Raw genomic sequence first — 144179 nt, forward strand, 5'->3', positions numbered from 1 at the left:
GGAGGTGATGGCAAAAAGACCAGTGAAGAGACATGACTTAGACCAAGACGTTGTGTTACTCATCGATAATCTGTGCAAGGCCACTGTGTGCAGGGCAGTATTGGTCTCTCATAACAAAAGAAAGATTATCTCCATATAGAGAGAAAGACAGGAAACATCAGTTAAGGAAAAAAAAAAAGACAATAGGACAACTAAATGTTGCATAATAACAGCAATATAGTACATATATACTTATAATATACTATATATTCCTACTTTAGGGAAGAGTTCTTCACCCTTGCAGTGTAAATGTACAGAAACCAGTAGCAAAGATGTGTTTTAAGAAATCATATACAGTACATTTATGACTGATTTGGTAAACTGTGAAAAAGCATCTCATAGGAAATCCATTGACATATTTTATTGGTTCAAATAGTTACATATTTCTCTGTGTACATCAAATATTCCTTCTGTGTCTGGAGGAAAATACGATATGTGGATATAAAATTAAGTGGTAATTCTGACTCTCATCATCCAATTAATTTCTTCTAGAATTTTCTTCCTTAGATAAATTATGGATTATATCAGCTCACTATAGCATTTACTATGTTGTTATTCTATCGATGTACCATTATTATTTCAATATAGGGTAACAGTAAATCAAAATCAAGGTTTCCCTTTCCAATCTGCTGATATATAGCAGAATTTGGCACAACAACTCACTTCCTTGGTTTTCTGAAAAGTCTATCATGTAATTACTACAAACATTCCCTGTTCTCTCTGAATGTAACTGAATTCATAACGGTGTACTTTTATAATATATGCTTTGCTTCTACAGATTCAGGTTTCCTTGTTCTGCTGATTCCTTTTAATTAAAGCATGCCCATGAAAGCTGGAATGTCGGAGGATGATGTTTGTTGGAGCTGCTGCTGGGTGCTCATGAGTTTGCTGCAGATCTCGAAAGAAAATGGTGGTTTTGAGACAAGCCTAAATGTCTTCGAACAGCTTGCTCTGTACTTATAATTTATGCTTCTTTTTTAAACATGTTAAATTTTAGTTTATACGTAGGCTCAGCCCAGTACTTTTGTACCAAGTGTGTAAAGCTGCTGAGGCGAATGATGCACTCACTACAAGCTATAATTTAGGGCAGGTGGGAACTGCTTGAAATACATGTATCTTCAGAAGTTATTCCTAAAACGCTATTATTACCTAAACTCTCTCTAGTTTCAGAACTAAATATCCTTCCATCCCCCCTGCCCTTTTTCTCTGCTTCAAGAAGAGACTGGTGGAGAGGTGCCTGATTCGGACTTGGGGTTTTAAAAAGTTTTAGCCGCCATTCATCTGCAAGCAACCATCTTCTGTGATTTGCAGCCACGCTTGGGCTTCAGGATCCACAGCGGAGAATACAGGAGAGTCAGCAGCAAAGACCCAGCTGCCGAATTTCCGCTTTTTCTCAACTGCTGGAATTTATATACTCCCTGCTCATCCCTGTATATTTAACAGTGTTAGCCCCATATGCAGAGAGAATATTTGTCTTTGGCTGTCTGTCTGTGTGCCACGGAGAAGCAGTGGGGGAGGAGGTTATTTTTGTATTTTCATGGCTGTGGAGCTGTTTTCATGGCCAGTGCCTCCCAGAGCCTGCATGAGCCGAGGGATGCAGCTGTACTGCTGAGCGCTGCTCTAGGTCTGCCCAAAGCAGGGCTTACCAAGACACAAAGAAAGCCTCAGAAAACCTGTGCAGGACTACCAGCACACATAATGAAGCTGGTACACATATACAAAAGGCCAACCTACCTGTTACAAACTTCTGAAAGTGAGCAGCACGAATTAATGTAGCACTCATATGTGTCAGTGATGCCCATTCAATGCATCCTGGTGCTGGGCTCAAAGGATCAAGGCGGTCATGCCAGTGTGTTTTACGGTGTCCAGATAAATTACTTAAAGTGCTGTTGCAAAAGTTAAACCCATGTGATCTTTCTTCTGATAAATCTTAAATTTATTCTTTGCATTGTGGCTCATATGGAAGACTTTTGCACAGCTATTCAAATCCTTGAGTGCTTCTACAAAACTAGCACTAATTAAAATTCTTCACTTGCATATAATAAAGTGGGATATTTTGGGTGTTATTTAGCATAGTGAATGTGTATATATGGAAAATGGCTATAAAATGCTGAAATTTAAATTTAATAAACTGCTAGATGGGAAGTTGTAAATGAGAACTCTTACTTAGAAAGTTTGCCACTTGAAAGAGGGCAACTCGCACTCCTACTGGATAGGATATTCCAGTTTTTAGGACCATAACGCATTGCCTGAAGCAATTACCTCAGATGGCGTCCTGCCAACTGCACTGCTTTCCAGGTTTTCAGTTTCTTCTGTGTATGCTCCAGTCAGATGTTTTGAGGTCACCATTAAAGATGTGACCAAATCTCAGGACTTCTTCCATCTTCATGGCCTGTGATGTTAGTGATCCTACTGTGACTCTGAACTCTCTGTCTCTTGTTTTCTTTTCCAAATCATTGCCAATTCTTTAACCTTTCTTTCAGCAGTGGGAGATCCCCCATCCAAGCTTTCTCTTTCAACAGAAATCTCACCAGGCTCTATTTCTACCTCTTATTATTCTATTTGTGTGTTTTCTTAGGTGATTTCTTGTGATTGCATCAACTCAGCTATCACCTCTACAATGCAAATACTCCTCTTTTCATTATACACACCTGGTTCCCCCTGGGGCTAACATGCTGAAGTCAAGATGACCTTCCTGAATTCTTGCTATGATTTTATCAGCCTGGCTTTGTATCCTTTCCTGGCATACTTCTTTCCTGCAATTCTGAATACAAATTAGAGCCATACAAGTTATGACCATCCGTTGGACACTCATTTATAACCTTATCTTGTATTTTATCACGCAGTTCTTTGTTCTGAGCTAGTTATGCCCATGCATCTCTTCCTCTCAGAAGTGCTCTCATTCACTTCTTTCAGACTTTATTCTAGAAAACTATGCCCAAAATAGATTTTAAAAGCTTCTCAACCCTCCTTCTAAGCTATTTCAAATCCCACTACTTTCATGAAGCATTCGGGAAACTGAGAATTGGTATTGGCCTGGGACATTTTCATCAGGGAAATATTTTTATTATTATTGTTTTTTGTAGCCTTATAAATATATTGTATGCTGCATTTTGTATTACAGAAATCTAGTCTATACTATATAAATACTCAGCTTTATTTTTGCTCCCTTCTTGTTTGTTACTTCAGTTTCTCTTATAAACATTATAAGCTCGTTTGCTTTAAGACCCGCCTTTTTTGGGTGTGTAGAGTATGCAGTACGATATCCCATGACACAACACATAACACTAATTATTATTATTATTTTTAGCTCTACTAACTTAGCATTGCTGAGATTTCCAAAAACACCTGTTCTCCCTGAACACCTGTAGTAACACATGCATAGCAGTAAGAATCAGCACTAAATACCATAATGGTAAAAAGTGAATTAAGTTGAAAAAGTTTAGATAGATTGAGGCATTATTCCCGTGTCATGCCAGCCCATTTCATTGCATCAAAATAATGTAAAAAAAAAAACAACAGTGTGTAAACCAAACTTGTGCAGTATCACATGGCTCAGTCTGGTCAATCTGGTCAGGATTTCACCCTGATTTTTAGGATATTGAGACAGACATATCCCCTGCTGCTAGTCAGAACAGCATGTATCAGGAGAGGAGGAGGGGATGGAGAAGTACTTACGGACTGTGTATGTACAATGCCAGACATAACAGGATCATGATTAATCACTCAGTCACTCGGCTGCTATGACAGTAAACAGGAAAAACGGTTCAATTAAAGAAGGCTGAGGATTATTCTGAATTTAGTTTCTTAAAGGTGTGACAATCCCAGGTCATGTCAGATTCAGCATGTTCTACTTTGGTATAATACCAGCAGCTCAGGCCCACTGAATTGCATAATTTATAAATCACTTCAAGGGAGTTCAGTGTGAAAGGTGATATGAAAGTGCAAGTTGTTAACCACCACTGCAGCTGGCTGAGCGTTTTGTTTATTCGCTAACCATATTCTGCGTCAGGAGCCTGTACCACAACTAATTAACCATAATGCTTTATAATTGTATAAACAGAATATATAATAGATCTGTATGATATATAATTAATTCTGCCCTTAAGGAAAGCTTTTGTAACTCAAACCACGTGCTCTTTGAGAACTGCCTCTTTATGCTCTCACTTACAAGGCATATGCCCCTGCTGGCAGAGCTTGAGGAACCTTCTAGAAAACAGCGTTCGTTAAGCCTGGCCAGGTGTTTTTGTGCAGGACTGAATACTCGTAGCCACATCTCTGATGCAGAGGTGGCTGCAGCTGCCCCTGTGCCTTCCTTTAGGCAGCCAGCAAGGAGGAGAGGGGCTCCTGCACAGTTTATTCATTAAAAACAAAACAAAACAAAACAAAACAAAACAAAAAATCCCAACAGCATCAGATTGACCTGCTGTTTTTGTAATCATTTGTAATAAAAAAAAAAAAAAAGTAATTTTTTGTAATCTTGAATTTTGTTGCCCTTACTTTTTTGTATTTGTGTATGTGTGTGCGGTGAGTCCAGGCTTAACTCCCTTATAGCTACTGGACCCACGACACCAGAACAAAACCTGAAACAAACACAAATGTATTTTTTTCTGCATTATGATCCATAAATAAGCACAGCCTGGTGTGGTTAGAGGATTACCACCCTCCTGGCTGGTGTTTGATTTGCTTATCCATCCTTCCTAACAAAAATTAAAAAGGCACACCAGACTTCAGGACACAAGACTTCAGGAGACCCATGGGATCAGACATCTGATTTCATCTTAGGTGAGGGCCTGCTTCCTCCAGGTGAGAGAACAGGCAGCATCCATCTCTGAGACCCGTTCGAGCAGAGGAGTGAAGTGCCACGTCGCCTTTATGGGGACCTGAGCTTTGCGTGTGCCAAGCCAGGCTGGTGACAGGCACCATCAGATCCTGTCTCCAGATGAAGCTAGTTACTGCCAGGTGCTAATCAGAGCCAGCAGCCATAGCAGCAACCCAGGATGGGAAACTCTCATCCACCTTGCACCCTGCTGATGTTCTCATTGGAGATCCTTTTCCAAAGACCACTCTGCCTTGTGGCATTGGCTCACACTTAGAACATTTAAATGTTAATGATAAAATAAGCTAATACCAACATAAATTGTTTGTAGGAAGGAAAGAAAGAAAAGATAAAAAGAAGGAAAAGATAAAAAGAAAGGAAGGAAGGAAGAAAGAACAGAGCAAGCCATGAGCAGAAGCCTTCTGGATCTCGCAACTGCTCAGCTGAATGGGAGGCATAGCTTCACTTCACACTCCTCTGGAATGATAATCACACCCTTTCTGAAGCCTGACACACCATGGGGAGGATTATCTTTGCACGGCTGTCCAGATCCTTCCCACTGATAACGTTTCTGTACCTGAGAAGTATTTGGCAGAACTGTCGCCATATACACAAACAGAGGAGCTGACTCGCTTAACCTCAGAAACTTGTGTTTAGGAGTAGTCTGTGTCAGCTTGTGTGCCCTCCAAACCAACTCTACAGGTCACTTGTGTAATCTTGAAAGCAAAATATACAATTTCCCTCGGGAGCTTTGAGGTTGGTTTATTAATTGGCTTCCAAACCTTTTGAGGTAACTTTTTTTGAGGTAACAAGATTTTTTTGTCTTCTTTCACTGCTTTCCCACCCACACCCACTTCTGAATTCAGAGCTGCCTTCTGTCCCTTTGGGAGCTAAGAAGGCAAAAATAAAATAAAATCAAATAAAATCATTTTCTTTTTCCTTCTCCTTTCCAAAATTAAGAGACACAGCCTCTATCTTCTTTCATGATAAACTGCACTTCTTACTCCCTTTCTCTACACTTCATACAATGAGTTATCTTACTTATTGTTCTTTTTCCAAATATGTTTTTTAGTTTGTTTAACATTCCCTCTCATACAACAGAGACAAGCCATTTGCTGCAAGAGCCAAAGCTGTAACTCAGTAGTGTAGGGAAGGTCTTCCCCTTGAGATGTTTCATCCTGGGCATACAATAACAGAACAATTACATCAAACAGTTTGGTTTCTGCGTGATGACATTGCTTTAAGCTGTTTATCTGAGTGCAGTAGTTATATCCCCACCAGTGCCACGGTGGTTCCATTATATCTCAAGCATCAGGGAAATGATGCATGTCTACCTGACTGGCCAGTCCGTCCGCACATGACTATCCTGGAAAAAAATTCTTAAAGTAGTGTGGGGGTTTTTGCCCATGAAAGCAATTAAGAACCTGAAGAAAACATACAGAACACATTATTGGAACTGCCCTGATATCTCAAAGAAAAAGCTCTTTTCCTGGGCAAATAATACATATAAATGGATTTGCCAAATAACACTTTTCTTTCCAAGGGCCCATAAATCTCAGATTACTCTTGAGAGTAATAAATACTGAAATAATGTTGTTCTTGATTACAGGCAAGACTATAACAGCCCTGACTGGTAGTGATTTTATAATTATGTTTGATTACAGACATGTTGCTATTGTACTGATGCAAAGGGGTTATTTGTTTCCTTCTATCAGTCTACTGGATTCCACTGGAGACCAAGAGCACGCCGTGCCAGCGTGCACAGCTTACTCAGCTGCCTTCCTCAGAGCTCTGCCACTAAAGCACAGCTTTTAATAAGGACTTCTGATAACTGGGCCAGCAAAACTTTTTATTGAATTGTGATTAAAACTCTGCGTAACTACATCAGTGGAGGCCACTTTCTAAAAAGATCCTGAATTTTAGCAACTCCTGAGGGCTCTGTCTTGCAAATAAAGTTTTACTTCACAGTGCAAAGGCTAAAGTGACTCATCTTTTTACTATATTACCATTACAGCAAGAAGCAACATGACAGTGAGAAATAAAGAAAAACTATATCCATAACATTGTCCCTGCTTTCTATTACTAGAGAACTAAAAAAAGGAAAAGATCTATTAAGTCAATTAGCCCTCCCTCTGTCAATGAACAACAACAACAAAAAAATCACGCCTTACAATTTATTCTCCAGTGCTTTGTTTATTTGGTATTAAATGACTCATGGAATAAGGTTTCCACCTCTCCCCCTGGGAGATTATCCCAGCTGCTGAAACTTTGTAGCAGTTCCCTTTCTTTTGTCTCACTTTTAATGATGCCCAAGTTTTTCATTCTGTTTTTGTTTGGGATATAAAAGCTACAAAGGAAACTCACCTTCTCAAACCTGCTTTTAAATGCAATTAAGGCTGTGACATGGACCCACAACCCAAGGAAATATGCAGTTAAAATAGAAATGCATCGTATGTTTCACTTAAATATGATGCCACCTCAACAGTACACTTTAAAGCAAACTGCACGCTTCCTTGCTTTTGCAGGTTTATTCCTCAGTGTTATGTAAATGCACTTTTATTGTATGTAAATTACCACTAGGCTAGCTGTTAAAGCCTGTTTTATAGCTGTCACACCAACAAACAACATTTACAGGTAAATATTTGTTCCACCGGCAAATATATTACTTGCCTGGAAATAATTATTATTACCAGCATTTTGTCTCAGTGCCATGCCTCTGTTCTGGCCCCATAACCTGTTGTGGGCACAGAACCTCTCAAAAGGGAACTTACATATTAAGAGCATGTAGCCTGTGGAGAAGCAAAAGCTAAATTTCTTTAAGCAGCTTGGCTCTGTAATACATTTTATTCTTACCCTTCTTACCAGACTGCAGTACCTACTTGACAGGAGACTATTCTCCTGCTTTGACGATGTAGAGACAGCATCTTTATTCCCTAGCCATGGTTGTGGAGTGTGCTGTGTCACCCAATGGCATCCCCATTGGCTGGTAAGGGAAAGGTGATGACAAGTGATGCCAGAGAAAGTTCTGTCCTGTTTGTTGTGCCTGGAAAGAAAGATGGTGGTGAACACGGCTTCACTGGTGAACAGAAGCAAAGTAGGGTAAATAGAGAGGCAGAAGAAACCCAGACATCTCTCTGAAATGGAGATAGGAGTTCCCAAACCCTCAGATTTGCTTTTTTAAATTGGTATTGTCAAAATATACCCTTATTTAGAAACTGCAGACCCGACAGCTAGGGCATGGATGTGATAACATTTCATGGTTAATGCAGTTCAAATAAAAATAAATAAATGAATAAATAACAAATAACAACAACAACAACAAACAGATATACATGTAGATCAAATCAAGAAATCTTAATGGAAAGATGCCAGGGACTGTACTATCCGACAATTTTAACTGATTTGATGGACCAGGACAGCTTTTTAAGGGGAGCTACTCATTTAAAAAGTAAAATGCCATAAAAATCGAAGTACTATACAGCACATTTGTGCCTTCCTAATGTCCTTAGAAAAGTAACTGCACACACAAAAAGGTGCCTTTCCTTTCATTTGTTATATTTGGCATGATTAGTAATAAATGTAACTGATATAAATATACTCGGTTTGCTACTGCTATTTGCCTGCTCTTTCCCTCTTTTCCATTCCCTATTGCAGCACAGAGTACCTAACTGGCTTTCTCACAGCTGGCTGTACAGTGTAGCACGAGGGTGCTTTATAAATACTAATAATTATTTTCATTACATTATTGCAAAATAAAGTGTTGTATTATTTAGATATTATCATTGATATATGACAGATAAGACATAGGCAGGAAAAATTAAGGTAAAAAAATACCAGCAGAGTCCATTACTTTTTGACATCTCAGGTTATTAGAATATTTAGCATTTTACACTGTTTCATTAATTTAAGGCACCATAAGGCTTCACCTCGGTGTTCACCAGGCCTCAAGAGTCGTCATACTGCCTGGAAACGGAGTAAAGGGAAAACAAACCCTCACAACCCCTCAGCTATGCTGGTGAAGGGAATTGGGCTTAGTCCCAGCTGTGCAAATTGGATTTTTTTCCCAAATGATGATCCAGGAAAAGTGATGGTGCTCAAATCAAGTGACTGAACATGGAACAGTAACACAGGGCAAGGTGGCAGGCTAGAGGCAACTCACTTTCTTGCAGGGCATGGTCTGAGATATTTGACTTGTGAGCTACAGAAGAGTTTTGAATGGAATTACCTGTACCAATAGACAGAAAGAAAAACTTCAGAATGAATAAGGAGCCTGGAAAGAAGAAGGACTGGTGATTTTAGCCGCAAGTTGGATGTTTGCCTTTGTGTTAAACCGAATGCCCAAGGAATACATAATTCAGAAGTCCCAAGAGGTTGGCCTATTTTCCTGAAGACGAGAAGAGGATGTAGCAGCAGGTCTGATTCCCGATGAGATAAGATTTTGTTATAACAAAAGTAATGGTTAATGAGCATGTTCTGGTTTAAATGAGTTATCCACTATTACAAATAAAGCTTCTGGCAGACAGGAAAAAAAAATAGACAATTATCCAAAATGCTTTTTGATATTCTTAAGGGGAAATCTTGTGGTTCTTATTCAGTAGTTTCCTGGCTTCTTCATCATGCACTCCTCACTCACAGGAACAATCTTGTGTGTTCAGTGAAGTAGAGCAACAAGTAGCATTTGGCTAAAAAGAAAGCACTGTAATACCTGTAATTCCACTTGACCACATGTTTGGCCCTAAATTGGACCATGAGCAATGCAGCACGAGGTTGTGCTGATGCTCAGGAAGGCACAGCTCCATGGCTGCAGTGTGAGGGACGGAAGGTAAGTCCTCAGCAGGGGGTTTCCTTCTGTTGTGGGAAGATAACCTGAGCGTGTGGAGACTTGAAAGAGGTGGTAGTGCTTTGTGGGGTACTGAACTGAAAACAGAAGTTTTGTCTGCATCTACCTGTTCCATTTTTGCTCCTGGTCCTTCTACTACTCCTGTTTATTCTCTGTGCTTGAACTTCCTGGCCCTCCTACCTCATTCCCAAATACTTCACTTATTTTCTTTTTTTTTTTTTTTTTTTTCTTCTTTCTATTTTTTCCCCCTCTTTGTCTTGTCCCATGTCTCATTCGTCTGTTTTACCCAGACTTGCCAAAGGCAACTTCTTCTCTGTAGAGCATCAGCAAATACAGCAGTGGGGGTAATGACTTTGTAATGGCAGCCCTGGAGAATTCAAGGGTGCAACTGCAAGGTAAGTCCCAAGAAGCTTACAGACAGAAGTGCTCAGCCGGTCAGAGGACATCAGATCTGGGCCAGTGAACATTCTGGAGCTGTGAGGAGATGGAGCATGCTTGACTAAGGCAATCTCCAAAGTTCAGCTGACAAAAAAAAACTTTTGATAAAAAAAAAAAAAACCACCTACATTTTGTTTTGCAAATGCCTGACTTTCTCTAACTAGAACTTTTTCAAGGCAAAATGGGCCAAAATACAAGTGAACCCCACTTGTAGGACAATTTGCAAGTACTTTAGCAGAGCTGTGCAGCACCAGGAGCTGTATTTTACACCAGAGCCCTGACTACAGATGGCACCCTCATTCCTGGCTGTGGAGCCCCCAAGTGCAGCTTCTTCAGGACCAAATTTCATCACTTGAGAGCTGCACCTTGGCTTGTTCTAGTCCTCTGCTGCAGCTGGTGTTATCTGATTGCCTCCTCCAGAACAGCACTTGGATGTACATACTTCATCTTGTTGTTTTTCTCATCCCAAATGTAATTTTCCCAACTGTAAACTCATTAGAAATAAGTCAACTGTAGGGAGTGGATCAGAAGATATGTAAAGAGAAACACACCCTTTTTCATTGCTGTTTTGTGTTAGATGCTGCAAAAACCTCAGAGGGGATCACAAAGGACTTGATTCTAAGTGGAATGGGCAAAGGGCAGCAAAGAAAATGTAGATGGAGGGAGATAAAAGAGACATGAAAACAATGAAACAAGCTGGTTCATACACTGGGAGCAGAGCATTGATGTCCTCACACCCAGGTAAGAACCCAGAAGAAAAAGACATGTACAGACTTTTTTAAAAAGTGTTTATTTATTAATTTATTTATCTAGCCGTTTTATATATACATATTATTTTATTTTTTAGTAGTTTTTCCTCTCTAAAAACTTCAGGTAGGGACAAACTAACAAAGATTAGGATTGTGTGTGCCTCATGACTGCCTAAACCTTCTCGGTTTCCATGGCTCGTGGCACTCAAGTAAGCCTGTTTCTGCCCTAGAGAGATGAACCCGTTAATTGATAATGGCGGGATAGATGTGTGTAGCTTTGCTCCATGCTTGTCTGCAGCTGCCCTGCTCCTTCAGTTTACTCCCTTGCTTCCATGATCTTGCTGTAATGTATAATTTCCACTGCTTTCAAGATGCCTCTCTCAACTGTGCTAAGAATGCCCATGCCTCCCAAAAGGCTTTAATTTCAGACATTCCCGTTACCTCCAGTGTAAACTCCCTAAAGCACATGTGATCTGACACGATTTTCAAGGCAGTTTATTAAAATGTAAATTAGAAGCAAGAAACACTTTTTATGTGGCTTTTGAAAACTTGTCTCAAGGTATTTAAGGCAGATGTGTGTTTTTGAAAGATATGTAGACTCTGATATGAGCCTAGTTTTAACTTCACTTTCCCCGTTACATCTTTCTCTGAACATTACAGAGCAATGGTATTCCCTGGGGGAAGTACTCCAAAACCTAGAGCAAACACTTAATGGAAAATACCAGCAATTGGCATATCACTTTAAAATAAGGATAACGCTTTCTTCATCTTGTCTGAACTAGATGTGACATATGATTCCCGGGAGTATGGTGTGGTGGTGTTATACACTGTATGCTAACTCTAGCTGAGACAGCGACAAGGAGGAAGATAACTTTTGGGAAGCAAAGTCTACCCCGTACAGCTGTTGATGGGCTTGGTAAATTTGATAGGAAATGCCCCCGGTGGACCACTGCTCTGAAGGCTATGCAGGCTATGTGTTCACTGGGCTGGGACAGGAAGGCATAGTCCTGGGTTTGTTTGGAAAGGGAGAATTACTACTGATACTTCACACTGCTGTGTCTGACTATTGCTGGGGAGGTTTGGGGGGAGGGAGGGGTATTTTATTTTGTGGGATTTTCTTTGTCATATGTTTAGCTTCTCTTTATGCATCTGTTGTTCCTATTCAAATATCTCATTTCTTTTGATGGAGAAGGACACGATGGAATTATTTGCAGGGGTTTTAGAATAGTGCCTAAACACTATCTAAATTCAAGGGTTGTGCTAGTTCTTCTTTACTTTAGTCTGGTGTAACTCTGAGCACTGGCAATAACTGCAATGTACCAGTTATTGTCCTGGTCAAACAAAGATGCACTTTTTCTCAGCTGATCCTAAACGATTTTTGCTCTGTAAGACATTACTGTATCAGCAATGTTATCTGACAAAGTTACAGATAGAGAAAAATGTGCTTACTGTTTAAAATCCTAGTGTGCGCAGACTGCTTCTACAGGTGAATGCTTCCCAGCCATTTTGATTCCAGTGCAGTGAAGTAGAAAAAACAAACTAGATAGACTTCATAAGCTGTGATTAAGCACAGTGCAAAATCCTAGGGGAAAAAACGTCTCCACACTGCAGTTATACAAGCAAAGTTGGCTTGTACTAGCAAAAGACTGGACTAATGGAAAAATATATGGTTGATGACTTTTCTTAAAATTAATTTATACAAGTGGCTCTGTTGCCTGAGCACACGTTCATGTGGATGTGAGGTGTATTATTTCTACCCTTTCTGTAACATAACCGTGGTGACTGCATCACATGATGCTAGTGCAAACAAAGTCTCATTAGCAGCCCATGAATAGATGCATTTTCCTAGAATACAGTTTCGCATTAGGACTATCGACTGGTGCCTGGGCTACCAGAGGATAAGGATAGGTACAGACAGCTTTGGAAGTAGAGAATAAGGATGGTAGTCTTTAGTGTAAAGACAAGGATGAGTGTGTATTATATAATTGAAAACAGTACGTGGGACATCGTTAATTCTGTGACACTATTACTTAATTACCAATTGACTCTAAAGCTGTATCAAATAGACTATAACTTTTTAATCGTCACCCATTCTAATTATACCTCTATTATATGCCCTTTTTGTTCTCTTAAAGCCCTCATTTTAGATCTGAGAAGCCAATGCACTAGGCTGGCTTCCTCCAAGAAGCAAGATTCACTGCGTTTCCCTTTCATTAACATCCTATTCACATCGAATTCAACATAAACACTGCTCTCTTGATGGACTCTGCTCATCTTCCTGATCTCATAGTCATTTATTTTTTCCTAGCTATTAAGCTACTCGTCTTAATCTTTATTTTCTTTCTGTCCCGTTGTCCTGTGTTACCAATTCATCTAGTGGGGGAACAAAAGCTCTTTCCTTAATGCTGCTGTGGAACTTATTTTCCCCTTCACTCCCTGAAAACTGTTTTTTGGTGTATGTTAGGAAAAAAAATAAGATTTCATGTAAACGTAACACGAAATGAGACTACGTTTAATTAGAACCTGAAGAATGCTTTCCAGCGAGAGCTGGCTGTGAGGGCTCAGCACACCCACACAGGCTCGACGTGAACAAACTTTGTTGCAGGTAACTTCAGATTTGTTCCTGCAAGTGTGGGGAGCGGCGGAGCACCCCGTAGCTCGGCTCCACTTCCACATGTCGAATCGGGTCGGTTCCCCCTGGGCCCTGCCGAGCTGCCCACCGGGGACTGCCCCCACACGCCGCGGGGGCCGCCATCTTTGCCGCCGCCCCCCCCCCGGGACTGCGATGAAAGCCGCCCCCTCCCCGCCCCCTCCCACCGCCCACTGCCAGCCTCCCCTCAGCGCCGCCACATCCCACTTCCCTCCGCCCGCCTTCCCCCCCGCAGGCCCCGCCCCGCGCCTCGCCATTGGCTGAGAGGGAAGAGCGACGGCTCCTCCGGGCAATGGAGCCGGCGCTGTGGCGGCGGCGCCGACCAATGGGCGCGCGTGATGCCCGCCCCTGCCCGTGGCGGCCGTGCGGCGGGGCGGCGCGGTGCCATTGGGCGGCGGGGCGGCGCGGGGAGCGGATGGTGGTGGCCGCTGCTCCCGGGCGCCGGCGGGGGCAGGAGCTGGCCGCGGACGCGTCCCCACCCCCTCCCGCCCGGAGCCGTACGATGTGAGCGGCCGCGGGGCTCGGCAGCGCCCCCGGTGCCCACGACGCTGGGGCGGGCAGCGATGGCCGGAGCCCGGCGCGGGAGCAGCCGCCGTCGCCGATAGGAAGCGCCGGGGGCAGCCTGCGCGGAGCCTCCCTCGGGCCGCGGAGCGCCCGTCCCGTCCCGTGCAGCCCCGTCCCGTCCCCCCCCTCCACCCCTATTCCCCCGCACCCCGCGGCCGGTGCATGCGGGGCTCTGGGGACCCCCCTCGGTCCCCCCCCGCCGCCGCCCCGCCATGTCCTCGTCGTCCAGCTCCTCGCAGACGCCCCCGTCCCACCACCAGCCCCCGGCGCAGAGGATGAGGCGCGGCGCCGCCGGCTCCCCCACCGCCGCCAGCGGCACGGCCGGGGGCGGCCCCGGTAACGGCGGCGGCGGCGGCGGGGGGTGCGCGGCGGGGCCCGGCCGGCTGCTGCAGCCCATCCGAGCCACCGTGCCCTACCAGCTGCTGCGGGGCGGGCAGCGCAGCCCGACCCGCTCCCCCTCCGCCTCGGCGGGCAGCGGCACCGGCCCGGGGGGTCGCGGCGGAGGCGGCGGTGGCAGCGGCAGCCCCCCCCCGGCGCCCAGCGCCACGCCGCCGCTGGAGCCGGGCAGGGCGAAGGGGCGGCAGCGGCGCTCGCCCGACAGCGGCAGCAGCAGGAGGAGCAGCTCCCCGGAGAGGCGCAGCCCCAGCTCCCCGGTGTACCGAGGTAACGCGGGGGGGAGGCAGGGAAAGAGCCTCGTCCCGCACCCCCATACGTCCCCCCGCGACCGTGGGAGGGGGGTGCGAGATCCCAAATGTCGCCACACAGCCCTGGAGAGACACCCGTGGGGGGTGGGACAGCCCCTGTCCCCGCTGTGCCCCCCTCCCCCGAGCCGGGCTGTGGGTGTAGGGGCACGGGCAGACCCCAGGTGTGGTGCCCAGGGGCTCAGATAGGTGCCAAAGCAAACCCCGTGCACTCTGTGCTGCTGTGGGGTTTGCTTTCTTAAGGGCTTGCTTCCCTACCCCCCCCCTTCTTTTTTTTTTTTTTTTTTTTTTTTTTTTAAAGTCTTAAGGTTAAAATTATGTAATGTTTTCGAACACAGCCTCCAAAACAAAACCAAAGAAAAAAAAATATCCCATCTTGAAGTGCTTAAAAGCAAATAACGCCGCCTGCCTCCGTGCAGTGTTTAATGCCGAGCCCTTAGATGGAAAACCAAACAAACAAGCCCCGTGGCCAGAACGCGCCTGTGGAGTTTAAAACGTAAAATTGATCACTGGTGGGTCCGACTTAACCTGTGTCAGGTTGTCTGCTAAATTATTGAGCGTGTTAGAGTGGCAGTGGCCATCTTACCTCCCCCCTTCCCCCACTGCTTGGGCAGCTGAATGAACCGGGCTCGGTGCACTTCTTATGTTGCCTAGCTGTAGCTATCAGGTATCACGCATCACCTCTTCCTGCGAGCGCTTTATGTGCTCCAGCACCCCTCACGCCTTCTGTCCTCTCCCCAGGTCTGTCTCCTTCGTTTCTGTGGCAGGTCGTGGTCCGTGTGGGTTGCCAGCCTGTTTTGTAGCGGTGGAATCTGTTACCTTCTCCCCAGCCCTCCCCCTTCCAGTCTTCGACGTGTAGTAAATCCTTACACACCGTAGTAGTTGTAACTTCAGTAAATCTGCGTAGCCAGAATGGTCCTAGGACACGGGCAGCGTCTCTCCAGTGAGCAAAATGTCACTGCCACCTATGCGCGGAGTTAATTTACGCTGCACGGCATTTGTGCATGTGCAGATGACCAAATCTGTTATAATTGGAACAGGGATACCTCATAAGTTCTATCTCAAAATGATCACATGCAGAAGTTTTTGCATGCTCTAAAATGGAGCTGGTCTTCAGTGGGTTTGGTTCATTCAAGCTCTACTTAAAATTGTAAAGGTATATTTCCCCCACTCTGTGAAATATTAGATGTAGATTTCCCTTTTTTCTTCTTTCTTCAACTTTTGGAAAATGCTAATGGAAAACCAGGCAAAATGTGTGTGTGTGTGTGTGTGTATATATATGCATATATATATATATATATATATAAAAATAAATCAGTGCCTGTGGGTAGCGCTACCACTGAAGCTGATGATGAGTACTGTAAATGATTTCATTATGGGAACCTGGCGCAAAACATTGTAGTGGTGCAGTATATGAGGGTCTACGCTTAAAGGTGTATTGAGAGGTAGGAATGTGGGCAGTTACCTTCAAGCAAGGGAAAATACTGCAAAGCTGTGAAGCGTTTCATTAGTACATGTAAATTTTTTTTGTTGTTTGAGGGGAAATTTTAATTTTAGAAAGTGGTTTTAGTCTTCTTCATCTGTGGGCTATTTTAGCCTTAATAAATCAGATTGTAAATTAGTACTGAATGTCTTTTCAGTCATTAAACTTGTTTGAGCTTGCCTCTTGGTGAACCACGTTAGCAGCATATACAGCCTGGTTTAGTTTAGTGAGTGCAATATATAAAATCATAAATAGTCCATCAAGAAATCCACCCTGTAATCTGTATGCACTGAGAGGAATTTGGTTCTCCCCCCCCCCCCCCAGGTCAAGCCAGCTGCTGCTGCAGAAGCTGACATCCTCCAGCAAATCCTGAATGAATGAATGAATGAAAACAACGTGATCGCCCTAATAATGACCACAATCGCACACGTCAACAGCTTTATTTTACAGAAATACAGGCACCATTTTCTAGCAGGTTAGGGCGATAAGGTACCCTATTTCTTCAGCCTTGCAAATAAAAAAAGGTTACAGACAACCTCCTTTGCCCCCCCCCATCTAGAGTAGTTTTACACAATTTGGAGTATGGTCGCATGCCACGGGGCAGGATTTTGTCTTTGTTTCCCAGCTTGTTCCCATCATTTTAACACAAGACGTGGAGGTGCTGGAAATGATGTTTGTAGTGTATACGGTGGTAGTAGTATATAGAAAATTGGTCGGGGAGCTGAAGGACTGCTGCAGTAATAATGGAGGACTTGGAAAAAAAAATCTGTTTTCAAACACAGACCGTCTTGCTGCAGCTTGTTAAACAATGTGCTACTCCAGCTATTTATAGTTGCTATCAGCACGCAAGTCTCGGGGAAGCTACTTGATTAAGTTTTTTTGGTCAGTTTTTAAAAATGGTTCTCACTGCTGCAAAATGTAAGCTTATGCTCTAGGTATAATCCTGTTGTTTTTCTCACCAGTGCAAGAGCTCTGTTTGTCTTTGGCTCTGCAGTCTGACTTAGATTGTTTCACAAATGTGCTTGTGCTGGAGGCTGCTTATGATTCTGATGGATAGATGTTTTTCTCGTCTCGAGACACCTGCCCCTTTCCCACCTCCTTTCAGCCTTTTCCACTGCAGATTCTTCAAATTGGATGTCCCACCAAGCTATTTTGTTGTGGATATTTTAGTGATTTGCCAGAGGTCCTTTTTCTAAATGAGATTCCGTGAAAACACTTCAGCTTTGAGCCTCTACAGGTCAGCACAGCTACCATTGCAGACATTGACATCACTACTACATGAATGAAAGCAGCAGGCTGTTTCCTCTCCTATCCGCATCTTTTCTGCTCTAGTTCTAGGATGCTGTAGATGTTTTTGTTCTGCAGCAAAATACCGTGTTTAGAACTGAAACCTGAATTTGGTATTTCATTTAAGAAAACTTGAGGATTTTGTAGTTCTTAAGAAACCATTGATGTCAGTATTTGGTTAATATTGATACTAGATGAGAAATCATGAATTTCAAGATGCCAATTTCAGGATGCTAAAGAAGTAGGAAAAGGGGGATGGGGGGAGCGGATGGGGGATGACTTCTGCTACCATAGGATAAACCTGCAATGTGCAAATCTACTCCTTTCTTTTTTTTTTTTTTTTTAAACGTGTTATTCCTTACTCACAGATACGTTTTTATAGCTTGTATTCATATTTTAGGGAGCTGGCAACTTAAAAAGTGGTTGGATGTAACAGCATACAGTTCTCTTAGAAGGGATAATAAATGTACCTCTGATAGCATAAATGTCATGCCAACAGAACATGAAGCAGCATGGTTTATGACAAAGGACTATTCAATAATAACAATACAGAAAACCAACCACTTTGAAATGATCAAATGAAAGGTATTACTTGTAAACACTTGTGTTTTGCAAGTTGTTTTCTTCCTTGCGTTACCTGGATAAAATCAGTAGGTTCTGTTATGTAAAGCAGCTTGTATAAATATAAGAGTGGGTTTCCTGTTTAGTTTTTCTTTCACATGGTATGTGATGTTTTGTGCACAAGGAACGTGCAAATGTCGTCTTTATGATTCATGCTCAATGTTGCTTTCATCAAATGCTTTGATTTGTGTAGTGTTAACCATGGTGGTACTTCAGTATTATGCTTCAGTATTTTCTTCACTACTTTGCTAACTTTCAATTCCATGGTTTATATAAACTCTTTTCCATAGAAGATTTAGGAGGCAAAGGTTAGTTTTAAAAATGTGGAAAATACTGTAATCAACTTGCCTGTTTAGAGTTCCCAATATCTATTACTTATCAAAATAACTCCTGTTGCCCACACTAGTAAAAAAAAAAAAAAAAAAAAAAAAAAGAGGAATTAAAGAAGATGCAAAACAACTGCATAACCAAGGCCTGAGCAATATGTATATCTGTTATGCTAGAAGAATAAAGCCCTGTGGAGTGAGGAATAGGGGAGTACAAACAGTATTGCTGATCTGTAGACTTGTAAGGGATATCAGTATTTAAAAAATAAAAAAATAAAAAAAAAAAAACAGACTTCAAAAGGCAGAACTATTTTAACATCCTGGATTAAAGCCATCTAATATTTTGGCATCATAAGCATTTATACCAGAGATCAAGAAGATCTTTCCTTTATTTCTAACAAATGTAGGTAAGGAAGTAATTTTTGTGACGCTTCCTATTTCCTGATGCCTGAATAATAACAGTATTCCCATAATTGTATGGCCAAAACAGTTTTGCTCCAGCTTTGTCCCTCTCTCTTCCCAAAAATAGCTTTAGCTGGAGTGTAATATGGTGATATAAAAGACACTGGCTAAATTTGAACCAGTTGTTTTAAAGTCAGAGGCCTTTTAGTTAGATTTCTAACATCATCACATCGGATAAGAAGTTTATTAGATCTCCTTAAAAGTGCTTTATAAGACAAATGAACTATGCTCCTTTCAGGTGTTAACACAACTGCAGGAAAGAAAAATGGAAAGGTATTTTCTGCACTCCCTCCCCTTGTGTATGCAAAAATGAAGTATATTTATATATCTCTTTTAAATCACTACATGACCTTCAATTCTTATTCTTTGGGGGTATGTGAATACCAGTATGCTACATAGGGTGAAACTGAAGATACTTGCCAACATCCTTGCACGTGTTAAACAGTACCTAATGCTGACATCTGGTTTCTGAAATTCACTATTCCCGTTTTTTGCCCCGTTCTCAGGGTAGCGGTGGGGTGAACAGAGGCCGTATCTTTAAATTCAGGTAGTGTAGATCAAGAGAACTTGTGGTAGAACCTTCTGAAAAGTCAGTGTTTGCCAAAGCCAGGTTGACACATCATGAGTTGTTGAGCTTTGCTATATTGCTAAATTTGACAGTGGAAAGTTATTTTTAAAATGGGGTTTATTCTCCTACTCTAGATATGATCATGAAAGAAAAAAAAGATACAATTGACGCAGTAATTCTGAAATTTTGTTTCAAAGAAATAGCTGTAATGATGTGAGACCTATTGGAAATATATGCCCCTTAATATTTCAGTCTCTGAATACTTGAGAAACTTTTTATGGTTCTTCATCTGAAGAAGGTAATGGCTTTTCTTCACGGTGGAAAATGAAAGTTCCTGTTTAAACCAGTTGGCACTGTCTTCTGTAGAGAAAAGTGTTGCCAACACTTGACACAATAGTAAGTGCTCCATGGATTTAGCATATGTTCAACAAAATTGTTAATATAGTAGGGTTTGACACACTGAGTAGTACTTTTTTTCATCAATAAAAATTTTAAAAAAGGCCTTGTAGTAAAGAGATGTAACGGAAAAAAATTCCTCTAGACTTAAGATGGTTAACTGTGTTAATGATGATTGTCTTGCTTTAATGTTAATATTTAAATACATTAAGTTCTTTTTCTTTCAGCGCTGCCTCCTGTGTAAACCTGTAGTGCCTAAACAATGGCCTAAGGTGTTTTTAGGCAAGTAAACTAATACTTGTATCTCATCATTAGAAGGGATATATCCCCAGCAACTTGTCAGCTGAAGATTATCCCCTTTTCCTTTGTGTCACCATTTTCAAGGTGTGGACGATTGCAAAATGAAGAGAATGAGACTGCAGTGAAGGAACATGAGTGTTTTTACTTAATATACGTTTCAAGCATCCATTCCTCCAAAAAATTCTTCTTCAGTTATGCTTTAATTTTTTCCTCCCTGATTTGACTCTGAAGTTCGCAACCAGTGATTTGTGTTTTGACTATTTTTGAATCAAATTAAATCCTGAAGCTTGAAAATGATTGACAGGTACTGAAAGGGATCACAGTGTGATACTTCTGCAGTACAGGCATCACATGAAGTGTCATGATAGTGTGTAATATTAATCCTTTTGAATAGCGAGTTAGTTTCTCCAGCTCTGTAGGTGGGATGCCATCCATGGAAGTACTCTCACCCATGGTTGAAATGGAAATACGTGCTCCCTCGGGAACCCTTTCCTTCTCTCCCAGCTGTGTGAATGTGGCCTTGGGATTACAGCTGTTCCTTTGTGTTCCTGGTGACAAGTGGTGACTCTGCTCATACTGCTGCCCTGGGTAAGACAGAAGAGGGCATCTAGCTACTGGAAGCCCGTCTCAGGGAAGGAAACCCTGTGTGGCCATGCTGGGCAGTGCCCTCAGCATGCGTGGTCTTTAGCCTTGCAGTACTGTCTCGGTCCAGTTCTGTGCATTTGTCTCCTTCACCTTCACATCTGCTTTGGTATCAGTACTGCTTCTTATTAGCCATTAGTCTTACCAAAATACTAACTAGCACGCTGCTAAAAACAGATTAGCTTTCTCTGGTCGGAAAAAAAGTAGAAGGTGTGGGTGTCTTCTCTCAAGTGATAGCTGTTTTCTGCACAGATGACTTGTAAATAGGGATTAACTGAACCTGCTTGTCTTGGGTCAATGTAGGACAGTTGTGATGGAAAGTTTTCATTTTTTGTGGTAGTAGATCTCTTAAGTAGCTTTCTGTATGAGATATTGCTACTTTGGAGACAATAGACGGTTCCCAGTAGGTCATAAAATGTTACGACTTTGAGTTTTGAAACTTTAATGCCAGATTTTTATCTAAACGCTGTATTGGTTAGATCTTATTTAGTGTTGCATGTGCCCTAAGAATAAACAATGACACAGTTGTTTATAAGGGTTTAACTTTCACTGCTATTATTGTTAAGTTGAGGAGTTGCTATTCGAAATGGATTTCATTCTCTGAATCAAGCACAAATGAGTGATTAACACCACAGGTTTTTATGTGCAATTTGTTTTGCACAACCTGAAACTAGTTTTACCCAAACTACGCACTTTATTTCTCTTCTAGGAAGAATGTCTTGTATTTTGCTCAGAAAAGTGGTAACTAAGAACAGTATGACAGCAATTCTGTCACAGATTTCTAATTATCTAAAACCTACTGTAAACTATCCTCTTCTCCCTCTTTCTTGCATTATGATTCCACTTTAGACTGTACTTCAACTGTTCTGTTTCTTGAACTGTGCAAGTAACACGTCTGAACGTTAGCTTCATCTTCTTTCCACGTTTCTCACACCAGGCATTAAACAAGGAGATTATAACTGTAGACACACTTCTGAATTTTGAGAATTAATGCTCATACCTGTCTGGCTTTACTGATCATTGCAAGTTCGCTGGTGTTCATACCATGAACTTGAAACTCATTACTCCAATTAGAGAAATGTATAAATTTCTCTTTTTTGTAAGTACAAATTTATCTTCTGGAAATATTTTCAGTCATAGTAACCACTTGGTTCTGAAATAATTAAATTATTTCTGCCTTACTGTGTGAACAGGGTACCAAGGCATTTTCAGGGTCATAACAAGCAGAGGAGCTGGGCAGCTTCACACAGCTGCCCAGCTCCTCTGCAGGTGAACACGAAGTCTTCCTGATAACGTGGTTATAGCACTTGGTGGTATTCCAAGTGGTAAGAAAGTCCAGTGTGGGCTTTGTCATGTGGTGTTTGGGATGCCTGGAGTACACCATGCTCCTGCTTAGTCAGCTGAGGACAGATAGCTCACGTGCAGTTGCAAGTGGAGGGCTTGTATGGCAAAACAGGTATCATTATATGCTTTTTAATCTCTGGTGTTTTGGTGTACAGCACCTGTTCTGGTATAATACCTTGTGAAGTTTGCCTGGATGCATACACACACTTTTTTTAAAGGCTTTGTAATTAGAGAAGCCTAAACACTTTAAAGTAGGTGTTTAGGCTGTGGTACCAAAAATTCAAAACTCTGATTTCTGTTGATATCTGTCAGCATTTGGAAGACAAACTGATTTGGAAATAACACGTTGTTAGTAGAAAACAAATTCCGGCTGTTAAATACTTGGGCACTAGCTGTTAATGCTAGTCTGCAGAAATCACCCATAAATCCAATCCCCTGCTTTCTCCAAGTCTGACATGTAAGTCAGCCATCAGCTGTTTGGGAGTAGCTTATGTCAGTGTACATATGAATGCCTAAGTCTGTGAACGCGCCACTTCTAGGGGTAGTAGTAAAGGTGCTTTCATTAGATGAAATGTTGTACTTCATAACCCACGCCAGATCAGAAATGTTGCTGCATAAACCTTTAAAATTTTGCTCTGAGTTGCCACAACTCAGGCTACCCAGACATACAGCATAGAGGAGCCCGTGAGCAGCTCTGCAGGATCTGTGGGTATTTAACGTAGTGTCACGCCTTCCACGCATGATGGCGGAGCTCATTAGGCCAGTAGGACTGGAAGGCACTAATGAGCATAGCAGGTACCTGTGCGATCTGTGCTCTGGAAAGGTTTGGTCTTCTCATACGGAGTCAGCTGAAGCCGAGTGCTGCTGATCAGTCTTTCTGGAGGGCTGGAAAGTACATTGTAAAACCCAAGTGGCCGTGCAGCGTTGGCTCAATGCTGTTAGGTGTGCACCTCTATATCCAGCATGTCATACGTTACTCAAAGTCTGTCTGTTAAGCAGGCTATCTTAACTTTGTTTTTCAAAGCAATGGAGAGTTTGACTTGTTCACTAAAAATTAAACCCCTTTTTATGCTGAGTGTCCCGGAACAGACTTCGAACAGTGTGACTAAAAATATCAAGTAACTGCTGAAGAATGCAGAATGAAAGTTAGGTTTACACAGAAGTTGGGCAGCTGCCAGGTGAAGGGAGAAGTTGTTCTTACTGAAGTAAATTTCAGTTCAAGGACTTCAAAAATGTCTATTCTTAACTGGTAGCTCTCCTTGCTTAATTGTGGCAGTTGGTTGTAAAATAGCCTTACACATCCTTTCTGTAACACTCTGATTCCTCTAGTATTTCACCCTCAGTGGCTCTTTGTTTAAAAAAAAAGTCAACATGCATGTTTGAAAATATCTGTATTTGAGAAATGTCAGTACAAAGAAGCTTCAGTAATCTTCATAGGTGAAGTGACAGGAGATATATACCCATCTTAGGAGGTTGTCCATCCAGAACATCCAGGTAATTTTGGGGCATTACTGTAGAAACAGAACAATTCATATTTCCAAACCAAGTTGTGTACGCAGTCCATGTAGTGTTTAAAGTAACTCATTGTAAAATTATTGTATACATCAGGCTAATTCCTTCTTCAGAAGCAATTATGGTAATTAAGGTTATTTTATGGAGACTCATGGTTTTATTTAGTGGTATGTTACCTTTAATATCGAGTTGGAGGATGTGGAACGATCTTCTGATTGCAAGAATTGAAGCGGAAACCTAGTTTGACCAAATGAAAGACAGAAATTACTGAGTCTGACAACTCAAAATGTGGCTGAACAGAAGAAATGAATGTACCGACATTACATGTGTAGTAGATGATTTGAGATGTTAGTTTTCTACAGCTAGGCCTGCTTAAGTTGTCCAAATTTATCTGCATGTCCAGCAAAATAAAAAATCTTACAAAGAGGTAAATGACACATAAGGCTAGATTAAAGTTTCATATTTCAGAAGAAAATAGTATGATAAATTTGGTTAAACAAGGTTGCTCTGACGAATGTGGAGAGAATCTGATTTAATGAAAAATAGACTATTGGAATCTTTCGAACATCAGTAAAACCTGATGATCTGATTACATGCACGTTTATCTCAAAAAGGCTGCTAGGAATTAGAGGAGAGTCTGATGGAAACAGCATGAACTAAAAAGAGCAAGTCACATTATCAATCAAAAAAGTCTTAGCTGAGAATTGTTAAAACCCAAGCAGGTTTTGTCTTTGCGTGTTTCTGGTTTTGGTCTTAAAGTGTGCAAGTAAAAGTATGGGGAAAAATAGTTGGGGCCAGTCTGTAGCAAGAAAAAAAAATATTAAGGATGGTCCAGGATTAATTTATTGGAACTTACTTTTTCAAAATTGACTCCAAAGTATAGTAGCAAAAATCTGAGGAAATACCATGAGTATTTATTCAATGTTTTCTCCTCACTAATGTGGAGTAATGGCAATCAGTTTTCACTGAGGGCGGTGATTTTTCATCCAAGAAGACACAAGGTGGAAGCCTGAGGGGGAGGATTGTCTGGAATTAGGAATTGCCACAGCTGGGATAGATGCAGATTACAGATTTTAATCAAGTCAATTAAGTGCTTTCTTTTACAGGATTCCAGAAAAGCCTACTCAGAAATTCATTGCTTGCAATTTTCTAAAGCAGTCTTCTGGATAGGTGTTACTGTTTGAGTATAGATAGGAGAAGAGCAGATATAGTCATAGTCTTAAAATTTGGAAATTGCTAAGACCAGTTCTGAAAAGTAGAGATCTATCGGTCTAACTTCTGCTTCGTGTAAAAGCTCAGAGCAAATTCTAAGGGATAGTGGAAAGTGGTGAGTGAGGAACATTGAATGCAGGATGAGAATTCCAAATAGTGTCATGCTCACCTGGTAGTTTTTGTAGGAGAAATAATTTCCTGCGCAGGAAGTAGATCTTATCTGCATAGGCAAATCTCAAAATTAAGGTGATGAAACTTGATGAATTTGGGGATGTTTAATTAGTATGTAGGAAGATTATGCAGCAAGAATTGAAGGAGCTTGGGAATTTGAAATAACAGAAAATGTGAAATTTGAAAGTATAAAATGGATGCTCATGGATATAAGGTTGCTCTTGAACAGGGTATCTTTTCCTTTATGTGGGGGCTTGTTGTTTGGAAATGCTGAAGGGTGGGCTTGAGTGATGTTGGGACTTCTGACTGTCAGCATGAAATGACCCCAGAAAACGCTGGGTATCAGGTTTTGTGGGAATGGGCATCCTGCTGTGTGGGGGCCTGCTGAGACATTGTCTGAGGTACTGCAGAGTTTTGGTCCTCCACGTTCTAAATAAGCAATTCAAATCTAGTTTAACATTTCTATTTTTTAGTATTTTCAGAAGAAAATACTATTTTTGCTTAGTATAATTAGTTCCAGCTAGGGGGATGCTTTCTATCCCTGCTGGCTGATGATCAGAATGGTGGCATCGTACATACGGCCTGACATGGGCTGATTGCAGTTTTTTCTGAATTTTGAGTGTGAAAATGGTGAATCGTGCCTTCTAACTTAAAAAAAAAAAATTTTTTTTTGTTAATTCAGGATTGTCTGGCTGCATTTTGAAGGAAAGTGGAATTAAATTAAAGGTGTACAAAAGCCTTGCTTTTCTAAAACATTGTATTAAATTATCATTATACAAACAAAAAAATCCTTTCAGTCACCCAGTTTATTTGACAGAGGTAGTATTATCTTTAGTAACTGAATTAATTGTAAGTGTTTACAATTTCGTTCAGGATTTTAATTTGCAGTATACTGGAAGTAGAAAAAAACAACTTTACTGCTCTTCTTGGCTCCTAGTTTATTTCTCAAGATTGGATGAATTTATTTGGCTGATCTAAATTAATGAACTAAAATGAAAATAATCTCTTTACTTGCAGAAGTGTACAGCAGTTAATGGGTTGGTTTTACATTTCCTAAGTGTTTAGCTACAGAGCTCCAGTCAGTTTCTTTAAAAGTAGGAATATATTTGAAATAGCATAATTTAATAAAATCATGTAAGTTTAGCTTTTTGCGTAGTATTTACATTGTAAGTGATAACCTTACAAAGAAAGATATGTTCTGAAAGTCTGAAATACATAAAAATCTGAAAGGTTTTAAATTAGCGTTTTATCTACCTTCTAGCGTGTCCTGGTAAGGTGCAAGCACGTAGGTGTTACATCTGTTGAACAAAGCAGGCGTTTGTGATCTTAAATGCTTAGTCATTTTATACAGGTCCTATACATGCCAGCTGTAATCTTTGTTAGAAGAATAACTTAGCTTTAGAGGGTAGAAACTTTCTTCCTTATAGTTTGTTTGCTTTTCTTACTCAGATTAGAGTTTCCTTTCTATGCTTGATCTCTAAAGATAATGTTGATTTTAAATGTGAGTTTTGCTCTGAACAAAATCTGACTTCTAAATGATGCACGTAAACCACATTTCACTTGACCTGTCGCTAGGTGGAATGGGGACATGAGGCAGAGACCATGTTTCAACATGTGTAGACAACCAAGTTTTTAAATCAGCTGTAGGTCTGAAGAAACTTGTGTGCCTGTGGGTTCATTCCTATCTGCCTTTTCCTCTAGGTATCTGTTCACTCGCTCTGAGCATGGTGCCTTCCTGTGCAGGTGTATGCAAGGAGTTGTATGTCCTTGCAGAGTCATGCATAAAGCCTTTGTGGAAGGAAATGCCTTGATCTGCCTGTTGGATTCAGTGACTGGTCAGAATCCATCGTCCTTCCAGGCTCCTCATCTGTAGCTATAAAAGATAACTCAGTATAATTGATTCTGAAGATCCTTACAGTGGGTGTTGGTCTACAGTTTTACGCGTACAGCCTCCTTTATCAATTGGGCACTCTAGCTTGTAGATTATTTTGGATGACAAGTCTGGGGTTGGAGACCTGTGGACTGCTTTCTGGTTGTCCAGTTTGGTTGTTGGGGCCTTGGTTAGATCATGATGTTGTTCTATGCCTTCTTTTTTTGGTCAATTCAATGTGAATTGTATCCGTCTATTTTGAGCAGTTACTTCAGACCGTCATCCCCCTTCATTTTTAGTCATCTTCTGTGTCAGTTTCTGAAAATAGAAACTTCAGAATAGTTTCCGAAGTTGATAAAACTCAATCAAAAACAATGTGGTGCGCATAATACAGACAGACATTTTACGGAGCTGCAATTACAGTATTTTAACTGATGTATCAGAAAATAACTTGAAATGACTGCCTCTTACATCCTCATAGAAGAAAAATTTTTGTGCATTTTCAACGTTTGAACATACTGTTTTGCTTTGTTTTAAGCTATTGATGAGATTAAGCTGTCTTGTTGCAGGAGGAAGACTGCAGTAGCTTAAAATTCATATTTTTACGCACTTAGTTGCATATTAGGGTGGTTTTTTGAATTGCTGTTTGAAATCCTATTTTTGGTTATTATTAGGAACAGCACGTGGCAAACAGTATGCCCATTGTTCTGGACTGTTAATAGGTAGGTCAGCAAGTTTGCAGGTTGGGTGAGAAACCAGTCTGTCAGTCACCGGCAACTGGGAAATGTCTTTTGAGTTAGTAGGTCTGTCCTGCGAAGTAATGTCTAGGGACCCGAAATCTCTCACTAATCGTTTTCTTGAGAGATTTTTAGCTCTAGTTACAAGAGAAAAGCCTTCTTGAAAACGAAGATTGAATTTTTATTTATCTTTTTTTTTTCTGAGCAGCCTCTAAATCCTCATAATTCAGTCTTTTCCTTTATGGTATCTTAGAGACAAGTTCTGAAAATGAGTATGCATTGGTTTCTTCACCTACCTACATAATCAGAGTGGGAAATACCCATCAAATATAAATTCAAGAATCAGTATAGTATCAATATATGCTAAAAAAAAAACAACAACCTTGAACAGGCTCTTCCAAGACTGTTCCTCCTCTTCTATCTGAAAGTCTGTTAGTAGTACTCAAGGAATTGTGGTCTGAAATAAGTAAGAGCAGATGTATCCTGTTTCTTGCTTCTAGAAGGTCTAACAGAAGAGGGGAATTTCGTCTAGAAATGTTTAGGGTAGCCATGAACAGCTGCTGCTGTAGTAACTGGGCCCCAAGCATTGGGCCATCATTCTCAGTGGTTGCTGTGGGTCACCATTCCTTAATATTCAGCTTTCTATCTTTACATTACAATTTCTGTTCCTGTGCTGTGTTCCCACATAGTTCGTTATTCAAAAAAGATTTGCATGGGCACTTCTGAGTCATTGGTATTGCAGATTGCTGTAAATTTATTGCAGTCTCTAGTAGAAATGTCCCAGACAAACGTGATTGTTCTTTGTACTGATTTCTAGTCCTCTGCATCTCCTAGCCAGACTAATTGAGCTCCGCCTTTGGGACTTTTGAGAGGAGTCTTAAGCAGATGGATGTCCATCAAGTCACACCAAGCAAGTCCTGTCGAGAGTCTTGCAGGCCTCATGTTTTGAGTATATTTGGACAAAATTCTTCAGAAGTGTTGACTTCCTGGGTAAAATCTGAAATTCTTGTCAATGGGACCCAGGCTTGGGACTCAGTTCAGTAGTAGCTCTGAAGGTGAACCAGAAGGTTCTGCAGAGTACCAAGTAATTGAACCAAAGAGAAGCAACACCTCATGAAACAGTCTCACCTGTGTTGTGGAAATCTGTACCTATATTTCATGGTGTGGTGACTTGGCTGTCTTAAGTAAAGTCATCTGTTACAGATGAGCTTTCAAGAGGAGGTTGAGGTGTTAGTGTGAAAGTCTTACCTAGCCTTTGGGTAGAAGAGTGTTGCAGTTAGCTGATGTTGGTAAAGAGATGGCAATATTAATACTGCTGGCTTCAGGGAAGAATGAGCTTTATTTTTATTTCATGTTTTTGCTCTCAACTTGAGAGGAATCTGTCATCTGAGAAGTTCTTAGGATAATTTTAGTCTTTTGGAGCTGGATATATCTATGCAAAGATGTGAGTGGAAGAGCCTTGGCCAAATTTGAGCTGCATCTGCTAGCTGTTGAAGGAGATGAGGGTGGAAAAGATGCTGATAAATGAACTCCGGTGGATTTTGCTGAAGCAGTTTTTTTTATCACAGTACCAATGCTAACTGTCAGTCTTGTTCCTCTTCTGCAGGTAACTTGCCTCATTGCGTGCATGGCAGCACACATTATTTAAGCTGAAATGGACTGTGATCATGGCTGTGAGATTATGTGCAGGTTAGCTGCCTCTCTGCTGGGTGGGGAGGCAATCTCTTCGTTTCAGAGCTGTAGCAGATGGCTTTATTTGAGCCCTGTGTCCTTTTCAAAAGAACTGTCATGTGCTAGTCGTACTGAATTACATTTTGCTGGCAGAGAAATGGAAACCTTTTTTTCAGTCAGTCTAGGTGGTATAGCTAGAATTCTTTTGGCTGTCGATGCAGCATGCAGAACCATGACTTCATGTGGTTTATTTTAGCTGATTCCTGCTGGGAGGTAGGATCACTCAGAATTTTACCAGCTGTAGTATTCAAGTGGACCCTTGTGTCACTTTATGTAAAATCATTTATAACTAGAAAGGTCTAGCAATAGTCCTTATATACATACCATTAAAACTCAGGGTGTATTTTAAATAATGCATGAAGTATTTTGTTTTCCTATGAGCATGTCTTGCTTCTGTAACTTACAGCAACTTTTCTAAGTAATTTTATGTTTCTTAAGTTCTGTGTTCCTAAGGTTACTTGTTCTGGAGGTAGAGCTGAGCTCCTTGTGAGATGGAGCATCTCATCACTGAAAAAGAAAAAGCATTGTTCTGACTTCTTACCACTGCAGCAGAATCAGTTCATGTTCTTTGAGTGTTGTCAGAGGTGGCACAGTCCAAAACTTGAATGATTTTAGAAATTTTTTTTATATTGCTCATGCTTTTCTCAGTGCTAAAGCCTGCTGGCTAACTTCAGGAATTGTTGAAGTGCTTGAGATTTTGGAAGGTACTTGCTGTGCTTTTTTTTTTTTCCTGTACAGGAGAACCAGAGCATGAGGTTTCCATCAGGTGAAAGTGATTGGGACTGAAGAAAAATATTCATGATAATAACATTAAATCCAGTTGGTAATGAAAGCCTGGGGAGAAGTGAAAGCTCTGTAGTAGCTCCAGAGTAGCAAGAACTCAGACTTAAAATGAACCTTGTTGCTTGTGGCTCCACAACAGTTTAAAACTGATCTGAACCATTAGTGTTGTGGTCCAGTTCAAGCCTGCTCTCCACTACATCCAGTCACCTTTAAATTATTCCTGTACAAGACAATTTGTCAAATACTAATTTGTAGAAGTTCCTTCAAACTTCATGCTTGCAGATCCCCTTGTCCTTTTTGTTTTTATGGTCTAAGGACCATAAAACATATCATAAAACGGTAAGAGATCAAATATTTATTGACTAGAACACAACCTGCTGGAGCCCTGGCTCTCCTGTGGTTGTTTCTGCCCCGTATGTGCTGCCACCTCTGCCTCTACTGCATATTTATGTCTTTTTTGGCGTAGATTTTAGTTTTCTTTATATTTAACTCAGTGCATCACTGCACTATGAGTTCACACATCTGCTCATGCTGTCTCAAGGTAGATGGGAGGAGCAGACAGCAGTAGCTTTGATTTATTGATTTATGCAGTTGAGAAATTGTCCTTGGTTTATTTTGTGTGATTCGAAGAAATACTAAGAGTAATGGGGACTTACAAGACTGTGACTTGAACTCTCCTTCTAGCTTTAGGGTTTGATAGTGTCCTGCAGTTCACATCCAAGATCACTATATTTATAACTTTCCACAGTAGTTTTCGGTGGTGGTTTCTGTCCCCCTTGCAGTGGAATTCTGGGGGTTATTAATGTTGGGATTGCTGTTGCCTTTCTTCTCCTGTAGAACAAGAAACAGACCTTAGTTCACTCTAGTTGCATGTTTTTTGTTTGTGTGTTTTGGGCTTGCTTTCTTGTGGTGGTGGTTTTTCATAATATTTTTAAAAGCAAACATAGACCTTGCTTATTTCTTACTTCACCATCATTAGACTTTATCCTGCCAGTTTCTCTTTGCATGGTCTCTAGCTTGCTTTGGAATCACTATTTATTTTTTTAAGAACATACCTCACTGCTTACACATTTAGCAACTTCCTTGTAGTTTTGTGCTGTGTAATATATTGCTAGTGAACAGAGCATTCAGAGGAATTTTCTATACTCAGACTATCAGGAGTAGTGTAGTGCCATAGCTTAACAGTGAAGATTGGAAGAATGCTTTATAGGTATGCACCCTTGATGTGTTTCAGCACAAAGGTAAATGCTGGCTTCATGTTTAAAATGTGTCACCTTTATTTTGGATTTCAGCCTCCTTCACTTGTAGAAGTTCAAAAGTTTTTTTTCTTAAAATGCAAAATTTTCAAGATTGGAATTCTGGGAGGGTAGATCTGTTTGAAACTGTAGGGATCTGATTTGTAAGTAACAAAGCAATCAAAAAAATTACATTACACAAAGGCAAAATACATATGTACACACCATTGCACTTATTGCACTAATTTATGGCATTATTTAGAACTCATCACCTAGAATGTGTTGTTAACAAGTTGTTTCAGCAGTGTAAATTCATATATCATACAATAAGCATGCTGTATTAGTGCAGACTGTACCCTAATCATCATGTTAATGCTATGTAAAACTCCAGAGGTGTCTGCCTTTTGAGATTTAGTGGTTCTATATGATATACCAAGAGAAGATGTGTTTGGAGGCACTGGCTGTGGTGGGCCACGAAAGCATGCTAGTAGGTCAGTTCTCAAGTTCTGAGCAGTGAACAGGATTTTGGTGGGTTAGATCAGGGCATAGCACGTGACTATTTTGAAAGTAATTTCACTTGCAAACTTATTTTAGTGGGGTGAGCAAGATAGACAGTAGCTATAATATAGGGCTTAGACTGGCTTATGTAAAGCCTTGAAAATGAATATATGAAGTAATTTTGCCTAAAGGACAAAGCTAGACGATCCAGAGAGCATGCCATAAACTGATGTGGGAAAGAGCGATCTCATGAATCACCCGCCTTTCTGCTTTCCAAATGCATGTAGAAGTGTTCCATGATCTAGGTGTATGGGGAGAGAAATGCAGGGAGGAGCCAAAGATTGCAGGTACTGTGATGAGTGAAGGCAAACACAGCAGCTGCCTTGACCTGAGCTGTGTCAGGGAGAAGTACACAGTCACACACTTCAGCTTGCTGAGGCCTGTATTGGGATATTGTAAACAATATGGAATGAGAGACATGAGAGCAAGAAATCTGATGCGTGTTCTCTTAAGAATCATTTTTGCCAGGATTTGTTTTAGTATTTGTAAAGCTGAGCAAGCTGACTTCAAAATAAATAAATAAAAACCTGAACGGATACAATGTTATGCTTTCTTATTCTAAATATCTGGCTTTCCTAAGTAGCATCATCAACATGTTTAAGTTTGCTTTATGTTCTTTGTTGATGAAAATGTATCAAGTAAGTAGCCTTGTTCTTTGCAGATATGGACACATCAAGTGTTGTTGGATTTTGTAGCTAAGTTTTAGCTTTTGTATTTTTCTGTTGTCTGATGTTATCTGCTTTGATGTAATGACATTCTTTTCAGCTTAGCATTTAGACAAAGATTTCTGATATGTTCTAGCCATTGTCTGTCATAGCTAGCTTTTAACATTTCACGACAAATGTAGCCTGACTTTTTTTTTTGTTGATTTTGCTCTGGTTTTCCACAGTGGACAGGCCAAAATCCCAGCAAATCAGAACTTCTGGTACCATAAGGCGAACTTCTTCTTTGGACACAATTACAGGACCTTACCTCACAGGACAGTGGCCACGTGATCCCCACGTACACTACCCATCATGTATGAAAGATAAATCTACTCAGGTAAAAGCCATAAGACAACATAACAGATGTTTCATATAATTAATGTCTTTCTGGTAATACTTTTATCACCTGATTTGGAACCTAAGCTCCACTCAATTCCAAAGAAATGTGGTTTCACTTTATAATAAACATGAAGCCCTAAAAATAGGGTACAGTAGTCTTAATCGGTTAGCATCAGTTCAGTAACGTTACGCAACTGATAGTTAATATTTTTATGCTTTTATAAAGCGTTTGTTAAAAATTTTCTCTGTGGGCAGGTCTATTGATGCTGAATAAACAGGTTTAAATCTTAGACTTGTATCTGGTCATTTTGAAGCTGCTATATGCAAAATTGTGCTGACTGTTACTTAAAACATAATAGTAGTGGCTGTCAAACTAAAGATTTTATTAAATTGTAATAAATCCATGGGTCTTAAAAAGTTGGGGGGGGGGTGAGGAGTGAGGTCACTGTTGAGAAGAATTGATCAACGTGTCACTAGAGGGAACTGAAGAAGAGAAAGCATACGGTGCAGTCTTGAGATGTACCTTCTGCTTAGTAGCAAGAAAGATGAATAAAAATGCTCTGTGGAAGATTTACTTCTTGAAGCCAGACATCAGAATGAGAGCCTTACACCAGCTGCAAAGGGAAGGCTGCTGAGATTGTCCCAGTACTCCTGGATTCTCCTGAGGGCTCTGTCCTTAGTAGGATCCTCTGGCAGGTAGGCTGCTGTGGCATTCCTATTGCTCTAGCACTCTTTGGCTGGGAAAGTGAATGCTGTTGCTTGCCCAAGTCCTCCTTACATTGGGCTTGTTGCCCACAGAAACGATCGCCATCAAACAGGTTTAAAAAAAAACAAACAAAACAAAAAAAAACAAAGCACATAATTCTGAAAAACCTCATTCCTAGCAAATAAGTCATGCTCTTAGTTTTCCAGTAATGTTGTTAGGGTAAGTCATCTTAGTCTCCGTATTCTGAACTACAGTTGAAAAATACAAGAAACTGTCTTCGGTTGTATTTTTAGTCAAGAGGCCCTGTAGCGATGGTTACGTCAGTTGTCTAGCTCTTGTGCCGTGATTCTGGTGCATTGTTACCATGGGTGTCCTGCAAAGAAAAAACGATAGATACTTCTGTCACCCTCACTTTTGCTTGTAACTCTATTGTGCCGTTAATATTTTTCTTCATGGAAGCTTACAATTTATGTGACACCTTTTAGATATCAAAGATTTTTTCCTGTGGTAACTTTACCTGTAGATATATAGTTTTTGGTTAATTTTCTGTTTCCACTAATTTGTTACATTCTGCCCATTCTGTCGCCTCTGCTTAGAGCAAATGCAGCAGCTCTTTAAAATGAGGTTTTAGTCTTTTGTGTAATACCGAATTTCACATGACAAGTTAGAATGTATAAATAATTTTGCACATCTCTTTGAAGTGTACTGTAACGTGGTGCAGAAAGTCTTCTGACAGGAAAAATAAGGATAGAAAGATTAGAAAAGGAAAAAAAAAGTCTGAATTCTCTAAAGCTTGTATTGCTTTTGTAGGTTTTGGAGAGCTATTAGTTGTATGTGTTTCTTAGCTGTAGTATGATCCAGAAGTTCTGTGTAACAAATTTGGGAATAAAATGAGTAAAATTTGTGCTAAGAAAGTTAGGTTTTACAGGAAACTGTGATTGGATCCTTTAAGAAAATACCATCTTCATATTCTACTCATTCATTTTGAAACCAGCCAACCAGTTTTAGCAAAGACGAATAAGCAATCATGAAAGATTTACCTAAAAAGCTGTTAATTGTGGATTTTTTCCCAAGGTGCCTTCATTTCACTACAGACTGATTTTTTTTTTTTTTAAAACTAATTTCTATTCATCTTCACTTCTATCTATGGCATGCTTCATAGATACTATATTTCTTAACCCTTCTCTCAGAATATCAGACTTTACAAATGCTGTTATGAATGGAATATTTGGAATATTTAAGCATTCACAAACCTTTTCAATAGTTACAGAAAACAGAAACAAACTTGTTATAGAACAAGTTTTGTTTGTTTCTATTATACATGAGCTCTGCACATTTGGCAGTTAAATTGCTTTCCTGTTGAGTTGAAAGTAAGTGTTTGGGTTATTTGACCTGTTGGCTGCCACCCTTGGCCTCTTTCAGAAACAAAGCTCAGGAAAGGACAATGTTTTACCTTTTCAACATAATCAAATGGAAAAAAAGAGGAAGGGTAATATTGTGGTCATTAAAAGGTGAAGGATTATTTCAAATAAAGGTCTCCACCTTTATTCTTAGTTTGGATTTGTGTGGTTGTCTTCTAATGAGGAATTAATTGTTCACTGTCTGTTTATTCAAATTATGCATATATTAAAAAAAAAAAACAACACAAACATTTAGCAGTTTAAGTTGGATATATAAATACACATTTTTTCAACCCATGCAGTCCTGAGTAGTTAAAATGTAATAAGCATTGGGCATGGCAACTTTCAGCTTTTTATATGTAAAATGCTCAGTGTGAAGGCTTATGATGGAACTTACTCATAAACCATTACTGAGTTTTGGTTATGTTTTTGTTTCGGTTACTTTCAAGGACCAAGGATGAGGTCCCAGTTGTTGATAGAGTGCATGCATGGCAAATTAAATTAAAATCTTGCTCTCTATGTGAGTACCAGCACAAGTACTTCTACTTCATGTTTCTTGGCTAAGTAACGCTTCAGCTCAAGGGAGTTCATATAATTTTCAGCAGCTAAAAATAATAATACTTGGTAGTTCAGCAGAATGGAAGATGATAACAAACAAAATCAATAAAACAAGATAATGAAAATCAATAAACCCCATTTTTTGTATGATCATATTTCATTGGAGAATAAATTCTTGATTGACTTCTAAACCCATGAACAAAATTATCAGTATAACTTTTGTAGGTGGAATAATTACTCTTCTTTCAAGGGTACTTATTTTCCCTAATCAAACCTTAATTTTAAATCTCGATTTTGTGCAGTTTCATGAAGGTGGTGATTATGGCTGTTCCAAGTTCCTCAGAATTTTTCTAGTTAAAATAATAAAAATAAAAAGGTCATATTCTGGTCGTCACTGTGATTAGATGAACCATTAATGACTTCTATTGCAATTCTTTAAACCTGCATATGCTCATGAATAAAATATTTCTCCTTTCTCTAAAATTAAGCCAGTGTTCTAAAGAGTTCTCAATAGCACCTTATTTAAACAGAGGAACAATTTTATTGTTTTAATTTCTGTTGCATTTTGGAGAATAGTAACTATCGTTCATATTGCTCCTACCTCGAGTGTTTTGACAGAAAGCACTGAAGAGGAGTGAGGTTTGTATTTGCTTTTAGAAAAATATGCTACAATTCATATATTCGTGATATTTATGCAATTCCAAATGTCTCAGAATTCCTGTACCTTTGTGTGTATATGTATACAACTAGCTGATCTTCAGGGAGCAGTATATTTTTAGATAATCAACTATTATTTAGTACCATTACAAATGTTATAAATAAATAGTACTAAATAAAATGTTTTAGTACTTCAAAAAATCAGAAATGCAAATAAATTTACTGCTATAAAATGTTACTGCCCATGTTGATGTACCTTGTGTTGACTTTCCCAAATTCTTCTGCTGTCCTACTTCCCTCTTCTTTTTGGTAAAGTTAAAATTTCCATTTAAAACTATTTAAAATTCACTATAGCTTCATTCCATGTTTCTTCTGTCAGGGCTGGGGGCGTTGATTGAGCAACTTTGTATAATTCTCCTGTGTGCTATAGATGTAAGAAATTCCCCCCCACCACCACCTTTGAGGAGTAATTCTGTGTTGAAATGGTTATGCCTAACCACAGAATCCCCAGAAACAGTTGGGTAGTTGTCATAGTTTATTAATGTAATTATTTGGCAGTAGTTAAATCATTGAAAACATTTTTAGAAAAATAAAAAAGGGAGGCTAGGGATAAACATATGATGCTGATGTCATAACAAATATATTGCCAGTTAAAATGAATCAATCTGATCTTTCTCAATCTGAATAATACAACCAAAAAAACACCAAATGTCCAAGTGGTATATGATTCAGTGATTCCTCCCCCTTTTTTAACTGGATTCCAAGATGCTTGGATATGCCTTTTTTCATTCTGCATGACAATTACATATTACGCAAACAGCAATGAAGAAAGTTTGCAAAAACGCGTTTCAGAATTTTTACTCCACTACTCTTTAGATTAGAGAGTTAAGCTGGAATGCTGGAGTAAAATGTTTTTCTTCCATGTAGGTCAAGGCTTTAAGGTAATTAGTTACCTGTCATTACTACCCTAGATAAAGTTTTTGTTTTCTTCTGTGTAGAGATTTTGTTTGTTAAAAATAGGCGACATAAACCATGAGGCTGAATTACATGGAGCTTTTCTGAATTGGTTTATCAGTTACCATTATTCTCATGTTATTTAACAAAATACTTTGGGGGGAGGTAACAAGGACAAGGATACTTGTTACATAGCTATGAATTTATCATTCTGACTTTTTCTTAACCTCTCAAATATTTAAGAGGAGTCACCTACAATTGAGTTAATTTCTAACTCTTTAGGACATTTCTTTTTGTAAATCTCTAGATTTGAATGCTTTAGAAATATGTAAACACTGATTTGACTTTATCTTCTAGTGCTATTGTTACATTTCTTTTGAGCATGGAAATTCTTCAAAAACATTAGCAACTCCATTGTAAAATGGAGACTTGTTCTTAATCTTTGCATGCATCCCCCAAAACTAGTTCATCTGGGATGCAAGATAGATATAGTAATTAAAACCAAGGGGTGGCAATAAAATGAGAAATTTAGAGTAATTCAGTCTTATTTTAGGTTTAGGTAGGTTGGTACTCCATGCGGTTATTCTGATTTAAATGAAGTGGAAAGAATGTAGGTGTATATCCCTGATATGGATGGAAAATCAAGGCAGAATTACCAAATGCTTTGGAAGAAATGCTAATCTCTGCAAGGTTGGATGAGTTAGAACAATGGTAATTGTGATTTACATTAGGACTGAGGAGAGCAACCAGATGTGGTGTTCTCAGCGCGCCCTATCCTGTGCACATGCTTTAAGCATTGTGTCAACAGACGGGGACCATAAGCCTCTGTGCTTCAAAATATAAGTGACTTTCCTCTTAAAGTTGAAACATGCATTGCTTAATGCTTTCTAGATTCTTGCCCTGAAGTGTTTTAAATCTTAGTTTCATCACATAAACTTGTAGGAAAAATCCTACTTAGTTCATAATTAATATAATAAATTTATTTCAACTCTGAAATGGCATTGCCAGATTCAGAGACAGTACCCATGACCTCTTATTTTGTTTCTGACTTGAGGTGCAGCAATTTTGCTTTCATCTATTGTGATTAAGAAATTTATCTTCAAATACTCTTGAGTTTTTTTCTTTTACTCTGTTTTGGTTTGGATGTTTAACACATGGGGAGTACGCTTTACAGCAGCTTATATAAAATAGAAGATTCCATGAACACAGTTCGCAGAAATGGTAAATAAAGCTAGGAGAACAACTTTCAGGAAATGTGGCATATCAAGGGTTCTATACAACCCCATCTTATTTGTGATGTAAATTGCAACATTCAAATGAGATATGAGGTGCTTCTGTATCAACTAAATGTACAAAAAAGAATTCCTGTTCGAATGTGACAAGGGTTTTTTATTTTTTCTGTTTTTGATTGATTATAAAGTTTTGATTGAATATAAGGCTTTGGGGTTACAAAAGTAGAACTTATTTTCATATAGTGTAGGTTACAATATATTAGATGCAGCAATTCATAGAGTTTAAAGAAGAGACTGGCTTGCTATAATAGTCTAGCAACTGCTTATGTTATTTTTTTGATTTTTTTCCCCACCTGATTAAAAATAGAGCATTAATACAACATTGCTTGAGTTCAGCACTATGCTAAGAACATCATACAGTCTGTGTAACCTAATTCTGCACATAAATGTGAGGGGCACAGTCTGCCCCCCCTGTATCTTGATACTTGTATGTATATTTTGAAAGGTTGTGACTTGACTCAATTTTCCAGAGATTGAAATCAGCTATGTGCAATCCTTGTCTCAAGGGACAGTATCTGAGTGGAAGAGCCTGTCAAAGGATATTTGAGGCAGTACAAAATCTGGTGTTAAGTGAATGGATGTTATATATTTGTTATTCAGAATTCTGATTAAATCAGCTGCAATGTAAACATTTCTACTTCTTTAGTAACAGTCACCAGTGTTGTTGATTAATTTTTTTGTGTTGCTATTAGTTTTTGTCCTTCCTATTTGGATCAATATCTGTGCTTTAAAAAATTCTAGCATGTTCTCACTACCTATGTTTTTATTTTAAGTCTTTCTATTTGTTGAGAAACTTGCACTCCTTAGTCACTCAGTGTCTTTTCTGTTCTGTTTATTATGCTGTAGCTGATGGGTTGTGAGTTTGTAGTGATCCCTGGTAACGTCCGTCTTTCTGGATGTTTCTGCTTTGTCCTTGAATTGTTCACCAAACTATGGAGTAATGTGTTCAGAAAGCATTCTCAGAACATAAATTTCAAAGAATTCTTTTTGCATTGGAGTTTGTCTGTTTTTATAGCATGAGAGTACGTCTACATCTGCACTCAGAATATAGTAAAAATACTTCCAGAAAAGAGTAATTTAAACTGAAAATAAATTGTGAAAGCTCACGATTTTAAAAAGGGAATCATTTTACCCCCATTTTCTTTAGTGCTTTAGAAAAGTGCAAGCCACTTAAATACTGGTGACACTTTAAGGAACATGAGAAGGTAGTAAAAATCTGTTCTATTGAGAAATTTCAGGAAGGTGGTAAGCACCTAATCTGCAAGAACAAGTAATTATTTAGAACATAGCTTCATTAAAATGCAGAGCAAGTAAATGTACGCATAGGTAGCATGTGTGTGGCACTGAGGCTTTGATTTTAGGGAAAAGAGTAGTGGATTGCTTGGCTGAGTGACTCATGTATTTTTATGGTAGTTTTAAATAGCTGCTTTAACTTGTTTCTCTTGGGTTTTGTTTTGTTTTTTAATAACTGCATTATGGCTTCTTCCCTGGACCTACAGAGTCATATAATCAATACACAGAACCCGAACTTTTTATAAAAACAATTTTTTTCTCTTGGGAACACGCAGGAAAAGGATCAGTAAAAGCTGATTTTCAAAATGGTTGTCATTTTGTTTTCTAGTCGCCCACACAGCTTTGATGGAAGTATTCTTGGTGGCATAAAAATAACAGAAGAAGATGCAGAAACTGCAGGGCTGTCACAAAAGAGCAATGGGATACGTGGGCATATGCATGTGACTTAACACATTAAACATTGGCGCTGGTGCTGGGCTGTAGGCCATATAATACCACAGCAGCCTAACGGTACAACCTATGTACAGCCTGAGACTAAAATTCAGTGCTTAATGGCATGTGGGGCTCAACTCTCCAGTCCCCAGGCAGCTGCTCCTACCCCTCTTCCATGAGCAGCAAGAGCGAGCAGCTCCAGGCGTTGCTTATTGTGATGTTCTCCAAGGCCATGCCAAGCCTCCTTACTTACCAGACAAGTGCCACTTCCATGTGCAAGTGCTGTAGAGATTTCTACATCCTGGAGAGGAAGCAATAGAGAAAAGCTGTGGAGGACCCAGGCTTCCATGTGTGGAGGGGATGAAGACTAAAGAGAATGAATTGAGAGGTTGAGAGGTGGATCCCTGGTATAATTGAGAGGTTGAGAGTTGAGAGGTGGATCCCTGATGCTGTCTGACTGCTGGGGTGGGCTGCCACCGCCCCTGGGAAAGTGTCTGCCATGATCCTCTGGTGTTGCCCTGATCCCGTAGCCATGAAAACCACCTCTCATAGTTCTTAGTGGCATGGTTTTATTTCTTGCAGTCAGTATCATTGTTAAGGGTTCAGCTAGTACCAGTAGGAAATGCTGAAAACGTTTTGTTTTCATGGATTTCTGTGTTTTTAGCCCTTTTATGTTGTTCATACCCCAAACTCACTCTGGATTTTAACTGTCCTCATTGGTCCTCTGACAGACAGTTGACTCATCTTTTGAAGTGCTGGTGAATGCCCACAATTTTATAAGTCTTGTGGTGAACGAACCCAGGAGGGAGGTGCAGATCTGGCTTCTAGACCCTTCTCAGTCAGGGTTTAGTTTTATAGCTCCGACATCCAAGGATTGTTACCAGCCTTCTGGGCTTCCAGACAAGGCTGGAAAAGGCCTGGTCTTCTGCCTGTTTAGGTCAGTGTCAGAAATAATCAGTGGTGTACTGAGTCAGAGTTAGCAGTAAGGAATTGATTATATGGCACAGTGACTAAGGAACACAGGTGAGAGAAGGAAATACTGGCTTTTGGTTTCTAAGGTTGTGTTTATATACTTTATTCTTGTGGTTTTCTTAACTCTGCACTGGGTGAAAAATAGAAATGGATGCTGAAGCAGAGATGGAACTAGTCAGGTAATGTTTTTTTGTGATTATCAGGCAGCTATTTTCTTCAATAATGTTCATTGTCTTCATCCTTTGTAAATGCAAGTTTACAAAGCCTTAAAATCCATGCTTGTATTTTTATTACTATAGACACTGTTACTGTGGTATATCAAGTTCTGATACTTATTCTTTATGTGTGATGCCTGGACACTGACATGGCAGAAAGATTAAACCAGTAATTTGTGCCAAAAATTTTCTTATGTGGGGAATTCAGTACAATATGTATTTTTTTTTCTCTCCAGACACCTAGCTGTTGGGCTGAAGAAGGAGCAGAAAAGAGATCTCATCAGCGCTCGGCATCATGGGGAAGTGCTGATCAACTAAAAGAGGTGAGAAGTTCTTGCACAGTGGAGCCTTTCAAGTCTTGATATGCCCAGGACATATTTTTTTAATCCCTATCTGGAGTCCAGGAAACTGCACCCTTTCCCTCCCCTCTGTTGCTTTTGAAACAGGTTTTATGTCCAACATAAGAGTTGTTTCAAGACTGGTTGTTTTTATGCCTGTTGGATTTCCTCCCCTCCTACTACACAGTGTTGTCAGCAGAGGAGTCGTCAGAGTGCTGAGGAACCAGTTTGTTGCTGTTATTGTTTGTTCAAAGTTACCTTAGCTAGCTTTCTGTTCTTTAATGCTGAAAGAGACAAAGTATTTGTCAGGATGTTACCATAATCTTGTTCAGAAATTTTGGTCGAGTTTAAGGGTGGAGATAGAGAGGATGTCAGTTTCGCAAATGAAACAGGGTAAGCGTTGATACAGTAGTGGTATGGTTACTTGAAATGCTCTTTAGTCATATGTTTTTCTTGTAGACTACAATAGCAACTAGAAGGAACCCATCAGAAATGAAGCAATTTGCATAATGAGAAATTAGATACAGGAAAAGGGTTTCCATCTCTCAGCTGAATGTGCACTATTTCAGCCTTATGCACCAGTGAACTACATTCTGTCCCAACTTCATGCAACTCTGGCTCTGGTCAGTGCCACATGGTTGGCCTCATGTCCCCACAGGAAGGCTATACCCTTCTTCTAGAGCTACACCTTTATCTTTAAGAAACAAATCTTGCAGCTTATTGTGGTGGTTCCTCCCCCATAGGATGGGACTTTGCACTACTTCTCCATTTTTTGTGTACGCTCTCCTGGCTCCCTGTCTAATAGAGCATTCAGAAATGAGGAGAAACATATAGGTTGTCTAAGGAGGCATTGTTATTGGCAGTAGATAGTTTTTAGATAGCTGTTGATAGTTATTCTTCCTATCAAAAGGAATGGTATAAGTTTGATTCCTCAAATACTGAAATCAACTTTGAATATGGAGTAATCATTCATTCTGGTAGTAGCAATATCCTCATTTTTAAAGACGGGGACCTGAGCTGAAGAGAGGTAAGGATTGTCTGTTTCTGTTTCATCGAGTACCCAATACGAAGCCCATTTTAACTGATTTATTTTACATGGGCTTTCCAAATGCCCGTGTGACTTCATTTGCAGCTGTAAGCAAATACTCAAAATCACAAGTTAAGTGCCCAGGAATTAGTGCAGAATGAGTTTTGTATCTGAAAAGTTTTTGGCTTAAACATTAGCTACCAGCACAAAGGAATTGTACCAGAGGCAGGAATAACATCTGTATATCCGGGATAACACTTGCTTTTACTGAGAGACCATCCTTCATCATCTGGTGGTTCCTATCAAGTTTTGCAGCAAGCAGCTTTTCTTCACCACATGGCTGTGACTGTCAGTGATAGGGAAACCTTCAGTATGTGAGTGAGTCTTTGCCACTTGATAGCAGTGATCCATTGTGCTAGGTTGCCATCCTCTTTATGAGCTGAGCTCAAGAGAAAGATAAACATGTGGCTGGTGGGTTTCATGGTTCCTTACAGATAGAACACAGTAATAAAAAAGGTAAAATAAATAAATAAATTGGGATGTGTAGAAGGGAATTACTTCTATTCGAACTTTGTAAGGGTTATTCACCCTAAGACCTGTCTTACCTCTTCCAGCTTGCAGCTCTTTCCCTTCCTCTGTTTTCCTTTCTCTCTCTCCAGCTTTTCTACGCTGTTTTGTTGCCTTTTCCAGTTCCGCAGGTTTATAATTCCAGTGTCTTTCTGTTTATATTATCCAACCAGCTCTAGTTTACCTTCCCTTACTTGAGCTCTTTTCTCAGTTCTGTTTGGCTTCTATTTTTGTCCCTGAATTTTTGCTTTCCCTCACCTGTAAGGCCTGGTTCCAGCCTCTCTGTCCAGCCATTCTGTGTGTGTGGTGTTTGCTCTCCTGGACATGCAAACCTGTCCCCTTCCTCCACCAAACTACTTAATGCCTGTGTGGTGGATGGTAAGAGTTTGATCAATACCAATAGTATTTGTGCATTCAGTTTCTTTGTGTCTCAGCAATCTGTGGTTTCTGGAAGGAAAAATTCTGAGATGGTTCTGTTTAAGTCTAAAGCTCAGTAGAAAAAGCTGCTGATAACAGCAAATGTAGTTGCCATTTCAAAACATCTTTCATAAACAAATGCAAACTGAAATTTTGCTGAAACTTGACCAGACATAAAGGCTTTTCCAGTGAAATAGGTGCATTCCCAATATAAAGGACTCCCAATCAAATGTTTGTCTTTTTCTTCTGTGTGATTCTTCCAAGGCATTAAACATCTGAAAACTATGCTAATGTGTCTTAGCATAGATAAAATGATTTTTCTCCCCTTCACTTTAATATCAGTCTTAAAACAACTTTAATACTTGTGCTGAAATTTCTGATGGGAATGTTAATAGGAGAGCTGAATACAGCATTGGAAGAAGTCAAAAAGTTGACCAAGCTGTAGGTATCTGTAAATAAGAGCTTAAATAATAGAAATAAAAGTATCACCTTTACTGGACAACTGCATTTGTTACCAGTAATGTTAGGTAACGGTACTCCTGCTCAATATTTAGGATTGTTTTCCATAAGCATTTGAGTAAATAAACAAATAGCTATTTACAGTTTCCTTGGTTTGTCACAGGAGTTTAAATTCGTGTTTTCTTGTTCCAACAACTAATGGAATAATTTCTAGCATGTGATTTTTTTTTCATTGTTTTGATACTGTAAACTAACCAAATATTTGTATGTGTGGTTTTAATTGATTGTCATAAAAGAAGATTGGATGTCCTTCAATCTTTTTAAAAAAAGTTTTTTTTCTTGGTTTGAGAACTATTTCAATCAAATGTATTTGTTACCACAACAGGAAACTCTTCTAAAAGCATTCAAATTTATAAACCCTAAAAATGTGCACGTTTCTTATCACTTCCTAACAAGAAGCCTCTTTTTTGATTGATTTTGATTCTGATCTACTGCTTTTTTTTTTTTTTTTTAACCAAGTCTGGAATATAACTTCTCATAAGCTAATGACAGGCTTCTTTAAAGTTATTTTAATAGATATCACTCTTGAGTGAGAGGTGAAGATTGTGTCACATACAACAACTCTGATAAAAAAAAAAAAAAATACAGGCTTGAACCACGGGTATTTTTTCTTCTTTGAACCTGAATAGATAATTGTTCAAATTCAACAGAATTTTAAAAGACCATTCTAGTTATAGCTTACCCTGGATTTTACCCTCAGCTGGAAAAAGAACAAACAAACAGGGTTTGGGGCAAATAGTTTTTTTATATTAAGACTTTAGTATTTCAGACATCTGATTTCCACCTACCTTAAATACCTCTGTATGTTGTATTTGTTACACTGACATCAGGAAACTCCTGGTGGAAGGGTCCTCATTTTTTGTCTAATAGGATACTCGAAAAAGACTTCAGAATAAAAGAATAAGATCTGAAGGCTTGAACTTTTTTATATGCTTTCATATATGTATTGAAAGATTGTATGCAAAGGTTTAAGTTGAATTTCTAATTCTTGTTTTACTCTTTGACCTGTTCGTTAACTTGTTTAACAAGCGGCTCACGGATGAGTTAAAGCTTTCTATTGTTAATGATGAGTTTGTGGCTTGTTCAGCAATGGGAAGTTACTGTATTGTGTACTTGATTTGTAGAAGTACAATCTACTAGCTGATAAATATTAATGAACAGTTAGGAGTGGTGAGATGTGACATGTTCTTTCATATTTGCAGTCTGTTTGTCTCTTCAAATGAAAAATTATCAGGATACTCAGATTATTGCAATGCTGTAAAGAGCCAACAGAATTTGCTTATTTATCAGGTTTGTGCCATTAGCTATATTAGATTACATGCATATTACAAGTGATGTAGACAAGCTTTGTATTTATTGCAAATATACTTCTCATTATAAAAATACTCAGCAAGCAGAAAATAGACTTTTCCTAACTTTACTGAATAATCCTTGCTTCAGTTCAGCATGTGTAGTCATCTTATAATTGGCTGCGTGACAATAACCCGTGCACTGATCTTTTTCTTCTTTTTGATTCTGTTGTGTAAATGACTTGATGTCAAGGAAAAGTCTTTTCAATACATCAAGAATATTGAAGGCAATGGCCACTGGAGAAAAAAGGCTGAAACATTTCTTAATTCTTCTGAAAAGTGCACAGATATGTTTGTTCTCCATCCCCAGTACAGTCACGCTAAAGTACTTGCAAAGTGTGAATTTAAAAATGCCTTTTGAAACTTAACAGCTTATATGTTTGCATCTTGTGAAGTAGTGTAATTTTTAAGTAAGTGTATCTGAACATTGGAAGTAGGGTTCAAGTTGCTTTTATTCCCCGAGGAATAAAAGGAAGCTCGGGTCTTTAGAGCTTTGAAAGTAAATGTTCACAAAAAGTACGCACACCTGTCAGTAATATTTTTTCTGTAATGGGAACAATGATAAAAAACAGTTTATTTTTTTCTGGGACAGATCTTGTAAAGATCTTCTAACTATCATTACTGCAATTTGCAGGTATTACTTTCTATGTGAAGTCTTTTTTTGTTGGTGTTTTGTGAAGTAATTTTTTTTTTTTTTTTGCACATCAGTGAAACCACCATTTTGATTTCTCTTTGGGAAAAAAAAAAAATCAGCTGTATCCTCTAAATCTTGATTTAAGACCTATTATGTGGGAAAATACCTGTACTGCATGAAAGGAATTTTGTGCCTTCCCCCTCAAGTTGGTAGAAGGGGAGAGCATTTGAGTTGGTACACTAAAATCATGTTTGTGTTTTTTGGATACACATGTGCAAAGCTAAGGCTTTAATGTTTTCAACAACTGGATGCTTTAAAGGATACATGCTAGATGTTTAAGTGATTATTTACATGTGTGCTTTTATTAAGGTTGTGTGTGTGTTGGTCACCTTCATGCTCCTTACTTGGGAATGTAAGGAAAATGGTGTTCAAAACCCTTTCAGTTCTTTGTGTCTGCCCTGTTAAGGTGGAGTGTTTCATTGCTGTTCTTATTTTTCCCCCAGCATAGCACTTTATTCTCTTTCTGCCTAATATTTCTCACTGCAATCTCTCTATTGCTGTACAGCTTGAGGGCAAGATTCCATCTCCCAGCCTATGAGCAAGGCACCCTTTACTGCCTTGTAGAGGGATGTTTGTTAAATGTCCAGGTAAACCCTAGAAAAAGTGTTACTTGTTACTTAATTTGCAGAACTCTACTCAAAAGTATAACAAAGCTATTGCCTGATCAGGCTGAGGTTGTTGTGAGAGGTATCTTCTGTGTATTGTTTGGCATGCTTGCTTACACAGGTGAAAACTTGCCACAATGTGCTCACTCCTGTATTTCCTTGTGGCATGTTTTACCTGGTCTACATCCTTAATATGTTCATTTGATATAACTATAATTCCTGATCACATAGTGGTGCTGGGAAAATGTGTGTATTGGCATCAGGTTGCTTTGTGAAAACCACAATACAAGCCATAGCTATTTCTTTCTCTCTTGACTTCAGAATGAAGCTTTCAAAACCTGCTGGCCTTCAAACACTCAGTATCTCATAGCCGGGCTTCGATGACACCGTATTGGTCATCTCTGCTCTCAGAAACAGGAAGAGTTGAGTGTTTTTTGTTTTTTTTTTTTGTTTGTTTTTTTTTTTTGTTCTTCTGGTACACTCTAGCACTGTCAGCAGCCCTGAATGAAGTTCAGTGTCAGGGTGTATTTACACCGGTGTAGTACCTGCATCTTCAAGTGCAGGTTCTACCCGGTACCGATCACCTGGGAGGTGCCGTTTACTTCCCTGGAGGGAAGAGAGGCCTTGCAGATGGATTTAGATGGATCGGAGCACTGGGCAGCCATCAATGGCATGGAATTTACAAGGGTAAATGCTGGGTGCTGCAGCTGGGATGGAGCAATCCCAGGCCCAGGCTGGGCGACGAGTGGCTGGGAGCAGCTCAGGAGAAAGGGACCTGGGGGTGCTGGTGGCAGCGGGTGCAGCAAGAGCCAGCAGCGTGCCCTGGCAGCCAGGAGGGCAAACCTCATTTTGGGGTGCCCTGAGCACAGCCAGCCGGCCAGAAGAGGTGATCCTCCCTCCAGCTCCACTGAGTGTGGTGTGGCCCCACTTCGACTGCTGTGTGTGGGTCTTGGCTCCACCACAGAAAAGGATGTTCAGGGCCCTGACAGACAGGGGGGCATCACAGCATCAAGATTTTGGACAGTCTAGAGGTTTGTTGGCCTGATATAGCCTATCTCACTGTCCAGATATTGCAGTAAGAGGCTATGTTCTCTTAAAGATTTGCAAGCTGCTTGCATCAAAAATCTGAGTCAGAACTCTGATGTGGATTTGTATAGATCTTTTTTTTATAGCATGGTCCTGAGGAAAGCTCAGAAAGCTAAATTTCATTTAAATAAAAAATAGGGTAATTAACTTTTTAAATAGGAGGAAGCCCACAGGACCAGGCAAAGGCAGCAGAAATGAAAGATTTATATACGGTACTCTCCCTGCCTAGTGTCTTTGCTTTTTGGTTATTCCTGTAGCCATCCATTTCAGTCCACAGCTGTCTTCTAGTCTGGGCCTCATTTTTGGGCCTCATTTTTTTTCTTTCATTTTTTTTTAAAGGAGCTGAAGATCTTTTCCCTGTTCTTCCCCTACTTCAGCATTCTAGATATAAATCACTATAGATTTATTTTCACATTCCCATATCAAACTGGTTACTTTCCTGCTGCTTCATCTTTCTGAGCTGAGTTTCCTAACTTCCATTGCTCTTACAGCCAGAATGGGGAAGTTCTGGACAAATATTTTTTGTAGAGGTGAAGTATCTCTTCAAACTCCTTTGAAGTTTCTTCCATCGTGGTGCCCAAGTGGCACCTTTCATCAAGAGATTAGTCTTGTTCTCTAAATCCAGCTTGTCTGTGTTAGAAGCTTGGCCATGCTAAGGCTCTTTCTCCGTGTATTTGACACAGACCCTTTTGGAAATCTAAACCGTTTGTCTGTCATTGAAGATTAAGAGTAGTCAACCATTTCTGAGTAGCAGTTCTCTGAATGTGGATAATGAGGTGTGGCAAGACTTGATATGAAGCATTAGAGATGGATCTGTCTTTTGTGAGTGATATTAGAAACACCAAGAAAATTGCAAAGCCTGGAGCAAGGCTCCATTGAAAGCTTCACCAAGCACTGTCATCTCTGACACAGTGTGTTAGAGCAACACTTCACTGTTCAAAGCTGCTTTGAAAGAGCAATAGCGATATATTTAACTACTTGGAGTTGACCACAGAGTGAATGTGCTTGTAGTCTGTCAATCAAAAAGAGGATACTTCCAGGTGATGAAGTTCTTTGAAACTATTTCTGTGTGAATTCACATCTCCTTATTTGCACTTCAGGTTTTTAAAATTTTTATCTATAGCTGAGTTAAAAATGAAATAGGGCCATGCATACTTTGCCTTATATACTAGCGTGCTGATGTGCTGATCATGGAAGATAGTGAGATGTGAGCACAAAGGCGGGGGGGAAGGTAATTTTCAAGAAGTATCGCTACCTGTTGTATGAATTTGCATGTAGTATGAACTTCTCAGGCAATGCTTATTAGAGGGTAAATACTCTTTCATGTAGAAACTATTCAGGAGGATTAAATAAATGGAGGAATTCATGAATGAAATTCTTTAGTTTCTGTTAAGGAACATGTCAAATAAATAATGACTGTAGTTGCATATGACCTTTAAAATATGTATCATTTGATTACCCATCGTTACAGCAGACAGTAGAAAAGACAATTCTGTCTGCCTGAAGGAATCTGTGGTAATGTAGCCTGTGGGGAAATACTGTTAAACGTATTAAATAAGTTCTCCAAGATGGAGCAATACATACTGATTGATTTTGTTTGTAGAGGCTCTTTTATTTTTCAGTTGAATTACTGGAAAATTTTGGTTTGGCTTAAGGTCAAATAAATTAAGCTATGGGTTTTGCAGTCCCCCGGTTTAAGCCAATTAGTCTAGAAATTGCTACAAATTGTCAGGAGGACTAACTTTTGTTTGCATCAGTTATTACTGTGCTTGTTTGTAAATGAGGAAGTTTAGTAATAAGCTAAGCTTGTTGACATGTTCAGATCTGCAAATAGTGCAGATGCTTTGCAGAAAGTGTCCAGAAGCAGAAGCTTTAATGGTTACGCTTAGAGGGAAGAAAATCCAATGTGCTTCTATAATTCTTTAAAGAGGAGTTAAGATGTCTGTGATTCACTTCATAAAGGAAGAAATGAGCAGATATTAATTTGATACCTCATTATCACTTCACCTGAACTTCTTTCCAGCAGATTGCCAAACTGAGGCAGCAGCTTCAGCGCAGTAAGCAGAGTAGTCGTCACAGTAAAGAGAAAGAACGTCAGTCACCTCTCCATGGCAACCACATAGCAATCAGTCAGACTCAGGTAAGCAGATAGTTGCTTATATTAACAGCCTCCTATCTTATCTGTGTTGGGTGAATAGTCTGCTGTTTCTTCCCATCTTTCTCCTGTTTGGCTTCTTACGTGCTTGAAATTGAAATGCTTAACACCCTGCTGCCATTGCATCTGCACTGAATTTTATCTGATAGCCGTAATATAATAAAAGAATGAGGGCTTGCAAGCAAATATATTAAGATGCTGTAAAAATTCTGAGCATGGCCAGATAAGGCTGTCTTTCCATGAATATGCACTTGCTTCCAAGACTAATTTTTGTGGTGTACTTTCAAAAGTCTGTGTTCTTCTGGAGGGTATTTTCTTATTGGTTTTACAACACAGCTTCATCTGAGCTTGTTTTATAAATAAACAAAACGCACTAAAAGTAAGTGGACTGGATTGGAAGCCCAACAATTTATAAGTCTTTGAGCAGCAGGCCGAACTTCGAATGGGACCCCTTAGACAGTATTTGCATTGAAATTACAGAACCTAGTATTCTGCTTCTCGAAACTAATCAGTTAGTTACACAGAGGCTTGTAATTCACCCTATTATATATTCATCAGTAAAAGGCAGTGTTGCATCATCAGATATTTGAGGGAAGACCTCATTTTCTTGTCCTATTTCAGGAGTTTTTGTGATACTTTGCTTATTGGTCATTTCCTGGCCAGAAAGGCCAGATCAGAGTATCCCTGTGAAGTTGAGTAAAACAATATTGTTGTCTGCTTTCTAAAAAGATAATTCACCTCAAATATAAACTTAGCTGAAATCAAGGTGGTGCTTGCCACAGTTAACCACATCCCTGGAATTAGAGGACTGGTCATCATCTCATGCTACAGGATGCAAACCTTCATGGTTTTGTTTAGGACAAAGGTTGTCTATAACAACCTTTTGGTTGTTATGGTACTTCAGAATCATTGTCAATACAGGATTGTCTTCTTTGAGAGCCTTCACATACTTTGGTAGCAGTGGCTTACTTGAGGTGGAACAACATTAGTGTGTTACAGCTTATGTTGAATTTCCATCATATTAAATGGAAAAATTGTCATCATTGTTAGCCTGTTCCTGTTCCAGACACTGTGACTTGCAGGAAAAACTTAATTCAGACAGGATCCAAGACTGAGGTTTTAGGATGAAAACTCCTGTGTTCAGATTGATGACCATTCTCATGTTCTGTATCAATGGGCAATGTGATGACAGGACTCTTTCCAGCAGTAAGTCTATGATATCAACCAACTTTTTTTTGTTTCCTGTTCCCTATCTCAGGTCTTATATACCTGAGCAAACATTATCAGGAAGCACATCTATGTGAATCACGAATAGGACATCATAATCTCTTAACCTCTCTGATGGGTAAAGCTCAGGCTCCTAGCCTAACATCTTCTGTTTTCTGTTATCCATTTTTCAAAATTTTTCAAAATTATTTGTGAATTTATGCAAACTGTAATATAGCTGATCATTTTCGTGCTAGCCAGGCCAACATTTGTTTTCAGGTCATTTTTGTGTATCGTGAAGTTCTTTTTTAGAGAAAAAAAAAAGTCACCTGTCCTCTGAGCATCTCTCTCTCTCTCTCTCTCTGTCTCTCTCTTATTAGAAAGGTGCTGACACTGTGAAGAATAGCTTTCGCAAATTACATGGGCAAATTACGTGAGCCTGAACTAGACTCTCAGCAGGGTGCAATGGAGGATGCTCCACAGAGTGCCTGTTCTCTAGATAACGCAAACTGACAGTGAAACTGAAACGAAATGGATTTTAAAACTCAGGCAAGGTTCAGTGAATAACTTTGTGAACCTTAAGCCATTTGTAAAAAGCAGTTAATCTTTTCTCATTTGGCAGTACAGACGTTTGAGTTCTGATTAAATTTCATCTACAGTGGATCTTTAACTTGGTCTCCATGTTACTAACAAGCAACTGTTTGATCTCCTTAAATGTTTGCTCTGTCATTGTATTTTCTGCCAGCCTTTCTAAATAAGTAGTGTTTCAGAAAGAAGCTCTGATGGCTGATCTTTTGTGTTGGTCAGTCCTTTCATGTTCATTCAGTTTAGATAAAATCTCATGTTTAAAACCTGATCTTGTGATGAAGATGTATAAGGAATTAATGTTCTTCGTGAAACTTTTATGCCTCTATAACAAAGGATTCACTGCATTTTGTGTAGGAAGGTATTCTGCTTTCCATCCCAAGGTATGATGTTGCAGGTATCAGTGCCACTATTTGTGCTAAAAACTGTTTTTCACAGGCTGAAATCCACTTAAGACGTGTACTTTGCAGTAACATTCTTTAGCACTTGGAACTCGCTCACACGTTTCCGATTTCTCAATAAAGTGTTCTCTAATGAGACTAGTGAAGTTTTCAGTTCTGGTACCGCTGTGAGAAGCTATCCTGCAGGCACTTTTTTTTTTAACGTTCATTTTGCATGAACTCAACCAAAAAAAGGGGGGAGGGAGAGTCCCCCCACCCTAAGGCAATTAACTCAGTAATCTCTTGGAAATGTCCACAGGTATGTTTTACGTTTTGTCTTATAACATGTTGCTGTGGATGAGAGGAAAATATACATTAGGAAGTGACCACTATTGATGGCTGTTAGTGTAGGTGCTAAGCTAAAGCTTTTGGGGTTGACTGTGCAAGACATGCTTTCTTGAGAATGGCTTCTGTTGGTAACAGAACTCCATTTCAACATGTTTTTTCTTTTCCAGAAATCCTGCTTGCATTTTTTTTTAGGTGCTTGATTCTTAAACTCCAGTTGTTTTCTTTTAAGACTTCTGACATAAAGTTCTGAAATGTTAGAAGCTAATGAAATTAGAGGTTGAGAATGAATACTTTATTTTTCATTTACTAAAGCCAACGAAGTGCATTAAGTGAATATTTCAGTTGAGTCGTTAAGGTTCAGGAATGTTGCGAAATGCCTTTTAGATCGCAGTTAAAACCATCCACATCCCCCTATTGTGTATTCTGCAGTCTATAAGTCTGAAAAGTACATATACTTGCCTACCTACTGATAAGTAAGGTAGTAGAAAGATTTTATTATAGAATTGTATTGAGTTAAGTAGAGGTGTTTTTAGTGGCTTTTGATTTATGCAGGCATTTTTTAGTTAAATTTGACAAAGATGATCTACATGGCAAATAATACATGGTTTCTTACTTTACCTGCTTTAGTGCTGATCTCAGACTTCTGTTTTATTCCATTTTCCAACTTCAAATCATGTGGCTCTCTACCTTCTAGGCTTCTATTTCCAGATCAGTCCCTATGCCACTGTCAAACATTTCAGTGCCAAAATCAACTGTTTCACGTGTGCCGTGTAATGTAGAAGGAATAAGCCCTGAACTGGAAAAAGTATTCATTAAGGAAAACAGTGGAAAAGAAGAGGTATCCAAGGTAAGCTTATATTAACGTGCTCGTAGTTGTTTTTTTTTTCTTTGTAACCTATAAACACGTGAGAAAACTTCCTCATGGCTGAAACTACAAATACTTTTCTTCACAGGCATTGTTTGAAAATTGTTTAAATAATTTTTAGTTTTAAAAGGGCTATTTTTAAAGGGCCCAGTATTTTTAAAGGGCTACTTAGAATGCCCTTCCTATGAAGAACTTGAAAGTTTTTGTGAGAAATGTAAGTGCTCAAAAACTTAGATACTTTAGGCTACAGTACTAAGAAGGGACAGAGATTAATTTACTTGCTTCTATTTATTTGTTTTGTTTTTTTTAGGCAAGACTTAAGTTTCCTGTGCTCTGCTCAGCTTTTTGGTTTTAATACTTTTCTTCCATAAACCAAATATGAACTGTTTTTACTTCCTAAAACCAACTGTGATCTCTTGTGGGAGATCTGTGTATGGGAAATATAATCTAAGGAGCATTGGAATTCTCATTGAAGACTGTTGCAGTGCTTAGATGACACTTAAAATGTGAAATACTTAGTTTACAGCCACTCATTTCTAAATAACCAATGAAACTTTGCTGTGGTATCAACAACTGCTGTTTTTTTATCTTCTGTAAATTGTAGGTTCTGTTCTTGTGAATGGTCCTCTAATAGCAATTCAGTACACAAATCAGGCTATAAAACTTTAATCGGAGGGTTAAGATTCCAAAACCTGGTATTTGTATTTCTTTATTATGGCAGTAAACTTAAAAAGCTTTGGAATATTCTTGGCTTCTACAGAGATGTAGATGTGTTCTGTCATTAAGAATAAAATACGGTAGTAGTAAATGTTTTATGCTAGGTTGCCTTTCCCAAAGCTGTCTCATCCCTTTAGAAGGGTCTGTGTTGGGATAGGGAATAAAGGGGGGAAAAAAAAAAAGAAATAACTGAAACCAAAACAAAAAGCCCAAATCAATAAACCTTGTTGCCATCTCCAAAGAGAGTATAAAAAGGTGTATTATAGTGCCACTACTGATGTTGCTATGGCTAGGGTTGTTATCTCTTATGGTTAGAGGACGTTTCATTTATTTATCAGACAAATCATCTTCATAAATGTTGTCCTTGGGCTTTAACAGCTTATTACTTTGGATGCAGAACTCAGTCTCATAAGTTACTGAATGTACTGGCTCTGGTCCAGCCAAACAGTTAAGCACATACTTAAGTGCATTGTTGGATTGAGGCCAGAGGTGCTCAGCAGTTTACGCAACCAAGGCAATAGTGAACCCTTCGTCCAAACATCTAGTTGGGGAGAGTCTTCAGGCACAAAAGGAGGTCATAAATTAGACATTGCCCTTGAAGTCAAGTCCATCTATGTGGGCAGAGGGCTGTTTCCTGTTACATAACTGTTAATTTCTGTCAGATCTCTTCTGGTGGGACCTAAAGAGGGACTACTAGCACTGTCTTTGAGCTTATTAGATTTCATTGCTTACTTATGGAAGATCATAATAAGAGTAATTCACTGAATCATACTGCTGGTGAACTTTCTCCTAATGCAGCAATTTAGCTTCTTTTTTAGCCTGGGGGAGTTGGGGCAGCTGGGTTAAAGGTTAGGAATTACTGAACAAAAGATAAACCATAGGAAACCAAAATTCATTAGTTTCACTGCTGGTGAAACAATTTGTTTTTCTTTCAATTTTCTGCCATTCTTTCTAGTAACATTCTGTTTTTAAAAAAAAAAATGTATCAATCAAAAGCAATTGGTTGCTTTGGGTGATGTGTGAATGATAAGCATTTTAACAGGCTTGTTTGTAAGATTGGTGGGTAACTAGAGCTTTTCTGGTTTCTTTTAACCTGTTTCCAAGCATACTTCCTGTTTCAGTGCATGTTTAAAACTTAGTATGTAAGGAAAGATTTCTTTTTTTTGTGGTGGGGGAGATACAATTTACAAAAAACACGGAAGAATGATTACCTTTGTTTTTTAGATGCAGTTGCTTATCTAAAATTTAATTCAGATTTAGATGGTATATGAATAGCTTTCTGATTTCTTCCATTTCCTTTCAATAAACACATTTTTACTTAAGTTAAAACAAAATGCATTTTAGTTCTGTTAACTTTTAAAATTTTAGTTTTGTTTTCTTGAACTTTTTTTTTTGGTTTCTTATCTATTCAGTAGAAATGTGTGAATTTTGGAGCGAACTGTTCCTTAGTTCATCATCTCAAAAGGGGACTAGGTGATGCACAGGACAAAAATAAGTTTGTGGTTAAAGTAGACCTAGTTTATGGATGTTACTTGAATTACTTTTTTAATTTAGCTCCTAGTTAAAATTGGAAACTAGTGAAACTTTCCTTTCATGTTCACACTTTCCTACATAGTCTTTGGATACACAAATCAGTTTCATTTATTTTTAGATTTTTTTTTATTTTGTAGGGTATGATATTCTGTACTTTGTTTTCCTTCTCACTGACTTCAATTTTGGTCATCCTGCATCATAAAGTATAAATTGATCTGGAATATATTTTGTCATATCTTTTGCTGACTTAGTTATATGAATACTTTGGAAACTTTTTTGCCTTTTTCCTACAATCGTCTAGTGATAAAAGTAATTTTACTTCTAGAAGGGTAATTGTAGAGAGAGTAGCCATGTTGTTTTTGTGTTTCACAAAGATAACGGATGATACAGTAATGTCATTAGCTTTTTCTTTTAATAATCTAATTTAGTATAAAGTTTAGTAATACATGGGCAAAACATTCCAAGCATTTTTTCCTTTTCAGTTTGGCCATATATGTATATATTTTTTCAGATCATCCCTCTTGCTTAGTCAGCTGCAGGCATTTTCATTTTCCTTTCATAAAAACAGAGTTAGAGCTGGCATTTTTTTAGTCCCTTTTTAATAGCATCTTTCTCCTCAGGTTTACTAATAAATGTTATTTCATCTTCTAATGCATTTATTCAAAGATCTGGGATATATTTTCCTTCCTGCTTTATAATTTGGTGACTAGCTTTCCAGGAAATTATAGTTGTGTCCCACTACAAATCGTAAGAGGGAATCAGCTTTCTTGTGTAGTTGTGACTGGTTTTTATTCTTTGTCCTGTTGTGATTCTACTATGTCTACAAATGTTGGGGACTTTGGAACAGTAAGATGATGGACTTACTGTATTTAGAAGCTCCCTGTTAGAATACACTGTGAAACTAGTGAAACATGCCCTGCACTTGGAGGCCTACATGGTCATAGGTCTCTTATTAGGAAAAATAGGAAAAATATTACCTCATCTATTTTTCAAATATACAAAAGATATTAGAAATGAAGCAGTTCTGACCAAATGTCATGCAATAAATGTTAAACTGATTCATGTGTTTCTTGTTTAATTTCTAATGCCTCTGGAAGTAGGTAGTAAAATTCTTTTTATATACCTATCAGAAAACTTGGTCCTATAATAAAATGATTGTTTTGCTAATTTGAGCAGAAGACGACTATATTTACCTTTATCTGAAAGGTCTTTTCTCCCCTCTCCACGTGTTTGTTGCCAGGAGCAGTCTCTTCAAGATACGTGATGTCTTTTTGCATTTGCACCTTGTCTAATGCACTGATGACTGCATTTACGCTAAAAGGCAGAACCAGTTTCCCATATCTGCCTTTGTTGTTCCAGTGTAGAGAATAGCTTCTATATCAGAAGCATTGAATACTCTGCTCTGAAGAAGTTGCCTCCCAGATAGATGACGGGCTTGTGAAGAACAGATTATTTTTAAGGCTCCCACTGGCATATTATAGTAGCATTCCTGATGCTACTATGGAGGGTGGCTTTAATTTTTTCAAGCAGAAATATTGATACTGGAAAAAAAAGTGAATTTTAACAGTGTATTAAGAAATGCATACTGTTGTTAAATCGACAGTTTCCATACCTTTGCAGGGAGTTATGAGGATAGTATATAATGTCCAAGAACGTACTGTCCCATAGTGGTTGACTGGTGTCTTGTCGGAATGCATTTGGCATAAAGTTAGTACATGACTGGAGTCTTTTACAAAAAAAAAAAAAAACAGTATACAGAATGCAGTAATTTCCAGTTATTTTCCATGCATTGAGCATTATGAAAACTAATAACAGCTGTACTGAATTAGCTACCCTATTTCTTGTGCTTTAATGTTGTGAGGGCTTCAGTTTTTAGTATAGTTTAGGAATGACTCATGGAAAGTAACCAGTATTTTTTTTATGTTGATCAGGTTTGATTCATAAGTTTTAAGAAGTGGAATAGTATCTAGCTGATATTTTCATGAAGGGTTTTGCTCTTGTCAAAACCTGGATTCAGTGTGAAGGGGAAGAAATATACAGAAGCACAATAATCTGAAATACTTGTAGGTGCTTTCTACGTGTTAAGTTATTCTACTTGGAAAGCGTGATAAATATTCAGCTTTTTCCACTTGTATATAGAGGCATACTTGAAAATACAGATTACTTTCTATACCTTAAGTTTTAATTCCGTGGAGGCTGAAGTAAGTAATTTGGAATATACTTCCTGACTACATAAGACCACACTGTTTCTACAGGTGTGGAAGAACATCTGTGTTATACTGAAGTCCTGAATTATGTGCTTACCTTTTTTTTTTCCTGCCTGGAATCCTTGCTTTACCTGTTATGTAGAGTGTGTGCACTTAATGAGTAGCTGTTCAATGTTTTTGTTTTCTCCCTGTTAGATGTGTCCTAATGCTCACTATTAAACCTTGCTTTGAAGTCAAAAATCTATATTTCTTCCTGTTTTTTTTCTATGTAATAGTGTCTCTGAAATGTAATAGTGTCTCTGAAATAGTGTCTCGTTCTCTTTTCATCTCACCTGTGTAAGAAGGATGATATCTTTACTTTATGGATGGAGAAACACAAATCCATCAGGCTTCTTCTATAATGTGATTCTTCATGTAATTCAGGGTATTGAATGTCATTTTCAGAGTTTAAAGTGCAGCTCCAGTGGTTTCTTTCTGCATCTGTGAATGAGGAAGACTTTTTTGCAGACCCGGTCCTATACAGACTGGGCTCCCATAAAAGAGAAGGGTTGCCTCAGATGACTTCCTGGCATCTTGTAAAATTTTTGTGAGAGACAGAGACAGAATGCTGTTCTACATGGCAGTTATTTTTTGGTTATGTTAATTGCAAGACTGTTTCCTTTCCACAGCTTCAGTCTTGTTTTCTACCTCTCTTCGGTCTGTGTAACAAATGATATAATGCTTTAGGTCTATCTTGTGCATTGAATGAGTCATGGCCTGTTGGGGGTGATGGGAAGAGCAACACGTAGTCGTGTTGTAACGCATATGCAATGTGAGCAGAACTGTTGGAACAGACTACGCAGCCTTGTCCAAACTTCTGAGCACTTGATGTAGCAACTGTAATGTTCTCTTTATAGCGTGTTACTTTGCTTTTAAATGAAATGTGAAATGCTGTTAACTGGAAGGCTCATAAGAAGGGAAGGCTCCTCTGACTTTACTGTGTCTGCCTCTTTGTGTAGTATGGGGTGGTTTTCTGGACAGACTATTGCTGAAGAGAGGAGAATGTGATACTTGGACAGTGTACTCTTGTGAAATATTTGGGCTGAATTTTAAGCTCTAGAATGGGCTGTTCTGATTCTGGCATGAATGGAAAAGAAGAAAACAATAAAATAAAAATCTTCACTTGACGTGAAAAGGAAAAAAGGATTCTTGCAGCTAGAACATTTAATCTGTTCTCTATGGCTTGAATACAATCCTCACTGAAGTGAGGATAAAACTATTATTTTAAATCTTGGAGGTATTTTTACCCCTTCACTTTTAACTGGAACCTTAATACTCTTTCTTTCAAAAAAAAAAATAGTGCTGTCTTCATGATAAAACTAATTTTCCCACAGGGAGCAAGAAGTAGGGTGTACCAACCTACTACAGTGAACATGTCTGTGCAGTATGTTGCAGACTAGGATGCAAGATCACTCTTGCCAGTGCCAACTAGACTGCTGTGAGCAGGCACTGCTTGCTATCTTAGGTTCAGAACAAAGCTGGTGAATCTTATATAAGCTTGTACTTCTGCTTAGTTCTCAATTTATCCTACAAAAGTGAAGGATGAAGAGTACAGGTGTGTTAGAGGATTACTGCCTACTAGCAAAGCTTGGATAGTTTAATTTGTAACAGTAATGCAGTTTGTTATGACAATAATATGCTGTTGTATTTTGTTTTCTGCTTTTTGTTTTATCCAAATGTGGTATCAGAGTACTTGTTTTTGCTTTATAACAAGTGACCTGTATTGAAGATTGTACTACTAAGTACAATTACGTACAAGGTCTATTTGTTGAGTGTGTGTGAGGGAAGTTGCTTTCTAAAATACCTGTTTTAGCATTTTTCTGATAACACTAATGTGTGTAGATAAATATTGAAGTGTGTTCTATTGTTAACTTTGCATAAGAGGATATAGTTGGCTGGGAACATCTGCATATTATCCCAGCATTGAGCATAATTTATGTTAGTTGTGTCCATTTTACATTACATTAATGTTCTTTCAAACCTGATTTGTTTGCTGTTCTTAAGGCCTTGCCTTATTGCTTCAGCTATGAGTGCTGCAGGCTGACATTACTTGGGAGTTGGATCTTTTCTCTGTAACCTGAATCGCTTCTTTTTCTTGCAGCCTTTGGATATCCCCGATGGTCGAAGGGCCCCATTACCTGCTCACTATCGTAGTAGTAGTACACGAAGCATTGACACTCAGACTCCATCTGTCCAGGAGCGCAGCAGCAGCTGCAGCAGTCATTCACCGTGTGTCTCTCCCTTTTGCCCTCCTGAATCTCAGGATGGGAGTCCTTGCTCAACAGAAGATTTACTCTATGACCGTGATAAAGGTGAGAGTAGAATGGCCTGCCTTTACCTATGGGAGGCATGTGATGTCCTGCTTTTACAACTACCTTCATTTTACTCATTACATCAGTTTTTGTTTTGTTTGATTGTTGTGGAGGGACTGAAGATTTATCTTTAAAATTGGTTTTGTTTGTTTACATATCTTTTTCCCTCTTGTTTGTGAAACTTCACAAACATCTTCCATAAATATGTCAGAGGAGCACAGCAAACAGCCTTAACTATTTATGAAGATTCTAATGTGAAGAATTCAGATTGTAACATGTTTCTGTTTAAAAAAGGTTTCAAGAAGGTTTGTGTATGTAGGATTGTGATGTATGCTCATCATGAGTGAGTTACTTGCTGATCAAAACAGTGATGAATTTTTGGACTGCTTTAAAAGTACTCTGCTTCTGAACTCATCCCACTTGAAGCTGTTTGGTGAAGAACTCGAATATGAGTTTGAATAATCTGATGGAGAGTAATTATCTGTCACAACCCAAAATTTCTGAATAATTTCTGTTTATATGTCAATATTCTGCATTTTTTCTAAGTCTGTAAAAAGTAGTTTAGTATTGTAGGAGTAATCGAGTAATTAAAGGGTAATTCACAGACAGGACACAGTATGAAAATAGAAGCACTAGTGTAAAAAGACTGGACAGTTCTATTTATGAATGAAATTATTGGGCTTCGGATGGCTAGCTAGACTTGATTCTTTTATCAACTGCAAATATGGCCCTCTGTTTGGAGGGATGCATTTGGAAGAAATGTGGAAGCTAAGAGTATATTTCACATGAGATGAAAACTAAGATCTTGATTTGGCAACTATTTACTGATTAGCTAAAGGCAGCAGTGTTTTGATGTTATGAGTAAGATTGAAGCTTTGTTTGTAAATATTCTGTTTTAATCATTCTTTAAGTAATTTTAATTCTATGTAATCTAAAAGCAGTAAGATTGGGGCAGAAAAAAATCACACTTCTTTGTTTCTGAAAATTATTGCTTTTCCCTCTTAGATTTAAAAGTAAGTAGTAGAAAGCAAATCCACCAGCCCAAATACTGAACTGGGGGGTGTGTGTGTAAGTTAACCACATGAAAGTAAAAGTCTTAGCACAGCATAATAGGTGGCCATGTTCCAAAAATAACATGGATATCATCTCCCCCCACCACATACTACTTTCATTACTTTCCTTTCTTAGAGTATTTGTGTGAGTTGTAATTTGTCAAGACTGAATCACGATATAGATATCCACTAAAGTACTGGCAGACAACGAAATATCTTGACAGGTAATTTGTTCGTATATGTTCTGAAAACTTGTATGCTAAAAAACAAGGAAATGGAAAGAATCATTCCTTTTACAGTTAGTACTTAATTAACAAAATAACTGGAAACTTTTGGTGTTTTTTATTGGTAGTAAGTAAAGACAGTTTGAAATACTGCATTTAACTTAATGATTTTCAAGGGTTTTATCTTCTATCTAGGATGTTTTTGAACAGCTAATTGGAGTAAAATTTATTGTTGAACTTCATAAGGAGAAGATATTTATTTGTAGGTTTCAATCTTGAGGCTGGCTTTAATGTTAGGTTTGTATAAAAACCTGTTTTAGTAGTGGTATATAGGTGATTGTGATAAATGAGCAGCTTTGTAGACTAACATAATTGCATTTTTAAATTAAAGATTTATTATACCACATTCATGAAAAATAAAATCTTGAATTGCTCATTGCAACTTTGTTCTTTATGGGCAAGATAGAAACTAGAAAAACATGTAGCAGTTTCCCAAGAAAAAGTAACTTGTTCAGAGGTTGTAAAAGTGCATTGGTAGCCAGATAGGTGCCATTTACGCTCAGATCATTGAGATCACGGAGGCTGGTTGTTCTGAATAAGAATGTTATCAAAATAAAATAAAATACAAATGACAGATATAAGTTATCAAATTATAAATGAGGGATATAGGTAGAAATTATGAAGAAATAGCGAAATTTGAGAGAAAGTTTCTTAACATCTGTACTGATGTGAACTACTTTTTAAAAAACTCATTTTTTTTGCACGTTCATTTTAAAGTGATGCTGGAATACAACTTCTGCAAGTTTTCTACAAAGCCTTTCAATTTTGAAAAACGTATTTCCAAATATAACCATGTGTAGACATCTTAAACCAAGATTTTCTGTTATTTTTCTCAAGTTGGAGTTTTATGTTCTTTTTCTGCTGGAATAATTTAGATTTACCATTAAAATTACCAGTTTTATAAATGCTCCTGAGTGTTTCTGAATAGGAAATGAAGGTTAGTAGTTTGAGACTCATAAGCAGTGCAAGGAGCCAGCGCTCGTACAGACACAGCACTGCTTTACATTTCTAAAGCATCTTTTATTTCTTGTGCAAAGCTGTGCTTTGGCCTGAGGCCCTCACAGCTGCTCTTTGGACTGTATCAGCTGTTTGGTTTACTTTTTTGCAAGGAGCTGCTAAATCTATTGAATTTTTCAAAAGAAACTGAATGCTAAATTTCAGAAGGATCACAACCCTGGTCTAAATAAGAGTAGTGGTACTAAATAGTATAAATTGGAGCAGAGAAGGAAGGGTGGGAAAGTATTTTCATGCCAGCTGGCTTTTATGATTTTGTTTTCAAATATCAGCCTACTGCAAGATAAGTGTAATGCCTTGCTGCATTAAAGCTACCGGTTTCAGTAGATCTGTTTTATGATACTCTGCTCCTTGAGACTAAAATTTTAGAGTGCCATGTAGCATACTTAGTAACTGTGACAGAGGTGAAATTCAAAGCCATCCTAATATATAAGATGAAATGATTTTTTTTTCGTATGAAAATAGTGTAACCTGTTTTTCAGGGATTTTGATTTAGGTGCTTCTGCATAGGATTGTGTATTCCTGCTGTTGCTAGCGGGCTGTAACAAGCAGTGTATTCATGAAGATGCTATCTCTTGGACTGGAGATATTTATTTTTTTTTTTAACTTCTGGGCATCTGATTCATAGTTTTTAAAATTAAAATTGTATGAGAAGTCTTTGGGCAGTCTTAAAAAAAAAAAAAAAAAAAAACCACGAAAAACAAAGGCATTTTTGATCTTGGAAAATCCTTTTGAACCTATCAGACCAGATCCCAAGGTTCACTGACAGTTTTTTGTTTCATTTAAGTTGTGTCACTCAAAATAAATTGTTCTACGGGTTCTCTTAATCTTTCTTTTCTGTTATTATAATATATGCAAGCTAAAGTTGTGGTGTTAAATATTTTGGTTAAAATAATCTTGTTTAGTGTCTAATTACAATTTCAAACATTTTCTAGATAATGGACTGTCCGTTTTAAATATTTATATTCAGAAATTTTGTGTAATAAGGCTCCATATTGTCTTCAGCGCAGTTATGGTAACAAAGCTTGCTTTAGAGGTTACATCTGTTAATCTTCAATCATTGTCATCATAATGAAATTTGATTAGTTTGTTGAAATATGCCAGCAGAGCACACCCTACTGGTGGGAGCCTGGAAGATGCAGATGACAGAGCATGCATTACAGTCTCTGAGAAAGTAAAATAAATAAATAAAACCATGTGTGAATACAATTGTTCGAGAATTGCATTTGCAGTGTCGTTAAGGATTAATGATGTTACAGTTCAGCACTTAAGACCTTACAGGATACACACCTACGGACTGGCTTAAGCCACAGACTTCCTCTTATCACTTCAGCTAATGATCTGTTCTTCTCAGGACCCTTCCGTTCTAACTCTGCTGCTGTACGTGTAGAACTAACACTAAGCTTATATGTTTCAGCCTCCTAGTAACCTCATGTATTTTTCAAATGTTCATGTCATGTGTTTGGTCGAAATTAAAAGCTAAGAATTTAGTAAGCTTTAGAAGCTCAGGGAGGCAAAGGGAGGAACAGATGAGTTAAATTATATTGTATATTTTTTCCATGTTTAACAGCTGTCCTGTATAGAAAGTTTCAGCCAAACAGGGCTAAATAAACCAAAAACTTTATTGAAAACTGTACTGGCTAGACAACACACTGAATCTTCCAAGAACTGACTTAACTTTGAATGCAGTTTGATTCTTTCCTTGGATGTACTTCCACAGTTTTCCAGTATTCACTGGAATGAACAGTAGCTCATTTTACATTTCAGAGTTCTTAAATAGAAACTTGGATCTTCAATTTTAAATATTAGAAGAAGGAAACAAACTGTCTGGGTTCTGTTAATGATTTCTGTGTTTGCAATGAGCTGTGTGGGCCAACAGTGGATAGATTCCAAAAGACCATCGTGTGCTCAGCTTGACAAATATCTGTATTGTCTCTAGGCTTTTTCTGCTTTCATACAGTTAACACCAAAAATTCTGTAAATAACAAGTCTGTGTTCACTATAGAGCAGGAAAGAGCAGAATAATCAATATACTACTGAGGTCCACTTCAACCATTTTCTCGTATCTTTCATAGTAAAAAAAAAAAAAAAGTGACATTTCAGTTGATTTGTAAAGGAAGCACTGATATTTCAAAACCTCTAATGATCAGCCTCTGTATTTGAGTCGTGCTTATACAAGTGTTTATGTAGTTACTGTTTGCAGGCTCTTAACGAAAACCTTACATGCTTCAGTGAATCTGGATTATAATGCTTGAAGCTTTGGTTGGTCTTCCACTGTTGCCTGAAAGGCACACATGAACAGCAGCAGAATAAACAAAGGTATCTGAGATAAAAATGCTAGGGTATCCCAGTCTGGTGGAAAGACTTGAAAGGAGCTAAAGCAGGAGCTGTTAGCTCTCCTCAAGTTACATTCACTTGTAAGTTGGTGGATCCTTTACAATCTTGCCTTTTCGACTCATTTTAATTGTAAACCCACGCACAGAACATGGAGCTACTAATATTAGCCTGAGATAGCTGTTGCTCTTTGAAAAAGTAGAAGCCACTGCAGAAAGCTAAATTTCTGTAATCATTTTTGTACATACTTTGTCTTAATGCGTTGAATGTTCTGTTTTCATGATGAAGGGAAGGGTGGTTCACTTTCTGTTTAAAGTGAACCCTTTTGTGGTCTTAGTCTGTCAAACTTTTGTTCTTCTGATGCTACCAGAGTTGTCTTATCTCAGATTTGCCAAGAAGTACAATGAAGTCTACCTGCTGTGGAGTCTGTCTTGTGTCCTAGGTGTTTATGTCTTCAGTTCTAAACTTGTTTGGTAATCATCTGTTAAAAAAAAAAAAAAAAATAGGCAGCTAGAGTCATGAAGAATACCTAGATCATATAGTTAGTAGTGAGGACAGAATTGAATTATGAAAGTTTTTACTCTGGATACTAAAACAACTAAATTGTGAACCCAGTAAGGTAGAAGATTGCAATGATGAGATATCAGTACCTGTATTACAAATGTGCTTTGTTTCTTTGCAAATTCTGAACTGTTCATGAGACTTATGAGGTCAATGTTCCCGTGAATTGTTTTAACATATGATGTGCTGTATACACACACTTTCAATAACCGTGTTTATACAGTGAAAAGGCATATTATCATTACCACTCATAATTCTTCTGCATGTGTTATGCATATTACCTTGTTTATTTATGTTTTTTGAATTACATAATAAAGAGTTTGTTTCCAGGATCACAGCTCTGCTTTGTTCCAGTTGCAGAGTTCTGGATGAAAATACCCTCCTGCTATGTGTTGTTTGTTATGTGATAGATTGTTGCTGCACTGAAGCTTTTATTTAGAAGAAATGTGCTATACAAGGGTGTTAGAAGTAGTCTGCAATAAAGGAAGCATTGTGGTAGAAGCAAACCAGCATAGTGGCTAAATTGTGAAAAAAGGCATCTTGTTTGGAAGTCGAATTTAATTAAAAAGCACTCTCAATCTCTAGTAATATAACTGCTTTAAATTTTCAGACAGTGGGAGTAGCTCACCGTTGCCCAAGTATGCCTCATCTCCCAAACCAAACAACAGCTACATGTTCAAACGAGAGCCCCCAGAGGGATGTGAGCGAGTGAAGGTCTTTGAGGAAATGTCGTAAGTAATGCCTTTTATATCAGCTGGTATCTGCAAAGCAGTAAACCTGTTTACTGAGCCTATTCAACTGCAGATGAATAAACTATTCCAGCTGATGGGTTTTTCAGGAGCAAACTATTCTTAGAGTTTGCACAGAAGAGAAATTGAAGTGTTCACGTTGGTTTGAAGAAGAAATGGAGTCTTTTATGCTTGAACTCTTTTTGTGCATTTATAAAAGGCAACAAAAACCCAAGCAGAAAAGCTAAGGTACATTTAATTTCCTAAGCATTTATAAACCTCTTTCCATATATTTTTATGAACTTTGTAAATATTTGTGGCTTAAAACAAAAACTCTGTTATTTTTTATCAATTCAATCATAGGTTACATTTTGATGTGTATAAAGCATATAAAATGGAATGAAACCTATGTGAAGTGTTGGTAGGCAGTATATTTAATGGCAGACTTTGCTCAACAGCAGAACTATTGAGCAAGAAGTCAGAAATTTAAACTGTTGGATGTTTTTTTCCCTAGACTCAGCAGTATTTGAGCACATGCTGTCGAGGTTGCATGCTTAGCTCCTGTGGATGAAAACATTAAGAAAGGGATGGTTCTTGCTCTTAATAGCATTCGTTGCCTGCTGGATGGTGAAGGAGCAATGTTGGGTTGTGGAGGAAGCCTCCAAAAAAATTACGGAATATGGGAAAGGAGAGGTTTATTTTATGGAGTTTCTCAAAGGGAATTAATATGACTGTGCGTTGTTGCTGCAGTGTTATTATTAAAGAAAGATTTGGGTCATTCCAAATTACCATGGCATTTTTTCATGTGCATATGTAGTGCAGACTTTTTTCTTGCTGGGAGTTGCATGTTTATCCAGTAACGGTCAAGTCATTTTTGTGACGGCACTATTTTTCATGCTGTGGATCAGTTAGCTGACTACCAATATGGAAGATGTTTGCCCCTCTGTCCAATTAATCCCATTCCTTGTCATTCACATTTTAGCAATTTGTAGAACCACAAAGTTTGTGACACACACAACCACCTTCGTTGGCCAGGTATATAATCTCTTTTCTTGTTGTAGGTCTCGTCAGCCTGTCTCAACCCCTCTCTTTTCATGTCCTGACAAAAACAAGGTTAACTTCATCCCAACCGGATCAGCTTTCTGTCCTGTAAAACTTCTGGGCCCCCTACTTCCAGCTTCAGACCTGACGCTGAAGAACTCTCCCAACTCTGGTCAAAGCACAGCTTTGAGTACCCTGACTGTTGAGCAGCTTTCGTCTCGGGTCTCTTTCTCATCTCTGTCAGATGACACCAGCACAATGGACTCTACAGAGGTCTCGGTACAGCAACCATCCCAGCAGCAGCAGCCGCTTTTGCAAGAAATTCAGACTGAAGATCATTCCTCTCCTCAGAGCTACGCGTTAATCTAGACCAAGGTGGAGCAGGCCTCTGCCCCAAAGCAAGGATTGAGGAGATAACGTCTCAGATACATCTGCATGAGGTGGCAACCTTTCAGAACAAAACAGAATACTTAGCAGCATTTGAAAAAATATCTCAACGCTGTTCTTGGCAGGGACAGAATTCATATTCAGCATTTTTTTGTGAGAAAGCAGTAATGCCTGCAAAATCCATATATCATTAAGCGTTTTAAGTGGAGACTATGCATTTCATAGTATGTTTGACCAGATTAGTACTGTGTCCTGTGTTCTGTTTCAAATTCTACAGTATAAATAAGCTCTATATATATAAAAAAAAAAAAAGTTGCCTGTCTGAATAGAAAATGTCTTGCTGTGTTGTGTCCTATGGAAAATACTGTACTTCAGGATTATGTTTACAATTGATCCAGGTGTTTGTTTCTAACTTCTGTAATACACACAATGCAAAAAAAAAAAAAAAAAAAAAATGGCCACAACAGTTGCACAGTGCCCACCCTATGGCCTAGCTTCAGGTACTTCTCTCGAAGTGTAAACTCAGGTAACTTGGAATGTATATCATATTGGGATATAAAATATTTTACAGCTACAAAGCTAAAGAGGGAACATCACTCTTTTGCCTTTCCTTATTTTATGCATTAATATTTCCTCATTACATTCCACTTTCTTGGAATAAGTGCATTCAGCTCCAGGTGAATGATGACCCTGGACATGGGTGAACATGAGGAGAACCAGCAAATCTGTGATGTATATCACTTTGTCATGTGCTTACAAGTAAAAACAACTGTTGCATTTACTGTCATTTCAATATATGTAAAATGTGGCATTTAAAGGTTTCAGGTGTTGCTCAGTTAATGACTGTTAAACTGTTGCAAATAAAGTGTTCAGTACTAGGCTGTACATGAGAAACATTCCACATTGTGTGTGAGAGGATTTTGAAAGACAAGAATGTTTTTGTTCAAGGACAGAAATTCTTTCAGGTTTCACAGGGGGTGATGGGGATTTCCTCTCATGTTTTTGTTGGCAGTTAAGGATGTGAAATGCTACTGTTACCGTCTAAAAGTCAAATTAATGTTTAGTTTCTCTTTTGGAAATGTTCATTCATTTGCTGGTTGGAACTAGGTTTTCAGATTTTTGTCAAGCAGTGTTAGATGAGCAGCATTTTATTTATATAGTGAGTAATTGTGTTTGGATTGAAGTCCAAAAGTAGCAAGTGGGTGTTTTAAGAGGGGTGGGGAAAACAATAGTTTTAAGTTCGTGTTACGTAATCAAAGCTTCTCCCGTAACTTTTGCTTACTTAAGTTGTGTGTGTAAAAGTGTGTTTTCCCCCCTCCTTAAGTATGAATAAAAAAAATCCTGGTGAAATAATCCTGGTTTTGCAGGCTGGACGCTTTCTCAAAATAGTACATGGCAAGAACGTTTTAGTGGTGCTCTTCTGTTGTACTAGAACAAGAGCACTGCTTTCAGAGATAATTTCCTGTGATACAAAGAGGACCCCAAAGGCAAAATAAACTTGATGTTCTTGCTCCATTGCTTTCAGCTCAGTGGAACTACATTTGTGCTGTCTGCTCCTAAGAGAATAAGGCTCACCTTTTCCAGGAATTGAGGAGATTAGTAGCCTGCAGCTACTGAGCATTTAAACTTGCTCCATTATTCTTTTTTTTTCTTCTTTTGAAGATGAGATTGGAGGGGGTAAGAGTGAACCACCAATAACTGCTCACTAAATACATGCTTTCTTTGGAGATAATGCATGGTTTCCTTTTTATTACGGAGGTTTTGTTAATGCTGTCTTACAAGGTGGAATTTGCAGCCTATAAAAGTCACTTTTTTTGGCTCCCCTTGCAGAAAACATAAGGAGAGAGAGGTCTGTCTCTAACCATTTTCATGTGAAAAACCTGCTTGAAACACAACAGCCATCTTTAAACCCTACTAATCTCAGGCCTAGGTGAAAACACTATATTTTATAGATTGAAGATAAAGGGGAGAAAATACTCATGATGTAAGTATCAATTCCTTTTAATATTTTTCCTTCTAGATTAACATTGCAGTATGATGACCTTTTTATTCTCTGGTTTTATCCAGATAAGAAATCGTAGTCTCAGTTGTTGGTGTTAGGTTACCAGGGGATACGATGAGTTGTTTTTAGATCAGTGATGAACTCTGTACAATAATTGCAATGCCATTACGTGTTCTTTTTATTTTTTTTTTCCATGAGAAACTAAATATTAATTAAATTGCACATTTGTTCTTAGCAGATTTGAAGGTTTTGAACCAAATGTGTTAAAGCTAATGCTTTGCCATGTAAATTTCCCAGCAGTTGTTTATCTCAATTGTATTCTACATCCAGCTGTAGAAATTTGTCAAATATTGTTTAAAGTTTTGTACATAGTTGTACTGTTATTTCTAGCCACTGTGCTGAACAGTATTCAAGTTATCACACAATATTGCTTTACACAAGGAAGTGTGTGGCTTTTGTTTTGTATTTTTTTTTTTTTGGTATAGAAGTTCCTGTGTCTTATTTAAATAAAAACTATAGTTAAAAAAAAAAAATTGTGTGTGTGGGGGGGACAAAAGCAGTGGTTCATTTATTTGTTTTGGAAACTGTGTATGAAACCCCATAGAATGAGATTAAAGTTTAATATTGTTCCAAATTTGCATCTAGAACAGTGTCAACTATCTATCTTTATGACCATTGTGCTACATCTTACCTACTAATTTTTTCAAAAACATTACATTCTAAGGAGGAAAGAATATCTTTTTAAAAAAAGTGCTATTTTTAGCATATTTAACTATTTAGCTATTTGATAATGAACTTTGTCTTTCCTCGGAACATAGGAAAAACAGGCATTATTGGAAACTGTGCATCCACTGCTGTGTTTGTGGTACGGCTAATTTCAAGTTATCTGTTAGCTTATGAAAGCCATTAGATGTTTCACTATGTGAAACTAAACTAAAACCTTAAAGGATGTGGTATAAATCTACTGACAGTCTTGGTTTCATGTTGTTTTGTGTGAGTCAAATGATTGTCATTTGACTTGCAAAATAATTCTTTCCAGATGAGGAGGGGGGAGGAGGGAGGAAAAAAGAAGAATAATACTTAAATACATGTAAATCCTCCAGAGTTGGTGTTTACTGAAAAGCACCATGGCAATAACCAGTAAGCATGGTTTAATGCATATTATCCCAGAGTCAAAATTTAGGATTTCAGCATCCCAACGATTACAAGGTTTATGTATGACTGTGTTAAAAACATTAACTGAAACTTAAGTGCTGACAGTCTGGAGCTTCAAAGGCTGTAGTATCCTACCCTGCTCTGAAAACAGTTGATGCACATCACTCATTTCATCATAAGCTTATATGGCTTACTAGGGAAAGCTTTGTGGCTGTCTTGCTCTCAGAAAGGATTTGGCTGCTGCAGCTTCAGTCTGTCCTGGTGTGGGAAGGCATTTGCTTCTCAAGAATTCCTTCAGCAAAAGCACCTAGCTTACCCTAGAAGACGTGATACAACTTGTACCGTGAATGACTTTTTCTCACCATCCCTGTGACTGCAGGCCCTTGCCTTGTTAGTTTATGGTTGTGGTAACATGCAGCTTTGTAGCTCACTGCATACATCTTCCTCAGAGAGAACAATGAAGATGAGCAGCCTAAAATGAGCTGAGAATAGAGTGGTAATGAAATGGTTTTGCACTGTGTCCCTGCTTTCATGGAAGGATTTTCCTTGACTTGCATGTTATATTTCCTAGCAGTTCATGGCTCTAGTTCATGGCTCTGGCAGGGGACCCTTTGGGACACTTTGGAGGCTGTGGAGGAGTGTGTAAAGGGAGCCCTTGAGGATGCTGGGCCAGGGGCAGCAGATAGTGACCTGCTTGTTTTAGGAAGCAGGGCGCTGTCAGGGAAATGATTTATGGCTTCCTGGCAAATCACCTCTTGGGAAGGGCCAGATAGCGGCCTGTGGGTAGAGCCTCAATATCTTCCCAGTATTTAAACATAAGCCTGGGGTAATACAAAATAAACAGAAGAAATGGAATGGATTAGAGATGTCAGCTGATGTTGCAGTTGCAGGCAAAGACCACCGAGTCTTAGCGAACTCGCTCTGGGCCTTGCTTGGTGATAGCAGGTCGGTATGTAGAACTGTTTCTTGAGGTAAAATCCGAGCAGCCTGGAGATGACAGGCGGCCGGTAGGAGTATAAATCAATTACTGCTGTAAAACAGCCTGGCTTGCTCTGCAAAACGCAGCCCTGCAAACAGAAACTTGAAGCTGCGCAACTGGGAGGAAATAACCATAGTTCCGGCAATGTGTTTCCAGAACCTAAATGCAAGGAAAAAGTGATTGAAGCTAGGAAAGTACATTTGTTAATGGGCTGCACACGTACTGCCATTCCTCGTGTGGTGCTTGGCTAAAGGAAGTTGTTTGATCAAAGATCATCAAGCAGTTAAAATATGTGTATCTTGTCTCTGTTTGCATTAGTGTAACCACTCCAGGAAAACTATCTGGTTCAAGAAAAACCGTAAAAGGTTGGAGAAGGTTCAGGAAAGGGCTCTAGGAATGAGTGAGATACTGGAAAAAAACACACAGCAAAGTTTTGCATTTAACTTAACAGATGAAGACTAATTTAATTCCAGTTAGTAAATACCTGTATAGAATATGCTTAGTATCAAGCTAGTTAAATTTAAAAGAATAAAACAGACTATGAAGCTAGATAAATACATACTAGAAATATGGATTGATTTATTTTCTAGCCCTAAGGGTAGTCGGGTACTTGGCCATCTTGGAAAGGTGGATTGTCAAGCACTGGTATGCTTAGTGTGAGGTGGTTTTACAAAAGGTGCTCTCAAAGAAGAATCAGTTTCTGAAAGTTGAAATGCTGCTACTGTGTAGATGACAGAAGACAATGTTAAGTCCTAGTAGCTCATGATTATGTTGGGCTTTTTACATTTCACTTGACATTGAAGAGGCATTTTTTAACAAACCTGAAGCATTCTTGCATCACTGAAAAAATAGCATCCTGAAATATTTTTTAACTGGGGTGGGGGTGGGTGGGGTTAACACTTTTTTAAACCTTTCTGCAATATTCTTTGAAGATAACTTCTGAAGATTTTTGCTTTGCATCACACTTGAATGAAGCCTCCAGTGAAGCAGAGGTGGCTGACTAGCTTTAGAGTTGTTTTGATTTCTGTCACCTCCTCAATAATGCTGTGATTTTGGACAGATGGCGAGGAACTAGAGTAGGTGGTGCCTTTTCAGAGTGCATTGGTCAGAGAAATAATGTGTCAAGTGGAGCTGATAGGAAGATGTTGATTGAGAAGGTAGAGTGTTTCCTCAGTAAAGACCTCAGTGGAGGTGAGTGAATATGGATATTAAACTGCTAATTCAACAAGAAAGAATAGGAATCAGATCAAGCTTGATAGATGACCCCCCACCCCCTTTTTTTTTTTTTTTTTTTTTTTTTTTTTTTTTTTTTAAGAAGAACTTGAAATTTTATGTCAGGTTGTAACAAGTTCTGATTTTAAATTGGCTGCCTTGAACTGTAGCCTGGAAGCTCAGAAACAGAAAAGCTGAAAGCCTGGGAGAACAAGAAGTTTTGTAATCTTTTTTTCTTCCCTCTGAATTAGTGACTGTGCTTGTTAACGAAGCACAATTATACTAAACTATGCCTGTAGAAAAGTAATTTCTGGTGGTGGTTGGATTTTGTGTGTGTATGTGCATAGTGAAGTGCGTGGCTAAACTTCGCAGGGATTTGTACAGCTGTTGGTTGGGTTTGCTCAGGGCAGCATATGTTTTGTAATACTCATGGTAATATGCTTCTTGCACCCTTGCTTTAACTTTTAGCTCTCCAAATAAGCTGCAAGTCAATAGCCTTTTTTAAATACAGACTGGGAGGCATAGTGGTCACGTTAAGTAATTATGGATGTCTAACTGCTTGCTGAAAGAGCAGCTGAGGTCTAAGAGGGTCACTGAGATTTTGGCAGAAGGAGGTTCTTTCTCCAAGGAGGAAAAAGCTGAGAGAGAGTAGATTCCTTGTTGAGGTTTGGTGCCAAGAATATGGGTGATGCAATTCCTCCATTCTGATTTTTATTTGGATAAGAATTTCTAGTTTTGCCCTATGTTTGTGATGCAGAAGTTTCTCAGGGAGTAACAGCCTCCCTTTCCATAAGATTGGTGGTATCTTTGGGCTTGTTACCTCAGGAAGGAAGAACTCATTCGTGTGAAGAATGAAGAAAGGGTGTTGCCTTTGGAAACAAAACCTTGGTTTCAGGAAACAAAACCAAATGCCTGGCTCCGCTTTTGTGATTCCTTTGGATTAATTCTAATTCATTGCACCTCCTGAGAAAGCTCTGAAAAATATGTAGCATTTCAATATCGATCTCTGAAAAAAATGTGTAAGGTGTAGCCTACATTGCTATGACAGTGCAGGGATGGTACCATACTACAGGCTTTCACTGCATGGTCTTACCTTAGATGGGGTGAGTGTATGTTAAGGATTGCCACCTCATTCAGGGACTTTTATTTATGAACTGAAGTTGGGTACAGCAGAGGATATGATCGTTGTCTGTTCTGGTGGATAATGCTAAGGAGAGTGTTCAGACAGTTGTTGAGTTCAGGTACCAGGAAGGACTTCCTGTTTTGACCCTCTTCTTGAGGGAAATGCCTACAACCTAAGAAAAAAAAATGTTGGTAATAGGTCTTTCACCTTTCAAGCAACAGGAGAACAAAAGCAGCGTATGCTCCACCTCTACGTGATTTGGAGGATTGTCTTGTATCTGTGTATTTGTACATACAGGATGTTCCTTGGGTTAGGAAGAAAGCAGATGCCTTGATGCTCCCCACGAGCATAAACCTGGGTAGATGTAACCCAAATCAAGCCATCGGTAGGTTGAAGTCTGTGTCTCTGGTGGCCTCCTAACTGATAGGCTGTTGAGTGCAGTGCTGTTGAGTAATTGTTTTTTGAAAGTGGCAAAAAAAAATGTATCCACTAAGTGACAAAGTGTACCTACTAGACTGGCCAGCAAACTAGATGCTGAGCAAAGAGTGAAGTTTGTGAATCCTGTGACTGCTTCAGTGTGGGACGCCCCAGGTGCTTGAGGTCTTTGGTATCTGCATAGCTGCCCTTGGTGTAGGTGCTTGTGGAAACACATTGAGGGAAACTGAAATGTGTGGAGATTTGTGTGTCTTTGGGATCAGGGACTGTTGAATAGAATTGGAAGATTATTCTGGACATGGCAAGTCAATTTGTGGGTATAAACCTGGTGATCATAAATGTCATAGTTGTCATAAATATCAACTGGAACTGGGTTGCTCACATCATGTCCAGTTGGGTTTGGAGACTCTCTGGGGATGGAGACCATACCCCTCTGGGCAACATATTCCAGTGTCTGACCACACTCACAGTGAAAAAGTAATTCTTATGTTTAAATGGTATTTCATGTGTTTCAGTTTGTGCCCATTGTCTCCACTGAGAAAAGTTTGGCTCCAATTTTTTTTGGCACCCTGTTTCCTGCCTATCTTCAGGCCTGCTTCCCTGTCCATGTGTCTACATGGATAAGACCCCCATTGAGTCTTTTCTTCTCCAGACTGAACAAGGTCCCCTACTGTGCTTCCATCATTTGTACAGTTCCTTTCTCTGTTTCAGTTTTGTCAGGAGCTACTTGTTCATCCATGCAGGCCTCCTGCCACCTTAGCTGGATTTCCTGCTTGTGGGGTTGGAGTACTATTGAGCTTGGAGGACGTGAAAATCAACCTGGTTTTCTGAACTCCTTTCCAGAGCTGTATCCCATGGGATTCTTCCAAGCAGGTCGCTGAAGAGCCCAAAGGATGTTCTCCTGGAGTCCAGGGTTATGATCCAGCTTTCAGTTTGTTTTTGTTTTGTTTTGTTTTGTTTTGTTTTGTTTTTCCCCTCTTTTCAGGATCCCAAGCTTCTTCACCTCATACAGCTCGTTCAAGAAACCACCCCTAATTCCCAGAAATGGTAGGAGATCTTCCCTGTAATGCTGTTGTCTTGGCACTTTCCTTACTGGTGTATCTACACCTTGGATGGGCCTTCTTCAGCTGCATTGGTTGATCCCTGAGGTCTCTCTTGTCCACGTGGCCTGACACCCTGTGTTTGACAACCTGGGCAACTTTGTCACCTGGTTGGGGATCTGAGGCCTGGATAGGCCTCAGCAGGCTTTCCATGACATCCAGGATCCAAGTTCCTGGGATGCTGCAAATCTCGATAGATGATAGGTCGGGATGGCAGCAGAGAGTTGTCTCTGCTCTCAGTTGCTGCTTCCTCCTGGTACCGCTGCATGGCTCTGCTGGTGTGGGTGCTTCGTTGGACATAGCTGCATCCCCTGGCATGTCAGCAGGGCACTGGGGCTGTCCTGGAGCTGCAGATCTGAAGGTGGAGCAGGAGCTGTTGTCCTGGTGCCAGAAGTCACCAGCAGTCTTCAAGACTTAAGCAGTTTCAGCACTGTTTCAGGCTCCAGGGACAAGCTGGGGACAGGAACCATCACACCTGTGTGTTGTGGTACAACTGGCCTCCAAGGGACTCGACACTGCCATGGGTCAGGCTTTTTTTTTTTTTCCTTTTTTTTTTTTTTCATATGTGCTGGTGCAGAAACTTAATAGAGGTTTTTGTCAATGCTGATGGTGTGTACATTGCATTAAGTCTTCCCTGTGTAAAGGAACTTGCTTCATTTTGGCAGCATGCCCTGTGGAAAGGAACCTCTGCTATTCTGGCAGTGCTGCACAAGGGGAGGACTGATTTTAGGATCATAAAAGCATTTTCCTGTATTTTAAAACACTTTCCTTCTTTCACTTGGATAACAGCATATCAAAGAAAACAGCATTATGTACCTTCACATCAATTCAGCACTCCCTCCATTACATACTTTGTGTGATTATAGGGAATGGAAGTAGAAGCCAAAACACTGACAGGCAAGCTGTAGTGTTCTCTAAAAACAACCCCGGGACAGGCTATTCAACCTGCTCCTTAAAAGCTCAGGTAGAAAAATGACCCATTATGGACTCTGTGTGTTTTCCAATTGTGTTCCCTGTTTGCTAACAGGGTGGGCTGTCAGCATGGAGGGGAGTGCAGGGAACAGGACGGACTTGAAGCAGGCAGTGCAACCTTTCTTCCTGAAAGTCTGTTTGCTTTTTAATCTTGTTTCCCTTTTACTTTGTCTTGGCAAAGTTCCCACTGCTTAAACTGCAAGTTACGAGATAGACAGATGCTCTCTGAGGTCCCTCTAGCCTTCAAAGCACAGCAAAAAGAACTAATGAGTGGCAAAGGCCAGCAAATCCAGGAGCACCTCTACCTCCAAGGAGACCTGGATTGGATCCATTCCCTTAAAAATGAAAGAAAAAGCTGTAAAGCACTCAGCATGGGAGTGGGTTAAGGGTGGCTAATAGTGAGATTTTGTTCATTTTAGGGTTTTTCATAATTATTATTTCCCTACATGAAGAGCAGCAATGGCTGTACACACCTTGCAGGTAAACTTGCCTGTGCTTTGGAGACAAATAGCCGAAGGCTCTGGTGCCACTGCTGCCAATCCACACTGCTCATGTGCCTGCCTGTGTGGAGCTGCAGTGGCTCAAACTTTTTTTTTTTTCTTTTTTTTTTTTTTTTCTTTTCCCTAGATTTTCAGCGAGATTACAAATGCTTCTTTAGCAGTTGGAAAGTGCCTGCTATAAGACCATGGGGCTGATGGTAGGAGAGCGGTGGCCCTCTTTTTTATGGGTTGGGGATGCTCATTGATCTGACCCCTGGGCAGGATTCTGTGACTTAACAGTATGGGCAGCCATTTTGGAGAAAAAGCCTTGGAGCACTTGTCTATCTATGGCTTGTTTGCAGCCCTTGCTGCTGTCACCAAATTCAGGGACAGCCTCACAGAAAGGTCAGATTGGCTCAAGACTGAGCTGTAATGTAGATCAGAAAAATCCCTTCAGGGTGTGTCTCGTTATCAGAATTGTTGTCTTCACAAAACTGAATCAGACTAAACCCTGTTACAGTGAGGCCATCTCTCTGTTGTCAGACTTTGGTGTTTTGAAGCCCTGGTACTCATGTTCAAAGCAGAGTCGCTCATGGCAGGCTGCAGAAAACCACATGGACTGCCTGAACAGTCCAGGAAAACAAGCAACTACATTAACAATGCAGTTACTTCAGTGGACTGTGAATTTAGTTTCTATACTTTCTGTGTGTCAAGTATTTATTGTGAAGATTGCACTTGGAATAAGAGTAGTGTTTTTGTTTGTTTTCCTCATTGGATCCTGCTCCTGCTATATTCAGCATGCTTGTTTCCTGCAGCCATCTACCCAAATAGGTGGAGACAGGATGGATGATTTCATATTATAGCACATTCTTTTTAATTTCCAGCCTGTTCATGAAGCATATGGCTTCCAGCACCTGTCCTGGGGCTTTTCCTGCTGCCTTAATAGCTATGGAAGTCCAAAATAAAAGAAACACCCTACGGAGAAGGTTTTTGGGAACTTTTGTTTAAAAAGAAGGCTGGCTGAGCTCAGCTAATGTGCCTAATGACTTAGGTAGGTCTGCAGGCATTTAGCTATTTCTTAAACTCCTTATCTATTTGTGTGTGTGTTCATTACCCCATAAAGATTTCAAAAGCAACCCATGTAGCAGCTGGCAGGTAGAATGAGACAGACATTCACTTCCATGCTATAGCATGCATGCTTCTCTCTTTTTTTTTTTTTTTCTTTTTTCCTTTTTAAATTCTATATATTTTTTTTAAAAGCAGCAAACTCCAACCCCCCCCCCCCCCCCCCTTCTGCTATGGCTCAGTACGAGCTCAGGCACAATCTTCCAATATGATAGAAGAGTTAAAATTTGATGTAGTTTCTAGGAGCTGGATGCTGCTCCCTGGCAAGTGGCAGCATCCTCCCTTCATGGTGGCTCCTGTGCAGACAAATACCTTGTGTTCTTTAACTGCATAATTAGACCGTTTTATAATTACTGCATGAGGGGAAAAGTCAGTGTAATGCTGAGGAGAATATTGTTAATAAACACCTGGTTAGCACAGTGATTGACTGCAAAGCCAGGTTGCCTAAGAGATGGAGGGCTGGTGGTCACCAAGGGGAAAAATGTGCTGAGCCTGCCTGGCCCCTTTGGTCATGGTGTCCTTGTCCACTGCTACGGGCAGGTGTGCAGGTGAATCGCCCTAAAAGCACCTGGGTCATATCTGGCATGCGTAAACACAGCTGCACTCCCAGGGACAATGACTAAATGCAGCCAAGTGGCAGAAAATAAGGATTCCTGTTAGTTGAGAAACTTTTGCCACAGGGCTGAGGCCTAGATTTCTGACTAGTCATTCCTTGTCACAGTGACTATGTAGCTGCAGGCCTGTGTGCCTATGTCGTGTGCTGGGCAGTCAGCAGGTCCTGATGCTGGGGCACCCAGGTGCAGCCCTGGGTCCACACCTGTGGTTGTGAGCCTCATTTACTCTACAGCATCATCAGATAATCACAGAATGGGTTGGGTTGGAAGAGACCTTAAAGACCATCCAGTTCCAAACCCCTGCCATGGGCAGGGACACCTCCCACTGGATCAGGTTGCCCAAAGCCCCATCTAGCCTGGCCTTAAACACCTCCAGGAATGAGGCATCCACAGTTTCTCTGGGCAACCTGTGCTGGTGCCTCACCATCCTCTGAGTGAAGAATGTCCTCCTTTTACATTATCTGAACCTACCCTCTTTTAGTTTAAAGCCATTCTCCTTGTGCTATCCCTCCACTCCCTGACCCAGTCACTCCCCAGCTTTCCTGTAGGCCCTCTTTAGGTACAGGCAGGCTGCTGTAAGGTCTCCCTGGAACCTTCTCTTCTCAGGACTGAGCAACCCCAGCTCCCTCAGCCTGTCCTCATAGGAGAGGTCCTCCAGCCTCTGATCATCCTCCTGGCCCTCCTCTGGACCTACTCCACCAGGCCCACATCCTTCCTGTGCTGGGGCCCCAGAGCTGAAGGCAGCACTCCCGCTGGGGTCTCAGGAGCACAGAGTACCAGGACAGACTCCTCTCCCTTGTACACCAAGCAAAGGCTGACTGAGGACGGCAGCACAGCCCTAACAGCCCGTTTGGGCCCAGCTCGCCAACATAGCGCTAGACTGTCAACACTGCTGCTTCTCAGCTGAGGCAAACCCTCTGCTTGCCGGCTGTTGGCAAGCTGAGCTGTTGCTCTGCTTCCTGCTTTCCCATATGGTGCCTTATTTAAAAATAAGGCACTGACAAAGAGCGTCAATTGTAAAAGTAGGCCAACCAGAGTGGGGTACAGCAAACCCCAGGTTTCAGTGAGGACTCAACATCCACACAATTACACACCAGAGGGTCAAAAGCCTACAAACACGCAGGGCCCCTGGGATGGCTACAGTTTACTGCGGCACAAGTACGGGCTCCTCAACTCATCCTAGCCTGCAAGGTGAGCAAGTGTCGCTGCAGGTGGCCCAGGATGCTCTCAGCAGCAACCAGGGACAGTACAACCCCCCTTCATCACTGTACTTTGCTTATCCAGTATCACTAGCAGGTGCTTGCGATGGTAGATGGCAAAGGCCCTGGGAAAACTCAGCTTGAAGCATGAACGTGACTGGGTGCTGTGTCCTCACATCAATCTGCTGCTCCACTGAGCCCTTCAGGCTTGGAGCTGTCATGGCCAGGTGGTCCTGCTTCAAAGAAAGTACATCAATTTCATGCCCATGCAATATTGTATATGGAAAGAATAGAAAGGAACAAGCTGCATCATATTACTGTGGTGGAAGTGAATTCTGATCACTTAAGGAGGTCAGAAAAGTTACTTTTTTTTAGTTACTGTTTTTTCCATAAGCTATTCAACTTCCCAAGGTGCACAGTCCAATTCTCCTGAATTCTCCTGAAGTAGCTGTTCTTAGATTTGCAAAATCCTAGACTCACCAAAATCAATTACATCAACTTTAATAAACTTCCTGATAAAGACAGTTAATCAATTACCACTGTTTTCATCTGCCATAGGGGTTCTGCAGCTGTTTTTATTTTAAGACAATCCTCTACTAAACAAGAATATGCAATTGGAATGAAGCATATTAAATCAAGATGAACATTATGTGTGTAGAACAATCAATCTGTAATTTTACCAGGATGATTAACTACCCTGTTGTCCCAATTACTGCTGAGCTTGCACACACATCACAGAAAATCCTATAACAATGGCACTGTGGCTTGGAGTTACTCTGCAGCCCAGACTGCACAGAGAAGTGCATGCCATACACTTCTCTATGATTAAGGAAGTATTGTTTGTAACTGCAATTAAGATTTTTCTGCCGAAAAAAATGGCTATTTGCAGGGTGTTTCTTTTCTTGCTCTAGTTTTCTACTTAAATAATAATCACGATAGTAATGCATTGTACATGGCAATTTCACTTGCTTTTCTTTAAGCAAATTTAATCATGTATTAAAAACCTCTGGCTTCTTTTTTTTAATTGAAAAATGTGAAAAAAATGCATAGGCAGAAAGCACAAAATTCAAAGCTAACTTTAATTTAAAAAAATCACATATTACAAGAAAATGCATAATATGAACCAATCAGTATTGCAGCTTGAGGTAAAAAACCTGCAGCTATGGTTTCTCTGGTGTAAAAAGGATGATTATTCAGCTATTTTTCTACCTAAAAACATGACAAGGATTCACAACACATTTAGCTGAAACTTGTACAATGTCCTTAATTTTCCCAATCAAGAAGGAGGGTTTTGTTTGTTTTAAACATCCTGAAAGTCTAGAATCTGTGACCTAAAAAACAACCACTTTCTGAGTCTTAATTCTAACTTAACGTACAGTTAGCTATTTTGAATATAGGCCACATTTTAGCCTCACCTGTGCTTTTATTGTAACTGCTTTAGCCATTAAAAATGCTAGAATAGATCATCCAGAAGTGTTTTAAGAAGTATTGAGACAAACATAATCTAAAACAAGTTTAGTAACCACAGACTTGCTTAACGTTGCAAGAATCTGTTTGATGATTTCAGTGGTAACCAAGCTGGGCTGAAAATGCCAGCAGCCTGTCTATTCCTAGAGCTGCTAACATTTTTGGCGTTGCAGATAATTACTGTTTGAGATGAAGAGGATTTCAGGCAAACATCTAGTGTTTTGAGTGCAAACTAACACTCATAAGTGTAAATGCACCTCAGCATAAGTGTTAGGTGTTTTCCAGTTAATCTTCTTTGCAGATGCCTTCCTTAATGCCAGAGACTGCAGCTCAAAGTCAGGACCTCAGGCTCCAGCCCTAACGCTCAAGGAAGTTACATGTCTCAGGAGAGACTTCACAGGTGACAGCTTTTTGAGCAAGAAGCTGCCAACTACCAAACAGCAGGAAACAGTGATCTTTGCAAACAGTTAGGTATCCACATCTGTATCAACTTCCATGTCTTAATTGCCACACGATAGAATGGTCTTACTGTTGGGGATCAGTGGGCTGGGTACTCCATAAAGAGAAGACCAGGCTGTCCATTATCCAGTATAATAACAGCTGAAGAACATCTCTGGCAAAAAATGGAAGTACCTTGAGACTTTCCAGCTATGTGGCACCTTAAGAAGGATTTTGAACACTACAGATTTGTACGGAGGTGATTAAAACTTGCTGAGGGTTCAGTCAGGTGGATCCCAGTCAGTCCAGCTTGTGCGTCCACTAAGTAGCACGTAGCTTTTTAGCTAGAACATATCAAACACACATTAATACTGCTCAGTGCAGCTTCCAGATGATGTTCTGCTGTACTTGAGAAGCAGGACAGTTTAGATAACTTCTGCATTTACATGGTTATTTTGAGGCTTACAGTGTAGGTATGTAGTTATCTAATAGATCATGAGAAATTGATTAACTACCTGAGCATACAAATTAACTGGGGATGAAAAACTTCATCAACATAAAACAAAAATCAATTGAATTAAAAAAGGTCAAATATAATAAACTGCAAAGCAGATCCTATACAGCACATATAGCAAACATGCAGAACTTGTGATATTGTGGCTGCTGCCATCCTTTTCACCTTCCTTCACTGTAAAAGGAGAGAAGGGAGGCAAAGAGAGACCATCAAGTTCAGATTTTCTTACTGTCCTACTGCATCACTATTCAGAAACAGTGTGAGCTAATGATATGAATTATCAGATACTCTCTAAAAGCTAGTTATATGTTATCTTCAGATGCTTGTTACATACCAATTCAACAGCACACCAACATTCCATGGGGAATAAAATATCTTTTTTTGTCAAAATCATTTTATTAAAGAGTTAATGTCACAACAAGCTCAAAATAACACATGCTTCAGAAATAAATTTGATGAAAAACACTCTGAACAGAAATACGTTTTGAAGGCATGGTAAATCATCAGTTGCAAGAAACTTCTGCAAACAGGTGCAAATTCTGTTGGTGCAATGGAAAAAAAAAAGTCAGAAAAGAAGCCTTTTGGGCATTACTTCTGTTTAGGTAGTACAGTTTGTCTAATAATTTAAATCAGAAAGGGCACAATTTCCATGGCTGCGTAGACCCAAATGTATTTCTTCAATAATTAACTCCAGCACAGATTTTTCACTGTGAGTACTAACAAAACAAATTCAGTTAACGTCTTAACATAGCAGTAATATATATATATTATAGATGTGATAGATGTTCGATTCATGCAGCCTCCTCAGTTACATGATATATGTATTTTTTAATTTACTCAAGAAACATTATAAAAAAATAGGTTTGCAATTTGTATTTCACTCCAGTATTAGCTCTGCATCACCTCAGGCAAAGACAGTGTTTCAGCAGATAATGTTATTTGGCAAGAAATCTGCCCTAATTCTTAACCTCATTTTTGTAAATCCACGTAGAAAATAAATGCTAAGTCTTTATACAAAACAAGAGCAAATAACTGTACGTATATAAAAGGGGGTTCATTCCCTTTAGTTTTGTTATCATGGCACATACTTCATAGTTTCACAACAGCATACTAGTTTTCATTTAGTTTTTTTAAAACCCAAAAATAGCATTGATGAATGGAAGAATGTGAGTTACCATAGGCAGCTGACTCATGCATTAAGCAATTCATGTTCTTTATCAGTTTTCCCAACAGCATCAGGATTGGATAATGGGTCAAGGTCAGCAAAGAGACTGAACCAAGCAGTCAAGTCTTTAGGATTCCTTGTAGGTTCTGGAAAAAGAGAAAAAAAAAAAAAAAAAAGAAAGAAAAAGGAAAAGTACAAACTTGGAATTCTTGCTTGTCAGCTATTTTAAAACAAAAGTGACTGAAAGTTTGACTAAGGTCAAACAAACGCCATGCTATCGTTTAATTTATTACTAAGGGCACTTCTGACAAGAAAATCAGAATGAGTGATTACATTTTAAAACACCACCTTTAACAGAATATGGAACTTTAGTAAGAATGAATGTTTTACATCTGGCTGCCTGTGTGCTTTATATACCTCCTGCCATGATAAGTACAGGAACACTTTAATTAAAAATGGAAACAATCTCTCTCTGTCTAGCTTTGTTTAGTGAAAGGTATTTTACTTGTGTGTGCACCTGTAGGCCTGTGAAAGACCAAAAGCTAAGCAAACTCTACTTTACCTTACCATCTTACAGGCCTGAATTCCTTAACCTAAATCCAGTTCATGTGACTTTCCTGTTCCCCCTGTATATGACCATACAATATCATTATTCATGTCCCAAGTATGGCTTCTGGTATTAGGGTATATTTTTTGATTTATATTAAAAAAAAAAAAAAAAAAAAAAAAAAAAAACGTGAACCAGGAATATGTTGAATACCAGCAACAGTTGGACTATTGCATCTATTGTATCTGTATTGACATATAGATGTTGCAGAGGTCTCCTGCCTTCCTGCTTCCTTTGGAACCTGATTGTTCCAAAAGGGCAGATTTTCAAATTAAAGAGGAAGTGAGTTTGGCTGCTATAAAGAAGCTACATCACCACTTGCTTTTTTTGTGATCTCATGCTTAACACACATTATATTCATAGAGAAATAAGATATGGAGATGTGCTATTCTACTCAGAAAGATAATGTTGCATGTTAAATGAAAGCACCCTTTTTGCTAGGAGGAATTCATGGACAGAATAGGCTCCATTTAGCATGATTTCCATCTTCATGTCTGCAAGGCTAGAAGATCTGTCACTTTTACAAACAGATTTTGAAATAGCTGAAGGCTGTTCCTTTTTCTGGTGAAGCTATTGTGGCTGTGACATCTCGCTTTTCCCAAAATTGTTCCCAAAACATCTTAACCATCTTTTTCTACTGGGCTGAAATTAGTCAGTCTTTTAATCCCAGGGGGCAGGGGAAGGAATACACATTGCTCCTTCCTTCTGCACTGAACACCTTTCACATAGCTTTTGTTTGAATATGAATGCAGAAAATATACTGCAAACTGGCAATAAGGATGCAATGTGCTCCTAGTTTGCCTACCCATAAAACACTAGTCAAAATAGTGGGGCTCGATATCAGTTGATGACAGGACTCCTGGCTCACTTGCCACAAGTGAATTGCTTCATTTGACTACTGATATGATGCGTGTTATCAATGAAATCTGTAATCAGGTCTCTTCTGCCTTATTAGTAGCTTGTATTTTAGCCACAGAGTCTTCCCAGAGCTTCAAAACAGTGTTTAGCTTAGACTAAGTGCATGCAGATGCTATTCTGTATGACTCAAAATTAAAGTAGTAGAAGAAACTGTTGTTTCAGCTCCCTTGTTATATATATAGCACGCTACTCCTCTGACAGATTACCAGCATTGAAGCCTACACACAATACACAGACACACATGTATTATATGTGTAACTGACACCGAAAGAGTAATTAGCAGTAAGCACAAGACTCTTGATATGTAACTACTACAAAAATAAGTTTTATTATGGTAGATTAGATGGGAAGACTAGAAAGATGCATGAGTCACAGCTAAACAGGAAAACCTAAATAACTGAAGAACTAAATGACTTACCACCTTTCATTGGTGTCTTGTTAGCATTCACATTCAGGCTGTTCAGTTTCTGTGCTGGCCGTGGTATAGATGGAGGGCTCCCACTGTTAGCTGCCCATCCTAGAATTCAATAATATAACAGCGTTAGCATTAAGAATTACTTTGTACACTCTGCCACCCTATCTAGCAGCACAGCGCTCACACCAGGTGAAGGAGCAGAGTATTCTGTTTTGGTTATGGCTATTTGTATCTTTCCTCATACACGAGACATCAACAGTCAGATTCTGCAGACAACCACTATCCTTGAGAACAGAATAGCTGTGGAGTGGTTTCTTCATCTCCAGATCCAAGTAACTGTACTCTTCTCAAACCTTTAATATGTCTAAACAAAGACTTTTTTCTCAATTCTTTTATCCAATCACAGCTAATACTTGTTCACAGAAATGCCAGCACAGTAATCAAGTCAAGCATAGCTGTAGAGCAAAGAATATCAGTTACATTTGGGCAAAAATATCACACATACTAAACATTTTTTCCTCCTTCCTTTACTTTTACAATTCCAAAGACTTCCATTCCAACTGGTCCAGAAAACAAGTAATTGTGACCCTGTTTTTTAAATTAATTTTAAAACGAAGAATTCTGAAAAAGTTCATTTGTTGCAAAACACCCTGAAGAATTTAATTCTAGATGCACTATTTACTGTTAACTTAAAACTAGGTTTTAATTGAATATTTTTTTGTTATCTTTCATTTGTAAGAATCTTCTCAGCAGGAGAGAGCAACTATGTGGGAAAAACTGAAACTACTCACAATTTATTGTTCCTACATGCATATTCTCCATCCGCAAGAGAGTAATGATAACTACAGTTATTGAAGCTGGATGTTCTAGGCTGGCAAAATGAACTAGGGATGGCATAGTGTGGATACATATTAGGAAATAATGGAGCATTTTTATCCCTGGTTTAAGGTATTTAAATTCCTATGCTTTATCACATTTAGAGGACAAACAGTCACATTTTTAACACCAATGTTACAATACAGGCCTGTATAGATAGAGTTGAAATAAAACATAAAAGCTGTCTCCTCTAAGTGTTGCCTGGTCAATTATCTATCCATCACAGGGAGCTGCTATATCTGACTTGGCAGTATCAGAAACAAGATATTAATCTGTACATACAGCTAGCATTTCCTTATTCAGTCTACAAGTTCATGCTCTCACATCATTTTTTTCTCTCTTCTTCCTTTCTCCCTTTACTTTCTCAATTTTTGAGGTTGCTGTCAGATATTGGTACCCAGCCTCCTGAGAACTCCTGCAACAGCTGCTAAATCACAGGAGCCCTTCCTTCCTCTAACAGATTATTTCTTTCACTCTCTGATCTGGCCTTGACTCTAAAGGGCTCGAAGCCCAAGCAGTGTTGTTAAAAGGGGGCAAGAAGAATGTTTCCATAAAATCACATAGCTTAGAAAGGGAATTTTAAGCCACAAACATCCTCTGTATCTCCAAGGAGAGGAAACAAAACCTTTTTCAAAATCTGGATGCAGAGGGGTCACAAACATTTATTCTAGGCAAAGGTGATAATGGCTTATAAGCCAGCCTGTGCCTCCTAAAAATGAGGTTTTAAGAGTTTAATCTTTCAAATAAGCAAATCTGAATCATAACTAATAAAAAAGTATGTATTACCACTTCAGAATGACATGCTTTTTTCAGGCATTTTGTCTCTTGTGTTACACAAGAGAAGACTGGCAGAGATTACAAACAACTAGAGAAAACATGTAATGCATTTTTTTTCTTTCCAGATAAATTGCAAGAAAGTGCTTTATATATCATGGATGGCAACAGACAAATTGAGTGGCTGAAATGAACGGAGCCAAATCCAAATTTCATATAAGTGAATGGGGGCACTGCTCAGAGACATTCTGTGCAAGTTCCACTGCCTTCAGTGAGGTCAGGAGCTGTCTCTCCAAGGACTCACCCAGGTGAGTTTGCACTGATGCAATCAGCAAGCCATGAGGCAAAACTCTGCAGGGCACCTAACTCCTTTGGGGCCTTCCTTTTGACTCCATGGCCTGAGTCTTGGCAAGCAGCATGTCCATGGGAGATGCTGTGCTCCAGTTCTGTGTTCATTGAAACACAGCTAGCTTAAGCACCACTTAGAAAACAAAAAGGACTTAACCAAGGAAAAAAAAAATCCATGCCCAAAGTGTTCCTCAAAATAGCTGATGCTTTCGTAATGAAGGTTTTGGGAAGGATGGCCACTGATTTTTTATGAAATACTTTCATGGATTTTATTTTTAGTGTCCGCTCACGGTGAGTTACAGAGAACAAAAGCTTTGCCTTCCAAAACAAAATTGCAGTCTTTATCAAATCGCAAGCTCTTGCTGGCCTGACGCCTACTCTGGTTTGCCTCTTCACAGGATGGATTCATTACGTGACTAGACAAAAGATTATCGTTGAGACAGCAAGGAAACCAAACAGCTTACTTTTCAGTTAGCATCTTCACAAAAGCTACCACAATTACATTTAGAAATGGAACCAGTGCACTGCACATTTTTGTACTAACCAGAACACGACCATGTGTAGGTAATATAAAGAGGAATTCTCAGTGGTGTAAAGGGGGCTATATACATTATGAAAGAGAAAGCCAGTGCTGTCTGAAAAAAATGGCAAGGCAACCAAATCACAAAACTGTATCTGGAGTGGAATATAAAAAAAAAAAATTGCTGTGAGCATGCGTTGCTTCTAATATTTATACATATTTATACATATTTTAAAAACAGCACCTGGTAGTCCCATAGCAACTCAAAGTCCCATTGTGCTAGATCCTGTCCATAAATACAGCCAGAGAAAACTCGGAGCTGGGAATTCCTGACCATAACAGTTTATAACCTGCATAGCATTGTGCCTGTTTTACAGATTAAGATCTGAGGCAGAGAGAAAACAAAGCCCCAAAGATTTATGAGTGTGCTTAACGTAAAATAAGTAAGTAATCCCACTGAAGTTAATAGAAAAGTTAATGTGCTTAAAGTTAAGCATGTGAGTTTTAAGAATCTTTATGGTCTTAAGGCCAAATTCACACAGGAAGCATGCACCATCTAGGCTCTACTGCAGCACCTCACACTGAATATTTATTAAGCATTATCAATTAGAGTAAAAAAGAGTACAGCAGTGTAAAATATGTATTACAGATCCTCAGTAAAATACCCATAAATCATATTGTCTGATCTTTTCAACTTTAATGTTTAGATATGTTTACTCTGCAGTTAGTATTTTGTTTTTTAAAAAATAGTCTCTGTTCCCAAATTTATTGGCAAGGTCAAATTACGAAAGAAGTGCTGTGAAATGAAATGCAGTTTAAAATTAAAGTTGAAACGCAAATGGACAGAATTTCACCTTCAGTTAAAATATGGAAAAAATTAAAAATATTCTGTAAGAGTTAGTTTAAATAATGTATTTCACTTGGCAATTAGAGTCATCTGGGAACATGCTGATTATCAGATACAATCATGGAGTTGATTAGCCGTGACTTTTCAAATGCCAGTAGATCAATTACTATGATCTTCTGCCAAAACCTTGGAAATTCATTTTGAAAACATCAACATATTTTACTCTTTTAATACATATTTATATTTCTCTTATTCAAAACAATTCTGGGATATTATATTGACTGGAACTGATTTTCTATTTCTAGTGTTTCTTGAATGCCATAGATCTGACTTCTGATTTTGAAGTGGCAAAAACACAGCCGATGTCACAGTCTCATGCGAATAAAAGAGGTAACATCAGAAAGGATACACAAGTCTGTTTGCCACTTACACCTTAAAAATATTTTATATTCAAAATAATGCTTACATTTAAAAACATGCAAAAACTAAGCTATAACAATAATAACACAAAACACAACCCAATGTCATAATATATCTGCTATTTTTAGTAATCTGCTTAAAATTTGTTTATGTCTCTATATCAAAAAAAGGTGTTTCTCATTGCTCCTTTTTCTCCTTTCAGTAGATAGCATGTCTACTTCTGGTCAGAAACTGCTCAGTTTACAATGTAATAACTAAACCTCGTGATTTTTTTCTTTTCATATTTTATGGAGTCAAATCCTCTCCAGTCCCTCTTTACTCTATTAATCATACTCCTGTATGATGTATCACTATATATAAATATTTATATATAAATATACATATATATATATTTAAAAAATATATATATATATATGTAAAAGATATATCCTCCTATGTATCGTCACAAAATTGTGCAGCATTGCAAATGTCACTTGCCCAGTTCCCATCTAATCCTTGAAGTCAGTGAACCTAAGTATTTGCATTTGGGTGGATGGCGGGAAGGAGTTGTATCTGAATTAATTATAACTTAAACTTTCTTATTTTTGCCAAAACGGCACAGTTCACTTCAGATCACATGTGACTGTGTGAGTTTCATGGGTTCCAAGAAGTAGTCTTCAGGAAGAAATCAGTCTGCTAGTCTCCCTACTCTGCTCTTCCCCAAATGAGATGAAAATGACTGTTGGGCTTGGCCCAAAACGCCAAGCTTCTCCCCTAGCCCTACAGAGAAACCTAGGCTGGCAGCCGAGTATGGTGGGGAGGACAAAGGTAGTTGCTGTTGGCTTAATACCATCTGCATCCCTCCCCCAAGCCACATAAGCAATAGGAAAGTTTTCTCCTAGTATCACTCCCACCTTTTCCCTTCCCACAGCAGCAACTCAAAAAGCCCCCAAAAAACAATCGGCACAGAACAAGGGGGAGAGAAGGAGCTGTTACCTGCAGTGGTAGGCAGATATGCAGCCCACAAGAGGAATCCACCTGTTGCTTGGATGAGAAACATTCCATTCTACCTTACCCATATCCCTACATTGCAGCAGTGTTGGATGCATTAAAAATAAGGCAGCGAATGAATGCAACTGATTTTCATTAAGTTGTTTAAAAATAGTTATTTCCAGACAAAATACAGTAATCATTTTTGGTTCTTTGGCTCCCTAACTGTCACAGCAGCTATGATTTAAACAGTAAAACCTACCAAAACATATTTTCTATTACAGAAAAAAAACATTTCAAAGGCCTACAGAATATTTCAGAAAGTTTAATGAAAATATTCAAGACAATTATTTGTACTTCAGGCTTTAGACTAATTCATTCAACACTGAGTGAGCAGGACTTGAAAAACAAATACACATATTTTTCTCCAGGCCACACCTTACTTTAACTTCAGGGTTTCTGCAGCTCCTGACACGATGTAAGACAACACCACACTTATAAGAAGCAAAAAGACATACTCTAAAGCCCAAAAGCAGAAACAAAGATCTAACAAACCAAGATGAGCTCTCACCGTGTAAAGATGACTGGAGGTCATTCATGTTTTGGTCTAACAGTTGTGAGGGCAAATAGCCTGATGGTGTTGATGCCATTGACGATGAAGTGGTCTCCTCATCTCCAGCTGAAGAGTTCATGGTGAGATCAGTAAGTGCAACCTGTCCAAAAACAGCTGTCCACTCTTTGCTGAATTCCCCCTCATCCAGGGAGGAAGCATTGAGGATCTCATTCAGTAACACCATGTCATCCTTATCACCAGGTTCTGACTCCAAGGGCCTCACAAACTGATCCTTTGATGCTGTCTCAGAGCAAAACAGAGAGTAAAGATAAATCAACTTTTAAACAATCAAAGAATAGAAGGAACATTTAAAAAATATACAATCTAGTTTTTATACATTAACTGAGATGGGATATTTTTTTTTTTTTGTTTTGTTTTTTTTTTAGAACCAATTCTCTTGAACAGCTGGGCTGTAGCTTATGCAACAAATTATTCCTTGATTACCTTAGATAACTTCACTGTTCAGAATCATTTCCCATTAAAAAACTACAGATATACTTAAAAATCTATTAAATGTCCCACCAAAACCATTACATAGTCCAATACTTAAAAGCATCGAAGAAACTTTTTGAAGCATCATATGAAGTTCCTCTCAAAAAGGCCGATTGGTACAAACTGAAAATAAAGAACAGTTGGGCATGATTCTAGAATTTTGTGAGAATGTATTTCAGATAGCCTTTATGACCTTCTATTCATTGTTTATTTGTATTTTTTTCCCCACATGAACAGGTTACTCCACACAAAGTGAGATTTCTACACTGTTCAATGCTATAGTAATATATTTTTTTTTTCTTTCTTAGGCCACTGAGAAATAACTGGGGCCACTTTCCTTCTGATTACCCTTGTTAGTTTTCCTAGTTCCAGAACTGCAGCAGAGGAATCTTATGCTGACATTCCTTAAAAACATTTTTTTTCCTATTTTAGAAATGTTAAACAGTTATATAAAATAAATGAAGCTTGTAACCAGGATTACAATCCCTTTCCCTAGCTTACAAAATGTTTGGAGAGTGCAAGAACTATCAAGGAATCCTAAGTGTTATTTTACTTGGAAACATTTAGAACTCCACTGTGGGAGTATGTGGAGGACAAAAATGGTGGTTAACAATGCTGATAATGCTTTGTTACTAAAACACAGATCAGTTTGTCTTAATTACAATCATTTCAAACTTGTGGTAAAGTGCAGAAACAACTTCAGTTTTCCAAAGTTCTGGTAGATCAGCTGAGTTCTCCAAGCTGCATACAGCTTGCAAAGATGTTTTAACCCTTCTGGGTTGGGATAAACGATGGATAGCAGCAAAGTGTCTGCTATCAGAGCAACAGATGATTTTTATTGATTTAAATGCAACTACCTTCTCAGGAAAGTTCCCTTATAAAAGCTGTAATCATTTGTAATGAAATGGCTGAATTTGAGTCATAGGAGAAAAAAAAGTACAAAACTGTTTTAAAAATAGGCTGATGAGTCAACATACACACCTACATGCTAAGAAACAAACAAGCCAACACATAATATAAGGATTTTTTAAGTCAACACTGAAGTCAACACTGAGGTTCAGTTCCTTTCTAATTTTACATTTTATATTCCCTGACAGGACCAAAAAATGGAAACAGAAACTTTACAAACAAATCAATTCTTCTAATATTTCCACTAGACTATAACTAAAACCATATAAAGCAACTTGTTCTCACGAACTTTCAGGCACTTTCCAAACTTCAGATAAATAGTAATAAATGTGAATGTTCTCCCAGCACCTATAGTTCTCTCAAGCCCATAGCTGTTCCATCATGTGAGGAAGAGGGGTGAATCCTTCCACAGGGAAAAGACAATTATTATTTCTAAGACATGTAAGAACTGATTTTTACTGGACAGCACCATCTCAAAACTGCTTGCACTAGGCCCCTTCATGAACTTGGAAGGAGATGCATAAGTGAGCATCCTTAGTAACAGAACTGTTGAAACAAACCAATAGTGTGCCTAACCACAAATTACGTTTACTATAATGGAACAGAAGTTCTGCAGCAACACAGCTCAGAGCAAAACTGTGCTTCATTTGGCTATCCCATTGCAGTAGTCCCATTATTACTGTGTGAAAAAGCAAAACATATAGATTTACATCTGAAGAGCACTTAGATCTTGCTGTACTTCACGTGACCACCAGAAAAGAAGAGTGACACATTTCATGTCTCAGCAGTCTTTCTGGTTTCCCTGGAGAGAAAACGCACACAGAGTAGGGGAGGACAGGGTGATGCTTATGTTGAGACTACCCCAAGTAAACAGCAGTAAGCTTGACTTGTTTGACATAAAAGTTATCTTGAAACCAGTCTTGCTTATCAAGACATTACTCATGTGGTATCTGCTAGATTACTAGAATGATATGGACTTTCTTACCTCACCCATAGAACTTCTATTCTTTCTTTTCCTGTTTCTCTGTTTTTATTGCCCATTTTCACAGTCAAGATCCCTTCTTTGCCTTCACATGCTGCCCCTCATCTTATAAATGTCCACAAAAAAAAAAACTTCCAGTAAAACACCCAAAAAAACAATGTCACTATATTCTGTGTTTATATGAACAAGCCTCTAACAACCCTCATACTCCTTTGCAACGTCACCTCATTTTGCTGGTATTTAAAAATATTCATAGGAAGAGAAGCGAAAAATGTTTACAATGATACATGGTCTGAAATACAGGATAAAGAGTACTACCTTCTGAAACACACAAAAAAGGGTGTTTGGGAGCAATTAAAATAATACAGTATTCACTAGCCTGAAGCTAGCTATTGTGTGAAATTAGGGTAGACAGCTGATATCATAACATTAACATAAGCATCTTTATCTGATGTAGCTGTCCCACAACTGCTTTCATATTGACATAGCTATTTCACTTATAAAAAAAAAAAAAAAAAGAAAAAAAAAGAAAGCACTTCTAACTGACAAGGCTAAACTTGTATGACCAGTAATTGTATGCATTATCTGTACCTGCTCTAAGAAGGTCCAAGAAAGAATGCAAATGATTAAGGGGAAAACCAGGAGGAAAAAGGCCACACACTGACCTTTTTGTTATTAACCACAGAAACGAAGTAATCACTACCTTATCTGTTCACAGATTAGGACTATCTGCACAGGTAGCTGAGGAAACTTTCCCTTTTTCTGCCTTCGTGAGTGGAGGTGTAATTTCCCCACAGTGCGACAGACTGCTTGTGGCAAATCCAAAGTCAAAGTGTTTGCAAGTCCACTGTTCCTTACCTAACATGAAGGCAGTGCCTTAAATGCTCCAAATAACACTAAGGCTGACTGACTAAACCACAGGGAGGGATTTTTTCTTTGCTTGCTTTTTTTGCCTTGCCACAGGTTTTTCTTTTCATTGTTCTTAAGATAGCTTTTGCTCATTCTTCTGAGATGAATGAAGTGAAGAGCAAATCAAGAAACGACGAGCAATAGCCTTACTCCATGCGAGAACTCGATACAAATTTTTTGTCTAGATCTTTCATATGTTACATGGTAAAACAGCCCCTTTGGTACAGCATATCCCCTTGAGCTGTCACTAATCTAACAGAAGTTTAACAATAGGAGTAGAGTCCAGAATTAAAGACTGCTTTTGCATGGGTATTTGAGAAAAGCACAGCAGATTTAATTAACTACGTGGCTGAAAATGTTACCTGTTCTTACATGTTTTCTAAGAGGATTTAATCATTTGTTTCTTATATGTCCATTTCTGATATAAAATCTTGTGGTTACAAAGTATTGCCAAGTGAAGGGTTGGGGTGCAACAAGAGAACTAAAAACAAAAGATTTTGAAAAGTTATAGGAAAGGTAGGTTTACAGTGGAACTTACTTTAATGGGGAAAATGCAATATACCCTTGAATCACCTCTGGCATACCAATAAGGTATGCTTTATATTCTAACATCAGGTATAGTGCCTCTGTAGGTTTATGAAGTTGAGCTTCTTTTAACACTATTTAAAAACTGTAACTGAACAATTTCATTCAGAAACACATGAACCCTTTAGATTAGGAAAACAATTAACATCTAGGATTAAAATTATACTTGAAACCTACAATGGAAAGGCAAATGAAAGAGATATACACAAATGTTTCATACCATTTTCTTCAGGTTGTAGGTCTAATAAGTCATCTATGGCACCTAAGATCAGGAAAAAAAATAATTAGAAAGTAACAAAAGAAGACCTGCAGTACACTGGCAATTATGATATATATATTTAGAGGTAGTTTTCTTAAGACACTTCACCTGAGTTCTGCTTGTGATTACAATTTCCTTGTAACTTGGATAGGGCATCCTTGCCATCGGCAGCTGTAATCAAGATCCATAAACATGTCAAATTGCACTTGGCACAAGAATATATGTTCATAAACAATGTCACGAAGTTCAACATGCAACAGTTGTTGGTATTCATGTTTAAAATTAACCTCATCGCAACTGATGAAAGACCCAGCCTAGATACAAGCACTTTAAAGGATGTCAAGTTTCTGATCTTCCTTTTAATTACCACCTGCCACAGAAGCCCATCTCCAGGCTAGGTGCACCCAGCTGAGGCAACTGCAAGAATCAGACAGGTATCTGCTTTTCTGCAGAAGCAGAGATTTTATTTTATTTTTTTTCAGAAGCTTGTACTTGCACAGGGCGGGAGAGAGCACAAAAGTGCCCAGGACCTCATTGTTCCTTAAATTGCCATTCTTGACCATACATCAGTTGAATGGCATATATGATGGAGCCAATCTTAAAAACATCCATAGCACATTAAAGGCAAATGCAGAGCAAATGATACAAATTGGAAGTTATGAAGTAGCATTCCTCATAAACTGCTCTTATGAAGAAACAGCACTAGCAGTGCTGCCTATTATTTTAGGATGTACAGAGTACTTCAAGAAAAAAAAAAAAAAAACTTAGACTCACTAGTATAGGGAAATGGAAAAATTTAGCAGAGGTATTACAAAATACTTCAGTTCCTTTTAAAGGTGACACAGAAAGAGACAGAACAAGGTATTTACATTACGGATGATGCTGAAATATATTGCAGTCTGTAAATAACTGAGAAAGGTTCTAGAAAACATCTGCTAATACAGTATCTTAAAAGTCAGATTTTGCATCCAGGAACGCTAAAATATATGATAAAACAGATATTTGATCTTACTGATTACTTGCAAAATGGGTTAAACTTCAGAACATCAAAAAAGTCCTATTATGGTGCCACTATTAAAAAAAACACTCAAACAACAACAGTAATTAACAGGGTGATTCAAATAACTGTAGGTAACTAGGGGCTCATAGCTCATCATTACTCCAAGGTGAAACATTAACTGATTCAATAAAGAATAGGAGCATAATAAATGCTCCTATAATAAAAGGTATTTTTATGGAAAGCATGCTTAGGTTTTTTTTTTTTTTTTTTTTTTTACTTTTTAAAAGAAACAAAACACAAAATGACTAATTCCATTCTTTGATGAAACTGTGAGCTTATTTTAGTACAGATATTTGTTTAGAAACAAGTTGACTTTGCACTGCATAGCCTTCCAGCTAAAAAGTTAGCACTGCATAATAACTATAGGGAACATATTGAATGGATTAGGAACATGACAACTAACAGATGTCAAAAAAAGTTGTTAGCAGAAACAACTGCAAAGTAGAAGTGTTTCTAGTTTAGATCTGCAAGGTTTAGTGTTATTTCCATTGCTCTTCAATGGCTTTAACAGTCATCTGGAAGTAAACACAGAATCCCTCTTGAATAAAACGTACAAACAACTATAACAGACTGTTAGAGGTGGTCATTCAGGCCAGTCATTGAGTTTCTATAGTCAAGCTGGGAGAATTTACTACCACTAAGCCTTAAGTTATATCTCAAGGAATACGGAATACAAGCTGTGCTCCAGAATGGAAGAATGAGTCATGGAAATCTGTGACCAAAATGAACTGAGTTTTTATGAACAACAACAAAATCAAATATGAGCTTCTAATATGATGTTACTGAAAAATTAGATATTCCTGGAAATCCAAAAAGGAAGGTGATGAGTTGAAAAAGGAACGTGATTTTACTTTCTAGAAACACTACTGGGGAGACCAACATCAGGAATGTTTCTTACAGTAGTATTTTTCAAATTTTAAAAGGAATGTTGGAAGTGGAATGGAAACAAAAGCTTCAAAACTAAAGGTCTATAGGAGATGTCTTAAAGACATTGATATGCTTAGCCTACCAAGAGGAAGATTTGAGGGGAGTTTTGATTTTAATGTAGTACTTTTTAAGAACCTTTATGGAGGCTGAAATACTACATATTGGACGGATTCTCCATTAATTTATTAGATAAAAATATACTATAAAGCCATGGCATAATTTAGGCTACAAGGATGTCTGGGAGTCATTTTGTCCAAGCCCCTTGTTAGAGTACAGCCAGCTATGAAGCTCGATCAGGTTTCCCAGGGATGGGTCAAGTTTTGAATATCTGCAGGGATGAAGATTCCACAGCTTCACCAAGAACTTGTTGCAAATGCTTTGCCATCCTCAATGTGAAGCTTTTTTCTGAGTATCTGACCAGAATTTCCTTCTTGTAACTTGTGTCCATTGTCTCCCCTTCTTTCACTGTGCACCTCCAATTAGAGCCTGGCTGTGTCTCTGGGTAATAACCACCCACCAGGTCACTGGCAGCAGCTGAATAGGACTTTGCCTAACTTAGCCAGAAGTTCCACCAAATTTAACAAGTTTTTAACAGAGTGGATATTTAATCACTGGGATAAACTAGCAAGCTAAGTGGCATACTTTCCTTGTCTTGACATCAACTAATCAGAAAATCCCTTCCTTGAGGACATGCCCAGTGTAAGAATTACACTTTGGAAGACAAACTATTTGACCTGTCTGAGAGTAATTGAGTGAAATGCATTATGATACAATATATAAGGTATTATGTTTACCAGATCTTCCTGGCCTTAAGTTTTATGCATTTATATGGATTTGCTTGTTGAAGCTGAATGTATATTAAATAACAGAAATGAAAACAACATAAATTACAGCATTTAGCAAGTTATGAACACATGAAATAAAATACCTGAATAGTCTGATTCCTTGGTATGGCTCTCCTCATCTAATGAAATCAACCTTAATTTGAAAGAGTAAGAAAAAAAAAAAATATGAGGAAACAATTCTACCGCTATCATATATTTTTCTTTTTGGTCACTTCACTATAGAATCATATTGACAATAAACAAACACTAATTCATATGGATTCCTGCATTTGCTGTATATGCTAGTTTGTTGTTAAATTTTATTGCTTCATTGGCAGAAGTCTGTTGAAAACCAAAATAATATTGAAGACCAACTGTCAAAACCTACCACCTACCTACATATCTATAATAAAAAGCGTAGACCAAATCTGGAAAAGCACAATATGCTGTCATTAATATCACTAAGGAGGTATAACTGGTCCACAGAAAAACAATTTGCACTCTTCTTTTTAACTTTGTAATAGTGACTAAATAAAAACAACTGTCAGGTGAGTTTTGTCCCATGACAGCAGGTTTCTAAAGAACCAAATCAACACTATTGATGAAACAGCTCTTGCAATAAACAAAACAAAACACACACACACACACAAAAAAACCACCAATGGTTTACAAGCAATTCTTACACAAAGGGAAGTTACTCAGGCCAAACTCTAGTATAATGAATGTTTAGAGTGAATGGAAAGATCATGAAGATTTGAAAAGCTTTATTTTACTTTGTATCATTCTTCTAGAATCTTAGATGCATGTTTATGCTTTGATGGATACACCAAAGTTGTAAGGAAATGTTATTTTCCCCACTTCAATGAAAGGAAAAAGATAATCCATAAATAAAAAGCAGTGAAACCATTACATGGATCTGACGCATTTGCTGATAGATGCCAATGCACAGATTTTGCATAAATCATGCATTTATTCTAGAATTTTATTTTCAACACTAAAGAAAACAATTGTTTCTGAAATTCTCTATTATTGTCACGTGAGAGGCATCAGACTCAATGAACTGCTATGAAAACAGCCACCTGCCAAATGGTACTTGGCCAAGTCATTTCTCATCTGCTTAGCCCCAAACCTGACCAATTTATAAACTGGTTTTGGTCAGTGGATGTGAATCTAAGCAAGCAAAAACAACTGAAAAACTGAACTCTTTCAAAAACTGTTACCATAAATAGACAAGCAATATACACTAATTACTGGCCAAGCTGTTCTCTGCTTTTTGACAACTGATCCTTAGCTGGGTGCTTTACTTAACCATGGATAGTCAAAACAACAGGTGGCAGCAGGATTGTATCAATGTAGCATCTCGTTGCAACTGAATCCTGATGGTCCCATAGGGGAGGGATCACATCTCATTCTCCTGTTCTTCTCTCTCTATAGCAGCCCATTCATAATTTTCTTTCACCTCAGAGCTACAGGTAACCCAAACCTTGATAGCATCAGTTCACTTAGATGTACTTTTTACTAAGTACCTCCTGCTTTGCTGGATTACTAACCAATGCTGTATACATTACAAAAACTAATCGCTGCCCAAAGCAATCAGGAATCCATATCCTGTTCCCAGGTGTAAGGAGACGCTGCTGAAGGGAGAAATACAAAGCTCATATATCTTCTCCCATGTGATGCTGTTTAGCACTTCTTTTACTAAAGAAAAGATGAAGCAAAAGCAGAAAAATAAAGAGGTGGCTAAGAAAAATGAGTAACATATAAAGGTTAAATGGGTCCTTTTTAAGCTCTTAAACTCACCATAAAGTTTAGTAATTTTCATACACACAGTACATAATTTCAGTAATGCTTGTATTAAGCTTACTGTTTGCTAGTGTGGTCCGACTACCAGTGTCTACATTTTTAGTTTTAAATATTTGGTGACTAGCAAAGAGAAAGTAGATTATAGATAAAATTACTTATTATTTTGAGATACAGGACATGTGACTTACTGACTCTGCTGATCTTCTACTGATTTGGTGCTCTCAATCTGCAGGTCCTCCTTTTCTGCTCTTTCTGTTAGTTTATTCACAGGATCTTGCAAGCTCTAGATCATAATCATTATAAATGAAAAGAGAGAAGAAAAAAGATTCAGGGAAGCAAAAATGTGTCATGTAAGGCCAAACCAGACTATAAAGCCTATATAAATTAGTCTAGTATCAAAAGCATATCTGACTCAAACAGAATGAATAGATGCACTCTTTAAACCTATTTGTTCCTTGTACTGCTTCTTTATTTCTTTACTCTTTTTTTCCCTGACCCAACTCTTCACAGAACCTTAGCAGCTGCAGTGCCACTAGGACAGTACTGCTCATATCCTCAATCCAAAAGCAGGGGTTAAAATCTTGGATAATTTGATAGAGGCCAGGTGTGATATTACCACAGCCTGCTGACCCTTTGCAATGTGAAAGACCAGGCTATAAGATAACAATGAGCAGTTTCACGGTCTGCACTTTTATAACCCAAAGTTGGGCAAGTGAACAAGCCAACACATAAAAGCATTGTGTAGTGACTGTTTGAGACTACTGAAGTATTAATATACTACTAGTTTTCCCCATAATTAATGTTATGCATTAATGTTATGCATTAATTATGGTTGCTGCACGAAAACTTAAATAACTGAAGGTTACTTAACATGTTTGCTAAGTCTGTCTCACCTACTGAATAAAGGTTAGAGTCCCCAGCTCACCTGCTGTGAGAAAAATATTCCCACACATGTTGTAGCTCTTGTATGCACTGCCCTGTTAACCAGAATGCATTAGTCACCAGAAGGGGCATTCCAGTTTCTGTTTCTGTTAGTACTTGTATGGAGATGTATACTTCTGTGTTTTAGAAACCAAACGAATGGACTTGTCATATACTGCAGTTGGATTTTTTTTTCTCCTCCCAGTAAGTTAATGCCTTTATCTAGTGCCACGGATTAATTTGTCATAAGCACCTAGAGCACTGCAGACATCATGTGTCAGAAGATGAGGGATCACAAAGGCAGCAATAACAACTAGAGGCCTTAAAGAAATGTACCTTATCTATGGTTGCCACTTTTTTTTTCCTTTAACACTGTAACAGTGCTAACCAGAACCACTGCTAAGTGTACTTCTTGGATTCTGAATAACGGACACAAGCCACGTCAGCTAGATCACCTATGAACGAATGTTACTCTTCAGCTGTGTTTGTACCAGCTGTTGACTAGACTGCACTGTGTACTACTAAAACTGGTGGGGGATTATTCCATTGATTCCGCGAGGACCTGGGTTAAAGTTCAGAAACATACGCACAGAACTGGAGCGCAGAGAATGACAGCAGTGCTTCTGGCACTTGACCCATCTCTGACACCTCCACTGTAGAGCACATCGTGCACTGCACTCAGGAGGTGATGCTGCAACTGTGTGTGGTGCTCTGTGGCTACGCATAGCAGCACTGAGCCTGCCTGAGAAGGATGTAATGGTTTCAAACAACAAACAGCTACGTTAACTACAGCCTAACTTGTAGAAGTTAGAGAATTTGTGCAACTTAGAGAATTATCAGAAGTAAAACCTTCCACATCTTCATGAAAAATACAGAGAAATCAGCATCCTTCTTCAAGAAACTATATTATGATGCTTCCTTCATTGTTAAAGAGTGTTTCAGGAAATCCATTTTTAAAGGACTGTGATCAACCCACGGAAAAAGCATATAGAAATGGAGTTCATGAGTACCTCGGGAAGGAAACAGCACGATAATAATGGGAGTTACTATTTCCTGTATTAGAAAAATAAATATAGCTCTGAAATACAGCTTCAGTTTAAGTAGAGATTATGATAAAATTGTTGAAAATTAGCAGAAACAATAATTCAATTAACCTAATTATTTTGACATATAGCCAATATTTCCTCCAATTCTAACAGCAAATAATTAAATTACTATCCTCTCCCCTGCCTCCTCCACTCTGCAGCCCAGTGTGTACTACGAACTGAGGTATCTTTATAAAAGGATAAACAAAATCTAGACAATGGGTGTTAAATCTAGACAATAAGTGTTAAAAAGCCATTCTCAACTGTTTTCGAAACAAAAAGCCACAGTAATGTGATCACTATTGTCAACATGCATAGAAATGACACTGACATTCTGTTGTTTCAGGTTAGATCTAAAGAAAGGAAGAACTCCCATCATCTAGGAAATAAAATGATTAAACAAAGTTGTGAGATACAGACTGAATTCAGACAAAAGCAAGCATACTTGTTTGGTGTGTAAAGCATCACTGACCTCATTGGCTCTGAACAGACAAATGTGCATCTTCACAGCATGTGTCTGGATGCTAGCAAGAACTCATATGGACTTTGTTGTAAGCCACACATGTATGTAAGCCACACATGTATGTGACTGAAGGTTTCAGGTCTAAAAAGCTTTCTTCTTAGCTTCATTATGTCTCTCTCTTTTTTTTTCTTTTTTTTTTTTTTAAACTATAAAAATCAGGATAAGACCGTACACGCTACAGAAGCAAGTTCACAGTCATTCCTTGTGCTTATCCTGACTCTGCAACCAAAAGTCACCCAGTGACATTTTGCTTGCTACCATCACTCAGACTGGATATCCCCAGCCAGTTAACTGTGAGATTCCTCCACCATGGAGGCAGCTCTGATTCCAGTTCAGGCACTGTTCCTAAGCTGACTGCTACTCATGAAAACTCCTTCGCTTATGTTATAGCTTCTTTCAAGACTAGCTGAGATGACCTGGACTGCACACAAAATCTGTTCTCTGTAGTTACATCACCAGAGTGCTGACAATGCATTCAGCTTGCCCACAATTCCTCCCAAGTGCCTTGGACAACTTATGCTCTTCCTCTTTACTGAGGAAGGAATCAAAGTAACATGATTAAGGGCAGCTCCAGGAGCCAGCGATACATCCCAGGACATCATAACAACATCCAGAAATGCATAACACCACTGAAGAGACAAAAGTTTGGATCTGCTTCATTTTAAGAGAGGGCTGAGAGGGAGGAGGACAATCAGGTAGCTTCAGTATTTCCTCAGGGAGATTTATGAAAAAATAGAAAAGAAAAAGAAAAGAACAGAGATGTAAGATTATATGCAGTTCTGCCTAGGCAATAAAGTCATGGTGCAACAAAATGGAAATGAGAAAGGATACCGGTCTACAGCAAGTGTCAGCAGAAGGCAGCAGTACTGAAGTAGCTGTGTTAGGGCAGGGTTTTCCAAACCAAGTAATCAGCAGAAGCAGCAGTGCTCCACTTTGCACACAAATAGATGGATGCATTGAGATTTAGGCCTTTTGACTCCCTCGCCAGTGCTAATACTGTTTCTAGGCTCATGTGAACTCTTTAGGAAGTTTATTATTAGAGTAGTGAAATGTAAACAATATGACTAAAGATTCGTGAAGTACTGAAGACAAATAAACAGTGACAGAAATTAGAAATAGGTACCATTCATGAAAAGTAGCCCCTGAAATAAATTTGAATTCCTTTGATATATAGTGATTTCAAGACAATGAAACCTTAAAGATTTTACCAAAGCAGCAGCCCATCATCTTTAATACTGCAGTAATGGATACTTTTACATCGTGATACATAGATCTGTTAGCACATTAATAATCATCTTTCATCAAGCATAAAACTAGCAGTTAGGAAATACAGCTGCAAAAGCACAATTATACTACTCTCAGCATATACCCTGAAGCAAAGAAAACAAATGGGCTGCTTTTCATTAAGGGAGTTTGGCTAACATCTCTAAAGACAATGTTTTCTTTCCAGAAACAACACCGAGAGGCATTTAAGAGTCTCTTTCCTGAGGTAAATCTAGTACATTAATATATTCATACTACAAAATACAAATAGTAATTTTCCAGTACACGGCACCTTCTAATTTTTCAGTAAGTCAATTTACATCTAAGTCAAATATTAACATTGTTTCCTTAAATTCTTGTTTTGAAGTAAAAATGCTGACCCTACATACACATAAGCTTTGCTTAATTCGGCAGGACCACTCCTGAATTAAGGATGAGTAAAGTTAAACTGCTAGTAGTAAGCTGCTAACAGAACTAGAATCACAAAAGAAAAATGATTTGCTTCATTCACTATTTTAGAAAAGATCCCTTTAAAGAATATTTTTCTTTGTCTTATATCTAAGAGAGAACTCCCAATTAAACATGTAGAAATGGGCACATCAAAATATTTTATGTTTTAAGCAATTATATATCCCATTTGTATGTTTTTAACACATAAACAGCAGACATGATATCTTTTTTGACCAGAAGTTTCTCCACTAGAAACTACACTTACCCAAGATCACCTATAGCCATTTATTATATGTTATAAAAAAGTAATACTTGAAGTAGGTTGCAACTCCTTAAACTCTGGCATAAGCACATGACATGACTGGTAAGGATCAGTTCCTAACCATAAACATCTCTTGTTTTTCCACACTCTAGCACGTCTAGCAGAGAAGGCATGGGACTTGAGGGAGTCCACACTCTTCTGGAGGTTTGGAGACTGACCTGAATGTCCCTGAAGCAGCAGTAGACACCCAAGCTGTCAGGCAACAGAACCTCACCTGATGCAACTAACAGATTTTAACTGAATCTTCTCAGCAACCATTTAATGTGAACAAACAGAAACTAACTGAGGCAAAAGAGATCATATAGGAGACTGAACTTTGATGTACTAAAAAAAAAAAAAAAAATAATAATCCCACACTCCAGAGACCAAAAGAAATAAAGAACTGATACTAAAAGGCAGCAACAGAGTCTTATCCCCAAGCAGCTGTTTTCTGCAAGCAGAGACTTCCATGAAATTCTGTAGTATAAAACTAACCCCTGATTAGCATTATTTCTCAACATACATATAACTGCACAAACAGGAAATCACATCTTTTCAGAGCAGGAGGCCAGCAATAAAAACGGTTATGATTCTCATAACAAAGGGCTTCACCCTAAACATACTACAATATCCACAATCATTTTTACAGTTACTTTCTATTCCAGGGAGTGCTTGTTGCATATGTGCACACAATATAGATTGCATTTCTCCATCACAGATTCCCAATTTAATTCCAAATTTAGATTATACTAAAATCTTTCACAGGAGAAAGTTCAAAAGATAACAGGCATTCCAAAATCTCTCTCATCCTCCAACACGAGGGTACTTCTCATTCTCCATCACAAGGGTATTTCATGCTCCTGAAGTGGTGCATTTTCCATACAAGCTTCTTTACAAGGTATCTAAACATTATGTGTTTTAAAACATGTCTTGTTCACATAATCATGTTTTTAGATATGAAAGAGAATAAATAGCCTGTATTTTTTTCTGAGTATCTGCACAAATTAGATTGGAAAGAGTTTGTTTAAAAGCATAGAGAAAAAAATCTTCAGAAAACTTCAAACATCATGAGGTTAGGAGCAGAACAGCCCCACTGCATGCTTCCCAGGCTCCTCAACAGGACTCTGGCCATGCTAAACCCAGGCTGTGAACCAGCCGTCACTGCAATGGGAAGTGATGATGGGGAAACAAAGAGGACCTTTTTACTGATTTAGAGTTTAACTGGTGAGTCTGTAGGCAATTACTGGCAGTGTCAAGATAACTATTCCCAACTGTCTCCTGCTGGAATTTGGAGATGCACTCTGGCTAGAACCCATGTACGGACGATGTGAGAAGGAAGCGCAGAGTTCTGTGAGCTTCATAGCAAATGCAGACTTTTCTGGCAGGACAGACTGGGTAAGATGGAAAAGGTTGAGTCTTTAAAGCTGTCCAGAGCAGAACTTCCTTTTCTTTCTGTCCTCTGGTCAGGAGAGACTGAAGCTTGAAATGTGTTTGGCCGGTTCTTTTGTTGTGTTGTTTCAAGCTGCCGGAATAACAGTCTCCACAAGCTCTTTATGCACTTCAAAGATCAGAAACCACTCCCTCCCAACACACGTTCTAGAAAACAACTTTAAATATAGCATAGTCATGTACGAGCAAGTATGGTAGCCTGGGGTGAACTAAACTTTATACCTTCAGGTGCTTGTTCTCCAGGAGCTCTGGGGTAGCCACAGGCTATACAGCACACTGCAGCCCAGCTTCTACTTCTGCATGTCATATGCACAAACATCTCACAGACTGAGGCTATGACTCCTAATTGCTTTCAAACTGAGCCGCCTCTTCAAGTACAGAGTGCTTTGCAGCATTAATTCATTGTGGAATTTTGGAGGGGAGCATAAATCCCTAATTATGCTGGACTTCATGATTCTTCAGGAACAATCAAAACCAATCCCAGTTAGCACTTAAACACATACTTAAGTGTAGCCCTGAATATTGTCTTCCTTTGAAATATGTCCTTTATCACTACACTGTACATGCAGTTTTTGATCTTACTAGCCAGAAATGCATTTGACAGAAAGCACGTATTCAAATGAAAAGACGGGACAGGGATTAAATTGCCAGACAACATATGGACAAAATATGAATGTGTGCTTTCTACATGGTTATACGGTCTCTTATTTGTTATCACTGGGCAGACAAACACACTGATGTATTCCTTACCTTTAACATTGTGAATTCATATGGCTGATAACCTTTGAAACTTTCATGGATAGCTGCCATCGTGTGTGAAGTTTTTTCCCAAAAATGAAGAAGTGTTGTCTGTAAGGGAGAGTAAAATATCAAGGCAATATTAGCTTAAACACCAATCTGCTTTTTACAGATTTTACATCTCCCCTCCAGTATTAGTTACATATTCTTGTATTTAAAAATTGCTATAGTAACCTGTTAAAAACACCTTAATGGGAAATCTTATTTTGGAGGCTCATAGGGTTTTGAATACCTGATATGTTGTTAACACATGAGAAAGAAGGTTGCATCTGCTTGCTCCCAAAAGATCGACTTTTTGACAGACATCAGTCTTCAGTTTGTCAAAGTTGAGTTTTGCATGTCGCACTTGAGCTTGAACCTTCAAACAAAGGAAAATTGTTTATGTAGTGATTTTTTTTCCTCTGTTTTTCCTCATGAAAGAGCAAACTAATACAACTTTCGGGGGAAAAATCAAAATTCTGAACAGACTCAATTAAAAATTACGCAGAACTTTATTATAGTATTTAGTATTATAGTATTTATTATAGTCCAACACAAAATAAGCTATGGCAGGCTAACATGCTATAATATGGTTCTTACTATCATTTATATTACTACTTTTCTAATATATTCAGTGAAGAGACTTTTCTAACCTGTTTATAAGATGAATAGTTTTATTGTATATACAACAGGAAGATAACTAGAAAACACACTTATTTTTCTCTATAGAAATACCAATCCAAATCCTGACCAACAGATTTGGAATTTTAAGTTTATAACACAATATACATGCACACACAGACTTCTCCATGTACGTACAGTAGGAAACCAATTATACTGACAAACTTAAAATGCAGTCTGAATTTCTTGTTGACAGTATAGCACTTCAATAACTTTGAACTGGTAGAAAAAGTTCTCATTAAAATTTTACTTGAAATAGGAGTGCTTACCCCATTCATTGCTAAAACACAAACATCAAGGCCCAACAATCAATTTCTGTTTCAAAGAATTTTAGTTTTTCAAATGATTCTTCTCCTATGTGTTAGGTGCATACACGATACTGTCTGTTACACAAACAGCACATTTTTTTTTGCATTTTTTGTAATACAAGTATTTATACAAAAATACTTGTATTCTCATCATGTATCAGGGTACACAGTTGATGAAGGCATTTTGTGCACAGAATAGCTCATTTTTAAAACAGCTTTGTACAACACGCTAAATATTGTATTAACAGAGAACTTTATGTACAGCAAAATTCGTACACAAAATCTAGTTTTCATCCAAGTAAATACGAAATTATCAAAGCAGAAAATGCGATAATTTTTCCTATAACTCCTTCACTGTCATTATAAAATGGTTACCGCCCCCCCCCAAAAAAAAAATCAGTGAAAAAAAAAAACAACAACACACAAACTCAAATCAAATACATTTCTTTTTCTTTACTTGCCTAATTCCGAGAGTAAACTTATTTTGTTCAGAATACACAGACTCAGTCACAAAAGATATGACAAACTTGTATGCTTCTGGTCTTCAGAAGTGAATCCAGCACCTTGCAGCAAGTACCTGTGCTCATTTACACAGGAAGGACAATGACATACCTCATAACATAACCTGAAGCATTAGGGTTACCATATTTCCAATCACATTTACCTAAACTCACTTATAGTACACGAGACTTCTGGTCACACAACTACATCCCATACTCCTGGCCTGATCCAGTACTCTAAACACTGGACTACAGCATTTTACTGACTACTGCCCACGGCAGGGGCATTGGAACTAAGACGATCGTTAAGGTTGCTTCCAACTCGAGCTACTCTGTGATTCTACAATTCCACTCTACTTGTGTTGTTTTAGCATATTGAAAGAACTTCAAACTAAAGAGGGTTGTCCATAGCTGGAAGATTTCTTTGGTAGTTAGGATATGTTTTGGAGAGGCAGAGACAGATTTGAATTCTCTTAGAAAGGAGGAAATTGCACCCATGGTTTCCACTTCATACAACAGACCGGGATTTGTGTCTACCTCATGTCTCCAACTCCTTGAAAGACAAGTAAAAAGGCCAGAAAACAAAAAAACTTGTAAAGTTTCTAGTTGCAGTCTTCAGTGACACTTAGCAAGAAACAACATCAATGTTTTATCTTAACATGCAATTAGTGCCTCTTTTGAAACCTAGAACACTGACAAAAAGGATTCATAACACAACATGGAATATCAAGCATATATGCTTGATATGTCTATATAGATGATCCAAAATACCTAATGCAGTGCTGCGTTACCAAATGACGCACATTTATCTTGCCAACCAGAGAAGATGCAAAAGTACAAGAACTGTTAAATGAAGAATGTTTTTCAGCTTTTTTGATATCCTGAAGGTTTATTCAGCAGAAGCACTCTCCATTTTACAGCAGCAATGTAGGACAGCCCAGGAAGACCACCACATTAATGCATCAGCACAAGCTTTTGCCTTTCATGTATAAGTGCATTTTCAATTTCAATTATTATTAGACAACATTTAAAACTACTTGTGGCTTCAGGAATTAGGTATAAAACCTTTACGCTTACGAAGTGTAATCTGCTTAATACCACACAAGTTATAAGAATGAACCTTTGCTTTTCTACTCAAGGGAAAGCTAATGTAATACATATTAATCTTCTCCTTTTCCTTCAATTACTCTAAGACATTACAAACAGGACTTCATTGTGGTTTCTATCCTGCAAACTTTTATTTGTATGTTTTGTTTCACTGGAGCACAACATAAAAAATTCCTTCAAAATCCTGGTCTGAGAAGTGTTGGGAGTTTACTGACTAAGAGAATTGTACTGAAGCAAAGGCAAGGCAGACATTTTACAATAAAAGAGCTCTGAAGCATCTGAAGCGATAGGTGCTAGTTATGAGATTTATGCTGTACAAGAAAATCTTACCATGGCAGCACTGACATAAAAAAAAAGACCATTACCCTCCATATTTTCCTTTTTCTAAGGAAAAACAATCTACTTTTAATTTTCCAATGCAAATATCAAAGTACAATATTACAATATAAATATGTAATATTTAATATTACAGAATTCTTTAAAGAGAACACATGAGAAAACAAAGTATTAAATCAATAGCTTGATAAACTTTAAGAAGCCAGATAAAACTGAAATAATTTGAATAGATTGAAATAAATAAATAATCAGTGTTAAGATCCTAAATCCTGGGAGTTTGAAAGTCAGACTCTGGCATGCTTGATTGTAAGGGCGAATATCTGCAAACACAGGTTCCTAAATCTCAGACAGAAAAGGCCCAGCTTTCAAGAGTGCTATCATAAAATAATAATAATAATAATAATAATAATATTCAGATGCAATCAAAAATCCTGTTCAGTACATTCAGTTACTAAAATATGGATATTTCACGTGTTTTCAAGAAACCTTTGTGTCTTCTATATTACTTATTTCTTTCAGTCTATCATAACATGGAAAATTTATTTCTAGTAGTAGCCCAGTTTCAGGGAGAATACAGCTAGTGAGGCATCATCTCCAAACTGAACTTAAATCAGATAAATGCACTAACTCATTCTATATACTGTATATTTTTGTCTCAGCACTTTCAGCATAGAAGCAGAAACAGATGCTTTCAGTCTAATTTGTCACCCAGCCTCTCACTTACTCGATCTGAAAAGCATGCACAGTGTGTGTACAGGGTGGAAAAGGGGGGAGAAGTAAATCAAGAGGGAAAAATTCCTGGAATATAGCAAACCTTCCTGCTGGGGGCTCTGGGTAAACTCCACCAGCAGATGGAATCAACACAAATCTCTGCATTAAGTAAGTGTAGCACCTTCTGGCATACCTGATTGTTGTAAAGACTATGGGAAACTGAAATGGAAACTAAAGTAGACTGCAGTTTGAGAACAAATTATGTAGCATACAGCACAGAAAGCATAAGGAACTAGGTTATCACAGTTCCCACAGAACTGTAAGAATACCATTCAAGCTACGAAGTTATGAAAAGGAGCACCCATTACAATTTTACACCAACACATGCAAGCACATGATGATTTTTTTTTTTTTTTTTAAAGTCAAGACTGATGCCACATAATCTGAGAACATAAAAGGTAATGTTTTATACAAAATAACGACTGTAACTAAACTATTCCATGTGCAACATGCGGACTTCCTAAGTCTTGCACAGTACTAAGCCTGATTTTAGTGTGCTTCACTATGTTCTGCATTTTGCAGGCTATACTTCGGCTCAACTGTTCCCTTGAGTGGGAATAGTATTTATTGCATGTATTAATCTCTGTTCCATGAACTTGTAGGAATAACACATAAGAATAATGTTTAAAAAAGAGGTAGCGAACTTCTGTTCGTTTGCCTTAGCCCTTCATTTATGAACTGATGAGAAACACTGATAAAAGTTAATTTTAGGAGATGAAATTTACAAAGTGAGAAATGCCTACCTAGAAAGGAAAACCACTTGGACAGTGTAATAGATCCTAATAATATCTGCCAGGTTTGAAGCTAAGCAGACGTACACCAAATCTGTTCAAGAAGTGGAACAATTCTTGAAAGAGGTAAGAGTTTAGGTAACCTGGAAAAAAGTGTGTAAGTTCCAATGATACATTTCTCAAGTTTGACATTTTGGACTTAATTGCAATTTCTCCTGCTTGAGCACACATTCCCAGGCACCTCACCCTATTAAGCTTGATTAAGCAGATTAACAGTCGTGTTGCAATTCTTATAAAGGACTTAATTACCATTAGTTGTCTACCTGTCTTACTCTTTAAAGCAAGAGAAATATCGTCAGCCTTTCTGCCACAGAAGAACAGCAGAAATATCAGCTCTGAAGTAATGGTTAATTCTGTGTGATGAGTGGAAAAAATGCAGATATGCCTGCCCTACAGACTGCCTTTTTCTTCTATTCCTATACAAGACTAGCAGAGTAGAATTGCTACCCATGACTCAGATCCCAGTCACTACAGCAGTACAAGCAAATAAAGCTTTGGAACAGCGTTATTGAAAACTGAAATGTCCTGTTTCAAGATTGTTTCTGTGTATTAGAAAATCCATGAGAAAAGACAACAGATGTAAGTGAAAGCTAAATTAAACATATATTAGGCCAGTTGTGTTGTAAGCTATAAAGATTCTGGAAAGGAGACTGAGAAAACGTTCTGGTATCCAAAGGGGCATAAAACTCTCATTATGTATGGACTTGATCAAGGCAAGTCTATCATAAGATAGAACACAGCAAAAAGACTTTTCAGCAATGTAAGACCATTTTTTTTTTTAGCAGCTGAAACATTTATAGTGAGAACATCAAACATTCAGCTGAAACAGTGATATCCAACATAACATGATGAAATCAATCTCTATTCAAATAATTGCAAATACCTACTAGCAGTTTACCTGACATAATTACCCAGAAATTTTAGATTTAATTGGAATATCTAATTCACTTGTTCGGAGTTCTCACTGCAGCATGTTCATACAGTCCTGGAATTGAACGTACACAATAAAGCAAGAGTGCTAGAAGTACCGCAAAGAAAGAAGAGGGGGAGTAGGGGAAGCAGAAGAAATGCTATAGCATTCTGTAGCAGAATACAGAGAAATGCAGCTTAATATGGGTTAGTGAACCAGTAGCAGCATTTTGCTGTATTTACTGGGACAAAGAACAACCATGTTTCTCTGTCAAACAGCTAGATCTGAAACATTGTGTACAAACAAGGTGACCATAAAATCTTCATCATATGCTGGTAAAAGTGTTTTGTTTGTTTGTTTTTTTCTTTAATCACATTTCTAGTCAGAACAATTAAATCTCCATGACTGATATATATTTTGCTGTGCTTTTACTCTGACGAAGCTGTCTAAAGAAAAGAACTAGTAGAAAGTCACTTTGTAATTGAAATGTTATTCCCCCAAACCTGGTAGCTTGCATGCAAATTCTGTCATTCAAACCAGCTCTATTATACCTATTTTCACTATAACATCCTATTTGAATTTGTGTGTTAGCATCATTCTTACACTCAGTTTTCCTTCTCACAAAATGTAATCAAAATGTGAGACAAAGTAATAGCTGTACTAGTTTTAATTCTCACATAAGAACAATAGTCTTTGATGATAATTCCCATTTTCATCTATCCCCTTTGATTTCAATACTATTGCTCATTATTATGTAAAATTTGTATTGCAGCAGGTACTGAAGGTTTCAATGAGAGGAATCCCACTGCATCAGACACCAAAAAGCACCAAATAAGTTACAGGTCTTGCCCCAGTGATATGCAATACTGAAGTGCAAGCCCCATTGTTTGAAGGATGGATGTTTAAACTGGGGCTGCGCTGGGAAAACAAGCCTTGGTAAAACTTTTCTAAGTTTCACTAAGCATGGATGCCAGCCATGCTAGCACCAAGTCCAGCACCAGCACACACTGTAAGAGACCATGCAATGCACCTGCACAGAAGCCCTGAGATGAGACCACCCTGGGCATCTCCGAAGTAGTGGAGTCAGGCACTTGGTAATGCAGGCTGAAAGCAAAGCACAGAAGGTAGAAGAAATTAAAAGGTTCCTTCACAAGGTAGGAATCCCTCCTATTTTCAAAAAAAGCAAAAACAAAAACAAACACTACCACCTAAACATCCCTATCATGTAGCCATGATTGTGAACAGCGTGCACTATTCTTGACTTGGGTAGTACAGTTCTCTTAAACCTTCAGTGCAGTACACACTTCAGTACATGTGCACGCACATGCACAGCTCTACCACCAACACCTACCAGCTAAAAAGCATCAGAGCTGCCACAGGGTGTCTGGACAAAACACATTCAAATGAGCTTCAGCCTTCAACTGTGCTTCTTGATCTGAGAATTATGAGAGTTTGAAGGGATTGGATTTTTCTTCTGCTTCTACTGTTTTGTAATAAGAATATAAACATATCCTGACTAAAGTGAAGATAAAACTGAACTCAAATTACTGCTTAACGTTTCATGCTTTGCAGGGGGCTTTTTTTGCACACTGTGTACCATTTCTCATGGGTAAGGCCATAGGATTTTAAACTTCCCTCTCTCTTCTCCTTCTGTCCCCCTCTGGAAGATGCTACAGACAGGAAAATTTCTGTGTACCAAGCATGGAAAGGATTACATGACAGAACTAGATTTCATATGGACACTTTACACCGACACATGATAGCTTTGACACAATGTACAGCTCTAAATAAGTGTGTAGCATGCAATGCATAATACAACGGAGTTTCTTAGGCCCATGAAATTAATAGAAATAAAAATGCTTTTTGTGTTCTACTCCCATCAGTGGCTCTGATGCTACACCACAGAACTGGGGTTTTAATTATTTTTTCATCAGGGAACTGATTGTACTCTCACAGCTTACTTCTTCTTCTAACATGCCGTGCTGACCTGAGGCACTACATATATTATAATTTGAAAAGGAAAATTTTAAGAGCCTTTTAAGAAGCTATATTTAAGAAACTTTGCAAGGTTGCATTACTTAGAACCTAAACTGAATATACAAACATACATATACATATTTATCACTTGAGATCATTATCATCTCCCAGAATGGAACAGAACAACCTGAAAGTCTTTTAAGGTGGGATGATAATATTCTGTACTTTAAACCCATCGGCAATTACAACATTTAAAACCTTAGCTACCTAGAAAACAACATAATTAGGTAATAGGTGAAGCTTAATCAGGTGCAAATATACTAAGTTTTCAGAGTTGTTTTTTTTTTTTTTTTTTTTTTTTAAATCAGATTTGTCGTTAGCTTTAGCTGAACTACTAATTTTAAAAATACTGCAATTTTGGATATTAAATAAAACGAATTTATACTTCATTTTCTTTTTTTTTTTTAATATGTTAAAAACACTTCATTAAAATGTCCAGGTATTTGTGGGTAACAAACCTTTAAACTCCAGGAAGCACTAAGAGAGATCCATTATTTTTTGTGATTCTGCGATTGTCAATACATATCCTGATAGGACAGGGCCCATTTTAGCAATTCTTTGAAAGCCACTGTAACTCCCATAGTAATCTTCAAAGTTGTAGTCACTATTTTGCCAAAATTTTCCCTTATGCATAGCTGAATCATTCATACCTTATCCAGCTTTGAGAAGTTTTGTAGCTTTTCTTGAAGTGTTCCTAGATAGTTGCTTTGTATTTGCCTAGAGAGTTTAGGGACAGAACAGATCAATCACATAACATTTCTCCTGCGCTTGCCCTAAGGCACATCTTCCAGAAAGACACACTAGGTGCAACTAGTTTAGCCACTGACATCTACACCGTTACTCTGCAGTCTTTTTTAGTTTGTGCTGGCCAGCTCTGCATCCACTATTGACTCTAGAGTTTGATTCATGTTACCCTAAAACCACCCATTTCCTTCCATTGAACTAAAAAGGGAGCTTTTGATGATTAACTTAAGTGCAGACATCTACATAGCAACTATCAGAAGTTAAAGGCAAGGAATCCTAACCTAAGTGATGTCTGGAAATAAAACAAGCTCCTTTATTGCTAATAACAACCATAACTATTTAAATATGTGCTCATTTACTATTTGAATTCATGTAGGATAAGCTTCCAATAAATGATTCTTGCTAAACTCCTGAAAAGGGGACTGAGGAGCTTCGGGAACTTATATACACCACAGTCAATCCAACTCTCCATCTTCTCTTTGATAAGTGAGACAGACTGACCTAGAAACACGTTGTCTAAAGCAATTTCCCCTAGTCCTCAAGTTACCTCTTACAGTTTTTGATTCTCTCTCTTTATCTCTCTGCCCCTCCAGTTTTTCAGGCCAGAAGTGTGGACTGCTCAGAAAAACTGTCTCAGTTTCCTAGGAATCCTGCTGCTGGCTAAGCTACTCCTTCACAGAAGATCTTGACAAAAACTGGCACAGACACCTTGCAAATGCAGCTGCATCGCTGCAATTAGCGATTAGCTGCCTGAGAGCAGAAAAGAGAGATATAGAAAGAGATGAAATTACAATTAAGTGTACAAAAGAGCTCCTAAATACAGGACTCCATTATGCTCAGGATACAAATGTATGCCAAACTACGATTTCCATTCTCTGTTTTTTTTTTGTTTGTTTGGTTTTTTTGTTTGTTTGTTTTTTTCTTTAACTGCCTAATGCTTTTCTTTCTTTTTCCCCGCCTGTGTAGCTTTTTCCTAATTTCTATCCCTACCCCTATCCTCCCAGTACTTTGGGTCAGATACCTGCCTTTTTCTTCCTGTTTCAAGACCCACGTCACCTAGTTGGCTGTCTGCAACATGTTCTTCTGTGGTAAGCCACTCAGGTCAAGGACAACGTCATGGCAAGAAGCAAAGTGCTTAATGAACCTTCCTGTATTTTGTTTTTTCCTTAAGAGCAATATATAAGGTAACAAAATATGTTATTGGAAACAGTGCTATTTTTAAATCCCAACAGAGGATTTTTTTTCTAAAGGATATTATACAAATATATTTACAAAACAGCAAGGTCATGGACTCAAGCCACCATTTTTGTGGAATATGAAATCTGCTGTTTGTGTCATATTTCTGTCTAATCTCCCTCTTAAGTTTTTCAGTACTCAGCCTGTAAAAATTTTACTGCCTGGAGTCTATTGGCTTACATGCCATGTAACTCCAGCCTGGCAGTAATGACTAAGCCATGGTCAAGCCTGCTTGCTTCATAACCACTGACAATCAGCAGATGTAAGCAATTCTGTGACCCCTGTGAGGATATAAAATTATGGGTGACTTGAATATTCTTCCTTTTTTCCCCCCAAAAAACAAAGGCTGGTTGTACCATCTTCTAATATATTCAAAGATGGCTATCATGGAAATTGAATCCTACCGAGAAGCTTTCCTCTTTGGTTTATACAAATACACAAACACCTTACTCATTTCTCTTTCCCTTTTCCTACCACCTCCCTTCCTTCCTAGCTCTGTTTATTCCTGCTGTTTTGCACTGTACCTCTCTTGTGTCTCTTTAGGTATGTGGAGAAACAAGTACCTACTCACACATTGTGTACTTGGTTCCATGAATATTATACAGTGGCATGAAGATTTTTTTCCCCACTGGATATTTTTCTTCTGCCCAGAGCCAAGATGGATCTGCAAAAGCGTACCAGTTTGGCCTTAGAACTGAGGGAAAAAAGCTACATTACTCTGGAAAGGGAAAAAGGCAGGATAGAACAAATGTATGATCAAAGATGTAACTAGCTTCTATAGGAAGAATGATTAGGGTTTTTCAGTATGGAAAAAAAAGCTGAATAAGGAGAGTGTTGGGAGGCCATCAGATCGCATATACAAACATTGGGAAAGACTATACATTGGCCAACGCAGGAAGCAGAGAGCATTATACTAAACCAGCAGTTTGGGTCAACAGAAGGACAGTGGATCTTTATATAACATCTGTGTTAGTAGGGCAACTCTCAATCATAGCAATACATTGTGAGAACCAGAGTTCAAAAGGCAAATGGTCAATTTTATAGAAAAAAACAACACTGCAGCTTATGATGTGTCCATTGGTCACAGTATTATAAGAAAATATCAACATATATTTGCTCTGTGCAACTGGTTGCTACCATTGGTCACAAACAAAGATATTGGACAGATAGCGGGATGAGTTTGAGCTAACGCATCCATCGTTAAGAATCAGGTAACCTTGAGGCAGGTCAAGGTGGCTTTGTGAGCAAGGTGCTGTGCTGGACTCCCACTGGCTTGGTGCCTTCTCATGGTGCTGCCTGAGAGCTGTTCTGTCATGGATACTTCCATTTTTCCAAAAAGGTATTAATCTCTTTTCTTACTGCAGTAATAGCAGGTTTTCCCTTACGAAAATTCAAAAGCACATTGAATTAAAGAATTTTATAACTCTAAGAGTGTTCATCTTCAATTGCCAGGGTGTATTCAAGCACTGTGTATGCCCAAACATGCCTAAATAATAGAAAGCATGTACAAATACTCCCTATATTGTAACTGTATGACAGCAAGTAGGCTTTGCATTCACAGATTCATTTGGGGAAGGAATGGGAGCAATTTTCAAACACTCCAACATTTTTACAATTATATCTGTAGTGCAGAGAGAAGCCCAGATCTCAATATTTTATTTTCACAAAATTCTGTACACCACTCCACCTAAGTCTACATATACATACACACACACACACACACATATATATATAAAATTGAAACCCCAGGTCTGAATATTCAGACCTGGGGTTTCAATTTTGCAAACTGCCAAAACCTACTAGATAGGTCTAGCTTGGTTTCCAGTATCCATTGCCCAAGCATGCAGGCACCACTCCTCTCTTCTTGTTCAAGTCCTAAAGTCCTACAGGGTTTTCTGCTGAGTGAAACTTGTACTCATGATATTTAAAAGGGGAGTGGTGCACTGAACAGTAATATCATCTATATGAATCCTCTAGAAAAAGCATATATACAGCTAATTTTTTTTTCTCCTTTTTATAATTTTTGACAAGGCAGTTTGCTAAAAACAAATATTGTTAGAGGAGCCCTACTACTGGTTTATATATTCTAGTCAGAACCGGTCCATCAGTTAAAGATACCCCAAATTCATGTGCCAAAGGTCTTCATGGTATTCAACCAACAAGGTATTCTGCTTGAATACATCTCAGGAGAGTCCTTTTCCTTCTCTGTTTAACTTTCTGAGCTGAATCTGACACCTTTTCCACCCTACTATTAATACTGTTGTAGTGCAAAGATCTGGATCCAAATGCATCTTTGTAGCAGCAAAATTTTGTTACATCCAAATCAAATATCTTCGAGACATGGAAACAGTCTGTGGTGAGTAACATTGCTGCTCTCTGTGCAAAATAACTTTCTGAACAACTGCCCTGCAGCAATATGAATACACTTTCTCCTCCATTATTAAAAAATAATTTAGTCCCTTCAGAGGAAAAACAAAACAAAACCAACAGACTGAGAGGTACAGCCCAATAGCAACAGAAAAACTCTTAAGTTTGTTTTGCTAAGGAGATCTGGAGATATGTTCTTCTTCCTTCCCAATTTCCCATGCCCCTCCAGCATGGCCCAGCACAAGGAGACATGGTCATATTATTTGGTGAGAGCAGCCTCTGTTGAATCCTTTTCACATAACCAGCAGCTGGACACAGCCCTAGCTAAAGTTACATTTCTCAGCACAATCCAGCAAGTCCAACCAGCCAAAATCCAGAGAACACATCTTTAGCTGTAAGCCTCACAACAGCTTTTACAAACAGAGCACCACAGCGCAATTGCAGAATATGAATCCAACCACTCTACTAGCAATGAACTATTTGCAACAAAACACACAACACAAAGCAAAAACAATAAGCCAGCTTTAAGAAAAAGATCTATCAAATACAGGATGCAACTGACTCAGGCATGAGAGGTGGGTCACTTCCATAACTCCAATCATGACTTCCTATAAAACAGGGAAAAGTCTGTTAAATTTAAGAAGCAAAAAGCAGCAACAGTAAGTCTTCAATCCATCAGATGCACACTCAAAGTCATTACTAAAATTAAGATCACAGCACAACATAACCACACACTAAAACTCAGGCAAAGCAAAAAACATGACTGAGTCACACCATCTTACAACATTCAAGTTCAGTCCTAGAGATGGAGGAGATGTGTTACTTTTCTGCAGCTTAACTGAAGTGTTTTAAAAATGACTTTGAATTAAACACTTGCTAAGCATGTTTAAACAAGACTTTATTTACTTGATTTAAGCTGTGAAGAATACATTTTTAAGCTAAGTTCATATATGCTATTATCAAAACACAGTGAACATTTGCATTGAGTTTCACACCAGTTAAACCACATTTAGGCAACATCTTTCAGAAGAGCAGCTCATCTGTACAGCCATTCCTATTCCCAGAAGAAAAAACTCAACAACTCCTATTGGTACTATTGGCTTTTTCTTTCCAAAAATCTTGCCCTACTTTTCAAATACATAGCTCAGTGCTCTTTACATGTTACATACCAACTTCCCCATCTCCTGCCTGTGCAGAGTGAAAGAAATGAACTCCAAACAAATGTGCCTACACTGTATGTAGGGTATGCTCTGACCTCAGGGGCTTTGACCCAATGAGCCATAGCCCTTGTGCCAGATGAGGACACGGGACAGAACTGGGGCGCTGTCAGCAGCTCCGTCCCCACTGACACCACTGCTGGATGCATGAGGCTTCTCCTCTATTTTGGTTAGGCATATGGACAAACTCCTTAGGGTTAAAGTAATCTGTATAACTTTGAACTGTGCCAAAGAAGGAGCAGTTGCCATGCAGTCAGGTACATGACAGCTGAGAGCAAGAACAGCAGCGGAATCTCCTCAAAACCTGCTCACATTGGGTGAACGCAATTTCCCTGGCCATCTGGTATTTACATGACAAAAAGGGGTTTTATACTGTTAAAAACAAACAAAAAAAAAACTAGAACAGCAGCTGTGAACGGGCCACAAAGCAGGAGCACATTCAGGGTAGCTACACAGGGTGGCCACAGTGACACACAGAGCCTTGACGGGGCAGAACACAGCCACTCATGCAACTGCTAGGTCTGCATGACTGCAGGCCTTGGCCTGCTGCAACTTTCTACACCCACATCCTCCCTCAAAGTCTTTTGCTTTGTTGTAAAGGGAAGATGGACTTTGTTTCGATTCACGTGGCAGATGAAGCCTCACTCAAACCTCTTACTTGGCCTGACCAAATCCCTGTCAAACCTGCGACAGGAATAATTTCCAGTCCAGGAGAGGAGTTCACAGGCATAAACTGTGTGAGAGCAGCATTACCTCTCACAGGGTAAACACTTTCTGGCTACTCTTTGATTATCAGCCAACACATAACATACCACTCAAGCAATTGCAATGGAAAGATTTTTCACAGTACTTCATTTTTAGCTTGGATCAATACAGAAATTGTTTTCAGAAGGGAACAAATAGAAAATGACAATTTAAAGGAAGGGAAGGCAGTAACCATCTAGCATCTAACCTTCCTAGCAGGTCTGCTTTTTCTACCTTAAGCAGCCTACATATGTGCCTCAGCTTTCTGTTGGTGACAAGTTTCAGTATTAGTCAAACTCAGGATGTGTGCTATACTAAGCTGAAAGAAAAAAAAAAAAAAGTATTTACACTAATGGAGACCTCGAAGCAATGACAATGCACAGAAAATAATTACCAATGATTTCTCTGTTCTGTTGACCAAGAAACTCTTAACTGCAAACAGGACAACACTCACTTAAGTAGCATTACTTCATAGTTTTGGGATAGACTTTTACATTATGAGGCCCAAATGTAGTTCCAGTAGTAAGCACGCATCTGTCAGTCTGCAGTTGTGAGTAATTACCACAACAACATGCTTGGACACATACTATTCCTAACTGTAAACGGGTGCACATTTTTGTACAAGAATATACATCCTCTTTAGGGAAGATGTTGTTCCTGGTAACCAACAACTCAGAACATCTCCTCAAATGACTGTGAGGGAGTTGATAAAATCCAACAGTTCTTTGCACACATGCATGTAACTCAACACAGTCTGAATGCAGTCATTTTGGGGATACTATGATGCAAGTCTGCAAGATGCCAAAAATGGTTGTAAAGATTTCTAGCAAGAAGTGGGCCAACCAAAGGAGATGGCAAAGGCAAAGAAATAAGCTTTCAGATATAAAAGATCTTCATCAGCTCTAAACCAGAAGAAACCTGGACTTAGTATTAAATGTACTGAGAACTGCTCCGCGTTTTTTCCACAAGTCAATTGTGCTGATTATATTATGGAAACTGAGAACCAAGGATGGTTGGCACACATGGAGCTGGGGAGGTGTTGGCAAGAGGAGAGCAATTAGGCAGTTACCCCCCACAGGAGGCAGAGAAAGGTTGTCAGGACTGAAAGACCAGCAAGAGGGGTTATGTAAAGAAAATTGCAATACAGTGTAAAACTAAACTCTCTACTATGCACAAGATTTTATTCACCTAGTAATTATACAGTTCAGTTTCCATCTCATTTACTGAAGATGTGGTGGAGGTCTTCTTGAATCCTTTAGGTGCAATATCCTCACAGTTAGAAAATGTCATTTACATTTTTTCATTTATTTGCCTCCAGATTAAATTCTTCATGGTCTGAGCAAGACTATTATTTGACTTCCAGTCCCTTTTGAGTAGGCGGACAGGGGAAATGAATCAACTGGAATGGGATGTGAAAAGCTCATGCTTAGAGGCACTAGCATTTTCCCCAGTTAAAGCACCGTAATACACTAAGCTGGCCTTCAAGGTCCTCTTGGCCAACACAAATGATGGCAGCATACTTGGGATGGGTGGATACGAGATAATGCTGGGGAATGCAACTGACACACTGCAGACCTTATCAGTATGACACCAACACTCTAAGAAAAATACCTGCAACATCACCACGATGACCAGGTTGCCTTTAATTTTTACTCCCTATACGCTCTCACTGTTGTGAGCATGAAGTTTACAGTGCTAATGCAAGAAAAGAAGTTGTACAGTTGAATTTCAGGTTTTGCTTTCTATTTAATCTTTTTCCGCATAGATAATAGAATGACACTTACTGATTTGCATTGTTGTACGTAATCCTGTACTCTACTACTGCTCCAGTGAGAAACACAACTAAGCTATATATTACCTGAAATGGCAATGCTGTTAAATAGAAAAATAAATGCACGATGATTAATAGGTTTCATGGTTGGTGTTTAATACACCGGTGAGTATACCTCACTCATATACCTCAAAACACTTTAATTATATTTTGTCCAGATGCAAACTTAGAAAGATTTTAGTTATTATAAAACAAAAAAAAAACAAAACAAAACAAAACAAAAAAACAATCTTACTGCATTGCTTTTTTGACTTTACATTGTCCTATCACAGAAAACATTTAAAATCTAACAGGGTTCAGGCAGAATATCCCTAAAATAAAAAAAAATAAATAAAAAGATGAAATGTCACATTAGCCATTTCTCTGGTTAGAATGGTTTTGTGTTTTTTAGATTATTTTTTCTTTTTCATTCATATCTTCAATTTGGTTTCATTATGTTAAGAAGAAAAATCAAACTTAGCATCTTTGTAAAGATTCAAAGCCTATGTAGCACATTACTGAACAGCAAAGGCCTTACGAAGTGAAAGCAGATGGACTACATTATGTATGTGCCCAGGCATTTTAGGAAAGTATAAAAAGGAATTCCTGGGCAGTGGCGACCATAGAAAAACTTGGTTCTCTTGTGTAAACAATGTTTTCCCCAACAGCTGTATTCCCCTTCCTGTTTATTCTTCTCTCCTGCAGAATTCTCTCAGTTCAGTCACATCTGTATTTCATTTATTTTTTAAAAATATTTCTTTAGCTATCCTCCTAGCCTTCCGGATTATTAAAACTGAGAGAATTTTCCAAATCTCATTTCTCCTTTCACAACCTATCTTGTTTACATTTTTACACTTCATTTAGGTTCTGAATTCACATAATGATCCATGTGGGTTAGGGGCTTTACCCACACCGACTGGTTTGCAAGGTTAGAGCATTTGAAATTGCCTACGCAATCATAATTTCCTTCAGATTTTAAGATCAAAACAGAGCAGGATAATTAAGTGAAAACAGCATTTGGTAGTTCCTTTCTTCTTGAAATTAAAAAAAAAAAAAAAAGGAAGATTACATTGAATGCTTACACATTCAATAATTATTGGACTTCAGAAAAAGTCTAATAAAATAAAGTCTAAGAAAAAATGTTGGAGCACAATGTTTTTCACATCATATTTGAGAGTGCTTGTTTAATGCAATAATTATTGTTGCAAACCCCAACGTTAAAGTTTGACTTAACACCATTATTGATTTCAATCACTTATCTTTTTAAAAATTATTATTGTATACTTTTATTTGCTATATTCTGTTGAAGCATTACAAGTTTTTCTGATTATAAGAACAGCAATTTTAGCCTGCTTTTTCTTGGTATACATAAAAGTCTGAAGTTGCACAAGAATTAAACCAAGTCCACCATTTTTTGCATTTCAGCTAGGTTACATTAAACAAGATCATCCAAAAATATATTGTATTTGTAGTCTAACACTTCATTTTATTCTTTTTACAGCCATTTTGCTGGCTCTTATATCTCAGATTCTTCTTAAAAATAATTGAAGAGATGATGAACCACCTCTCAAGGGCAAGCATCAATCTCTGGAAGCAACTATATTCTACAAGCAATACATCTTAAGATGATGTAATCTGTTCCAAGAAGCTTGCTTCTATTTTTAAATAGCATCCTCTTATCATGCTTTTAAAAGGGCATCTCTATCACAAATTGTTACTTTGCTTTTAACCCAGTAACAATCATCAGTGATATTTAATATACATGAAATGGCTTCAGAAAATCATTGATTTTATCTCATTGTCTACAGCAATCCTTACAAATAGTACTTGAAATGGTAATTTAAATTTATAAGACTATAAAATACTTACACTGTGAAAAACATTTCTGCTTAAGGTCATGCTGTCAAAAAAAGTACATCTTTTACAACCAACTAAAAATGCTTAAATATTTTGTATGTAAGGTATCTTGGACTGCTTTGGTTTCTCCACTTAATGCTACTGAAATTGACATTGGAGAACCTGGAAAAAACATTACAGCAGGAATTGCACAAAGAAGACATTCTCAGCACTTAAACTCCACCTGACTTCACAAGGAGAAACAATAATGACAAAGCAAAAGCTATGATTTTGTACAAAGAGCACTATTTACATGTTTTGATTTTCATTACCATGATTTACAGGTAAATCATTAAATTTAACACTTCCAGAATAATATACTTCCATAATAAATAAAAAAAATGCTAAAAAGAAATAACGCTCCTTCTGTTATTCTCTACCAGAATGAAAGCAAATGTAGTCTTGATGCTACAAGCACCTCACAAGAAGTGAAGTATGTAGGTATTGTTTATCATCATATTATAAGAATATGCTATTATCTCTGCCATCACTTGCTACACTGAGATGCGGATCTCTGAGTGCAGAGTGACAATGTTGTACTAATTTTGGTGTATGCAGCTACCTTGCAGCAAAATTGTGTCTCCCGGAAGCTCACCTGTTCATCTAATGAGTAGCAGCATTCCAAATTATCAAATAGATTGGATTTTTTTTTTTTTTGAGTGGATTTATATATGTCAAGGAAGGTTTTGAACCAAGAATAATAAAGATGGACTTCTGAAGTGACAGATTCTACCACCTCACATTCCTAATAGGTATTGTAAAAGCCAGCATTATTTTTATTTTTCACATTATAGTGCCACAAACACTTCATATCTAATGTGTGGTCTACTAAAGCTACACAGATCTTTCTGACAATAATCATCTGCTCTCTCGCATGCAAAGATGGTCTTGTCACCTAAAGGCAAAAGAGCTTTACATTTTGCTGAAGAAGTTAAACTTGGAAGTTAACGTGGGAGTATCACCAAAAAAGAAACAGAGGTAATTAGAGTTTAGTTGTGTGTGTTTTTTTTTTTTTTTTTTTTTTTTTTAAACAAATCAAAAGTTAGTAAACAGTGAATACCATAGCTGGGTCTAAACTTGAATCCCTTACAGTGCTATTTGTAACTATGGCAGTTGAAAGTCTATTGATTACACCACTGTGATTGCAAAGGCCAAAGACATTTTTCTTTGAGGTACTGGTATACTTTACTGCTTGGAAAACCCAAACACTTCCCAGATCAATGTTATCTGCAGAAGTAATTAACATTATCACATTTTGGTTGACTTTTTAAATAATTAAACTAGAACACAACCAATACCCACAAAAATTCTGAGACCGTCACCCTCAACTGAATTATATTTACTAGATGAACACTTGGAAAAATGTATTACAAAGCACAAAATTTTGTCCTGGCAGGAATACAGCTTAGTTGATATTCATAGTATTTTCCATCCTTGTTTTCTAAGAGTTTCAGAAACTTGTTTTTAACATTCCTCAATGAACATTCTCAACTTCTGAGAGTACTTACTACTTCAGCAAGATTAAATTCATTTTTCCCAGTGATCTCGAAGAAACTGCAACAAATACTTTTGAACAATCCAGATTTATGACATGTAATGTATTTTTCTACCAATTTCATAATTTGAATTAAAAACACAAAATAACATCACAAAATTCTGTAATGTTATTTATAAACCTGTGTTGTTTTCTACACCTCACTTTGTTACCCTCTAAATGCCTACAGATTTTTCTTTTCGTCATTTTACCATGAACTGAAATTAAGTTTACAAGGATAGGAACTGCCAAGTCTGGTCTTGTTTCAAAGATCAGTACCATATTATTTTTTTCCCTCCCTAGGCTTTTGCATTTCCTCAGTTTTCCAGGAGTTTTAAAATGTAACAGACAATTAAAAAAATAATCCTCAAGCACTTTTCCATAGTGCCTCCAGGTTTGCAGGGCTGTTTGCAGCTGTGATGTCAATGGCCTGGGGGGTAGAAGGAGAGCTGCAGATGATGCTGTAACATCGTGCAGCCCCTTCAGCACCACACAAGCCAAAGTGCACTCACAGCAGGCACAGTTGATAGGCAAGGGAGGCAGCAGAGAGATAAAGCTGTAGGGCTGACCACAGTCTCCTAAGCCCTCCTTGTAAGGCTGTGGCAGATGTATCTTATCCATACGTGCTGAAATCTTTACAATATATACATATATTTACATGTTTCCCTTCTGACCTTTTGATCAATGGATTTATTTAGATCCTCATTATTCCCCAACTGTCCACACAAGCTTTAACTTTTTCATTGCTAAAAGACATTTAACAGAGAACTGTGCAGACCAGCCACTCCCTACATGAGTACATTTACAAAAACAAGTCTAAACGATCGTTATGTCCTTACAAATCCTTCTTGTTGAGCCTTCCTCTTTCTTACTGCTTTGCCTTTTATTTTGCCAGACTTAACGTTAAAATGCCATTTAAGGGCATTAATTTTGTTTCAAGTATATAGAGTGCTACATCTAGGAAGAACCTGAGATAAACAGCTCCCAAATAGCTCAGCAGCAAGCTTGCAAGTTTCTCACAGCTGTATGAAAAGTAACATCTAGACATTAAGGGTCCTGTAACTCTTAGGATCTTTAGGGGAACTGGGAATATCCTTGAAACTTCTCTTCCATAGTAGGATCTATGCCACTTCCTCAGCATCACTGAAGTAGCTTGGGGTGTTGCATTGTGGGGTAGGGCCTGTCTAATCTCCCAGAACAAGAAGGCCCAGCACAAACCACACTTCTTGTTCCCCCCAGCTGCCACACAAATATATTGACCAAGAACCAGCTCCTCTTCCAGATAGTACCCCTGCCTAATACACAATGCCTTACAAACATATTTATTGCTGCAAAATCTCAGTACCACAGAGGTAGGACTTGCACTGTATTCCAAGCAGATGAATCTGATAGCATTTACAAAGCTGTGGCAAACAGACCATGTGCTGCTCCTTACCCTTGCACAGTTTCCAACTTTTCTTCCTCGCACCTAAGCTTTGTTTGGTTCTTACAGGAGCAGAGCTCCTAGGAAAGAGCTGTTGCCTGGTGGCATAGCCTATTACTGCACATTAGTATGTTCCTCCTCAGGAAATGCATGGAAAATTTTGCATGTTTTTCAGAACCATGGCAAGGAGACTCAGGGACCAAAGTCACTTGGGCTACTTGGTCTGTAATTTTACAGTATCACAGCAGAGCTCATGCTGTAGTGTACAGTCAATAGAACAGCTTAAACTTAAGAGCCTTAAAAACCTGATCAGAGGTGGAGAATTTGGTAAGGGGATATTAACTTGTTCAAATTCTTTTAAATATCACAGCATCGCCCACCAAGGCACTGGTTAGATTCTCTCCAACCACACTTCATACTCCAAACTGGGGATGACAAGTGACTATAACTAGTACTACACTTGAGCATCCATAATATCCGTTTACAGGAAAACCAAAAAGAACAACAAATGTCCCCCAAATGGGAGGTACATAGCATTTAGAGAACTCTGTGGGGAAGTAAATACTTTACCTGTTTCCTTGGTTTGACTCAAGCAGCTACAATCACAAGGATCTTAAAATAATAGTGTAAAAGGGTTGTTCTGCAGGTTATTGCTGAAAAATCAACACTGGAACACTTTGAAAGTTGTAATATTGTTGGAACTAGCATCTTTACACAGATGCCTTGGGAACAGCAGTAGAAAATTCTTTCAAGTACCCCACTGTCTGGAAAGAGAGCTACAAAAATGTCAATGTTTTAACTCAGATTTTATCAGCTCTGAAAATACTGACTCAACTATTGATCTTTTAGCCTGAGCTGCTCTGAGGGAAGGTATGAAAAACCCATCTGGATTGATTTAGCTTTGGTCTCTTAAAACAAGTACCATATCTGTATACATAGTGATATATTTAGGATTACATTATAAAAAGCTACTAACTTGAAAAACAGTCCTATAACCAAGTGATATAAATACTGCTGATGCACAAGGTAAATTAAAAATCTCTAAACTAGCAATGCTTACTTGAAATAAAAAAAATGTTTAGTGAAGTAATACTTAGGATTTTTACAACTAGAAGTCTGAAGAAAACTTTTTTTCAAGCGCTCTGTCAGGTCCAGCTTCATTTACTACTTGCTGGTATATCACTACATAAGCAGCTCCAGATCAAACACTTCTCCCTGGTGATGGTATATTTTAGAATTTAAACCCCTACATATGTAGTTATAACATCTCTCTCAACACAAAGCAACACAAAGCTAGCATGACTTAAATTGTTGTTAGAGATCCAAAATAAGCCTTAAAAGCCCAGCATTACACTGCCACACTATGGTACAATTAAGATCTGCAAGCAAAAATATAACAAAAAGACAAAAGAACTCCTATGACTATTTAGAATTGCAGTATTCACCATTAGTTATGTTTGTCTACTACTTTCATAAAGCAATAGAAACATACTATTGTGCCTTGTTCAGCAACAGCCATCTAGGTATGTTATGCTTTAGTATTTTATTTTTGTAAAGTTTTTCCAAAATGAGTAAAATAAAGTTTACTTTTTACAGGTGTTAAAATACATAGGAAAGTTGATACCAAAAACATTTTTTTACTTTGTTGGCTACAAAATAGAGGTTTTTTGCTCTCTGCAATACAACATGATCTGAAAGGTTTTGTGTTGACAGCCAGAGAAAAGAAAGGTTCAAAGACCTTCTCCAAGATATTTTTGAGCTATTCAAGGAAATGCTACATAAGTTTTCAGAATCTACATCTAACACATTGATCATTTCTTTATGTCAGAACATAACTCATTTTAGACCAAGAAATATTTCAAATATACTTAACATGGTAAAAATGGGGAAATTCTAAATGCTACTAAGTTTTATGAGAGCTTAAAAAGTCGTATTTTTGCTGACCTTGAAGCACAGCAACACAAGAGGGCTGAAATTTCACATGTAACTTTTTAACTACAGCAGCTCACATGTCAAGGCATACATTATTTTAATTACTTTGCCATTTATATAATTTATACCTTCCATAGCATTTATTTTGCAAGAAAGCTATAAATCAGTTTTGTATGACCATTACCAGCACTGCTTTATTCATTCTAACATTCCATTTTTTAAGTGTTTTTCTAATAAATCAAACATTTTACATAAGCAATCGGCTGAGGCCAAGACCATACCAATTATTTTACCTGCAAGAACTTGCCATTATAAACATTTCCCACAAGGCATAATAAAATACATGTCTGGTGCCACAAGACTTACAGGAATATCCTGTACTGAAGGATATTAAATAAAGATTAGATGACTAGTTGGAGTTTCACCTGTTCCACTCCTTTCTTAATTGCTATTGTCACCACTTCAGTTTACAAAAATGGCACAGTCTGTATGCATACAGGTTCCTTCCCGTTAGGACGGCTTAGTCAAGCTTTTCAAATCCCAAATTAAGCATCTTTCATCTCCAAACACTTTCACTTACAGGAAGACATTAATGAACAGGGATTCTCTTTTCTATGTTACCTGCCTCTAGCACATACATATGCATGTACTTTAATGCAATTTCTATTATTAGGCCTCTGTTTTCAATTATCGCAGTTTTCGTAATTTATTTTTTACTGCATTTACTCAGAGCACAAGCCACCAACTTACAGCTAGAATATTAACTCCTCATAATACTCAACACTTATAAACAGCAAACTGTGAACATTATAGTCTAAAAAAACACAGCTTTTAAGTTTCATTAACAAATGCAAAGGTCTGAGCATTCCTGAACAGAATCAGCCCAAATAAATTCCATCCTCACATCTGATAGAAAATCTGCAGACTATCTTCTGTAACTTGTGATTTTTGGAAGCCCTTTGGCAGGGGAGGAGTTATAGCAAACTTGAGAGACACTGAGGGAAGACAATTTATGGAGAGTGCATTCTTAATTATTTCAGTGTTTAGTGGTTGCCCATGAGTTATGCTGAATTGCATGAGGAACTTAAATTCCAACTTTGCGACTCCTCCCCAAAATCCTACAACAGTCAATTTTGAAATACTGGCCTTTGACTGCACCCAAAGATTTATCAGCTGATGCCATGGCATTTCTGCTATTCTGTCCATTTTAGTTACAAAAGTCAATTTTCCATTTTCCGGCTGAAAGAAGACGTATCTTCTTCCATTAGTCACCCAGGCATCACAGCTAAGTATTTAAAATTAGATAACATTCTTTAAACCATATATTTTATTTAAATTATGAAGATTTAGCTTGAAATTGAATCGGCTACTGAAAAATGCTATTTCTTACTATCATATCTTCCCTTACAGCCCACTCTTCTGTGAAGGATACTGTATTCCATATCAGAATAATTGGAGTTCTGTCACACAGAAAAGATTGGTTATGATTAATGGCATCCTTAGCGCTGCTGAGTTATGTCTTCCTCAGAAGAATCAAAATCACGCTCCATTGTCATTCATCAGGCATCCCCTTCTAGGAAACTACAGGAAACGTCATACCTTCCTGAACTTTTCCATCTGCTTATAAAGATCTGGATCCAGCTCCTGAGACACATCTTTCATCCAAAGTAGAGCTCCTCTGTATTCAGTCCGATACTGTTCCATTCGGTTCACTGTCAGCCATGTGTCTGAGATGGCCCTATATCTGAAAGTCTCCACTTCTTGATATAATCTACTCAAAGGAGTACGCAGTGCTAATCTGGGGAAAGGCAGGAAGGAATGAAGAAAAGAATACATTAAAGCTGTTCCACAAAAGCACACATATTAATACAACTCCTGATACTTTGCTAGCAATCAAAAGACACACAGTTAAAAGAATTCACGTAATTGCTACTCTGCCTTCAGACAGTTCTACAGGTTAGTTGCGGGTATGCATTAATGGGGTAATTTTACAAATATATTGCGCTTGCAACACTCCTGTTCAAAGAGTTACCTTTTACAGTTCCTTTCTCTTACACATGAATGGAAAAGGAACTTTTACTAATGCGTATATTTTATTTAGCCAAACTGCTTGTATTTATGCTATTAAAATTCCTCTTTGTCGGTTGCATTTAACAAATGTAAGAATATACCTGAGATAATTTGTTACTGGATACATACCATTGATGCAGCAGAATTGTCATGTTAAGCCTCAAAAAAAAAGTACTTCTATTAGCATTTAGTCTTCAAATGTACGCATAAATAAAGAAGTCATCTGTCAAGTGGATAATTATGTTTTTTTTTTCTTCTTTTTAAAGAATCTGAACAATTCCTTTGAAGGACATTTATCTTTGGGAAAGTTTTAGGCATTTTCTTACATGTTTGTTCCAGACACCACATTTTGGAGAGGCAGTAGGGGACACTGTTGTCTTCCCTATGCCATCACTTCAGCTCCTAACGGGATCTCAGAACTAGACAGAATTACTCCAACTTTTGCTGTTTCCTCCTGCTGCTTCTGCTTTCCTGTTTGTTGCCAGAAGCCACCTCACTGGAATGGGTTCAATCAGCTCCACATCAGTGTACAGCTAGTTTAATTTGCCACTTAGGGACTTCCTAGGCATGAGAGAATTCTTAATTTCAGCTCCAATAGCCAGCAAATTTCATCTACATGCTCTCCAGCTTGCTATTGGCATACAACATAAATAAGAGCAGTCCTGACTCCAAGATGAGCTTGGGGATGGCTCAAGAAGAGGAGGAAGACAAACAACTGGTTCTATTTTTATGGTTGGTTCTTTATAAAGATGCCTTAAAAATGCATCAAGTAAGACAGATGACAAAATGCAAACTTCTTATTGAGGCTTTTGTAGGTGCAGTGCACATTTCTTCACATTCTACAAGCAGACAAACAGCCATTTAAAGGAAAAATTCAGCTTATGTAGACAAGTCATACAGTGGGATTTCTAAATAATAATAATAATATGTTTTTTAAAGAAGCAAATCATTAGGGTTTTTAATGGTGCTTTACATGTATTTTGAAGATCCCACTCATAGCTTTTACTGGATGTGCTAATAACCAAAATCTAGCCCAAGATAAACATGAAATTCTCAGTGCTTGGTATGTGATGTTTTATTCTGAGCCAAACAGCTGCGCTGTTAAGCTAATTATTGTGAAACTTTCCAAATTTAAGAACCCCCCCAAAATCCTGTAAAAGCATAGAATTTAATTTGTAATTTGTCATAGAATTGACTTTTACTTTCTGAATGATGGAGAAATTCAAGATTCCATAGTACCAATATGGAGCCAACCAAGAAAAATTCACAAAACCGAAAGAAACCCTTATATAGTAAAATCCATAACATCATCAAGTACTGCTACTTCTAAACTCTTTGAATGAACACAGAGTCAGAGTGTCAAAGAGCTCTAGGTAAAAGCAAGAATTTATGTGGATATGAGTTCTTCTGTATTCCTTACCTTTTACCAATTTGCTCCTACTCAATCTGCATGAAGTCAGTTGCAACCTAGGATCTTCTCCTGGAGGCTTTTGTATAAGGTTAAAGCAGGAAATGGCAGACTCCTTTCTTCTCTGTCTACTTAATGCAGGAGTCCAAAAAAAGACACTTCCTACTCTCCCAGGACCAATACACTTTTACAAGAGGCCTGCTATAGCAGCATTTCTTTTCAGAGTGTGAAATGCCATCAAGCAGGAGAGAGACCTGATATCAGCTCCTTTACTGTCCTACTGTTAGAAAGGCCATGCAGATGGCACCTGTACAGCTTCAGAAACGCTGATCAGAACAGGCATAGGTGGGGAAATCTGCAGATCAAAAGACACAGCAGATTCATGGACAAAAACCAGGATCAGGCAAAATTACTCACAGCAAGACAGTAATATTGCCAATATTGTAGCAGGTTTGGTAGATAACAACTTTTGTATCAATTGGTTCCTCATATCTCAAATGAACTGTGGCAATGAATCAACTACCATTATTCCCATGTAATCAGATGGTAACATTGATACACATACCTTTGCTGAGAAGAAAAGCAGAGGGCCTTTCCTGTGGCTTGCATCATTTTTCCTGCTCTCGTTTTATCCTGAGAACCCTGTGATCGAAGAAATTTTCCCAGTTCATTTTCTTCCTGAGACAGAACTAATGAAAAATAAATGAGTGGTCAAATGTAATTTAATAGGTTTCTGACAGTTTTAAAGCTGGCCTAATATCAAATACTTTAAATCACTCCAAATCCAAGCAGTGCAGAAAAAATAATTCAACTGAATTCCTGCATTTATATATATATTTATATCTTCAATCAGAAATTATGATTCGCTTAAGACATTTGTTGACAGGTTTGCTGTACTTAACAAGAATCACAAAATTCTGTCAGTGCTTAAAGTCGGTAGGAGAAACATGCTACTTTGCTCTTGAACAAAAAAAAAAGTAGCTTGGTTAGACTACATAAAGGGCCCACTTAAGGCTTGATTACAGTATCTTTTTGTCTTGTGTTTTGTTTTGTCTTTCATTATCCTTTTTTAGCACATGGACTACCTCAGTTGATTTTAGTTAGCATACTTTTGCTGAAGCTGACTCTTAGCTATACTACCCAAAACTTTTTCAGTTGCTTTTTCTCTTGGTCTCCATTTTTCATGTTCCATTACAATATTGATTTTTTTTTTTATATGAAAAATACTATTTACGAATTCATTTTTTAAACTAGGATGCAGAAAAATAAAAGTGTTTATACATTTATATGTTGGCTACTTCCAGATTGGAACAATAAGTCTTCACAATCTCATGTCCTTACAAAAGCATTTCATTGTGGCCTTGTCTATTTGTCTTTTTAAGTGGCTGTCTCCTATGGTGCCTATTTTTTCCCAGGCTTAATGAGGAGAATAGTGTAGTATACTGAAAAAAAAGAAGATCTTTTAAGTCCTCTTTTCATTTTAAAATGCTGACAGTTAAATCTATTGCAGTCTAATAGCACATTTTGCCAGAGTATGCACACACATCTTTGCATAAGAGATTTTACCTGCTGTTGTGTAACACTTCTTGAACTCATATTTCTATTCTGTATTACAATTTTACCTCAGTATCCTTAAACATCAGCTCAGAACCTCTTTGGACAGGCAAAAGAAAAGGGAAAGAATGGAGAAAATACGCATAAAATTCAACAAAAAGAAAGTAAATTAAAAGATACATTCATAGCTGATTCTCTTTTCCAGGACAGAAGTCACAGCATCAGAGAATCAAAAATATTGATTAGAGGGAACAATTTCTTTAGGTCATTTAATACAACCTGCTGTTTGAAACTTCCCAAGTGAGGTTCCTCTCTCTCATTAACGACTGCCACTAATTAACATCCACCTGTTGCAGCCAAGTCAGCATAATCAATTTCATCATAATCGCACAGGTTACTTAATTATAAAACTAGTAATAAGACTAGTAATCTTTTCATTGTTAATCCCAATTAAAAAACACAGGAGTTCAGAAGAGAGCTAGAATTTCAAAAGTTCTGAATTTAGATGGGCATAGCAACTAATGGAAAAAAAAAAATCCCAAAAAATCAAGCTTTCTCCCATAATTGCCACTTTTCACTGTATAACATCAAATAAAAAGCTTAACATAAACTAGGAGATCTTTAAGCAGTTAAACAAGTCTACATTTAATTGTCTGCAGGGAATGTTACCTTTAATTTTAACTAGAAAGAAACTAGTAGTTCTCCAACTTCATTTTTACTTTTTTACATTTTAGATGATTTCATATTGCAGAGTTCCTTATCAACTACTGTATTTGTTCATACTTACAACAAATCCTTTTCTGATAAAGTCCTATTGCTTTCAGCAACTCCATACATGTTCTCTGAATAGAATGGAAGAGCTGAAATTGAAACAGAATACAAAAAAATAAGTGTATGTAAGAAACAGTAAAGACTAAGACACAAGAAAGAGCTTGTCTTTATTTTTGTAGAAATTATTAGGGATCACCATTTCCTTCTTGAACACCAAGTAATCTTTCAAGCTTGAAAGTGTTTTTTTCCTTATTAATTGTGCTTTTCTTTCAATCAAGTTGTCCACTGAAACTACAGACAGACAACCCAAACATAAAGATAAACAAAGACAAAATAATTTTGGAAACAGATCTATTCCAAACAGCTCATAGTTAACCAAAATACTCTTTTTTTTTTTTTTTTTTAATTATCTTTTGATACATACGAAGATGCATAAATCTTTGATTCTGAACAGCCCTCAATGGAACAAAAGGCTGTCAGTAGTTTCAATGACGTGTGATCAGCAGCAATATGTATACTGAATTTTTAATACCACAAAATCTAGTGCAAGAAACTTGTATGGGTATGCAAACAGGAAGGTTTTTGATTTTAAAATGGACTTTTTACTGTCACAGCTCTGGTACTCTAACCAAATTGACAGAGTAGCAGTTTCCAAAGAAAGTAGAGGAAAAAAAGTCACTTTTGACTAAGTTTGGAGAATTAAGAGGAAAACAGAAATTACTACTTTCTTTCTGCTCACATAAAACCTCTAGACTGTAATTTAAACCTCAACTCCACTATATCAAGTACCATGAAAATATTAGTAAAATGGACTGCTAGTAACTGTCATCCTTTTGCATCTGCTTAACCTCCTGTATGTTTACTAGGATCTTGTCTTTTCAAGAGAGAGCATGACTTGCAGTTTTGAAACTGTTCAAGTGAAAACATGTTTTCATTTTCTACCTGGTAAACACAAATTGCCCTATTTTTAATCCCACATGAAGTAACAAAGCATCCTTCCTGATTAATCTGCCACACAACAAGCACAATAGGAAATCAGGTATGTATTTATAAAATACTATTTCAGTTTCTTCAGCTTGTTTAATACCAATACTTTTGACTTAAAATCTATCATGAAGGCCACACACACAGTTAGAATCTAAGTTTTATAAGTTGTCTTTACAATAGGTAGACTACAAAGATTTGATTGTTGTAAAAGCGCCTCTTGTATTTCAGCTAAAATCTGTATGAAACTGAGATTCCTAAGTCAACAATTTTCTAAGAAAAATAGTGACAAAATATTCACCCTTATGTAACAAAATGATAGAAGTAAAATTTAGCTAGATGCTAACTTTGGAAGTCCATTCTCTGTCTTTTGATCTGTGTCAAAGACGTTTAAGCTCTTCAGTTTGTAGAACCTTAATTCTTTTCCAGTGGGGCTGAGGGTACTGACAGTAGGACTGTAGATATCACCCAGTAGGATTTCTTCTCTCAGTCACACTTCACAGACTTTCAGAAGCTGTCTTTGGTCACGTCAAAAACATGAATCTGCACAAAAGCCTCAGAGAGCAGACTGCAATGTGCATCTATTCCTTCTTTGCATACTCCATATTTTTATGGTCTATGCTACGATATGACATTTCATAGTTATAAAAAAGAACATCATTTATGTATACTACAGTCTAGTATTTAAAAAAAATGATTTAAACTGATACATGGAAAGGATATGGATAGCTAATACAAAGGGTGACGTCCTGCTCCCCCTGACACCAAAAAAGAAAAAAAGCTGCCTGAAAACAGGTACGAGAAATGTTAAGTTCTGAATAAAGTTTTGTGTTACAAAACTTCCACTAGACTCCCTGCATCTGCATAAGTATATTTGTCCAAAATTAGAAAGGATATTACACAAAAGCAATGATAATATTTATATATGTTATTATCTGGTATCTATACGTACACATCTTAGCAACTTTATGGAAATGAAAACATTTTAAGAGTTATCAGAGAACACACGTTACGTAGACATTACAAACCTCTAGCTTTGCATCCAGATCTGCATCTGAAGCCACAACATGTTCATCTTCTTTTTTTCCTGTGACTTTTATAAGGGTTTGTTTTGTTTTCCAGTACTTCTGTTGCATTTTATTGACCACAGATTTTTCCTGGCTTTGAGCATATTGATCATAAAATTCCCTTGGATAATTACTAAAATATTAAGGAAGAAAATTACAAAGTGTCAATAGGATACATAAAAATAAGACTAACAAGCTAGATTAATACACCCCTATTGGGAATACTGCATTTACATGCAGACACATGTATTCTAGTATGTATTTCCTCATTATGCATTAGTAACAAACCATTAAAATAGTAATATATTTCCACTAACATTTCCCATCCTCCTTCGGAGAATAATACATTGCATATAATATGAATGTATTTAGTGTGTAGTACTTCCAAATCATCAACTGCAAAGAATTCTTTCCAATGCATTATGGAATGATTTACAGTTCCTGGAATTAAAACTTTATTTTTATATAGCTACTAGGAAAGTTTAAAGAGCGCTAGTAGAATTGCTTAAGCAGACAGCAATTTTCATGCAATTTTAGTACTGTCAGGATTTCACAAAGTACATTTTATGAATGAAATTAGACTACTCACTGACTTTTTTTTAATTGAATAAAAAAAGAGAATACTTATCTCTTTTGAGCACACTATGTACAAGATAGCCCATTTCTTTCACTGTGCAATCACTAAGTGATAAATGTAGGTGCAAAACAGAGATTTGTCAAGTACAATCTGCCATTAGTGAAGCCACGCTGGCTGTCACCCATTACCTCCCTATTTTCCATGTGCCTTCGCAAAGTTTCCAGGAGGATCTGCTCCATGATCTTGCTTGGCAGAGTTGGGATTTACTGGCCTGTAGTTCCCTGGGTCTTCCTTTATTCTCCTTTTTAAAAATGGGGGTTATGTTTGCCCTCTTCTAGTCAGTGGGAACTTCAACAGATGGCCACAAATTCTCAAATATGATGGAAAGTGGCTTAGCAACTACATCTGCCATTTAGCTCAGGAGACGTGGATGTTATCTCGTCAGGTCCCACGGACTTGTGCACCTTTAGGATTCCTTACCTAGTCTTGAACCTTATCTTCTCCTAAAGTGGTCGGTTCTTTCTTCCAGTCCCTGCCTTTGCCTTCTGTAGCCCAGGCTAAGTGTCTGGAGCTCTTGCTGGTGAAGACTGAGCCTTCTCCATATCCTGGGTAACTAGGTCTCCCGTTTCCTTCTGGAGAGGGCCTATAATTTCCCTAGTTTTCCTTTTATCACTGTTGTACCTACAGAAACCTTTCTTGTTGCCTTTGATGTCCCTGGCCAAATTTAATTGTAATAGAAGTTTGGCTTTCCTAACCTGATCCCTGGCTGCTTGGATGATTTCTCTGTACTCCTCCCAGGTTATCTGTTTTTTCTTCCACCCTCCATTCCTGTATGCTTCCCTTTTTGGTTTGAGTTTGGCCAGGAGCTCCCTGTTCATCCCTGCAGGCCTCCCTCCTGGCATTTTTGCCTGACCCTTTGTTGGGATGCATCACTTCTGAGCTTGGAAGAGATGATCCTTGAACACTAACCAGCTTTCTTGGGCCTGTCTTCCTGCTAGGGCTTTGTTCCACAGTATTCTACCAAGCAGATCCCTGCAGAGGCCAAAGTCTGCTCTCCCAAAGTCCAGGGTAGCAAGCTTGTCATGCTGCCTCCTCACTGCCCTCGGGATCCTAAACTGCACCACTTCACGGTCACTGCAGCCAAGACTACCCTTGAGATTCACACTCCCCATGAAGGAGCTCCATGTGCTCCAGCTGCACATTGACATAGAGGGTGACGATCCCTCCTCATCTTCCCTTCACCACCTTGGCAAGCCTATGACCAAAGATGCTCTTCCTCTTCTCCAACAGGTAGAGCCCATCAGCCCCCAGCAGATCAAAGCTCTCAAAGCCAGTCCCACGGTCCAGGTTGCCAAACCCCCATCTGTGGCACCAGTCCTGTAAATTCATTGATTTGACACTTTCCACTTGCCTTTTCAGTCCCCTTCCCGTTGACCAGGAGGACTCATGAAAAAACTACCTGTGCTCACGAGTCCTTTACTGCTGTTCCCAGGGCTCTGTAATCCCTCTATACCCCTCAGACTGCTCCTGGTTGCATCACTGGTGCCCAGTACGAGGCTTGGCAGTCTCCAGGTGACATCCTTGATACAAGCCCCTGGTAAGCAGCTGACTTCCTTCAAGAGTGGATCAGGCTGGCAAAAGGATGCGTCTCTACCTCTCAGAAGAGAGCCCCTTACCTGTCACCTGTCACTTTTTCTCAGTTGCACAAGTTGTTATGCTGGGAGCAGATCAGGCTGCCTAACTCAGCTCACTCCACCTCACCCCCTGCAACAGGTCTTTCCTTTTTGGCCAGTACATTCCACAATATTTAAACCATATGAATAGAAATTACAGTTTCACAATGAAATCTTGATCTCTTTCAGTAATAGTTGTTCCACTATTAATTTCCCTTATGTGTATAAATTAAGATATTCAAAATCACTGTAGCTTTTTTTGGAAATACATGGTTGCTTAAATTTATATTAAATAGTCCAAGAAAATTAAAGTGGTTGAATTTATTTTTCAAGTAAAGATTCTCTTTATCTGTTTTACATTACTGAGATACTGCTCACTAGCTCAATTCACACAACACATGGGTAACTCACTGATACTACCCCAAAGAGTCCTCAGACTCAACATACACATCAAGTCATGCAGAGAGACATACAGATATATACACTTGCTGTGAAATATTTCGGATGTTCTGAAAGCCATTGGCACACATATTCACCAAGAGAGGCAGCTCTCCCCTGTGCAGTTACTAATGACACAATTCATCCTGAAAAGAAAATCTGCTTGACAGGGATTTGTTATTTGCTTTGGTTATTTCTAATCAGTGAGTTAGGAGACAGTGACTTAAATCTCCAAAGAGATGGTAAGAAATTGCAGTGGAAATGAGCAAAGACAAAAGTCAAAATGCACATATATACAGCACTTCCTGGCTTCTTCCCCAAACTTTAAAAGAAAAGGTATTCACCCATTTAATTTTACCAAAGCATCAGTCCAAAGTCCTTAGTTTATGAATTTCATTAAGCTTAGAATAAGACACTTTTTTGGTGCCAAGGCACAAAATAACACTTGGAAAACATATCACATTTCACATGCAGCTTTGCACAAACAAGGTATTACACAACCCCTGACAACTCCAGCCTATTAAGTTAAGCGAAGCCTGTATTGACCTGACTTGCTGTACCTCTAATAAATTAGGAGAACATTTAGATATCTCCCAAATCCCCCTGCATTATGAGAAAGCAGAATATGAGAGCTTAACTAATAAAACTAGCATTACTTTTAAAAGAAAATAAATAAATAAAATCAAACTGATCACGTGGCAGTATTAAGACCCTAGCTATCTGGCTAGTTGTGTGCTTTAACTTGTGCTACAGCTGTGCAAATAACTGATATCTCAGTTCAGTGATCAAACGAAGAAAACACCGTAATTCATTTGCTGTCAACCAGCCTTAATAGCTACCTTGCTTGAGGTCACCAGAAATTCTAGGGACTGGGTGGAAAAAATAAAAATGAGTCATTAATGTGAGGTCACAAAAAAGTCCTGGGATTAATAGAGATTTCTGAATTAGACACAGATAAACAAACCGGGAGAATGTGAAGAATACAATCTTTTACCACTACAGACAAACTCAACTTTCAATTTCATTTGGAGAAATTTCTGGCTCCTGTTTATGTCTAATGTGCTTATAAATAATTATCTTAATGAAATATTTGGTGGACAATTTTTCTGGAGGTTTAAAGGTCCTTGTCAATACCTTTAAAAATGGATTTTGTCAAGCAGTCATAGATATATTTAAATTTTACTAAAAAAAAAAACAACACAAAAATATAACTAGAAGAAGGATCTACTTTATTCTAACGCTGATGATCACAGATAAATCCATTGAAATGAGACACTCATACAATTTTTGCCATTATGCAGAAAATTGATAACATATGCTACTTTTCCATCTCATCAATTCACTTGTTTTTCCATTCTTTGATAAGTTGGCAGTTTTCCACTTTCTATTTTTATTCTTTTTAAACAGAACATCTACCAGTGACTTCATATAAATACTAGATGCCAGAACATAATGCATGATTATGCAGTCACAAATCAACACGCCAAACACCATTAACTCTTTAGAATAATAAAAAATGACCAAGGTACTTACTACTTATGACCTTCCATGTTTCTTATTTTCTTCAGACACTTAAATAAAATAAGAAATTATCAGTTAATATAAACTTCTCTAAAATATAATTCTCAATTTAGACAACAGAAAAACTCCTGCCTTTTCACATATAAAAATTACCATACTTTATCATCTTGTATATGTTACAAAAGAAATTTTTTCCGTCTGTAGACCAAATGCTTTTCTCATATAACACACAATTCTCACTTAAATCCATGACAAACACATTTAAGTGGTGTTGCTGATTTTTTGTATTTTAGCAAGTTTTCCTGTTGTAAATTCAGTGATTTTTGACAAGGCAAGCCCAAAGCATACATGTTAGGAATAATCTAGGAATAATCCCCAGTCAAGTGTGTTTTTCTTTTTCTTTTTGTTTTTTAAACCAGAATTTTAACCACAACCTATTTCAGCTACTCTTTTCACCAATGTCTCATTGATCCACTTTTCAAAAGCATTAGCTACTTTATGTCTTGAGCAATGGATGCAAAATTTAACCACCAGTTGTTTTTTTCTCAGAGGGACATCGCAGTTCCTGTGAATAGAATATGATTTGCATGTGTTTGGACTTTAAATTTCAAAAGTTAATATCTCCAGTTTTGATACACAATGAGCTGACCAGATGGTGCACACATCACCAGTAATTGAGCACACTCCTTCCAGGCCAAATTTACTAGTCAAGCCAGACACTCATTGCAAAAAACCAAGCACCTGGCTTCTCCTCTGCTGCTTTCAGAAAGGACTCTCTGGCACTAATCTTGGAGAGAAAAAAGGGGCTGCAGTGGGGAGCCATGGCTCTGGCAACACGTCTAACAAGGTGCTGCCTAAAGACAGTATGGCAAACACTGGATGGTAATGGGACTGGAACAGATTGCAGGGACTCGGACAAGGCAATGCAAACCTGAGTGCTTCCTGCAACTGTGAAGCACATACACTTCCATTTACAGCCAATTGAAGCCAAATCCCAGGTTTTGGATTCTAGCCTCTCTGCTCTCTGTACCTGTGAAACTTCCTGGCAAAGTTCCATGAGATGCTGGAAGATTTTATCAGAGCAGGACACTTTCCTGAAATGGAATTTTTGTGAAGAGCTCATATGCACTGCAGAAGAGATCATAAGTAAATTCATAACCCTGTCTTCAGCAGCATTTAATTGTAAGGCCAACAGCCAAATAATGAAGAGGAAGAACTGCTTTGGATTGCTGTTTGCATTACAGCACTGTTATGTCAGACAACATGCAGAATGGAGAGCAACAGCCACAGCTTTGCTTTAATTTCTAGAGCCATGAGGCACAGACAACGTTAACTCCAGTTTTCTAATACCTACGTGCTTGACTTCATTGTTTTAATACAGGTTCTGCTTAAGTCAACAGTGGGTGTGTGCGAGAGATAAGAACACAGGATTTGGCTTGTATGCACATCCATGACTCAGTTATTGAGCAGCATGCTTGGCTTGACAGGAAGCAGAGAACAGCCCATCTAGGTGAAATAATGTGTATTATGTAGAACAAAGTGTAGCTCAGCAAGGGGAACAGGTCTTAGGCACTGACCTTAAACACTGTACACGTTCACCTGACTCTCCTGGAAACCAATGTCCCTAAAAAAAGAAGACATAAGGGTCATGGCGACATAGAGTTCTCATCTTACACGCATAGCTCACATTCTTTTTTCCTATAATTGACTCTGGGGTCTTCTTAGTTATACTCCTTTGAGATCTACATAGTGCCCCCCCATGCCCACAGGATACTCTTTGTATGGTGTTTGTTTTTTTTTTTAATTCAGAGCACCTGTGAGGACTGTGTCACAGTTATTAGGATAGTGTTTTCATGGTATGAAAATGAGGGTATGCTCTCCTGGCCCTGCTGTGTGACATGACGGCACATGAGGTGCTTGAGGCCAAAAGGCTACTGAGATAGTGCTGTATGGCTATATAGGGTGGAAGGAAACAGAATTGGAATCTTACCCATATTGTCTACTGGATATGCCTCCTGGCATGCCATCTCCCCCAGAACATGCCAAGAAATAGAGGGTCCCAGAGAACTGTAGGTGGTATAGACAAAAACCACTCTAGGGAGATTACAGCAATTAAACAGCAGGAACAAGAAACAGCCCGGTGCTCAAGCTTAGTCCCTGGATCCCTTTTATTACCCATACGGAATTAGCTTTTGGTCCTAAATGAGAATTCAGGTTGTACAAAGACGGCTCAGTGAGCACTGGCACTGAATAAACAGAACTGTGGTTGCTTGAAAAGAATCAGATACCATAAGCGTTGGCAAAAGCCATATCACCTGCAATTTCCATCATGAAGAGTTCCTGGATCCCATTCATTCCAGATGCTGTTCAAAGAACTTTCATAATGAAACCAGTTATGCCTCTGAAGTCCCAGATGAGTTTCACCTTTCTTACTGACTGAGAATGCTCTGAAAAACCTGAATGCCCACTACTATTATGCCATTTTTTAGCTGTTAATTTAGACCACAGAAGTGCACTCAGTTTGGGTCCCACTGGTTTCAGTGGTACCCTAAATGATTCCATTCACACAGAACTTGTTTCAAGTTAGATACACTTGTGTGATATTTATAGTACTGTATACTAATTTACATTTCATGTTTCAGCATTATAGTTAAGCTCGACTGAAATGGAAACAGTATTTATTAATGTAGACATTAAAATCAGAATCAAGGGTAGAAGGAAATGTAATATAGGAATACTTACTTGAGTTGGATGTAGCAGATGTGCTATTAAAGGACTTCTCATGTTTGTATCTGAGAGCAACCGCAAATATACAAATTTTTAGCTTTTGATTTTAGGATTTTCTTTTAAGAAACACAGTCTTACTGATTATGTTATATCCTAAACTGGTCTTTCAGTTCAGGAGGAGCTCAGGACACCTGTGTGATCTTTGAAATCAGCTTCCTGAAAGAACATGACCTCCCCATTTCAATGCACAGAAAGCTGAGCACCTATGGCAGAAAGCCAGCATTGATGGATTTGTGACTGAACTCAAATGCAAAACAAACACGTAGGGAC

The 144179-nt window shown here is 38.2% G+C and overlaps 2 protein-coding genes and 1 long non-coding RNA gene across 11 annotated transcripts in view; 2 read left to right on the forward strand and 1 right to left on the reverse strand.

Moving 5' to 3' along the window:
• Nucleotides 1–13958: 13958 nt before the first annotated feature.
• On the forward strand, nucleotides 13959–69434 carry GLCCI1 (glucocorticoid induced 1). 4 transcript variants are annotated; one of them, XM_084508007.1, is made up of 8 exons: nucleotides 13966–14762; nucleotides 32928–33079; nucleotides 41797–41883; nucleotides 50186–50302; nucleotides 53531–53683; nucleotides 60299–60509; nucleotides 66365–66485; nucleotides 67544–69434. In XM_084508007.1, the coding sequence occupies exons 1-8, from the start codon at nucleotides 14312–14314 to the stop codon at nucleotides 67890–67892; spliced, it is 1641 nt and encodes a 546-aa protein (XP_084364133.1). In that variant the 5' UTR covers nucleotides 13966–14311; the 3' UTR covers nucleotides 67893–69434. The 4 variants fall into 4 exon arrangements, with proteins under 4 accessions (XP_084364135.1, XP_084364136.1, XP_084364133.1 ...); XM_084508008.1 differs by having other exon boundaries at nucleotides 13967–14762; nucleotides 50189–50302; XM_084508009.1 differs by lacking the exon at nucleotides 66365–66485 and having other exon boundaries at nucleotides 13959–14762.
• An 11932-nt stretch (nucleotides 69435–81366) lies between these two features.
• Nucleotides 81367–144179, reverse strand: part of ICA1 (islet cell autoantigen 1) — a gene marked incomplete at its 3' end in the record, with an annotated part of 72801 nt that continues 9988 nt past the window's right edge. The window contains exons 1-17 of one of the 6 annotated variants that reach the window (XM_084511170.1): nucleotides 143865–143899; nucleotides 142700–142746; nucleotides 141135–141172; nucleotides 136875–137046; nucleotides 134879–134951; nucleotides 133103–133226; nucleotides 130659–130857; nucleotides 106969–107094; nucleotides 106689–106787; nucleotides 100135–100229; nucleotides 98248–98297; nucleotides 95441–95503; nucleotides 95294–95335; nucleotides 91155–91436; nucleotides 85833–85931; nucleotides 83900–84035; nucleotides 81367–83263 (exon numbers count right to left, since the gene is read on the reverse strand). In XM_084511170.1, the coding sequence (XP_084367296.1) occupies nucleotides 83914–84035; nucleotides 85833–85931; nucleotides 91155–91436; nucleotides 95294–95335; nucleotides 95441–95503; nucleotides 98248–98297; nucleotides 100135–100229; nucleotides 106689–106787; nucleotides 106969–107094; nucleotides 130659–130857; nucleotides 133103–133226; nucleotides 134879–134951; nucleotides 136875–137046; nucleotides 141135–141151 (1563 nt within the window). In that variant the 5' untranslated portion in view covers nucleotides 141152–141172; nucleotides 142700–142746; nucleotides 143865–143899. Of the gene's footprint in view, nucleotides 84036–85832; nucleotides 85932–91154; nucleotides 91437–95293; nucleotides 95336–95440; nucleotides 95504–98247; nucleotides 98298–100134; nucleotides 100230–106688; nucleotides 106788–106968; nucleotides 107095–130652; nucleotides 130858–133102; nucleotides 133227–134103; nucleotides 134366–134878; nucleotides 134952–136874; nucleotides 137047–141134; nucleotides 141173–142699; nucleotides 142747–143864; nucleotides 143900–144179 lie in introns of those variants that run through there. The other 5 variants (XM_084511169.1, XM_084511171.1, XM_084511172.1 and 2 more) reach the window with 5 other exon arrangements.
• On the forward strand, nucleotides 87606–104908 carry LOC311432701. The gene is made up of 2 exons (XR_014690250.1): nucleotides 87606–87787; nucleotides 104603–104908. It is a non-coding gene; the product is annotated as an uncharacterized lncRNA (long non-coding RNA).

Source organism: Aythya ferina (assembly GCF_964211825.1).
Source record: "Aythya ferina genome assembly, chromosome: 2".
NCBI classification, from domain to species: domain Eukaryota; kingdom Metazoa; phylum Chordata; class Aves; order Anseriformes; family Anatidae; genus Aythya; species Aythya ferina.

Bases quoted from the DNA above. Each gene is read 5' to 3' on its own strand.
- GLCCI1 (XM_084508007.1), top strand. From the start codon at position 14,312: ATGTCCTCGTCGTCCAGCTCCTCGCAGACGCCCCCGTCCCACCACCAG. The intron at 33,080-41,796 runs GTAAAAGCCATA...TTTTCTCTCCAG, and splicing joins TGAAAGATAAATCTACTCAG to ACACCTAGCTGTTGGGCTGA. The intron at 53,684-60,298 runs GTAAGCTTATAT...TTTTTCTTGCAG, and splicing joins GAAAAGAAGAGGTATCCAAG to CCTTTGGATATCCCCGATGG.